We start from the raw sequence: 121896 nt of genomic DNA, 5'->3' as shown, positions 1-121896 counted from the left end.
CCAAGTACAAATCCTGTCTGTTGTACTTCAAGTACAAATCCTGCCTGCTGCACTCTAAGTGCAAATCCTACTTGCTGCCCTCTGAAGCAAATCCTGCCTGCTGCACTCTGCACAAATTCTGCCAGCTATTCTCAGCAAATTCTGCCTGATGCACTCTGAAGCAAATCCTGCTTGCTGCATGCAGACACAAACTCTGTCTCTGACTCAAACTCTGACTGCTGAACTCTGATACGAACTTGGTCAGCTGCACTCTGATGCAAGCACTGCCACCATCCAGTCTGTCCTTCGGGTCCAGCTGCTGGGCGACTGTTGGTCTGTCCTGTAGTGGCACCTGGCATTCACCAGGAGCCAAGACTAACCTCACAATCCGAGGCTCTAGTGAATAGTCAGGCGATTGCTTAGTCACGCCCTCCACGTTCTCCGGGGTCCGTGGCACAGTGGTTACACAAACTTCGATCATGACAATTATCTATAATCCATCTATCTAGCTATTGTGCGAGAGGGCAAGGGCCATAGTCCTGGCCTCCCATCACATGAAAACAATGTCCATCACTTTGCATATGTGTGGCTCTACTTTCTGTGCCAGCAGGGTCCCCTCTCCTCTGCTGTAGGCTCTCCTTTTTAACTTTCAAATAAACAACTTTACAATTCTCTTTACGCAGCACATACATATTCTTCACAGCATTTACAACAGGATTCGCATTACAAATTTCTTCTTCTTTCCCTGCACTTTACTTCCTGTCACACAGCACATACCTGAGTCGGACCATACCACATGGTTCCTTAGCTTCCTCCCAATTCAGCTTTGCTACGGTTAGACCTTTCTTAGTCTGTTTTGCCCTAGACAAGCGAATATCTGCCTCCGAAGTCAGTTGCCACTTGGTGAGCGCCCTGCCCTTCTGCACTGTACTTTGCAGTGACACAGCGTACTCCTGTTCCAAGCTCACTGCATCTGAGAGTTCCTTCAGCTGTTTCACACCAGTTCTGAGGGCATCGGCCCAAGCTATAAACTGCCACATCATGGAACTACCTGCGTCCCAGTCCTATCACTGTTTCTGTCTTCAATCACCTTTCCTGCTGCTGTACTGGCCCACTGCTGTTCAGGTCTGATGCTGCGGATGGCACTTAAGCCCATGCAGGTGGTTTGGGCACGCTCGACTAACTCAAACTAACTCACTGGATTGGATCGGCCGATATCCAAAAAATATCGGATATCGCCGATACAAGTCAATGGGACACAAATATCGGAACGTAATAGGGAGCGATCCTGGATGGTTCCCAGGGTCTGAAGGAGAGGAAACTCTCCTTCAGGCCCTGGGATCCATATTCATATAAAAAATAAAGAATACAAATAAAAAATATGGATATACTCACCCTTGGACGGCCCCCCGGCTCTCACCACTGCAAGTGTCTGCCTCCGTTCCTAAGAATGCAGTGAGTGAAGGACCTTCGATGACGTCGCGGTCACATGAGCGGTCACTTGAGCGGTCACGCGACCAATCACAAGACCGCGACGTCATCGCAGGTCCTACACTCACTGCATTCTTAGGAACGGAGGCTGCCGGTTGCACCGCTGAGAGCCAGGGGCCGTCGGTGGGTGAGTATATCCATATTTTTTTTTTAATTCTTTATTTTTTACATGAATATGAACCTGATTCTGATTTCCGATAACGCAAAAATATCGGAACTCAGTATCAGAATTCCGATACAGCGAATATCGTCCGATACCCGATATTTGCAGTATCGGAATGCTCACCACTAGTTATAAAGTATCTTACCCATGGTGAGTGTAGTCATATACCAGGGAACCCGATCAACCCCCTGTATATGTAGGGTCTGTAAAGTGAAGATAAAGTCGTCCTACACATTAGCATTGTGACAATTTGCGGGACCAGCCGTTATGTACTTTAATGTGTATGGAAGTTCCCAGAGTCATTTCTCACTTCAGATGGTAACTGCTACCACTAACATTTGATAGACACTTCTTTCTATAGCATAAATGTGTATTGGAGAGTCATGATTGACCTACAGTATGGCCATCTTTAATCTCATCTTCTGGATATTCTTTGGCATCTACATAATGTTCATTCATTTCATCATCATCTGTAAGGAAAAATTGAAACAAAATTATTCACACCATGAGACCTTAGAATAAAAACGAAACTAAAAACATAATATACTGTAATTAAACTCTAATAATTTCCGAGAAAGATAAGCAACAATATAATGGGGTGTTCAGCATCTCACTATTCTGTCCCAATTTTATATCGGCAGAAGAGATGGTGCTATTCTCGGTCAGGACACTTGCAGAGACAACCATTTATGCAGGTATCAGCACACTGTACATGTACAGGTACCCCAGTTTTAGCATCTGTCTTAGTCATGTTTCTCTGGTCTTCTATAGTGATTTACACTATGTAGTGACTCTAGTTTCACCCAGCCCTTCAAGTGGCCAGCTTTCAAGGTTGTATGAAACTGAGATATTATGGAGTCATCAGTCGAGAGGGCCATAAACCCCTAGAAAATAAAAGCCACAAACATTTAGATCAAACTACCAGAGGCAGAGTTTCAGTAAACCTTAATGTTTTACAATGACAAACAGCAAACATATAGAGGCTTAGAACTGTTTGTGAAGTGAATAAACAAACATTTCTCAAGATTGTGTCACTATGAGCATTGTCTGTCACATCTGCAAATGTTTTACAAGAAATGCAGCTATGTGATTGTCTGCATGCATTCAGTATACAGTATTTTAATCTGGATTCCAAATCACCATTTGTATATTGGCCATTTGTACATTTGAGGCAGCCAAAGTTATGGTTCTCAAGGAGAGAAACTAATATAGTCGACAAAGAAATATTTGTAATGAACTACTGAGCCAAACTAACAGCATTGCGTTATCAAATTTATATGAAGTGTATTGTGTTCAATGTGAGCAACCAGGCAGCACAAAAATAAGCTTTTCAAGTGAGCTCTTTAAGGTACACAAATGTTATGAAGTCTTTGCCAACAAGGATGTGGTTTCACCAATGGGGGGGGTACCTTTTTAAAAAATATACTATTGCCATTACAGCCCACTTGCTCAAAATTCTGGGGCATATAAAAGTACTGAACACATTCACCCAGGTCATGTCGTCGGAGATAAGGAAGAGACATTGCAGGAAACAGAGTTAAGAAGTAGGCCCAATGTAGGGGTGTGTGTCTCTGAGACTTGTAATGGAGGGCATGAGCTGACAACCAATTCCCCAATCTGGGGTCCTTTTTTTTACTAAATAAAATAGTGCCATCCCAGTCCCCTTGCCCAAAATGCACCGTACAGAGCACATTTACCCTGGTGATCTAGTGGCAGTTAAAGGACACATTGCAGGAGACAGAATTAAGAAGTAGGCCCAATGTAATGTCATGCTCAATTCCACAACGTGGGGTACTTTTTTTAATAAATAAAATAGTGCCATCACAGCCCTCATGTACAGAGCATGTTCACCCTGGTCATCTAGTGGTTCTGGATGATAAGCATGAGGATAAGGAGGAGGATAAGAACAAACAGACCAAATCTGGAAGCATATACCCATATGTGGTTGTGAAGAGGTTGATGAGAATACACCTCCCGAAAACAGAGAATGTATTTGAGGTTTTGTTTCACTGCTGACACTTGGTGGTGTACAGAAGTCTTTCCCAATCCAGCCCTTGTTCATTTTTATAAGAGTCATCCTATCAGCATTTTCAGTTGACAGGCGGATGCGCTTATCTGTTATAATTCCGCCAGCGGCACTAAAAACTCTGACAGAATGCTAGCAGCAGGGTAGGCCAGGATCTCCAAGGCAAAGAGAGGCAGTTCATGCCACGTGTCCAGCTTGGATACCCAATAATTAAAAGGCACAGAGGAATCACGAAGGACGTTTGTACGATCTGCAAGGTACTCCCTCACCATCTTTCCAAACATTGCACTTCTTGTGACAGCACCCCTTGCCTCTGTGCTGTCATGATGGGAGGGTCTGAGAAAACTGTCCCAGAACTTTACCATTGTTCCCCTGCCTGAGCTGGATTGTACTTCTGTCCTCTCGGACTCCTTGGTTGTACAACAAACTCTGACGTCTGCTGCCAGTATGGGAATTTTCTAAGTAATTCCGCTACAAGGGCCCTCTGGTACTGCAACATTTTAGTACACCTCTCTGCCTCTGGCAGAAGAGATTGAAAGTTCTCCTTGTAACATGGGTCTGGAAGTGTCGCCAACCAGTAATGAGTTTCAACCAAAATTTTTATAATGCGAGGGTCACGTGAAACGCAGCGCAACATAAAGTCAGCCATGTGTGCCAGACTGCTAACAGGCAAGACTTCCGTGTCCTCACCAACAGGATGGCTGACCATGCTGTCCTCCTCTTCCTCCCTATCCTCAGGCCATCCACGCTGAATAGATGGTATGACAGCTGTGCTTGTAGTACCGTCTATAGACCATGAAAGTAGCTCCTGTTCTTCCTCCTCCTCCCTATTGCCTACCAATCCACATTGAGAAGATATGAGACTGGGCTGAGTGTAATCCCCCTGTATGGTTCCTTGCTCCATGTCCTCGTGCTCTGCCTGCAATGCATCCTCTTTAATTGTGAGCAGAGAGGTTTTCAGAATGCTGAGAAGCGGGATGGTGATGCTAATTATGGCGCCATCGCCGCTCACCATCTTGGTACAGTCCTCAAAGTTTTGGAGGATGTTACATATGTCTGACATCCGTGTCCACTCCTGAGGTCTTATGTGTGTGGAGTCTGAACTGAATATTGACGGCCTTGTTGATGTTGGTAGTCAACAACTGCCCTCTTCTTCTCACAAATCCTTTCCAACATATGCAGTGTAGAGTTCCAGAGCATGAGGACATCACACACCAGTCGTTGAGCTGGAAGATGCAAACCGCTGCTGAAGCACCGCAAGGGCGGCTGAAGCTATAGCTGACTTTCTAAAATGGGCAGACAGATGGTGTACTTTCACTAGCAGATCCGGCAGCTCCGGATAGCTTTTGAGAAAACGTTGAACCGCGAGGTTAAGCACATGGGCTAAGCATGTATGTGTGTCAGCTCACCTTGCCTCAGAGCCACCACAAGGTTATGGCCATTGTCACACACAACCATGCCTTGCTGTAGGATCAGCGGTGTCATCCAAATATCTGACTGCTTTTTCAGCGCTGTCCACAACTTTTCTGCATTGGGCGATTTGTCACCTACGCAGATTAGCTTCAGCACAGCCTGTTGCTGCTTGGCTGAGGCAGTGCTGCAGTGCTTCCAGCTTCTGACTGATGTGTTGATTTCAGACATGGAGGATGAAGAGGAGGAGGAGGTGCAGGAGCTGTAGACTGTGGGGGCAACACTGATTGACGTAGGGCCAGCAATCATTGGCGTAGGGAGGATGTGTTCCATCCCAAGGTCCGACTGGGTCCCGGCTTCCACTATTTTACCCAGTGTGCCATCAGTGAGATGTACCGTCTCTGCCCACAAGCACTTGTCCACGTGTTCGTGGTTAGGTGGACTTTCCCTGTAACAGCATTGCTGAGGGCACGGGGTAATGCTGTGGGACACATGCTGGTGTAATGCTGGTATGGCACATCGGGAGAAATAGTGTTGACTGGGGACCGAGTACCTTGGGACAGCCGCTGCCATCAGGTTGCAGAAAGCTTCAATCTCAACTAGCTGAAAAGGCAACATTTCGAGCGCAAGCAGAAGGGAAACTTTAGAATTGAGGACTGTGGCCTGTGGGGCGTTGGTTGGGTATTTTCGCTTGCATTCCAAAGACTGGGGTATAGACAACTGAAGGCTGTGCTGGGACAAGGACGTGGACGGTCATCAAGCCCGTCTGGTTGACTGTGGGCTGGTTGACTGTGGGCAACAACAGGTTCAGGGCTAGAGGCATCTTCACATGCACGGTGTACTGGGGATTGGCTGCTATGCAAAACAGTGGAAGAAGCAGTGGTGTGACCTGTAGACAGTGGTCCTGTAGCCTGGGGTTCGGCCACAAAGTCGGGTGCTTTGCTGCCATGTGCCTGATCATGCTGTTAGTGGTCAGGCTGGTTGTTTTGCTACCCCCACTGATGCGAGCATGGCAGGTGCTGCAAATGGCCTGTTTGGGGTTATCGGAACAGTCTTTAAATATAAACATACTCGAGAAGATCTAACAGTTGGAATGGCAACTTCCCTCATGTTGGTGTTACTGGGAATGGATGCACGCCTTCTGTCTGTGACCACCACACTGCATCTTCCTGCCTGTTGGGATGATATGCCTCCTTCCCCATGTGTGCTGCTGCCCTCGCTCTGCATGTCCTCCTGCCAGGTTGGGTCAGTCACATAGTCATGCACCAACTCATCTTCCACATCCGCACCCTGCTCCTCCTCCTCCTGACTTTCTGGCAATTGTATCTTATCATCATCCACCTCTTCTGACACTTTCCCACCATTGCCTTCGTGTGACCGGGGCTGGTGAAAGCTTTGGGCATCTCTACATGCGATCTCAGCTGTCACCACTTCAAGTTGACCGTCCGAGAGTCCGAAATCTTTAAAGGGAAAACTGAACAGCTCTTAGGAGTGTCCAAGTGTGGGATCAGTTGTAACAGGGCCACACTCATGGCTACTCAGACTTGACTGTGTGGAAGACATGGTGGTGGTGGATAAGTGACTGGAAGCATTATCCGCTATCCAACCAACAACCCTTTCACACTGCTCTAGCTTCAATAGTGGTGTGCAGCAGTCCCCTAGAAACTGGGATAGGAAGGTCGAACGAGAAGACGTGGGTCTTTGTTGTGGCCCACTTTCTTCTTGGTCACGGCCTCGTCCTCTGCATGCACAATCAGCATCATGTCCACTTCCCTGTCCCTTGCCCATTTTAAATGCACTACTGCACTATTTCAAATGCTCAACACAAATTTATTTATTAGTAGCAAAATAATATCTGATCAGTATGCCTGCAAATCTATGATTTTTCAAGCACAGACACCAGGCAGGCCTCAGCTTGACATAACAGACTGTATTCTATTTTTGGGGCCTTTTTTCTGAATTTTATTTATGCAAAATAGTGCTGTATATAAGTAGAGTAAGAGACAGCAAAAACAGTGGCAAAACGGCCTACAATGCCCAAACTTTGAGCATGCAGATATATGAGGCCTGTCACGGAAATACCACACTGCCAAATATGAGGCCTGTTTTTTTTTTTTTAAGTGCAAAATAGTGCTGTATATAATTAGAGTAACAGACAGGAAAAAAAGTGGGAAACCGGCCTGCAATGCTTAAACTTGAAGCACGCAGATATATGAGGCCTGTCACTGAAATATCACACTGCCAAATATGTGGCCTGTATTTTCTGAATGCAAAATAGCGCTGTATATAATTACATAACAGACAGGAAAAAAAAGTGGGAAACCGGCCTACGATGCTCAAACTTGAAGCATGCAGATATATGAGGCCTGTCACGGAAATATCACACTGCCAAATATGTGGCATGGTTTTTTTTTAAATGCAAAATAGTGCTGTATATAAGTAGAGTAACAGGAAAAAAAGTGGGAAACCGGCCTACAATGACCAAACTTGGAGCACGCAGATATATGAGGCCTGTCACGGAAATATCACACTGCCAAATATGTGGCCAGTATTTTCTGAATGCAAAATAGTGCTGTATATAAGTAGAGTAAGAGACAGCAAAAAAGTGGAAAACCGGCCTACAATGGCCAAACTTGGAGCCCGCATATATATGAGGCCTGTCACGGAAATACCACACTGCCAAATATGTGGCCTATTTTTTAAAAATGCAAAATAGTGCTGTATATAATTAGAGTAACAGACAGGAAAAAAAGTGGGAAACCGGCCTACAATTACCCAACTTGGAGCATGCAGATATATGAGGCCTGTCACGGAAATATCACGCTGCCAAATATGTGGCCTGTATTTTCTGAATTAAAATAGTGCTGTATATAAGTAGAGTAACAGACAGCAAAAAAGCGGTAAACTGGCCTACAATGCCCAAACTTTGAGCACACAGATATATGAGGCCTGTCACAGAAATATCACACTGCCAAATATGTGGCCTGTTTTTTAAAAAATGCAAAATAGTGCTGCATATAAGTAGAGTAACAGACAGGAAAAAAGTGAAAAATCGGTCTACAATGGCCAAACTTGGAGCATGCAGATATATGAGGCTTGTCACGAAAATACCACACTGCCAAATACGTGGCCTTTTTTTTAAGTGCAAAATAGTGCTGTATATAATTAGAGTAACAGACAGCAAAAACAATGGCAAAACAGCCTAAAATGCCCAACCTTGGAGCACGCAGATATATGAGGCCTGTCACGGAAATATAACACTGCCAAATATGTGGCCTGTATTTTCTGAATGCAAAATAGTGCTGTATATAAGTAGAGTAACATACAGCAAAAAAGTGGTAAACTGGCCTACAATGGCCAAACTTTGAGCACGCAGATATATGAGGACTGTCACGGAAATATCACACTGCCAAATATGTGGCCTGTTTTTTTTTTTTACTGCAAAATAGTGCGTATATAATTAGAGTAACAGACAGGAAAAAAGTGGAAACCGACCTACAATGGCCAAACTTGGAGCACGCAGATATATGACGCCTGTCACGGAAATACCACACTGCCAAATATGTGGCCTGTTTTTTTTAAATGCAAAATAGCGCTGTAAATAATTAGAGGAACAGACAGCAAAAACAGTGGCAAAATGGCCTAAAATGCCCAAACTTGGAGCACGCAGATATATGAGGCCTTTTTTGGTGAATTTAAAACACAAAAAACAGTGGCACAAGGCTAGCACACACAACTATGCTACGTATGCCTGACAAACTATGATTTTTAAACAGGTCTCAGTTTTTTTGGGGGTGAATTTTTTGGGAAAAAGAAATGCAACTAGGTATATAGTAAAGCAGCAGCAGACAGTTATGAAGCTTTGGGAAGGATGCAGTGTGAGCTATGTACGCACATACAGTGCCTGCAGGCCTTGCACTGATGTGGATATGCTGTGCCCTGCCTGCCTAGCGCTGCAATATCAAGACCCACGAATTAGCCCTAAAAAGGACTGTTGGTTTCTCAGGAGTTGTTGGTTTAACAGTTGCAGACCTACACTAACTATAAAAACTACGATTCTGACCCTATCTCGGCAGCAGCTCTCCCTACTCTCGCTGAATGTGGAGCACAATGCGGCGAGCAGGACGGTGCCAAGTCTCTTATACTCGGGATGATGCTGTGCGGCCAAGCCAATCACTGCACAACCACAACAAAGATGGCTGCGGCATTTCATGGCCTGGTGGACAATCCCTTCAGCCTGATTGGGTCTCTAAAATGCTGGGTGGAGACACCAGTTACCGCCGAATAATCCCGAAAATGCTCGGTCCTCGGCGTGTACACCGAGTACACTGATACTCGGGAGAGTAACGAGTAGTGCGAGCACGTTCGCTCATCACTATTTGTATGACTTTAAACAATTGTCCTCACTATGTAACTGGCACTTCCAAACCGTATACTCACAAAACTTCGATCTACCAAACTAGGCAGCCGAAAAACACGAAGAGATCCAAAGTATAAATAAAACAAGGCTTTATTAGTGGAAACACATATCCAATGCCATAGTGCACAAGCACCTAAACAAGAGGTGGGGAACCACCACATATATCATGCTAAAAAGCACATCCTGCAGTATGGAGCAAGTAGCGCTGTATATCTTAAGGGTATTTAACACTAACTATTGCCTAAGCATATATAGTGCAACCAATACTATATAAATACCGAACATATAACATATAACAGCAGTCACCATATCTACCTGTAGCCGGTTCAGCGTCCCACCTCACCCCAACGCGCGTTTCGCAGATAGCTTCTTCCGGGGGCGTCTGGATGGGTGCCTTCTATTTAGTACTCTTAATGAGGTTGCATACTCGCAGGGCCGTATTTAGAGTTTCTGCTGCCCTAGGCACTTTTCGTGCTGCCTCCCCCATTGGCGAGTATGACTAATGCAGACACTATCAGCAGTGACTTAGGCTACTTTCACATCAGCGATTTTTGACATTTGCGGCAGATCCGGCAGTTTTTCCGCATCCGTAACGGATCAGTTATGGCAACACTGTGTTCGGCCTCATTTATTCCCTATGGGACTTGCGGCACTTGCGGTTTTGCTGCGATCCGGCAAATGTGGGAAAACAGGAAAAAAAAATGCTGCTAGCAGTGTTTTTTTTTTTGTCTCGCCTCAAGTGCCGCACATGTCCGCAAGTCCCATAAGGAATGAATGAGGCTGAGCGCAGAGTTGCCGGCCCGTAAGTGATATGTTATGCGACAGATGCGGAAAAACTGCAGTATCAGCTGCGAACGGAGAAAAATCGCTGATGTGAAAGTAGCCTTAGCAAACCTTTCCATTAGTTGTCATGTGAGAATCTGGTGGATCTCATACACCGTACATGGTCAGTTGATTCTGCCACGGTTGCAAGGTTTGGCTGACAGCTTTTTAAGGGGAACCTGTCAGTCGATTCATACTACCAACACCACGGGCAGCATCACTCAGACTGCAAGCAGGGAAGTTTATCTCTGCAATGCTCGGACGTTTCAGAGAGAATAGTGAAGAGCTGGATGGGTAATTTAGTGATAGAACGGACTAATCTGTTGCTATCGTCTGTGGGCTTCTCACTCCATGTCTCTAGATCAGGGGTGGGCAATTTATTTTCCCGAGGGGCCAGATGAAAAACCATGACTGTTGTGGAGGCCGAACCAATAGCATGAAAATAATTCTACTCAATATTAATTAATATTAATTGTATCAGTTAATATTGAGCAGAATTAAGTATGCTGACACCCCCCTATATATCTTTGAACCCCCCACAGCCCCTTATATACAGCATGAGCCCCACACAGCCTCCCTATATACAGCATGAGCCCCACACAGCCTCCCTATATACAGCATGAGCCCCACACAGCCTCCTTATATACAGCATGAGCCCCGCACAGCCTCCCTATATACAGCATGAGCCCCGCACAGCCTCCCCATATACAGCATGAGCCCCACACAGCCTCCCCATATACAGCATGAGCCCCACACAGCCTCCCCATATACAGCATGAGCCCCACACAGCCTCCCTATATACAGCATGAGCCCCACACAGCCTCCCTATATACAGCATAAGCCCCAAACAGCCTCCCTATATACAGCATGAGCCCCACACAGCCTCCCTATATACAGCATGAGCCCCACACTGCCTCCCCATATACAGCATGAGACCAGCCTCTCATCTCCTCTCCTTAGCAGCCTCCCCTCTCCAGCCTCTCATCCCCTCTCCTCACCAGCCTCTCATATCCTCCCCTCAGCAGCCTCCCCTCTCCTCACTCACATCAGCAGCCTCTCATCTCCTCACCAGCCTCTCATCTCCTCTCCTCAGCAGCCTCCCCTCACCAGCCTCTCATCCCCTCTCCTTTCCAGCCTCTCATCTCCTCTCCTCTCCAGCCTCATCTCCTTTCCAGCCTTTCATCTCCTCTCCTTTCCTGCCTCTCATCTCCTCTCCTTTCCAGCCTTTCATCTCCTCTCCTTTCCAGCCTCTCATCTCCTCTCCTTTCCAGCCTCTCATCGCCTCTCCTCTCCAGCCTCTCATCGCCTCTCATCTCCTCTCCTTTCCAGCCTCTCATCTCCTCTCCTTTCCAGCCTCTCATTGCCTCTCCTCTCCAGCCTCTCATCGCCTCTCCAGCCTCTCATCTCCTCTCCTTTCCAGCCTCTCATCTCCTCTCCAGTCTCTCATCTCCTCTCCTTACCAGACTCTCATCTCCTCTCCTTACCAGACTCTCATCTCCTCCTCTTAGCAGCCTCCCCTCTCCTCTCTCACATCAGCAGACTCCCGTCTCCTCTCTCACATCAGCACACTCCCATCTCCTCTCTCACATCAGCAGACTCCCGTCTCCTCTCTCACCTCACTCCTCTCTGCAGCTTCCTCTGAGTCCTCACACACTGCCCCCCTCCTCTCCTTGCTCACCGCCGACTTCAGTAGCTTCTCCCACAAACATGACCTGCTTCTCTGCAGTCTGCTCCAGTGCTCCTACATTAAGAAGAGCGCGCAGCGTGTCACAAGACCGGCGTCAGGACCATGATGCACTTGGGCCTGCTGCTGCTTAAAGGTACAGCACCCATTTCTGCCCCATACAGTAGTCAGGGCAGTAAAACCCTGATGGCAGCCCTGCGCCCGAGACCCCCTCCCCCCGCAGCAGCCGGCACTGAGGTGGGTGGGCGGGGTGACCCCAGACTTTAAAAATAAAATACAATTTTATTTTTTTTTTAAACTTGCTCAGGTGCCGCCCCCTGCATTGTCCCCGCCCTAGGCACGTGCCCTCAAGTGCCTAGTGGCAAATACGGCCCTACATAATCGACATTGCCGGCAAACCTCTTCCACCACAGACTCCAACCGGGGGCAATACACGTACCGCTGTAACCATTGGTAGGTCTTTGTGGGTCTGAAGTGTGCTCCAAATTCGTGGGCTTCTTTAGCTACTTCTTGAGCCATTCATCCTGGGATGACCACCTGCCACCCTTAATATCTTTTGGCTGTTGTCTCTTACTATATAGCACTGATTCTCACACTTCCAGTCTATCCCACTGGTGTAAGACACTCTTCATTTCAGCTTCCAGATCCTGATGATTCTGACATTGTTTTCTCATGACATATTGTACTTCATGATAGTGGCAAAATTTATTTGTGAAAAAACGGAAATTTGACAAAAATTTTAAAAATTTCGCAATTTTCCAACTTTGAATTTTTATGCCCTTAACCCCTTAAGCCCCGAGGGTGGTTTGCACGTTAATGACCGGGCCAATTTTTACAATTCTGACCACTGTCCCTTTATGAGGTTATAACTCTGGAACGCTTCAACGGATCTTGGCGATTCTGACATTGTTTTCTCGTGACATATTGTACTTCATGTTAGTGGTAAAATTTCTTCGATATAACTTGCGTTTATTTGTGAAAAAAACGAATATTTGGCGAAAATTTTGAAAATTTCGCAATTTTCCAACTTTGAATTTTTATGCCCTTAAATCACAGACATATGTCACACAAAATACTTAATAAATAACATTTCCCACATGTCTACTTTACATCAGCACAATTTTGGAACCAAAATTTTTTTTTGTGACGGAGTTATAAGGGTTAAAAGTTGACCAGCAATTTCTCATTTTTACAACACCATTTTTTTTTAGGGACCACATCTCATTTGAAGTCATTTTGACGGGTCTATATGATAGAAAATACCCAAGTGTGACACCATTCTAAAAACTGCACCCCTCAAGGTACTCAAAACCACTTTCAAGAAGTTTATTAACCCTTCAGGTGTTTCACAGGAATTTTTGGAATGTTTAAATAAAAATGAACATTTAACTTTTTTTCACACAAAATTTATTTCAGCTCCAATTTGTTTTATTTTACCAAGGGTAACAGGAGAAAATAGACCCCAAAAGTTGTTGTACAATTTGTCCTGAGTACGCTGATACCCCATATGTGGGGGTAAACCACAGTTTGGGCGCATGGCAGAGCTTGGAAGCAAAGGAGCGCCATTTGACTTTTCAATGCAAAATTGACTGGAATTGAGATGGGACGCCATGTTGCATTTGGAGAGCCCCTGATGTGCCTAAACATTGAAACCCCCAACAAGTGACACCATTTTGGAAAGTAGACCCCCTAAGGAACTTATCTAGATGTGTGGTGAGCACTTTGACCCAACAAGTGCTTTACAGAAGTTTATAATGCAGAGCCGTAAAAATAAAAAATCATATTTTTTCACAAAAATTATCTTTTCACCCCCAATTTTTTATTTTCCCAAGGGTGAGAGAAGAAATTGGACCCCAAAAATTGTTGTGCAATTTGTCCTGAGTACGCTGATACCCCATATGTGGGTGTAAACCATTGTTTGGGCGCAGGGCAGAGCTCGGAAGGGAAGGAGCGCCATTTGACTTTTCAATGCAAAATTGACTGGAATTGAGATGGGACGCCATGTTGCATTTAGAGAGCCCTTGATGTGCCTAAACATTGAAACCCCTAACAAGTGACACCATTTTGGAAAGTAGACCCCCTAAGGAACTTATCTAGATGTGTGGTGAGCACTTTGACCCAACAAGTGCTTTACAGAAGTTAATAATGCAGAGCCGTAAAAATAAAAAATCATATTTTTTCACAAAAATGATCTTTTCACCCCCAATTTTTTATTTTCCCAAGGGTAAGAGAAGAAATTGGACCCCAAAAATTGTTGTGCAATTTGTCCTGAGTACACTGATACCCCATATGTGGGTGTAAACCATTGTTTGGGCGCAGGGCAGAGCTCAGAAGGGAAGGAGCGCCATTTGACTTTTCAATGCAAAATTGACTGGAATTGAGATGGGACGCCATGTTGCGTTTGGAGAGCCCCTAATGTGCCTAAACATTGAAACCCCCCACGAGTGACACCATTTTGGAAAGTAGACCCCTTAAGGAACTTATCTAGATGTGTGTTGAGCACTTTGACCCAACAAGTGCTTCACAGAAGTTTATAATGCAGAGCCGTAAAAATAAAAAATCATATTTTTTCACAAAAATGATCTTTTCACCCCCATTTTTTTATTTCCCCAAGGGTAAGAGAAGAAATTAGACCACAAAAGTTGTTGTGCAATTTGTCCTGAGTACGACGATACCCCATATGTGGGTGTAAACCATTGTTTGGGCGCAGGGCAGAGCTCAGAAGGGAAGGAGCGCCATTTGACTTTTCAATGCAAAATTGACTGGAATTAAGATGGGATGCCATGTTGCGTTTGGAGAGCCCCTGATGTGCCTAAACATTAAACCCCCCCACAAGTGACACCATTTTGGAAAGTAGACCCCCTAAGGAACTTATCTAGATGTGTTTTGAGAGCTTTGAACCCCCAAGTGTTTCACTACAGTTTATAACGCAGAGCCGTGAAAATAAAAATTATTTTTTTTTTTCACAAAAATGATTTTTTAGCCCCCAGTTTTGTATTTTCACAAGGGTATCAGGATAAATTGGACCCCAAAAGTTGTTGTCCAATTTGTCTGGAGTACGCTGATACCCCCTATGTGGGGGGGAACCACTGTTTGGGCGCATGACAGAGCTCGGAAGGGAAGGAGCGCCATTTGGAATTCAGACTTAAATGGATTGGTCTGCAGGCGTCACGTTGCATTTGCAGAGCCCCTGATGTACCCAAATAGTACAAACCCCCCACAAGTGACCCCATATTGGAAACTAGACCTCCCAAGGAACTTATCTAGATGTGTTGTGAGAACTTTGAACCCCCAAGTGTTTCACTACAGTTTACAACGCAGAGCCGTGAAAATAAAACATATTTTTTTTCCCACAAAAATGATTTTTAGCCCCCCAAATTTTTATTTTCCCAAGGATAACAAGAGAACTTGGACCCCAGAAGTTGTTGTTCAATTTGTCCCTAGTACGCTTTTTGGACGCACGGGAGAGCTCGGAAGGGAAGGAGCACTGTTTTACTTTTTCAACGCAGAATTGGCTGGAATTGAGATTGGACGCCATGTCGCGTTTGGAGAGCCCCTGATGTGCCTGAACAGTGGAAACTCCCCAATTCTACCTGAAACCCTACCCCTAACCGTTTACTGAACATTTTCTGACAGTCATAAGTGCCACATATATAAGTGCCACGTATATAAGTGCCACGTATATAAGTGCCACGTATATAAGTGCCACGTATTTAAGTGCCACGTATTTAAGTGCCACGTATTTAAGTGCCACGATATTTCAGTGCCACAATATTTCAGTGCCACGTATTTCAGTGCCACGTATTTCAGTGCAGAGCCCCTGATGTGCCTAAACATTGAAACCTCCCACAAGTGACACAACTTTGGAAAGTAAACCCCCTAAGGAACTTATCTAGATGTGTTGTGAGAGCTTTGAACCCCCAAGTGCTTCACTACAGTTTATAACGCAGAGCCGTGAAAATAATAATTCTATTTTTTTAAACAAAAATTATTTTTTAGCCCCCAGTTTTGTATTTTCCCAAGGGTAACAGGAGAAATTAGACCTCAAAAGATGTTGTCCAATTTGTCCTGAGTACGCTGATACCCCATATGTGGGGGGAACCACCATTTAGGCGCATGGCAGAGCTCAGAAGAGAAGGAGCGCCTTTTGGAATGCAGACTTAGATGGATTGTTCTGCAGGCATAATGTTGCATTCGTAGAGCCTCTGATGTACCTAAACAGTAGAAACCCCCACAAGTGACCCCTTATTGGAAACTAGACAGCCCAAGGAACTTAACTAGATGTGTTGTGAGAACTTTGAACCCCCAAGTGTTTCACTACAGTTTATAACGCAGAGCCGTGAAAATAAAAAATATTTTTTCCCCACAAAAATTGTTTTTTAGCCCCCCAAATTTTTATTTTGCCAAGGGTAACAAGAGAAATTGGACCACAAAAGTTGTTTTCCAATTTTTCCAGAGTACGCTGGTACCCCATATGTTAGGGTAAACCCCTGTTTGGGCGTACGGGAGAGCTAGGAAGGGAAGGAGCACTGTTTTACTTTTTCAACGCATAATTGGCTGGAATTGAGATCGGACGCCATGTCGGGTTTGGGGAGCCCTTGACATGCCTAAACAGTGGAAGCCCCCCATTCTAACTGAAACCCTAATCCAAACACACCCCTAACCCTAATCCCAACTCTACTCATAACCCTAACCACACCCCTAACCCGAACATAACCCTAACCCCAATCACACCCCTAACCACAGCACTCCCCTAACCCCAACAGACCCCCAATTCCAACCCTAACCACACCCCTAACTCCAACCCACCCCTAACCCTAATCCCAACCATACCCCTAACCACATCCCTAACCCTGACACACCCCTAACCCTATTCCCAACCGTAAATGTAATCCAAACCCTAACCCTAACCCTAGCCCCAACCCTAACCCCAACCCTAACCCTAGCCCCAACCCTAACCCTAGCCCCAACCCTAACCCTAACCTCAACCCTAACCTCAACCCTAACCCTAGCCCCAACCCTATCCCCAACCCTAGCCCCAACCCTAACCCTAGCCCCAATCCTCTCCACAACTCTAACCCTAGCCCCAACCCTAACCCTAACCCTAATGGGAAAATGGAAATAAATACATTTTTTAATTTTATTATTTTTCCCTAACTAAGGGGGTGATAAAGGTGGGTTTGATTTACTTTTATAGCAGGTTTTTTAGTGGATTTTTGTGATTGGCAGCCGTCACACACCAAAAGATGCTTTTTATTGCAAAAAATAGTTTTGCGTTTCCACATTTTGAGAGCAATAATTTTTACATATTTTGGTCCACAGAGTCATGTGAGGTCTTGTTTTTTGCGGGACGAGTTGAAGTTTTTATTGGTATCATTTTTGGGCACGTGACATTTTTTGATTGCTTTTTATTCCAATTTTTGTGAGGCAGAATGACCAAAAACCAGCTATTCATGAATTTCTTTTTGGGGGGTGCATTTTACCGTTCCACGTTTGGTAAAATTGATAAAACAGTTTTATTTTTCGGGTCAGTATGATTACAGCGATACCGCATTTATATCTTTTTTTATGTTTTGGCGCTTTTATATGATAAAAACTATTTTATAGAAAAAATAATTATTTTTGCATTGCTTTATTCTGAGAACTATAACTTCTTAATTTTTTTATTAATGATGCTGCATGGTGGGTCGTTTTTTGCGGGACAAAATGGCGTTTTCAGCAGTACCATGGTTATTTATATCCGTCTTTTTGATCGCGTGTTATTCCACTTTTTGTTCAGCGGTATGATAATAAAGCGTTGTTTTTTGCCTCTTTTTTTTATTTTTACGTGATTACTGAAGGGGTTAACTAGTGGGACAGTTTTATAGGTCGGGTCATTACGGATGCAGCGATACTAAATATGTGTACTTTTATTGTTTTTGTTTGTTTGTTTTTTTTAGATAAAGAAATGTATTTATGGGAACAAAATATTTTTTTCTTTATTTATGATTTTTTTTTTTTTTACATGTCTGAACATTTTTTTTAACTTTATAACATTGCCCCGGGGGGGAGCATCATATTATAGGGTCAGATCGCTGATCTGACACTTTGCAGAGCACTGTGTCAGATCAGCGATCTGACAGGCACTGCAGGGACGCTTGCAAGTGCAAGCAGGACCTGGAATGCCCCCGTGGCCATTTTGGATCCGGGGGCTGCAGGGAGATGGAAGTAGGAGACCCTCGAAGCAACGCAATCACATCGCGTTGCTCCGAGGGTCTCAGGGAAGCACGCAGGGAGCCCCCTCCCTGCGCAATGCTTCCCTATACGGCTGGAACACTGCGATCATCTTTGATCGCAGTGTGCCGGGGGTTAATGTGCCGGGGGCGGTCCGTGACAGCTAGTGCCGGATGTCAGCTGCGATAGTCAGCTGACACCCAGCCGCGATCGGCCGCGCTCCCCCCGTGAGCGCGGCTGATCGCATATGACGTACTATCCCGTCACTGGGAATTAAGTCCCAGGTCACCTCGATGGGATAGTATGTCATATGGGATTAAGGGGTTAATTAACCCCTTTCTGACGTCAGACATACTCTCTCGTCAAAGTGACCCGGGCCCGTATGACCATCGACAGCATAGTGTCTCATATGCGATCAGCGGTACTCACGGGGGAAGCGCGGCCGATCGCGGCCAGATGTCAGCTGATTATCACAGCTGACATTCGGCACTATGTGCCAGTAGACCTTTAACCTCAGGAACACTGCGATCAAACAAGATCGCAGTGTTCCGGCAGCATGGGGAAGCATCCCTGCATGCTTCCTTGAGACCCTCAGAACAATGTGATGTGATCGCTTTATTTTTCCGAGCGCCTCCTCCGTCCTCCTCCCTGCAGGCACCCGGATCCAAGATGGCCGAGGGGGTCCTTCTGGGTCCTGAAAGGAGGTCGCTGAGAGCAGGCGCCAGCAAGCCTCTTGCACTGCCTGTTAGATCGCTGATCAGCGATCTGACACTATATAGTGATGTCCCACCTTGGGACAAAATAAAAAAGTAAAAAAAAAAAGATTACACTGTGTAAAAATATTTTTTTTAAAAATCCTAAATACAGAAAAAAGAAAAAATATATTGTTCCAATAAATACATTTATTTATGTAAATAAAAAATAAATAAAAGTACACATATTTAGTATCGCTGCGTCCATAACAACCCGACCTATAAAACTGTCCCACTAGTTAATCCCTTCAGTAAACACCATAAAAAAAACGAGGCAAAAAACAACGCTTTATCATCATACCGCGGAACAAAAAGTGGAAAAACACGCGATCAAACAGATGGATATAAATAACAATGGTACCGCTGAAAACGTCATCTAGTTCCGCAAAAAAACAAGCCAACATACAGCGCCATCAGGGAAAAAAAAAAAGTTATAGCTCTCACAATAAAGCGATGCAGAAACAATTATTATTTATACAAAATAGTTTTTATTGTATAAAAGCGCCAAAACATAAAAAATGATATAAATGAGGTATCGCTGTAATAATACTGACCCGAAGAATAAAACTGCTTTATTAGTTTTGCCAAACGCGGAACGGTATAAATGTCCCCCGAAAAGAAATTCATGAATTGCTGGTTTTTGTTCATTCTGCAAGTAATCATGTAAAACCCCCAAAAAGGAATTTTTATTAAATCTTATTAAAATGCCACCATCCTGTGGCTACACCCAAAAAAAAAAAAACACCGTGAGAAAACTAGTATGGGGGAAAGGACATTCCCTATATGGTGTCCAGTGGCGTAACTACAAAGTTATGGGCCCCGGTGCGAACTTCCAAATGGGGCCCCCCCCGCAGCCCTGCCATACAACTCAAGGTAACCCCCATAGAATACAACGCAGCCCCCCTCATAGTGCTCCATACCGTTGATTATTGCCCCATAGATGCTCCATATAAAGCTGCCCCATATATAATGCTCTGCACCGTTCATTATGGCCCCATAGATGCTCCATAGAAAGCTGTGCCATATATAATGCTCTGCACCGTTCATTATGGCCCCATAGATACTCCATAGAAAGCTGTGCCATATATAATGCTCTGTACCATTCATTATGGCCCCATAGATGCTCCATAGAAAGCTGTGCCATATATAATGCTCTGCACTGTTCATTATGGCCCCATAGATACTCCATAGAAAGCTGTGCCATGTATAATGCTCTGCAGTGCACCGTTCATTATTGCCCCATAGATGCTCCATAGAAAGATGTGCCATGTATTATGCTCTGCACCGGTCATTATGGCCCCATAGATACTCCATATAAAGCTGTGCCATATATAATGCTCTGCACCGTTCATTATGGCCCCATAAGATGCTCCGCACAGCCACTTGCCCCTTATAGTGCTGCACAAGCGTTATGGCCCCATAAGATGCTCCGCACAGCCACTGCCCCTTATAGTGCTGCACAAGTGTTATGGCCCCGTAAGATGCTCCGCACAGCCACTGCCCCTTATAGTGCTGCACAAGCGTTATGGCCCCATAAGATGCTCCGCACAGTCACTGCCCCTTATAGTGCTGCACAAGTGTTATGGCCCCGTAAGATGCTCCGCACAGCCACTGCCCCTTATAGTGCTGCACAAGTGTTATGGCCCCATAAGATGCTCCGCACAGCCACTTGCCCCATATAGTGCTGCACAATTGTTATGGCCCCATAAAATGCTCCGTATAGCCACTGCCCCTTATAATGCTGCACAATTGTTATGGCCCCATAAGATGCTACGCACAGCCACTGCCCCTTATAGTGCTGGCGCTGCACAAGTGTTATGGCCCCATAAAATGCTCCGTATAGCCACTGCCCCTTATAGTGCTGCACAAGCGTTATGGCCCCATAAGATGCTCCGCACAGTCACTGCCCCTTATAGTGCTGCACAAGAGTTATGGCCCCATAAGATGCTCCGCACAGTCACTGCCCCTTATAGTGCTGCACAAGTGTTATGGTCCCATAAGATGCTCCGCACAGTCACTGCCCCTTATAGTGCTGCACAAGTGTTATGGTCCCATAAGATGCTCCACACAGTCACTGCCCCTTATAGTGCTGCACAATTGTTATGGCCCCATAAGACGCTCCGCACAGCCACTGCCCCTTATAGTGCTGCACAAGAGTTATGGCCCCATAAAATGCTCCGTATAGCCACTGCCCCTTAAAATGCTGCACAATTGTTATGGCCCCATAAGATGCTCCGCACAGCCACTGCCCCTTATAGTGCTGCACAAGTGTTATGGCCCCATAAGATGCTCCGCACAGTCACTGCCCCTTATAGTGCTGGCGCTGCACAAGCGTTATGGCCCCATAAAATGCTCCGTACAGTCACTTGCCCCTTATGCTTTTGCTGCCATAAAAAAATAAATCACATACTCACCTCACCTCTCTCTCTTCGCTCAGGACCCCCGGCACTTTCAATATTTACCTGGCTGCTCCTCGTGCGGCTCCGTCTTCGGCACTGACGTTCAGCAGAGGGTGCGCACTGACTACGTCACCGCACCCTCTGACCTGAGCATCGCTGCCAGAGGACGCTGATGACAGAGCCGCACCGGAACGAGGAGCGGTAAATATCGCGCAGCGCTGTATACTCACCTACTCCCGGCACGGTCCCTGGACGTCCCTGCTTCTTCCAGCGCTGCAGATTCTTCCTGTATTGAGCGGTCACAGTTACCGTTCAATACAGAAATGAATATGCGGCTCCACCCCTATGGGAGGTGGAGCCGCATATTCATTTCTGTAATGAGCGGGACCATGTGACCGCTCAGTGCAGGAAGAATCTGCAGCGCTGGAAGAAGCAGGAACGTCCAGGGACCGTGCCGGGAGTAGGTGAGTATAATTAGGGAGCGGTGACGGCTCCCTGCTGCGGGTCACTCACAAATGATGGATCATCATCAATCATGGGTCATTTCATTCTCCTTCACTCCTGTCCATGGGGCCCCTAAGTAGTCTGGGCCCCGTCGCAGCTGCGACCGCTGCGACCGCGGTAGTTACGCCCCTGATGGTGTCTATGCTGAAGTCTGCCTGTCAGCGGGGGTTGGCGTCCTAGGGGAAGCGTTTTGGCGCCCCCGCTCAGCGACGGCTGACCCCGGGGTCCCTAGATTAACCCTAGCAATCCAAATGGGTCCCTCTAACCACACAATCATGTACTAAAGGTACCCCTATTAACTGTACATAAAACACACCTATGAATAGGGAGTCCTGTGCCCCATGCCGTGCAATAAAAACAATTGGAGAACATGTAATTAGGCTTTTGACGGAGATAAAATGCACTTTGCACACTTTATCTAGTTAATTTATGACAAAAGTCCCTTTGCATGAATCACTGCATTTACCATCCACCTAAACTGTGAGACATATTAATATACCAGAAAATAGAAGAAGCGTGCGGCACTCACCCTTGGTATGCTGTAAATTTCGTGTACTTTATTTGGAAAGTTGCATATAATACATCCGTCAGGACATCAGGTCATGCGAGAGGGTGCGGTAGTGGAGAGAGGACTACGGCCGTTTCGCACAACGTGTGCTTCAACGGGTCCAGATTATTTTTGTGAAAAAAGTATGATTTTTTATTTTTATACACTCCCCTTGAGAAAGCACGTAGGCGAAACGCGCGTCGGGGTGTTCCTGCCAGTGGTACATAGAATGGGTAAGCATTGATTTACTTTAATATACCTTTAGATGTTCTCAAATGATGAATTCTCACCATCCGGGTAGAAACATATTGAAGTTAACCTTAAAGGGTGTCTCTGAGAAGCTTCATATGGGACAAATACAGATGTACATAAACTTCAAATGCTGAGTTACATTTAATGAGATTTTACCACTGTGTCTATATGGAACTTTTGACTGATTCCTTTTGAGATCCTCATATGGTATGATATGTACCTTTTAAAATAATTTTCAATAAACTTGTATTGATTTTATATTGGTTGTGTTATAGTGGTCTGTGAGTACTAGTTACTCATTTTTTGGTAGCAATATTTAATTGTCCACTATCTGTGATTTTGTGGGATATTATTAATGGAGAAGTAATTACAACAATGCTTCTGGCTGAGATTAGCTTTTTTTGCTTTTTGAATCTTTATCTTGATTTTTTTACAGCTCTACATTATAAACTTCTGTGAAGCACTTGGGGGTTCAAAGTGCTCACCACACATCTAGATAAGTTCCTTAGGGGTTCTACTTTCCAAAATGGTGTCACTTGTGGGGGTTTCCACTGTTTAGGCACATCAGGGGCTTTCCAAATGCAACATGGCGTCCTATCTCAATTCCAGCCAATTTTGCATTGAAAAGTCAAATGGCACTCCTTCCCTTCCGAGCTCTGCCATGCGCCCAAATAGTGGTTACCCCCACATATGAGGTATCGCCGTACTCAGAATAAATTGTGCAACAACTTTTGGGGTCCCAGTTCCCCTGTTACCCTTGGTAAAATAAAACAAATTGGATCTGAAGTAATTTTTTTGTGAAAAAAAAGTTAAATATTCATTTTTTTTAAACATTCCAAAAATTCCTGTGAAATTAATACATTTCTTGAATGTGATTTTGAGCACCTTGAGGGGTGCAATTTCTAGAATGGTGTCACTTTGGGGTATTTTCTATCATATAGACCCCTCAAAGTGACTTCAAATGTGATGTGGTCCCTAAAAAAATGGTGTTGTAAAAATGAGAAATCACTGGTCAAATTTTAAACCTTATAACTCCCTAACCAAAAAAAATTTTGGTTCCAAAATTGTGCTGATGTAAAGTAGACATGTTGGAAATGTTACTTATTAAGTATTTTGTGTAACATATCTCTGTGATTTAAGGGCATGGAAATTCAAAGTTGGAAAATTGCAAAATTTTTGCCAAATTTCCGTTTTTTTCACAAATAAACACAAGTACTATCATGAAGTACAATATGTCAGGAGAAAACAATGTCAGAATCACCAGGATCCATTGAAGCGTTCCAGAGTTATAATCTCATAAAGGGAGTCAGAATTGTAAAAATTGGCCAAGTTATTAACGTGCAAACCACCCTTGTTGGTAAAGGGGTTAAACAAGACCAGCTGAGCTTCAAATGCCTGCTTCTACACATGCATTACATTTACTATATACAGTGGTTACGGAAAGTATACAGACCCATTTACATTGTAGAGGCAACCATTTTACACCAAGCTAGTCTTGCACAAAGACAGTTGCAGAGACATTAAGTTGGTCTTGTACTCGGACAGTTGCAGAGTCAACCATTCTACATAAATCTGGTCTTGTACAAGAACAGTTTCAGAGATAACCATTCTTCACAAAGCTGGTCTTGTACTCAGAGAGTTGCAGAGGCAACCATTGTGCACGAAGCTGCTCTTTTTCAAGGACAGTTGCAGAGAAAACCATTTTGCATCAAGCTGGTCCTGTACTCGGACAGTTGCTGAGACAACCAGTCTACATCAGGATAGTATGGTACAAAGACAGTGAACATATACAGGATACATGAAACAGTCATTAAAAAAAAAAACTTAATGGAAAACAGTCTGAAATAACATTTTGTCCCATCACTCGCAATAGCGCATATAGCCTTAAGGTGTGTACAAGAGCCAAATTATATAGTTTGAGTAGAATGCAATTTCATGTGCCTTTACATGTTCATAAACTGAAAAGAACAATAAAACAGGGAACAAAAGGGAGTTAAACACTAAAATTTGTGGGTTTGTTGGAAGTCCTATTAATTAACCCCTTTCTGACATCAGACGTACTATCCCGTTCAGGTGACCCGGGCCCGTATGACCATCGACGGGATAATACATCATATGCGATCAGCCGCGCTCACAGGGAGAGCGCGGCCGGGTGTAAGCTGATTATCACAGCTGACATCCGGCACTATGTGCCAGTAGCAGTGACGGACCACTCCCGACACTGTAACACCCGGAACACTGTGATCAAACAAGATCGCAGTGTTCCAGAGGCATAGGGAAGCATCGCGCAGGGAGGGGGCTCCCTGCATGCTTCCCTGAGACCCTCAGAACAATGCAATGTGATCCAAGATGGCCGCGGGAGTCCTTCCGGGTCCTGCAGGAAGGTGGCTGAGAGCAGGCGCCTGCAAGCTTTCTGCACTGTCTGTCAGATCGCTGATCTGACACAGTGCTCTGCACTATATAGTGATGTCCCACCTTGGGACAAAGTAAAAAGGTAAAAAAAAAAAAGATTACACTGTGTAAAAATATATACATATATAAAAAAAAGTCCTAAATAAAGAAAAAAAAATATTGTTCAAAAAAATACATTTATTTATGTAAATAAAAAAACAATAAAAGTACACATATTTAGTATCGCCGCGTCCGTAACGACCCAACCTATAAAACTATCCCACTAGTTAACCCTTTCAGTGAACACCGTAAAAAAAAAACCGAGGCAAAACACAATGCTTTATCATCATACCGCTGAACGAAAAGTGGAATAACATGCGATCAAAAAGATGGATATAAATAAACATGGCACCACTAAAAACGTCATCTTGTCTCGCAAAAAACGAGCTGCCATACAGCGCCATTAGCGAAAAAATAATAAAGTTATAGCTCTCAGAAAAAAGCGATGCAAAAACAATTATTTTTTATATAAAATAGTTTTTATTGTATAAAAGTGCCAAAACAGAAAAAAATTATAGAAATGAGGTATCGTTGTAATCGTACTGACCCAAAGAATAAAACTGCTTTATCAGTTTTGCCAACGTGGAACGGTATAAACGCCCCCCCAAAAGAAATTCATGAATTGCTGGTTTTTGTTCATTCTGCCTAACATAAATTGGAATAAAAAGCGATCAAAAAATGTCATGTGACCGAAAATGGTACCAATAAAACCGTCAACTCGTCCTGCAAAAAACAAGACCTCACATGACACGGTGGACCAAAATATGGTAAAATTATAGCTTTCAAAATGTGGTGATGCAAAAACTATTTTTTGCAATAAAAAGCATATTTTAGTGTGTGACAGCTGCCAAACAAAAGTCTGCTATAAAATCCCGCTATAAGTAGTAAATCAAACTGCCCTTTATCACCCCCTTAGTTAGGAAAAAATAATAAAATTAAAAAAATGTATTTATTTTTATTTTCCCATTAGGGTTAGGGTTAGGGTTGGGGCTAAATTTAGGGTTAGTGTTAGGGTTGGGGCTAAAGTTAAGGTTAGGGTTGGAACTAAAGTTAGGGTTAGGGCTAAAGTTAGGGTTAGGGTTGGGGCCAGAGTTGGGTTAGGGTTTGGATTACTTTTACGGTTGGGTTAGGGGTATGTCAGGGTTAGGGGTGTGGTTAGGGTTATGGTTAGGGTTGGGATTTTAGGGTTAGGGGTGTGTTGGGGCTAGGGGTTTGTTGGGGTTGGGATTAGGGTTAGGGTTGTGTTAGGGTTAGGTGCGTGGTTAGGGTTATGGTTAGGGTTGGGATTAGGGTTAGGGGTGTATTGGGGATAGGGGTGTGTTGGGGTTAGGGGTGTGGTTAGGGTTGGGATTAGGGTTAGGGGTGTGTTGGGTTAGGGTAGGAGTTAGAATTGGGAGGTTTCCACTGTTTAGGCACATCAGGGGCCCTGCAAACGCAACATTAGGTCTGATCTCAATTCCATCCAATTCTGCGTTGAAAAAGTAAAACGGTGCTCCTTCCCTTCTGAGGTCTGCCATGCGCCCAAACAGTGGTTTACGCCCACATATGGGGTATCAGCATACTCAGGACAAATTGGAAAACAACTTTTCTGGTCCAATTTCTCCTCTTACCCTTGGGAAAATAAAAATTTGGGGGCTAAAAAATAATTTTGGGGGGAAAATATGATTTTTTTTATTGTCACGGCTCTGCGTTAGAGACTTTAGTGAAACACTTCGGGGTTCAAAGTTCTCACAACACATCTAGATAAGTTCCTTGGGGGGTCTAGTTTCCAATATGGGGACACTTGTGGGGGGTTTCTACTGTTTAGGGACATCAGTGGCTCTGCAAATGCAACATGTCGCCCGCAGACCATTGCATCAAGGTCTGCATTCCAAAACGCAGCTTCTTCCCTTCCGAGCCCCGACGTGTGCCCAAACAATAGTTTTCTCCCACATATGGCGTATCAGCGTACTCAGGACAAATTGCACAATATTTTTTGCAGTCAAATTTCTCCTGTTACCCTTGGGAAAATACAAAACTGGGGGCTAAAAAATCATTTTTGTGGAAAAAAAAGATATTTTAGTTTCACGGCTCTGCGTTATAAACTTTAGTGAAAAACTTGGGGGTTCAACGTTCTCACAACACATCTAGATAAGTTCCTTGGTGTCTAGTTTCCAATATGGGGTCTCTTGTGGGGGGTTTCTACTGTTTAGGTGCATCAGGGGCTCTGCAAACGCAACGTGACGCCCGCAGACCATTCCATCAAAGTCTGCATTCCAAAACGCCACTTCTTCTGACCCCCGACGTGTGCCCAAACAGTAGTTTTCTCCCACATATGGGGTATCAACGTACTCAGGACAAATTGCACAACAACTTTTAGGGTCCAATTTCTCCTGTTACCCTGGGGAAAATAAAAAATTGGGGGCTAAAAGATTATTTTTGTGGGAAAAAATGATTTTTCATTTTCACAGCTGTACATTATAAACTTCTGTGAAGCACTCGAGGGTTCAAAGTGCTCACCACACATCTAGATAAGTTCCTTAGGGGGGTTTACTTTCCCAAATGCTGTCACTTGTGGGGGGTTTCCACTGTTTAGGCACATCAGGGGCTCTCCAAACGCGACATGGCGTCCTATCTCAATTACAGCCAATTTTGCATTGAAAAGTCAAATGGCGCTTCTTCCCTTCCGAGCTCAACCATGCGTCCAAACAGTGGTATTATATGGGGTATCGGCATACTCAGGATAAATTGTACAACAATTTTCCGGGTCCAAGTTCTCCTGTTACCCTTGGTAAAATAAAACAAATTTTTTTTTATGAAAAAAAGTTAAATGTTCATTTTTTGTTACAGGAAAGAAATATATCTTGGTACCGTGTTAGCCAGTAGATAGAAAAATATTTAGAATTGAGAGTCCTCAGTGGTTGATACCTTTTAATGGCTAACTGAAAAGATGGTAACAAATTGCAAGCTTTCGAGACTACATACGTCTCTTCATCAGGCTAAGACTAAAACAAATTCTGAAGAATCACATATTTATGCACAACATAGCACAGGAAAAAAAAAAAAAGGGAGAGGGGAAAAAAAACATGGATAAGCCAGGTGACATGAAGCAGAATTACCATGGGTGATAAACAGTTATGTCCATAAATATTGGGCCAATTCTTAGATAAGGATTGTTTTATTGTCCTGTGATTAGGGTCTGGTTCTGTTGTGATGACCCCACATGGTCTGATGGGCAGGTTCATTAGTTGATGTAAAAAGACTTAAATCCGTGTGACACATTCATTCCTGCATTTAGAGTGTCAAAGGTCGTCATCAGTTTATATTCCCAGACTCTCCTGTCTTTCTGCAATTTGAAGTTACCCTTTAATACAAGTAATTTCATGTCCATAATGTTATGATTTTGGAGACTAAACTAAAACTAAAGAAGAAAATAACTGGGTACTTCTAGTAGTTACCTACAATCCAAATCTGGAGGCGCTAAGGGGAGCTGCACGGAAATTACAACCTTTACTGCAAAAAGATGCCCGACTAAAAGAATTTGTTTTAGTCTTTGCCTGATGAAGAGACGTATGTAGCCTCGAAAGCTTGCAATTTGTTACCATCTTTTCAGTTAGCCATTAAAAGGTATCAACCACTGAGGACTCTCAATTCTAAACATTTTTTGTTAAACATTCCAAAAATTCCTGTGAAGCACCTGAATGGTTAATAAACTTCTTAAATGTGGTTTTGAGCACCTTGAGGGGTGCAGTTTTTAGAATGGTGTCACGTTTGGGTATTTTCTATCATATAGACCCCTCAATGTGGCTTCAAATGTGATGTGGTCCCTAAAAAAATGGTGTTGTAAAAATGAGAAATTGCTAGTCAACTTTGTAGACATGTGAGAAATGTTACTTATTAAGTATGTTGTGGAACATATCTCTGTGATTTAAGGGCATGAAAATTCAAAGTTGGAAAAAAGCGAAATTTTCAAAATTGTGACCAAGTTTCCGTTTTTTTCCCAAATAAACACAAGTACTATCAAATACATTTTAACACTATCATGAAGTACAACATGTCCGGAGAAAACATTGTCAGAATCATCAGAATCCTTTAAAGCGTTCCAGAGTTATAATCTCATAAAGGGACAGTGGTCAGAATTGTAAAAATTGGCCCGGTCATTAACGTGCAAACCACCCTTGGGGGGTAAAGGGGTTAAACAAGACCAGCTGAGCTTCAAATGTCTGCTTCTACACATGCATTACATTTACTATGTACAGTGGATACGGAAAGTAGTCAGACCTGTTACTTTTTTCACTTTGTTTCATTGCAGCCATTTGGTAAATTCAAAAAAGTTAATTTTTTCTCATTAATGCACATTCTGCACCCCATCTTGACTGAAAAAGACTGAAATATAGAAATGATTCCATATTTATTAAAAAAGAAAAACTTAAATATTACATGGTAATAAGTATTCAGACCATTTGCTCAGACACCCATATTTAAGTCATATGCTGTCCATTTCCTTGTGATCCTCTTTGAGATGGTTCTACTCCTTCATTGGAGTCCAGCTGTGTTTAATTAAACTGATAGGACTTGATTTGTAAAGGCACACACCTGTCTATATAAGACAGCTCACAGTGCATGTCAGACTAAATGAAAATCTTGAGGTCAAAGGAACTGGCCAAGGAGCTCAGAGACAGAATTGTGGCAAGGCACACATCTGGCCAAGGTTACAAAAGATTACAAGGTTCCTAAGAGCACAGTTGCCTCCATAATACTTAAATGGAAGAAGTTTGGGACCACCAGAAGTCTTACTAGACCTGGCTGTCCAGCCAAACTGAGCAAACGTGGGAGAAGAACCTTGGTGAGAGAGGTAAAGAAGAACCCCAAGATCACTGTGGCTGAGCACCAGAGATGCAGTAAGGAGGTGGGAGAAAGTTCCACAAAGTAAACTATCACTGCAGCCCTCCACCTTGGGCCTTTATGGCAGAGTGGCCCAATGGAAACCTCTACTCAGTGCAACACATATGAAAGCCAGCATAGAGTTTGCTAAAAAACACATGAAGGACTCCCAGACTATGAGAAATAAGATTCTCTGGTCTGATGAGACGAAGACAGACTTTTTTGGTGATAATTCTAATTGGTATGTGTGGAGAAAACCAGGCACTGCTCATCACCTGCCCAATACAATCACAACAATGAAACAGGGTGGTGACAGCATCATGCTTTGTGGGTGTTTTTCAGCTGCAGGGACAGGACGGCTGGTTGTCATTGAAGGAAATATGAATACGGCCAAGAATCCTGGATGAAAACCTCTTCCAGAGTGCTCTGTACCTCAGTTTTGGCCGAAGGTTCACCCTCCAACAATACAATGACCTTAAGCAGACAGCTAAAATAACAAAGGAGTTGCTTCAAAACAATTCTGTGACCATTCTTGACTCAACCAGAGCCCTGACCTAAACCCAATTGAGCATCTCTGGAGAGACCTGGAAATGGCTGTCCACCAATGTTTACCATCCAACCTGACGGAACTGGAAAGGATCTGCAAGGAAGAAAGACAGAGGATCCCCAAATCCAGGTGTGAAAACTTGTTGCATCATTCACAAGAAGACTCATGGCTGTACTAGCTCAAAAGGTGCTTCTACTCAATACTGACATGTGATATGTCAGTTTTTCTTTTTTAATAGATATGCCAAAACTTCTGTTTTTCCAGTCAAGATGGGGTGCAGAGTGTACATTAATGAGAACAAAATGAACTTTTTTTGAATTTACCAAATGGCTGCAATGAAACAAAGAGAGAAAAAGTTAAAGGGGTCTGAATACTTTCCGTACCCACTGTATGTGTTCTCACACATACTTTCCTCCTAATATCAGTTCGGGCAGAAGAGCAGAAGAGCTCTGGGTCATAGACTGAAGGAATGGCTGACTAGTTCTTTATACCAATTGAAACAAAAAAGATGACTTTTCTTAGGAACTTTTGGGAACAATTGCTGGTTAGATTAATACATTACCACAAGTACTTGCTCTTAATTCTTTCAGTTCTTCTTTCTCTAGCTCAGACTTGCCTTCTGGAGGGAAATGAGAATAAATAACTGAGAATATCATATAAAAACGCTTTAACATTTTTCCATCAATAAAAGGTACATAAAGCAGGCAGAGAAAAAAAACAAGTTAGCGGTTTTGAGCTTTTTTTTTAAGTAAAAAAAGCTTTTTTTTTCCACAATTCCCAATGCCATTTCTAGCCTTTTGTTGTGTCCAAGAGCCAAGTTACAGAACTTGATTACAATGCAGTTTCATGTACCTTTTAAGTATTCAGAAACCGCAGAATACACAGAATGACAACTGATCAATAGAAACGTAGCTTTGTGGGGTGCTGGATTTGTAGTTTCACCCAGGCATTTGCCCTGTTTGGGTTGCTACAATTTTACTGTATATACATTATTTTTTTTGTTCTTTATTTTTTGGGTGGGGGGCAGGAAATTCAAACAATTATCAGCTATCTCATCAGTCTCTTATTTGATCAATTGACAATGGTGGGAAACATGTATCCTACCTGGGTCACTTCTTGCTTCTTCTACTGGAATTTCCCTCTGGGAAGAGAGTAAAAAATATCTATAAGATAGCTGAAAACATAAGAAAATATTCTTCAATACTTAATTCTTGCTATGACATTTTTGGGAATTTGCTTACTTTGAGGCAAGTGATGATTGAACCTTCTGAAGCGATAGAAATTTGCACTACCCAGTCTGGCATCCACTTCTGTACTTGGCTGGACCAAGGCAGGGCATACTTCCCCCACTGGTACTCGAATGCCAGCATACCAGGCACCTCTTAGGATTACTAGTCCCCCACGACACCATGGTATCACATGTGGAAGGGCCCAAGGAATCCTAAAAGGACCCCAGGATGTTCACATTTGAGTGCCAGTCGCGGAAGTTCACACCGCCTTAGTCCACCTGCATACTAAAGCTGGTGCCACAATGCAAATCTATTTAGTCATCAAGATGTAGAGGCCATTTCTAGTTTATCAGATAATCTCCCCAGTAACTGATTAGTATAGGAATATGAAGGGGAAGACCCTAAATCTCATAGTGACCGGGTGTGATCACTGGATTTCCATTGGTTAGAATGTTTCCTGGTTATTTTTTATGTTTGAGGAAACCTCAACTGATTCATAAAAAGTAAATTAGCATAAGGAGGGGTTAACAGGAAGGGTAAAAATGCATGAGTCTGCACTGGAGCTGTATACACAAGACAACGATACATTTTGAGCACTGGAAAAAGAGCAAAAATAAAGCAAAATTGAAATGAAATTATACTTACGGAATTTGCAGGACACCTCTTCTTCTTCCTCCACAGCATGAAGGCTAATCCTGCTGCTATTACCACCAGCAATACAATCACTGTCACAACCACTGCCACGCGATTATTTCGGTGAGAATCTAGAAGAATCCATTCAACTCAATCAGACAGGAATAGAACATTTCTTCAAGAAGAACAAGAACCAAACCTTCATTTTTTGTTCATTTTTTTCTAGCACACCATACTTGTGGCACTCCCATTTTTTTTTCTCCTTATGCACCTCCTTGATAGAGGCATGCCTGCTGTTCAGTGTACAGCCCAAAACTACATTTCCCACAATGCAGTTTGTGTTCTTCATGTTGTTAGACCCTGCCCCCCAACTTCATGGTTGACTAAATGCACCCACCAATCAGAGTATGGTACAGGTAATAGCAGAAAACTGTGCATGCGCATCTTAGAACTGGACCACACACATAATGTCAGTGCTGAAGAGCCACATATTTTGAGAGTTGACCTTCTAAGAAACTTCCCGTTAATAATACACCATCTGATAACCGAAGGCTACAACGGGGTCACGTGACTGTTTGCGGAAACATCAATTAAATTATTTTACACTTGTTTATAAAGATAGTCTAGGAAAACCCACAGGAAACTAAGCAAAAGATGTGACTAGATGAGATGCTCAAAAGTTGGTCTGCTTTCCAAAATGTCATTATGGTTCAAGAAAAGGACCCAATGCCCATTTATTTAAATGTGTTTGTATTGATAAAATAAGCACAACCCTACATGATGGAGGTTACAAGTTTGGGTGACTACACAGAAATCTGTTTCAGTTCTTTTTCCATCATCATCAGCTTTGGGCAGTTTATAAAAGGGGATTTGTCACTTGCCATAATTACCGATATGGTGTAAATGCCACTGTTCTCCTGAATTCGGGATTGTTTTCTTTTGTTCCTGCTCCTCTGTTTCTGAGATATTGGTGTTTATTCCCTGTATATAAATCTAGTCATTTTTAGCAAAGTGGGGGAGGTCCTTAACTCTTTTCTGTGGATGCCTTCTTAATGACCACACCCAGTTGTCTAAAAACACTAGATTTATATAGAGGGAAGAAGGGGCCAATGGAGAGGCACAGGAGAACAGAGGCACAGGAGCAAAAAAAATACATTGCCGGTTTCAGGAGAACAGCAGGATTTACACCAGGTGAAACAACTACATAGTCTTGGCAAGTGACAGGACCTCTTTAAAGTTCTCAACATGCAGTGTCTAAACCCTCTCTATCTTCCTCGTGAATCTCCTAAGGGAATTTTAGAAAGGCTGTGTCCTTAAAACCTCACATATCTAACCAGATCCTACAGAAAGTCTTGAACAGATCTGTCCACAGATGGACACTACAACTAAGCCGAATCTTGTTCTAAGATTCCTTTGGAGACATTTATCTATTTAGAAGCAATTGGCAATAGCAAGAGACATATGCAATCTGTTCAACGTAAAACTTACCAGAAATGTTTAAGACAAAAACAATTTTGTCCTTCTTTAGGTCTTTCATCAGTATGTCAGCTTTGTATTCTCCTTGGTCTTCCATTTCAAATTTATATATAATTAGTGATCCATCACTGGAACTTCCCAGTCTGCCATCATAGCTACTGTCTCTGATGGTCACACCTTCCGAAGTCTGGGTCGTAGCAAAATTGATCCCATTCTTGATCCACTGGATGTCTTGTATTTCACTTTCTCCAATGGCATCCACTACTAGTATAACCTCTGTACCTCTTAAAGCCAATATAGTCTTTTTGTTCAACTTACCTGACAAATTAAAAAGTATAAATGATTATCTAAGGTCTGATAGTATATGACGGCCCTCTTGGCTTAGTACATGATCCAAATTGTTTAAAACTGCACTAGGACATTGATGTAAATCTTTGGGCCCACACTATACCTCGGCAAATCTCCTATTTCATACATACAGTCAACTCTGTCCCAGAAGGAGAAAAAACTCACTAGCAAAACCTACTGAGAGTAGTTATTAAAGAGAGTATTCTTTCCTCCTGGAAAAGAGCTCATTTACAATTTTCTTTACCATAGATCATTGCTCTTCTACTTAGGCAGAACCAGTCCTAACTCTCATTCCTCCAGTACCTTTGTATTTCTTCAAGGCCAAAGACTATTAAAGGGTTGTCAAATTTGGGGCATTGACAGATAGATACCCACCTCATGAGAGGTGGCATAAAAGTGCTGCTCTCTCCATTCATGTGAATAGTAGCTCTGAAAGAGATAAGCACACCTGCTCAGCAGTTTTTGTGCATCCTATAAAGATAAATGGAGAGCAATACGCCTGTGAGGCCACCTCTCCTTTCCTGACGGTGCTTATCGAGGCTGAATTCTCTAGACAGAAGCTGGTCCAAGTGATGGGACCCACAGTTGTGGGATATTTATAGCACACTCCTATGATATGTTTAGAACTAATGCTTAATTTTTTATTTTTTTTTTCTTATTTCACAGTCTGCTCCATAGACAGGAGCATTCAGATCTGTTGAGCGCTCTTGTGTTCTTTATGAGAAAGCCACTGTCAGACTCCTATGGCAGCAGCTTATCTCACTGAGAACAAATGTTTGGCAGTCTGAAATCGCACTTATCTTCCTGAGACATTATCTGAAAAGAGTTGGTATTTCCCCATTAGATTAGATTGTCAGCTAAGATTGGCAAATGTGTATCATGGCTGCAGCGCCCCAGAGTCCTGGTCGTTGCAGTACTGTTGCTCCGCCACTAAGGGGAGTGATGGTACGTCTGATGGCACTTAAGGAGTTCACCTGACCAGGTATCACAGTCACACATTACACTTCACACTCTGGCCACCAGGGGGAGCAAAGGGTTCTATGTATTAGGCCACTCCTCACAATCTGGTAAAACTGGGGGCTGGATAGGAAGTTAGGCAGAAAAAAGCTGACTGGGTTTTGCCCAGGCAACACCTAGTGAGAGAAGGGGTTGCTTGGGAAGATTCAGGGGGGTCTGTTATGATCCCAATGGCAAGGATCTCAGAGATTACAGCAAAGTCTGCAAACATAAATACCAGCTCATAGGGACGTGGTAACTAGGCTGACCATATACCTGATACTAGCACAAACACTAACAGTAGCCGGGGAACGTGCCTACGTTGATCCTAGACGTCTCGCGCCAGCCGGAGAACTAACTAACCCTATCAGGGAAAATAAGACCTCTCTTGCCTCCAGAGAAAAGACCCCAAAGTAATACAAGCCCCCAACAAATAATAACGGTGAGGTAAGAAGAAAAGACAAACGTAAGCATGAACTAGATTTTAGCAAAGAGAGGCCCACTGACTAATAGCAGAAAATAGTAAGATGACTTATATGGTCAGCAAAAAACCCTGCAAAATATCCACGCTGAATATCCAAGAACCCCCAAACCGACTAACGGTGAGGGGGGAGAATATCAGCCCCCTAGAGCTTCCAGCAATATCAGGAATCACATTTTGTACAAGCTGGACAAAAATATGAACAAGCAAAATAACAAAAAATAAGAAAGCAGGACTTAGCTTATCTTGCAAAGAACCAGGACCTGAAGACAGGAGCAAACAGAAATGAACTGATTACAACGATGCCAGGCACTGGACTGAGAATCCAGGAAGTTTAAATAGCAACACCCCAGGCCTAACGAAGCAGGTGAGTAACAACCTGGTAAAAGACAATCCAAGTGCCAAATCACTAGTGACCACAAGAGGGAGCCAAGAAGTATAGTTCACAACAGGGGTCCCTGTCAGGGATGGGATCCTGACAGAGGCCTAGCGAAAAGGACAGATCGTTACGGAGCCGCGCCTGCACTTCATTGCGGCGGTATCTTAAGAAAGGATAAGAAGCGAGGTTTATTGTGGAGAAGTGAGAAACGAGATCACAGCACAAAGGCGAAAGAACCAGTAGGAGTCGTGCCCCGAGATCGGCAACATCCTACTGAGGCGCGTAGCCGGTGGCCGGAACACCGAGGAAATATTGGGCTCCATGCATTACTTCAAACAAACGGCAGGCAGTTAATTATAGGTTGGCTGCCTCACCTAAATCACCTAATGAAGACAACGGAGGCAATTGTGGGAGAGGGGTGTCTCTAGGGTCCCTATAAAATAACTCCAGGCCTACCCCGTCATACGGGTGCGTCCTATCCATATCATCTGGGGGACGGAGAGAAAGAACAGAAACATACACGACAGTTGTGAGGACTATCCCGTGGTGCTCAGCAGGGAAGTACTACAACACCCAGGCGCTAGTAGGTAGGCACTGATTACCACCTGCAAAGGGAACTCTGGATGTGCCTTCGGACCGGCCGGTCTCAGCCAGCCCTGTTAACAGTGCTCTGGATTGCAGATGCCGAAGCCTTCAGTAAAGAGGTAAAGAGACTGCAACCCTGTGTCCTCATTATATACTGCGACCTACACTACCACCTATACCTTTTATTGGGCGCCCCTTAGCAGGACCACGGACCAGGTCAGGCCACCGTGACATTCTCAAAACCGATAGACCCGGTACCGAGTACCCCGCCGTCCTGCGTCTGGGGGCCACTCCATGGCTCTAAAGCCGCCTTTATACACTAGATAAAAGTCTTCTGAAGGTGACAATTTCCCTTTTCCAGGTGACTAACTGATGAAGCTGTCCACAATCATTGATGTTGGGAAAGTAAAGATTGAGTAGGTACAATTTTTTAAACCAATCCTTTTGGTATGCAAGTAGATAAGCTCCTGCCAAATGAGTTTCATGTATGATATATATTTTTTAACAACCTGAAGAAGACTCCAGGATGTTGGAGTCGAAACGCGTTGTTTTATCCTGTAACTCCTGAATAAATTATTACATTTGACATCCACGAGAAACTTGTGACGGAAGCGCCGATAACTATATGGGTGTTTTTCTGTGTCTTGACTGCCTTTACCATGGTTGTCTGAAACCTTCTGTGAGCCCAGCTGGTTGAGCTGCAGTCTGCCTCCTCCGGATTCCTGTGGGATCCTGTTTATGCCTCATTTCACCTGTTTCTGGAGAGTGCAACTATTACAGTATAACGTGCAATCTAGAAGCAGCTTTTACTACACTTACTGTAGATCATGCGTGGCGCCTGTTCCTCTTTTTTTTCTCTATCTTTTAGGGTCATTTGGATTTATAAATGAGTTTGGCGCCGGCTTAGAATGTTCTTGCCATAAAGAACACGAGAATGCTCAGCTGATCTGAGCTTTTATAAGCATGGGCAAGTCAGACGTGATAGCTGTTGGCCGGACAAATATTGGGCCAATTATTATCTAAAAATCTACTTTAGTCAAAACATAATGTACAATAATAAGGATACTACTTACCTTTTTCCCAAGTAGATGCCGCTATCTGGGCTTCTTTGAAAATGTGATCATTTTGTAGATTTTCTGTACCCTTCAAGAGCGTTCCTTCTGTAATTCTAATACAAAGTACTAGACAAACACATAACACATTAGTGTATCCTTTCTATTCTTCAACAATACATAATCAATAAAAATCTTCAAATCGATTGTGGCAAAAAGAGATTGAGATTGGGAGTTAAAATACAAAAATCGACAAAAATGACCAGAAATGTTCATGCCTGAAGAGGTAAAAATGCACTAGTAATAGGAGCCTCTACAAAGAACACCTATTAGGACTATGCTGGAAGTAATAGATGGAGATGACCTCCTCAATGCCTCCAGAAGAAGAGCCACTATAAGGAACCCACATTAAGACAATTCTCATGGCCAAACCATGAGTTGGGATAGTCAAGGAGTCAAAGGCCAAAAGCCAGGAGAGAACATCATAAATAGAGAGAAGAGATGACAGCGTAGACAGGTAATGGTCCAAGGTCAAAATACCAGGAGGACAGCTGATCAGAGCAAAAGGGTTAAACTGACAGATGGTCAGAACTAGGTCCAAAGTCAGGCAATGAATGATCATCAAGCAAAACACTAGGCACATAGAAAACCAAACACATTTAGCTGAAGCTACTGTATGTCTGGCAGAGGTCTGAAACTAACAGCCTAGTTAAGTAGCAAGGCAATCACCTGGGACAATGAACACCTGGAAACAACCCCAACACCTCAGATTCTCAGATTGAATAGCCAAGATGTCAATCAATATACTGACAGCTCAGCACGCCCCTGTACCAGAGCGGTCACCGAGCTGTCAATAAAAGTACTGACAGCTTCAGCATGCCCCTATAAGATTAATTGCCTGAGGATGAGTTGGGCAATTCCTGAGAAAATGTCCAGAGAGCCCACAGTACAAACAGAGTCTAAGCTCTTGTCTACATTTTTTCTCCACCACGCGAAGACTTGCAACTCTAATCTCCAATGGCTCCCCTTCCTATAAATGGATCTGCTCCAGGGAAGTATAACAGACAGCCTGCAGTTCACCATGTCTCTCATGAATTCTAAGGTCCATTCATATGACCTGGGTCATGGCCTCCACCAGAGAACTAGGAGCATTGTGAATGACCACGGCATCCTTATGGGTTTCAGAAAGGCCTTTGTGGACCTTGCACCTGAGAGCTGCATCGTTCCACAGAACTTCAGTGGACCACTGCTGGAACTGCAGTAGCCTTCAGCTGTATGACCACCCTGAATCAGGTTCATGATCTTAGCCTCAATTACCTGAATTCTGTCAGGTTTGTCGTAGATCAGGTGTCCACAGAAGACCGTTCTGGGGCTTGTGGAGACATGGAAAATGCCCAGGTCTGAGGACCCCCTCTCACTAGGGACATAATTATTCCCATGCTCTGAAACTCATCCCCTAATGACCAGGGAGGCAGGGTAAAAAATAACCTGCAGCACTTCCTGAACAACCTACACTGGTCTTTTTCTCCAGAAAATTTATCAGGGAGGGCCATTCAGGTCCGGGAGATACCGACTGTACATTACATCCTGATACTGACATCACATCCATTGCCAGCAGTGGAAAGCTTCAGGAAGCATTCATAAAATGAATTATCTGTCCTTGCAACTTATATTGTGATAATTCCATATTCTGGCATTCCATAGCCAGATTATGAGTCACCTGCATAAAATTCACCACCTGGTCACAAAGCCTGTGAACAGGAATTAAACTGGCGAAGAAGAAAAACGTATGGGACAGACGTAATGTGACACTAGGTCACTTCTCATGGACAAACTGTGACTCGAGAAAATCAAAGAGTACGAGATCAAAAGCCAGGAGGGCACTTCATAAACAGAGAGAAGAGACAAAAGCATAGTCAGGTAATGTTTCAAGGTAAAAATACCAGGAGGACAGCGGATCAGAGCAAAGGGATTAAACAGACATATGGTCAGAACAAGTTCCCAGGGCAGGTAAGAAAAGATCATCAAACAAAAAACTAGTGAAATAGAAAACCAAACACACTTAGCTGACGCTACATCTGGCAGAGGTCTGGGACTAACACCCTAATTAAGTAGCAGGGCAATCACCTGAGAAAATGAATACCTGGAAACAGCCCAGCACCTCCAGTCTCAGATTGTATATCCAAGCTGACAGCTCAGCACACCCCTGCACCAGACCAGATACTGAACTGTCAATCAAAGTACTGACAGCTTCAGCACGCCCCTGTACTAGATTGGACGGTTGAGCCATCAGTAACTGTATCCCAGACACACTGAAGGGTGAAATCATGACAACAATTCTAGAAGTCATAGACGATTATGACCCCCTCAATGCCTCCAAAAGATGAGCCATTAGAAAGGACCCCAATTAAGACAATGCTGGAAGTCATAGGTAGACATGACCTCCTCAATGCCTCCAGAACAGGAGTCACTACAAAGCGCCCCCATTAAGACAATGCTGGAAATTATAGATAGAGATGACCTTCTCAATGGCCTTCAGAATAGGAAAAACTACTAAAGAACTCCATTTAGTCATAGACGGAGATAACCTTTTTGTTGCTCCCAGAAAAAGCCACTACAGAAAACCCCCATGTGGAGACTTGAGGGTCAGTGAGTTGGCCTGGCTATCTTTAGTCTGCATGGAATTGGACTCATCCTACTGAACAACCATATTCCTTCACCATGGGAAAAACACTACTCAGACAACACAGGGTGAGGGCACCACACTCCGTTAAGTAACTCCATTGAGTTACCAACAGTTATCAGCATAGATTACATTCCCATCAAGGACACAAGATTGTCACTTGCACTAAGGGTACCGTCTCACAAAACGATTTACCAACGATCACGACCAGCGATACGACCTGGCCGTGATCGTTGGTAAGTCATTGTGTGGTCGCTGGGGAGCTGTCACACAGACAGCTCTCCAGCGACCAACGATGCCGAAGTCCCCTGGTAACCAGGGTAAACATCGGGTTACTAAGCGCAGGGCCGCGCTTAGTAACCCGATGTTTACCCTGGTTACCATCGTAAAAGTAAAAAAAAAAAAACAGTACATACTCACATTCCGGTGTCCGTCAGGTCCCTTGCCGTCTGCTTCCCGCACTGACTGAGTGCCGGCCGTAAAGTGAAAGCAGAGCACAGCAGTGATGTCACCGCTGTATAAGCACACTGAAACGGGTTATGTACAAACCAGGAAGTGAAACTGACCATTGAGCAAGAGGACACCTACAAATCACTAATTCAATTAGACTGCATAAATGTCCTCCAAGTAACGCAGACTAGTACACCACAGGGGCTGATGCAATCTGTAATCAGCAGGCATTCCACAAATGAACATACCAAAAGGATCACCAGACAGTCTCACATGTGTCACACTACAAAGAACCACGAGGATAAAGCTGGAAGTGATAGATGGAGATGACATCCTCAATGCCACAAGAAGAGGAGCCACTACAAGAAGCCTTGATGTCATAGATGAACATGGCCTCCTCAATGCCCAAAGAAGAGGAGCCACTGCAAGAAGCCTTGATGTCATGGATGTAGATGACCTCTTCAATGCCCTCAGAAGGAGCCACTTCAACGAGCACCCTGGTGATCAACTCACACAAAACTTTAATGCAGAGTTTTTGCACAGATTGGACAACACCTTTAAGGATAGCATAAGACTCATTTACATGGGCAAATTTCTGCCTCCTATGAACACCAAATGACTAAGAAATCGATTGGTGCCCAATGCCATCTGTATGGGGAGTGAACAAACCTCAATCCTTTCCTTCCGCTGCTAACTTTCATTATTCCACTTTTGCTTTTTCCTATCTTTTTTCTAAGAACCATAACATTTTATTGTTTTTTTCTATTGATATACCCATATGTGGAATTGTTTTTTGCAACAATAGTTTTCACAGATGCCATCTACTTTACTATATGATGTACTGAAAAACTGGCAAAAACTCGTTAGGTGATATAGTGAAAAAAAAAAAGCAATTGTTTATTTTGGACTTGTTTTTATGACTTTCATTGTGACCTAAATCAGGGGGATATTTTAGTGGTTAAAAGAAATTCATAAGTGAAAAGTTTCTTTTAAGTCGAAATTTACTGAAAATTTAACCTGAGTCATTTCATAAATCCCATCCACTGGGTTTGTAATGCAGAACATCCAAAACGCTGCTATTTCTGATTGTGGGCATGTAGCCTTAAGGTTTCCAAACTGAACTGAGAATTGCGAAATTAGTAAACTTATTTTATTTAAACCTTAGGATAATCAACTTACAGATTATGATGCACATCAAGCAACAAGTATCCTTCATCTTCTTTTTTCTTATATCTACAAATTCAAAGGAGAAAGATAAAAATATTTTGATAAAGCAAAAACAAAAGTACAACGTACTAATGCTGGGAGAAGTATAGAAATTTGCTTCCTTTAAAGGGAATCTTTAAATTAAAATATTAATTAAATTATCAAATTATTGCTATGTAATCTGAGAGCAGCATGATGTAGAGACAAATACCCTAATTCCAGGAATGAATCACTTACTGTAAAATCCACAAAAAGAGGAAAATTTCTCCTATATTCAAGAAAAAACAAAAACAGGCAGAGATGCTTACCTGTCTAACTGGGCGTCAATACAAATACACTAACAGGGTGCAATGGACCCAAGTAAAATGGCAACTGCACAGATGCAAAAATACCAAATGAGCCAGCCTTCAATCAGAGATTGGCCGGGTGGCACACCAGTGCAAAAAATATAATCTGTATGAGGCAATGTTCACACAGGGAATGCAGAGCATCTGGTTCTCAGCCTATTAATGACGCCCTATGGCGGGCTGCCCAGTGCTAACTATGATGCATCCTGTGTGAACAGTGGCCACAGTTTACAGAACCATTTGGGCCCAACTGCACCCCCAAAAAAATATAAAGTGCACAAAAACATAAATATATGTAATGTATTGGTTGATATTCTGGCCATAATACGTACGCTGGCAACCCACGTCAAGGGTCCTTACACTTGCCAGTCCTACTCTAACAAAAACCACAAACCACACAGCCAATCCCTGATTGAAGGCTGGCTGTCTCATTTGGTAATATTGCACCTGTGCAGTTGCCATTTTACTTGGGTCCACTGCACCCTGTTAGTGCATTTGTGTCGAGGCCCAGTTAGACAAGTAAGTGCAGCGCCCCAGAGTCCTGGTCGTTGCAGTACTGTGGCTCCGCCGCTAAGGGGGGCTATGGTACGTCTGATGGCACTGAAGGAGTTCTTCTGACCAGGTATCACATACACCAATACATTTCACAGTCGGGCCTCCAGGGGGAGCTAAGGGTGCTATTTATTAGACCACTCCTCACCGTGTGGGTAAACTGGGGGTCAGGCAGGAAGTTAGTTCAGAAAGCTGACTGGGTTGGAACCAGACAACACCTGGTGGCAAAGGGTGTTGTGGGGAAGATTCGGTAGGGTCTCTGTCAGGTTTGGGACCCTGACAGAGGCCTGGCAACAAGAGAGAACGTCACGGGACCGTTCCTGCTCAGCATAGCGGCGGTGCCCTAAGAGAGGATCAGAAGCGAGATATATTGTGCTGAGTGAGAAACGAGATCAAAGCACGAAGGAGAATACCAGTAGGAGTCGTGCTGTAAGACCAAGGCAACATCCTACTGAGGCGCACAACCGGCGGCCGGAACGCCGAGGAAGTATTCATATATCTAGGTCCAGGCAATACTTCAAACCAACGGCAGGACAGTCAGCCACAGGTGGGCTGTCTCACCTAAATCACCTATGCAGACATGGGGGGCAACCTGTGGAGAGGGGCGACTCTAGGGTCCCGGAAGAGCTCCGAGCCTACCCGTCATACGGGTGCGTCCCAACCATAACACCGGGAGGGACGGAGGATTAGCAGAACATCATCTAATCGAGTTGTTGTGAGGGAACACGAGAAACAGACACAACAGTTGTGGGGACTATCCCGTAAGCACAGCAGGGGAGGACCACAACACATAGCGCTAGTAGGAAGGCACAGATTTCCACCTGCAAGGAGAACTCTGGAGGTGCCATCGGACCGGCCGGACTTGCGCAGCCTGGTGAATCATATTCCGGACTGAGGACCCAGAGACCTTCAGTAAAGAGGTAAAGAGACTGCAACCTGGTGTCCTCGTTATTTACTGCACCGCACCACCACCACTATCTACATCTATCACTGTACGCCCCTCAGCAGGGTCACGGACCGGGTCTAGCCACCGTGATAACCCCAGAGCAGAGACTCAGAGGCCCGGTACCGGGTACCCCTCGGCCCTGCGGCAGTGGGGGCGCTACATAAGCATCTCTGCCTGTTTTTGTTTTTTCTTGAATATTGGAGGAATTTTTCCTCTTTTTGTGGTTTTTATGTTAGAGTAGGACTGGCAAGTGTAAGGATCCATTTATTTATTTTTTTGGAGCCTAAGAGAGAGTCAATCCATGCAAAATGTAAAATGGATTAAATGTAACTGGATTTTCCAATAAAACTTTTTAAGTGGGAAAAAATACATTTTACTTTTATATTCTGAGTATATGGGATAAAAGTGAGATTGGTGGGTGTCTGACCACAGGAAGCTTGACAATGTCTAAATAAGGGGACTGTGGTTTGGACACTGCTGCTTTGATTTTTCCATCCATGATCAATTTTTCGCATGAGACACATTACACTATTAAATTATTAAAGTCAATCTGTCAAGAGAGTAAAGGGGTCTCTGGATCCAGAACAATGTGACCTTGGCTGACGTCCATCTGAAAATATATGGAAAGTCTGCAAAAGCCAGATGTTTTTTTCTGCCATCTGTAGTCTCCGGAAGAAAAAAAAAAGCACCATTTGTGATTTTTTTTTTATTCTCCTCCAAGGCATGCGATGTACAAACACATCAATACATCCAGAATGAGACGTAGTAAATTAGGGTTAATTAATTGTCATTCTAATAAATTTCCCCTCTACTGTAAAATGCATTAAAGCAAACATCTCAATAATAAGAACAATCAACAGTCAACAATAAGAGCATATTCACGGGTGTGCACAAACCGAGTCATTACTGATCATGCAAACCACATCGAAAATGCAGAAATCTGAATGTAAAAAATCCAACAACATAAAAGCCAAAGCAAAGGCTACAAAAAGAGTCACAAGAGGGCAGGAAGATATAGAAAATACATAGAATATATCAATATATAGTGGTAAATAATTACCTATCACAATAAATCCCAGCCTCAGCAAGGCACAAGGGCTGGCATCGTCTACTTTTACTTTCACTTTACTCGACTCCCGGCCTTTCCAGGAACCAGCCGCAGACTGGAATTAATTATAAACTCTGAGCCGGATCCTGTAGATGTTGACATGTAATGCGTGGTAGTATAGTATATAATATATACAGTACATGTAATGTAACCAGGCATACACTAAAGAAGGGGACAGAATCATGGAATGGGATCCAATCTCTTTAGACACTCCTTTCCTACATTTTTCAGCAGGAAGTTCAAGGGTTTTCCATTGTGAATTAGGAATACAAGTAAACGGGAGCACATAAAGAAAAACAGCCATATACAAACTATACATACATAAACACAGGCATACTACATACAAAAGCACACACTACATACATAAACATACACATAAGCACACTACGTAAACATAAACTACATGCATAAACATACACATACTATATACAGTGGGGAAAATAAGTATTTGATACACTGCCAATTTTGCCAGTATTCCCCCACCTACAAAGAATGGAGAGGTCTGTAAATTTTTTCGTAGGTACACTTCACCTGTGAGAGACAGAATCTAAAAATAAAACCCAGAAAGTCACATTGTATGATTTTACATAATTAATTTGCATTTTATTGCATGAAATAAGCATTTGATACAATAGAGAAACATAACTTAATATTTGGCACAGAAACCTTTGTTTGCAATTACAGAGGTCATACATTCCTGTAGTTCTTGACCAGGTTTGCACACACTGCAGCAGGAATTTTGGCCCACTCCTCCATACAGCTCTTCTCCAAATATTTCAGGCTTTGGGGCTGTCACTAGGCAACATTGAGTTTCAGCTTCTTCCAAAGATTTTCTATTGGGTTCAGGTCTAGAGACTGGCTATACCACTCCAGGACCATGAAATGTTTCCTATGGAGCCTCTCCTTAGTTGCCCTTGCTGTGTGTGTTGGGTTATTGTCATGCTGGAGGACCCAGCCATGACCCATCTTCAATGCTCTTACTGAGGGAAGCAGGTTGTTGGTCAAAATCTTGGATACATGTCCCCATCCATCATCATCCCTTCAATACCGTGCAGTCGTCCTGCCTCATTTACAGAAAATCACCCCCAAAGTATGATGTTCCCGCCCACCATGCTTCACAGTTGGGAAGGTGTTGTTGGGGTAGTACTCATCCTTCTTTTTCCTCCAAACACGGCAAGTAGAGTTGATACCAATAAGTGCTATTTTGGTTTCATTTGACCACATAACCTTGTCCCCTGCTCCCCCTGGATCGTCCAGATGGTCACTGACAAACTTGAAACGGGCCTGGACATATGCTGGTTTGAGCAGGGGGACCTCACGTGCCCTGCAAACATTTTTAATCCATGACGGCATAGTTTGCTGTTAATGGTAATGTTTGAGACTGTGTTCCAGCTCTCTTCAGGTCATTGACCAGGTCCTCCTTGTAGTTATGGGCTGAATCTTGACTTTTCTCAGAAACATCCTTACCCCAGGAGAGATCTTGCATGGAGCCCCAGACTAAGGAAGATTGACAGTCATCTTGTGTTTCTTCCATTTTCTAATACACCATGTTCCAAATTATAACGCAAATTATATTTTTCTTGGATTTTCCTAAATGGTCGGTGCAAATGACAGTCAGTCTAATAAAAGTCATCACCCGTTATACATCGAATTTTATTGCAGAAACCTAGGAGGTCACATTCACTGAACAAAAAAGCTATTTAACTCCAAAACATCCTAACACAGGCAAAGTTACATGTTAACATTCTTTGATATCACCTTCACAATTCTTGCATCCATTGAACTTGTGCATTTTTGGAGAGTTTCTGCTTGTATTTCTTTGCATGAAGTCAGAATAGCCTCCCAGAGCTGCTGTTTTGATGTGAACTGCCTCCCGCCCTCATAGATCTTTTGCTTGATGATACTCCAAAGGTTCTCTATAGGGTTAAGGTCAGGGGAAGATTGTGGCCACACCATGAGTTTATCTTTTTTATGCCCATAGTAGCCAATGACTCAGAGGTATTCTTTGCAGCATGAGATGGTGGATTGTCATGTATGAAGATGATTTTGCTCCTGAAGGCACGTTTCTGCTTTTTATACCATTGAAGAAAGTTGTCGGTCAGAAACTCTATATACTTCGCAGAGGTAATTTTCAGGAACCTTAAAGGGCCCTACCAGCTGTTTTCCCATGATTCCGGCCCAAAATATGACTCCTCTACCTCCTTGCTGACGTTGCAGCCTTGTTGGGACATGGTGGCCATCCACCAACCATCCACTACTCCATCCATCTGGACCATCCAGCGTTGCTCGACACTCATTAGTAAACAAGATTGTTTGAAAATTAGTCTTCATGTATGTCTGTGTCAACTGCAACCATTTCTGCTTGTGAACACTGTTTAGGGGTGGCCAAATAGTAGTTTACTGTTGTGAATTCTGCTCTTGGGCTCCCTCCGGTGGTTGTAAGTGGCACTTTTGTGAGTTCTGCTCTTGGGCTCCCTCCTGTGGTTTTGAGTGGAATGGCTGCTTCTTGGATTTAGCATCAGCAGCTGCTTCCACTGATCGTCTTTCTGGCTTGGCTATTTTAGTCTGGCCTTATCCCTCAGTCAATGCCAGTTGTCAATTGTTCCTGCTTGGAGTCACAGCTCTTTTGGATTTCCCTGACACTCTGACCAGTTCAGCAAAGATAAGTCCTTGCTTGTCCTTTTGCAGTCCACTTATTGTGGACTTGATTGTTCAGCACATTCTATGTTTTTCTCTTAGTCCAGCTTATCAGTATGGATCTATTCAGCTAAGCTGGAAGCTCTGGGCAGCAGATTTTGCCCTCCACACCTTTAGTCAGGTGTGGAGATTTTTGCATTCTCTGCGGTGGACTTTTTCTAGTTTTTATTACTGACCGCACAGTGTTCTGTCCTGTACTATCTGTCTAGCTAGAATTGGCCTCCTTTGCTACATCTTGTTTCATTCTACGTATGTCACACAAAGGAAATAGCGGGCACCACAGCTATAAATAAATGAGGGATCAACCATATGCATATAGAGCAGTACATTCAAAGAAAACCAAGAAAAAAGGATATGCATAAAACTGGGATCAACCATCCAAATAAACAACTTTATTAATACAGGGCATATCAAAACAAGACATACATTTAAAAACATTTAAAAAACCCAAAAAAACAGCATATGGCCAGTAAGCCACCTGCTACCTCCCAGACAGATGGAAATAAATGCCAAAGAGCACCACACAAAATATAATAATAAATACAAAACAATGCACATATATACAATTTCAGATATCCAAGCTCATCCACTGCCAGCTATCCTCTATGAGCCTAAATTACAGCTTATGTGCAACCTTATCAGTGCTTACAAAATGTGCATAGCACTGCCCAGGAGCCTGGAACTAGGATAACCCCATTCTAAATAAAGGAATACCACACCAAGGCGGCCGTGCACTTACACAGAAGCATGTAGCCCAGAGCACAAAGATAAGGACAAGTCCAGGAAACCTGGGGCTCAAAAGAAGTGCCGGGTAGGGATGAGAAAATGCACTGCAAGGTGCTCGTGCTGGGAGGGACTGAAGCCCCACGCGTATCGACGCTACAAGAGCGTCTTCCTCAGGGGAAATGTGCAGTAAGTAAGCGAGGCTTGTTTTAATATGACCAGATAATGAACTATAACAAAAATCACCTGTGGGCATGCAGCAGCGTGCAGGTATCCGGGGGCAAATGCAGGCCAGCATACACTTCCGGTTCGCCGAGTGAACAGAACTGCAGCTGCGCAGTGACCTAAGGTTGCAAAGTAGCACACACAGCCACAGTCCAAGAGTAACCATGGGAACAGGTAACGCTGAACTAATTAAGAGGCCGCCTGTGTGGACCAGGCAGGTAGAAAAAAGAGCTCCCAAGGAGTCAGAGGAAACGCCTGTGTGGACCAGGCAGGCAGAAAAAAGAGCTCTAAAGGAATCAGAAAGAGAACACTGGCCAGTGATCAATAGAGAATAGGAGCATGAAAAAAGTTAATACCAAGCACATACATAGGATACTACCAAATTATCAAGGCTGACAGAATGAGACACATATTCCCGCTGCTGGAATCCTACCAGACAAATGGCGACGCAGAGACGATTCAAGGACAAGCGCCTGCGCAAATGAATAAAGTTGAAATTAAGTAAACCAAAGGGCACTCGCGCAGTGCAATTATATTGCTGCGTAAGTCCATACATGCTGGGCCGCGTACATCCCTGAGAGGTAAGTTAGGGCACACGAAATAAATATTCACCCTGTCCCTGTTGGTCGTAGAGATAGGAAGCACAATCCCGACTTATTGGTTGTGATGCATATGACAGCTCAGAGTAAGAGCAGTTACTGCGCCCCCACCTTAGTGTCTGGTAATAAGAGACAAACTTGCATCAAAATTCTTGGGTGCCCCCATTTTTGATGCAAGTTTGTCTCATATGCATCACAACCAATAAGTCGGGATTGTGCTTCCTATCTCTATGACCAACAGGGACAGGGTGAATATTTATTTCGTGTGCCCTAACTTACCTCTCAGGGATGTACGCGGCCCAGCATGTATGGACTTACGCAGCAATATAATTGCACTGCGCGAGTGCCCTTTGGTTTACTTAATTTCAACTTTATTCATTTGCGCAGGCGCTTGTCCTTGAATCGTCTCTGCGTCGCCATTTGTCTGGTAGGATTCCAGCAGCGGGAATATGTGTCTCATTCTGTCAGCCTTGATAATTTGGTAGTATCCTATGTATGTGCTTGGTATTAACTTTTTTCATGCTCCTATTCTCTATTGATCACTGGCCAGTGTTCTCTTTCTGATTCCTTTAGAGCTCTTTTTTCTACCTGCCTGGTCCACACAGGCGGCCTCTTAATTAGTTCAGCGTTACCTGTTCCCATGGTTACTCTTGGACTGTGGCTGTGTGTGCTACTTTGCAACCTTAGGTCACTGCGCAGCTGCAGTTCTGTTCACTCGGCGAACCGGAAGTGTATGCTGGCCTGCATTTGCCCCCGGATACCTGCACGCTGCTGCATGCCCACAGGTGATTTTTGTTATAGTTCATTATCTGGTCATATTAAAACAAGCCTCGCTTACTTACTGCACATTTCCCCTGAGGAAGACGCTCTTGTAGCGTCGATACGCGTGGGGCTTCAGTCCCTCCCAGCACGAGCACCTTGCAGTGCATTTTCTCATCCCTACCCGGCACTTCTTTTGAGCCCCAGGTTTCCTGGACTTGTCCTTATCTTTGTGCTCTGGGCTACATGCTTCTGTGTAAGTGCACGGCCGCCTTGGTGTGGTATTCCTTTATTTAGAATGGGGTTATCCTAGTTCCAGGCTCCTGGGCAGTGCTATGCACATTTTGTAAGCACTGATAAGGTTGCACATAAGCTGTAATTTAGGCTCATAGAGGATAGCTGGCAGTGGATGAGCTTGGATATCTGAAATTGTATATATGTGCATTGTTTTGTATTTATTATTATATTTTGTGTGGTGCTCTTTGGCATTTATTTCCATCTGTCTGGGAGGTAGCAGGTGGCTTACTGGCCATATGCTGTTTTTTTGGGTTTTTTAAATGTTTTTAAATGTATGTCTTGTTTTGATATGCCCTGTATTAATAAAGTTGTTTATTTGGATGGTTGATCCCAGTTTTATGCATATCCTTTTTTCTTGGTTTTCTTTGATTCTACGTATGTCATTTCCCTCTCCACTCACAGTCATTATTTGTGGGGGGCTGTCCTATCCTTTGGGGATTTTCTCTGAGGCAAGATAGCTTTCCTGTTTCTACCTTTAGGGGTAGTTAGCTCTCAGGCTGTGACGAGATGTCTAGGGAGTGACAGGAACATCCCACGGCTACTTCTAGTGTTGTGTTAAGATCAGGAACTGCGGTCAGTATAGTTACCACCTGCTCAGAGCTCGTCGCATGTCGCTCCTAAATCACCAGTCCATAACAGTACAACTGGCCCAAAATGAGTTAAATGCATCTCAAAAGGAAGAAAAAAAAAGAGCTCTGAGCCATTTTTTTTTTCTTTAGTCTGTTTTGTCTTTTTTTTTTTCCTCTTGATCTCTGGGTGGTTCAGGATTTTGGCACGGGCATGGATGTTCAGGGTTTGTTTCCTCGTGTGGATCAGCTTGCTGCAAGAGTACAGAGTATTCAAGATTATGTTGTTCAGACTCCGGCTTTAGAGCCTAGAATTCCTACTCCAGATTTGTTTTATGGGGATAGATCTAAGTTTTTGAACTTTAAAAATAACTGCAAATTGTTTTTTGCTCTGAAACCCCGTTCCTCTGGTGATCCCATTCAGCAAGTTAAAATAGTCATTTCTCTGCTGCGTGGTGACCCTCAGGACTGGGCATTCTCCCTTAAATCAGGGGATCTGGCATTGCTTAATGTAGATGCATTTTTTCAATCGCTCGGATTATTGTATGACGAACCTCACTCTGTGGATCTTGCAGAAAAAACCTTGTTGGCCCTGTGTCAGTGTCAGGAAGCGGCAGAATGATACTGCCAGAAATTTAGAAAATGGTCTGTGCTCACTAAATGGAATGAGGATGCTCTGGCAGCAATTTTCAGAAAGGGTCTTTCTGAAGCCCTTAAAGATGTTATGGTGGGGTTCCCCACGCCTGTTGGTTTAAGCGAATCTATGTCTTTAGCCATTCAGATAGATCGGCGCCTGCGCGAGCGCAAAATGGTGCACCATATGGCAGTGTCCTCTGAACAGAGTCCTGAGCCTATGCAATGTGATAGGATTTTGACTAGAGCGGAACAGCGGGGATACAGACGTCAGAACGGGCTGTGTTTTTACTGTGGTGATTCTGCTCATGCTATTTCTGATTGCCCTAAGTGTATTAAGAGGGTTGCTAGATCTGTTACCATCAGTACTGTACAGCCTAAATTTCTCCTGTCTGTGACCCTGATTTGCTCATTGTCATCCTTTTCTGTCATAGCATTTGTGGATTCAGGCGCTGCCCTGAACTTAATGAACTTAGAATTCGCCAGGTGCTGTGGTTTTTCTTTGCAGCCTTTGCAGAGCCCTATTCCTTTTAGGGGTATTGATGCTACACCGTTGGCCAAGAATAAACCTCAGTATTGGACTCAGCTGACTATGTGCATGGCTCCAGCACATCAGGAAGATTGCCGTTTTCTGGTGTTGCATAATTTACATGATGTTGTTGTACTGGGTTTTCCATGGTCACAAGTACACAATCCAGTGCTGGATTGGAAATCTATGTCTGTGACTAGTTGGGGTTGTCAAGGGGTACATAGTGACGTTCCTTTGATGTCAATTTCCTCTCCCCCCTCTTCTGATGTTCCTGAATTTTTGTCAGATTTCCAGGATGTATTTGATGAGCCCAAGTCAGTTCCCTTCCTCCACATAGGGACTGTGATTGTGCTATTGACTTGATTCCTGGCTGTAAGTTCCCTAAGGGCCAACTTTTCAATCTGTCTGTGCCAGAGCATGCCGCCATGCGGAGTTATGTTAAGGAGTCTTTGGAGAAGGGGCATATTCGGCCGTCTTCGTCACCATTGGGAGCAGGATTCTTTTTTCTTGCCAAGAAGGATGGCTCCTTGAGACCCTGTATTGATTATCGCCTTCTTAATAAGATCACGGTCAAGTTCCAATACCCTTTGCCTTTGCTTTCTGATTTGTTTGCTTGGATTAAGGGTGCTAGTTGGTTTACCAAGATTGACCTTCGAGGGGCATATAATCTTGTTCGTATTAAACAGGGTGACGAATGGAAAACTGCATTTAATACGCCCGAAGGCCATTTTGAATACCTTGTGATGCCTTTCGGGCTTTCTAATGCTCCTTCTGTATTTCAGTCCTTCATGCATGATATTTTCCGCAATTATCTTGATAAATTCTTGATTGTGTATTTGGATGATATTTTAATTTTTTCCGATGATTGGGAGTCTCATGTGAAACAGGCCAGGATGGTATTCCAGATCCTTCGTGATAATGCCTTATTTGTGAAGAGCCTTCAGAAATTTTTGGGCTTTGCTAATTTTTATCGCCGTTTCATTGCCAACTTTTCCAGTGTGGTTAAGCCCCTGACCGATTTGACTAAGAAAGGCGCTGATGTGACGAATTGGTCCTCTGCGGCTGTTGAGGCCTTTCAGGAGCTTAAACGTCGATTTACTTCTGCCCCTGTGTTGCGTCAGCCGGATGTTTCTCTTCCTTTTCAGGTTGTGGTTGACGCTTCTGAGATTGGGGCAGGGGCCGTTTTGTCACAGAGGAATTCTGATGGTTCCTTGATGAAACCGTGTGCCTTCTTTTCCCGAAAGTTTTCGCCTGCGGAACGCAATTATGATGTCGGCAATCGGGAATTGTTGGCTATGAAGTGGGCATTTGAGGAGTGGCGACATTGGCTTGAGGGAGCCAAGCACCGCGTTGTGGTCTTGACCGATCATAAGAATCTTATTTACCTCGAGTCGGCCAAGCGGCTGAACCCTAGACAGGCTCGATGGTCCCTGTTTTTATCCCGTTTCGATTTTGTGGTCTCATATCTTCCGGGATCTAAGAATGTTAAGGCGGATGCCCTCTCTAGGAGTTTTTTGCCTGATTCTCCTGGAGTCCTTGAGCCGGTTGGCATTCTTAGGGAAGGGGTGATTCTTTCTGCTATCTCCCCTGATTTACGGCGGGTGCTTCAGGAATTTCAGGCTGATAAACCTGACCGCTGTCCTATGGGGAAGCTGTTAGTTCCTGATAGATGGACTAATAAGGTAATTTTTGAGGTCCATTGTTCTGTGTTGGCCGGTCATCCTGGGATTTTTGGTACCAGAGATTTGGTTGCTAGGTCCTTTTGGTGGCCTTCTTTGTCGCGGGATGTGCGTTCTTTTGTGCAGTCCTGTGGGACTTGTGCCCGGGCTAAGCCTTGCTGTTCCCGCGCTAGTGGGTTGCTTTCACCTTTGCCTGTCCCTGAGAGGCCCAGGACGCATATTTCCATGGATTTTATTTCGGATCTTCCTGTGTCCCAGAAGATGTCTGTTATCTGGGTGGTTTGTGACCGGTTCTCTAAAATGGTCCATTTGGTACCTTTGCCTAAATTGCCTTCCTCCTCTGATTTGGTTCCATTGTTTTTTCAGCATGTGGTTCGTTTGCATGGCATTCCGGAGAATATTGTGTCTGAAAGAGGTTCCCAGTTTGTTTCTAGGTTTTGGCGGGCCTTTTGTGCTAGGATGGGCATTAATTTGTCTTTTTCTTCGGCGTTCCATCCTCAGACAAATGGGCAAACTGAGCGAACTAATCAAACCTTGGAAACCTATTTGAGATGCTTTGTGTCTGCTGATCAGGATGATTGGGTGGCTTTCTTGCCGTTGGCTGAGTTTGCCCTTAATAATCGGGCCAGTTCGGCTACTTTGGTTTCGCCTTTCTTTTGTAATTTTGGTTTCAATCCTCGTTTTTCTTCAGGGTAGGTTGAGCCTTCTGATTGTCCTGGTGTGGATTCTGTGATGGACAGGTTACAGCAGATTTGGACTCATGTGGTAGACAATTTGACGTTGTCTCAGGAAAAGGCTCAACGTTTTGCTAACCGCCGTCGGTGTGTTGGTCCTCGGCTTCGGGTGGGGGATTTAGTCTGGTTATCTTCTCGTCATGTTCCTATGAAGGTTTCTTCCCCTAAGTTCAAGCCTCGGTTTATTGGTCCTTATAAGATTTCTGAGATTATCAATCCAGTGTCTTTTCGTTTGGCCCTTCCAGCCTCTTTTGCCATCCACAATATTTTCCATAGATCTTTGTTGCGGAGATATGTGGTACCCGTTGTTCCCTCTGTTGATCCTCCTGTTCCGGTGTTGGTTGAGGGGGAGTTGGAATATGTGGTTGAGAAAATTTTGGATTCTCGTTTTTCGAGGCGGAGGCTTCAGTATCTTGTCAAGTGGAAGGGTTATGGCCAGGAGGATAATTCTTGGGTTGTTGCCTCCGATGTCCATGCCGCCGATTTGGTTCGTGCTTTTCACTTGGCTCGTCCTGATCGGCCTGGGGGCTCTGGTGAGGGTTCGGTGACCCCTCCTCAAGGGGGGGTACTGTTGTGAATTCCGCTCTTGGGCTCCCTCCGGTGGTTGTAAGTGGCACTTTTGTGAGTTCTGCTCTTGGGCTCCCTCCTGTGGTTTTGAGTGGAATGGCTGCTTCTTGGATTTATGTCATGAATCCCCAATGGCTAGGGATAGCACAGGATAAGCAACGTATAATAAATATCGGACGAGCTCTAGGGTGATGGAACCTGGGCTGACCGCTGCCCTACGCCTGACAAACGCAACTAGAGATAGCCAGGGAGCGTGCCTACGTTGGTTCTAGACGCCACGCACCAGCCTAAGAGCTAACTAGTACTGCAGAGAAAACAAAGACCTCACTTGCCTCCAGAGGAATTAACCCCAAAGGTATAGTTGCCCCCCACATGTATTGACGGTGAAATGAGAGGAAGGCACACACATAGAGATGATGTATATAGCTTTAGCAAATAGAGGCCCGCTGAAAACTAGAAAGCAGAATGACACAAAAGGGGACTGAGCGGTCAGCAAAAAACCCTAATCAAAAAAACCATCCTGAGATTACAAGAACCCATGTGCCAACTCATGGCACATGGGGAGAACCTCAGTCCACTAGAGCAACCAGCTAACAAAGAGACATTCTAAGCAAGCTGGACAAAAAAACCAAACAACTGAAAATCAGCACTTAGCTTATCCTGAAAGATCTGGGAGCAGGTAGGCAGGAACCAAACAGAGCACATCTGAACACATTGATAGCCGGCAAGGGAAATGACAGAAAGGCCAGGTAAAATAGGAAACACCCAGCCTCTGATGGACAGATGGAAACTAAAGGCCGCAACCCACCAAAGTCACCCAGTACCAGCAGTAACCACCAGAGGGAGCCCGCAAACAGAATCCACAACAGTACCCCCCCTTGAGGAGGGGTCACCGAACCCTCACGAGAACCCCCAGGGCGATCAGGGTGAGCTCTATGGAAGGCGCGGACCAAATCAGTCGCATGAACATCGGAGGCGACCACCCAGGAATTGTCCTCCTGACCATAACCCTTCCACTTAACCAAATACTGGAGTTTGCGTCTGGAAACACGAGAATCCAAGATCTTTTCAACAACATACTCCAATTCTCCCTCCACCAGCACCGGAGCAGGAGGCTCGACCGAAGAAACAACAGGCACCTCATACCTCCGCAACAACGACCGATGGAACACATTATGAATAGCGAACGATGCTGGGAGATCCAAACGGAAAGATACAGGGTTAAGAATCTCGGAGATCCTATAAGGACCGATGAACCGAGGCTTGAACTTAGGAGAAGAGACCTTCATAGGGACAAAACGAGAAGACAACCACACCAAGTCCCCAACAAGAAGTCGGGGGCCCACGCGGCGACGGCGATTAGCAAACTGCTGAGTCTTCTCCTGAGATAACTTCAAATTGTCCACCACCTGATTCCAAATGTGATGTAGCCTGTCCACCACCACGTCCACTCCAGGACAATCCGAAGACTCCACCTGACCAGAGGAAAAACGAGGATGAAACCCCGAATTACAAAAAAAAGGAAAGACCAACGTGGCCGAACTAGCCCGATTATTAAGAGCAAATTCGGCCAGTGGCAAAAAAGCAACCCAGTCATCCTGATCAGCAGAAACAAAACACCTCAAATAAGTTTCCAAGGTCTGATTAGTTCGCTCCGTCTGGCCATTCGTCTGAGGATGGAATGCAGACGAGAAAGACAAATCAATGCCCATCTTGGCACAAAACGTCCGCCAAAATCTAGACACAAACTGGGATCCCCTGTCAGAAACGATATTCTCCGGAATCCCATGCAAACGAACCACGTTCTGAAAAAACAAAGGAACCAACTCAGAGGAGGAGGGCAACTTAGGCAAGGGCACCAAATGAACCATCTTAGAAAAGCGGTCACACACAACCCAGATAACAGACATTTTCTGTGAAACCGGGAGATCAGAAATAAAATCCATGGAAATGTGCGTCCAAGGCCTCTTCGGGATGGGCAAGGACAACAACAACCCACTAGCCCGTGAACAGCAAGGCTTAGCTCGAGCACACACTTCACAAGACTGCACAAAGGTACGCACATCCCTAGACAAGGAAGGCCACCAAAAAGACCTGGCCACCAAGTCTCTTGTACCAAATATTCCAGGATGACCAGCCAACACAGAAGAATGGACCTCGGAGATGACTCTACTGGTCCAATCATCCGGAACAAACGGTCTTTCTGGTGGACATCGATCCGGTTTATCCACCTGAAACACCTGCAATGCGCGTCGCAAGTCTGGGGATACGGCGGACAATATTACCCCATCCCTAAGGATACCAGCAGGCCCAGTGTCTCCAGGAGAGTCAGGCACAAAACTCCTGGAAAGAGCATCTGCCTTCACATTCTTTCAACCTGGCAGGTATGAAACCACGAAATTGAAACGAGAAAAAAATAACGACCAACGAGCCTGTCTAGGATTCAAACGCCTGGCAGACTCAAGGTAAATGAGATTCTTGTGATCAGTCAAGACCACCACGCGATGTTTAGCACCCTCAAGCCAATGACGCCACTCCTCAAATGCCCACTTCATGGCCAAAAGCTCCCGATTACCCACATCATAATTGCGCTCGGCGGGCGAGAATTTTCTAGAGAAGAAAGCACATGGCTTCATCACCGAGCCATTAGAACTTCTCTGTGACAAAACCGCCCCCGCTCCAATCTCGGAAGCATCAACCTCCACCTGAAAAGGAAGTGAAACATCTGGTTGACACAACACAGGAGCAGAAGAAAACCGGCGCTTAAGTTCCCGAAAGGCCTCCACGGCCGCAGGAGACCAATCAGCAACATCAGCACCCTTTTTAGTCAAATCAGTCAAAGGTTTAACAATACTGGAAAAATTAGCAATGAACCGACGATAAAAATTAGCAAACCCCAAGAACTTCTGAAGGCTCTTAACAGATGTAGGTTGTGTCCAGTCACAAATAGCCTGAACCTTAACGGGATCCATCTCAATAGTAGAAGGAGAAAAAATGTACCCCAAAAAAGAAATCTTCTGGACTCCGAAGAGACACTTTGAGCCCTTCACAAACAGAGAATTGGCCCGCAAAACCTGAAACACCTTCCTGACCTGTAGAACATGAGACTCCCAGTCATCAGAAAACACCAAAATATCATCCAAATACACAATCATAAACTTATCCAGATATTCACGGAAAATATTGTGCATAAAGGACTGAAAGACTGACGGAGCATTGGAGAGTCCAAAAGGCATTACCAAATACTCAAAATGGCCCTCAGGCGTATTAAATGCGGTTTTCCACTCATCACCCTGTTTTATCCGCACCAGATTATACGCACCACGAAGATCTATTTTAGTGAACCACCTAGCCCCCTTAATGCGAGCAAACAAATCAGTAAATAATGGCAATGGATACTGGTATTTGACTGTAATCTTATTCAGAAGGCGATAATCTATACAAGGCCTCAGGGAACCATCTTTTTTTGCCACGAAAAAAAAACCTGCTCCCAGAGGGGACGAAGATGGACGAATATGTCCCTTTTCCAAGGACTCCTTAATATAATTCCGCATAGCAGTATGCTCTGGCAGTGACAGATTAAATAAACGACCCTTAGGGAACTTACTGCCAGGGATCAATTCTATAGCACAGTCACACTCTCTATGAGAAGGGAGCGAATTGAGCTTAGGCTCCTCAAAAACATCCCTATAATCCGACAAAAATGCAGGGATCTCCGAAGGAGTAGATGAAGCGATAGAAATCGGAGGTGCATCATCATGAACCCCCTGACATCCCCAGCTTAGCACAGACATTGTTTTCCAGTCCAGGACAGGATTATGAGTTTGTAACCATGGCAGACCAAGCACTAGTACATCATGTAAATTATACAGTACAAGGAAGCGAATCACCTCCTGATGAACGGGAGTCATGCGCATGGTCACTTGTGTCCAATACTGCGGTTTATTCATAGCCAATGGTGTAGAATCAATTCCCTTCAGAGGAATAGGAACTTCCAGAGGCTCTAGACTAAAACCGCAGCGTTTAGCAAATGACCAATCCATAAGACTCAGGGCAGCGCCTGAATCCACATAGGCATCGACGGAAATGGAAGATAGTGAAAAAATCAGTCACAGACAAAATGAACTTAGACTGCAGAGTATCAATGGCAAAAGATTTATCAACCCTTTTTGTGCGTTTAGAGCATGCTGATATAACATGAGCTGAATCACCACAATAAAAACACAATCCATTTTTCCGCCTATAATTTTGCCGTTCACTTCTGGACTGAATTCTATCACATTGCATAGTCTCAGGTGCCTGTTCAGAAGACACCGCCAACTGGTGCACGGGTTTGCGCTCCTGTAAACGCCGATCAATCTGAATGGCCATAGCCATAGACTCATTCAGACCTGTAGGCGCAGGGAACCCCACCATAATATCCTTAATGGCCTCAGAAAGACCATTTCTGAAGTTTGTAGCCAGGGCGCACTCATTCCACTGAGTAAGCACCGACCATTTCCGAAATTTCTGACAATATATTTCCGCTTCATCATGCCCCTGAGAGAGGGCTAATAAAGCCTTTTCAGCCTGAATCTCTAGGTTAGGTTCCTCATAGAGCAATCCCAATGCCAGAAAAAACGCATCCACACTGAGCAATGCAGGATCCCCTGGTGCCAATGCAAATGCCCAATTCTGAGGGTCGCCCCGTAGGAACGATATAACAATCTTGACCTGTTGAGCAGGGTCTCCAGAGGAGCGAGATTTCAAAGAGAGAAACAATTTACAATTGTTCCTGAAATTCAGGAAGGTAGATCTATCTCCAGAAAACTCTGGAATAGGAATTCTAGGTTCAGACATGGGAGTGTGAACAACGAAATCCTGTATGTTTTGAACCTTTGCCGCGAGATTACTCAGGCTGGAAGCCAAACTCTGGACATCCATGATGAACAGCTAAGATCAGAGCCATTCAAGGGTTAAGAGGAGGTAAGAAGCAGCTAGACAGCAATTAAGGGCTAGGCAGCAAAACTCTGAAGGAAAAAAAAAAAAATTTTCCTTGAACACTTCTTTTTCTCCTGCTTCAGCCCAAACAATTAACACTTTGTGGGCCGGCTATACTGTCATGAATCCCCAATGGCTAGGGATAGCACAGGATAAGCAACGTATAATAAATATCGGACGAGCTCTAGGGTGATGGAACCTGGGCTGACCGCTGCCCTACGCCTGACAAACGCAACTAGAGATAGCCAGGGAGCGTGCCTACGTTGGTTCTAGACGCCACGCACCAGCCTAAGAGCTAACTAGTACTGCAGAGAAAACAAAGACCTCACTTGCCTCCAGAGGAATTAACCCCAAAGGTATAGTTGCCCCCCACATGTATTGACGGTGAAATGAGAGGAAGGCACACACATAGAGATGATGTATATAGCTTTAGCAAATAGAGGCCCGCTGAAAACTAGAAAGCAGAATGACACAAAAGGGGACTGAGCGGTCAGCAAAAAACCCTAATCAAAAAAACCATCCTGAGATTACAAGAACCCATGTGCCAACTCATGGCACATGGGGAGAACCTCAGTCCACTAGAGCAACCAGCTAACAAAGAGACATTCTAAGCAAGCTGGACAAAAACCAAACAACTGAAAATCAGCACTTAGCTTATCCTGAAAGATCTGGGAGCAGGTAGGCAGGAACCAAACAGAGCACATCTGAACACATTGATAGCCGGCAAGGGAAATGACAGAAAGGCCAGGTAAAATAGGAAACACCCAGCCTCTGATGGACAGATGGAAACCAAAGGCCGCAACCCACCAAAGTCACCCAGTACCAGCAGTAACCACCAGAGGGAGCCCGCAAACAGAATCCACAACAGATTTAGCATCAGCAGCTGTTTCCACTGATCGTCTTTCTGGCTCGGCTATTTTAGTCTGGCCTTATCCCTCAGTCAATGCCAGTTGTCAATTGTTCCTGCTTGGAGTCACAGCTCTTTTGGATTTCCCTGACACTCTGACCAGTTCAGCAAAGATAAGTCCTTGCTTGTCCTTTTGCAGTCCACTTATTGTGGACTTGATTGTTCAGCACATTCTATGTTATTCTCTTAGTCCAGCTTATCAGTATGGATCTATTCAGCTAAGCTGGAAGCTCTGGGCAGCAGATTTTGCCCTCCACACCTTTAGTCAGTTGTGGAGATTTTTGCATTCTCTGCGGTGGACTTTTTCTAGTTTTTATTACTGACCGCACAGTGTTCTGTCCTGTACTATCTGTCTAGCTAGAATTGGCCTCCTTTGCTACATCTTGTTTCATTCTACGTATGTCATTTCCCTCTCCACTCACAGTCATTATTTGTGGGGGAGTGACAGGAACATCCCACGGCTACTTCTAGTGTTGTGTTAAGATCAGGAACTGCGGTCAGTATAGTTACCACCTGCTCAGAGCTCGTCGCATGTCGCTCCTAAATCACCAGTCCATAACAGTTTACACACCACAGCAAGCCTTTGAAGGATCCTACACCTTAAGGTTCGAGGGGCTGCAGAGGCACCAGCAGCTTCAAATAACTGTTTGCTGCTTTGTAATGGTATTTTGACAGCTGCTCTCTTAATCCAATGAATTTGTCTGACAGAAACCTTCCTCATTATGCCTTTATCTGCATGAACTCTGTATGTGCTCTGTTTCAGTCACAAATCTCTTCACAGTATGATGATCACTCTTAAGTTTTCATGAAATATCTAATTTTCTCATACCTTGTCCAAGGCATTGCACTCTTTAACGCTTTTCAGCAGCAGAGAGATCCTTTTTAATTCCCATATTGCTTGAAACCTGTTGTCTGCTTAATAATGTGAAACATCATTTTTAAGTAGTTTTCCTTTAATTAGAATCACCTGGAAAACTAATTATCACATGTGTTTAAGATTGATTTCAGCAATCCACTGAGCCCTGAAAAACAAAATAATAAAATCTTTATGACACTTAAATCCAATTTGCATAATAATTTGGAACATGGTGTAATCTTGCCAACAGTTGTTGCCTTCTCACCAAGCTGCTTGTCTATAGTCCTGTAGCCCGTCTCAGCCTTGTGCAGGTCTACAATTTTGTCACTGGTGCCCTTAGACAGCTCTTTGGTCTTGGCCATGGTGGAAGGGTTGGAGTGTGATTGATTGAGTGTGTGGACAGGTGTCTTTGATAAAGACGAGTTCAAACAGGTGCAATTAATACAGGTAATAATGAGTAGAGATGAGCAAATCTTCCATGGTCTGGTTCAGTTTTCTGAACATCCTAATGTACGCCGAACATATTTGCCGAATAGATCGACGAACGTACCTGAACCCCTCCCCAATGGGAGGCCAAACCAAACTTATAGATAACACCTTAAGGGGTGACAAAAAGCTTCCCAAACAGCTAACATTAGGGGCAGAAACCATGAAAAGTAGCATCAATTGATCCACAGTAAAAATGTGTTCATGGCAGAGCAGCAGTCAGCAATGGGCCATGCATGAGGTATCTGGGTCTGGGCCAGCATTTATAGTTTTGAATAGAAGTTTCAATTAAGACCTGGTTGTTAAGGGAGCGGTGTAAGTCTTCTTTGCTGGGAGCCCTATACCTCATGTAACAGCTTAAAATTATTTTTTTTTTCCCAGCCACAATCAGATGGCACAAACATCAGTTTCATACAGTACTATTGGTAGAAAAATGTAAGGGAAGTAACACAGGTTGTTGATTGAAATTAAGTGCACGCCTGCCTGTCTGGGAGCCCTACTGCTAATAGCAACACACATGAAATAGACCCAGTTTGGATTCTCCACATTTCAAAAAATAATTGTCACACAGCACTAAAGTGGCATCAATTTCCAGAAAAAGGAATAATAGGCCGCATTTAAAAAAAATTGTTTGCGATTTTGTGAGCTCCTTTGTCTGTTGCCCTAATCTGCACAATCCTGACCCTATAGCAGCTCATCTGTGCCATCCTGAACCGGGAACCCCTCTCCTGCAACGCAAAGGATCTAGAAAGCGAATATAGGACGTGGCGCTGAGCTCCGGGGGTCCCTGGAGACTCCGGCCTAGTACTGGGCCTGAAGCCTTGGTTCCCTCTTTCCGTGCCTGGACTGAAACACCGCTGCCGCTGAGCTCCCGGGCCCTCAAGGGAGATCCGGAGAAGAGGAGATTCGCGAGATCCTTGGCGGCTCACCGGACACCGAACGGTCGCTGGTGAGTGGGCGGAGTCGCGGAGCTCCGAGCTTCCCGGCGGTACCTTACCGCTTCGGCCCTGCGAAATCTCCCCAACGCTGCCTCGCCGGCCACAAAGCCGACGTGCTCAAGAGCCGGGAGGTCTCGTGCTGCTTACCGGGCGGCCTGCGGTCTGGAGAAGATTTCTTTCACCGGCGCTCACCCTCTCGCACCTCCTGTTCCAGGCGCTCTTCCCGCAAAGCGGCCGCCACCACAGACAGAGGAGGAGTTAAATCCTCACCAGGTTCTGGCTGTGAGCGCCATTTCCTGCGAGCGAGGAGAGAAGAGGGGATCGTTAACCCCCTGGGTCCCAATCACTACTTAAGAGCCCCTCTGCTCTAGTAGATACTATAGCCAGTGGTGACACAATAAAAAGACCAAGGTCCCGCATTCAGGTCACAAAACACACGGCTAGCACCGTTTAATTACATCCCCCTTTGAGTGGGGCAGGCATGGGAGTGCCGCGGGACGGGACTGAGACGTCCGCGGAAGATTTATAGAGCCGGGAGGTCAGTAGAAGCGTTGGTGGAGCTCCGACCTGCAGGGGCGTCCGCCATCTTACAGCGCACTCAGCACTACGGGCCGTGCAGGAGCGTGGTGAAAACAGGAAGTGAAGGAGGACAGCGACCGCCATAATACAGTGGAGAGGATTCGCGCTGGCCCCTGGGTTCCTCTCGACGGCTGCTGCTGATCACCGCTATACTTACCACAAGTGAGCCGGCTGCAGAGGTGTGAGGTGAGAGCGCGGATCCTTAGGAGGTCCGGACGGAGGAGGGGGTTGATAGAAGAGACACTCGCTGCATACTGTTGGGCGGAAGTGGGGCTGCCGTACCTCAGAGAGGAGATTACCTGTGATTGCGGCCATCTCCCTTTGCCCTTTCCAGAACCCCACTACCTCATCCCTCCCCTTGACCACAGGACTGTTATACAAACAATAGTGGAGATCACCTACAAGCAGACTGTTTCTGAAGCTTTAAAACAGGTTGCTTCTTTGCTCACCCACTAGCCTGGCAAGTGGCCTGATACTCCTTACATTCAATTATCAAACTCTGCCTCATAAATAGAAGTCTCTTCCGCGGACGGCATACGGGCATACGGTCATTCTTCCATGCTATATACCCTTTGAAGCCGTGATGAACTTCCTCACAAACATCATGAACTAAATCTCAATCTGGCGCGCAGGTGATATTTTATACAAGAGGCGCTTTAAATAGATATAATGGTAAAAATTAATAAAGAGCGCAACAAAATCTCTTCTAATATCTCACAGCAAGACAAACAAAAAAAAATGGAGGTGTTCCTGAAACATAAACCTCTTTCAGCTCGTTCAACTAATAGAAATTCTCACTCTATCATCGCTACAGAAGACCGTATAGATGACTCTGCCTCTAGTGATAGCGCCCCAGAAAGCGACGCTCCACAATCTGCTTCTGGAGGAATATCAAAATCATTCCTCAAAAAAGCACTAGCCATGGCAATGAAGCCATTAATAGCTGAGGTCTCGGGCCTTAGAATGGACATACAGCAAATCGGCAATAGAGTCGAGACCCTGGAGACCACACAATCCTCCATAATAAATCACTCTAATTTGATCAAAGAACATTTGGAGTTCCACAGGTCTCAATTAAACTCCGCTTCATTTCTCCTGGAGGACCAAGAAAATCGGAGCCGCAGAAAAAATGTTACAGTGAAAGGCATTCCGGAAAGCGTCTCTAATGAAATTCTAGAAAAATCAATCAGGGAAATCTTCGCTATGATACTCCCGCAAGATAGATGCGATCAGATGATAATAGAAAGAGTACACCGCTCACTCCGACCCAAACCCAGGTCCTCAGACCCTCCGAGAGACGTGATTTGCGGCCTCCTGAGCTATTTGGATTCTTCAGCAATCCTGAACGCTGCCAGAGATGCAAAGAAAACCCTATCTTATGAGGGTTCCTCTATACAACTTTATCAAGACTTGGCCCCCTCCACCCTTATAAAAAGGAGAATCCTGAAGCCTTTATTGGAGGTCCTGCGATCTAATAAAATTCTTTACAAGTGGTTATTTCCATTTGGTTTGTCCATTCAGGGTGGAGGAAGGCAAGTCACAGTGCGCCACCCTGATGATCTTGCCAAAGTCTGGGATGCTTTCCAAATCACGGCAGTTGAAGTCCCTTCCTGGCTTCCCCTTGATACCTCTTTATACACCCCTCCCAAGCTTCCTCCGCTGAAAGATCAAGGGGACTGGTCTCCGACTAAGAGATCCCTATCACCCAAACAGGGGAAGTCTGGAAACAAGAAGAAGCCTCCACCTTGATTTTACCCTTTGCATCCTCGCTTTTTGCGAGTTTCCTGAGTCACATGCCATTGCTCTTGTTTTCCTTTAGAGTTATGAGTCTACTGATACGATACTCATCATTGTAAACACCTATTTCCGTATATATTTTAATAAGGCTTGCTGGTCACATATACATGATATATTGTTTTTTTTTTTTTTTTTTTTTCTTTCACCGGCGCGCCTACGATGAACAGTTCCGTCTACCTTGGGGGATGATACGTGCCCCTGCCTCTGCAGTAGATGGGATTAGTTTTGTTAACATATTTACTTTCTTCCCCCTAGTTGCCTTTACTGTTTCAATTGTTATACTTGTTCCTGTATTTTTATACCCAATTTGGTACACACGTGTTGCTTTCCCTCTAATTGCTTCGTTATCAAGCTATGGCGGATAAAGATCCACAATCAGCTGCTTTAAAAGTAGCTTCGTACAATGTTAAAGGCATACGTTCTCCAAGTAAACGCAGCCAAATCATAAGATTCCTGCACTCTAAAAATTCTAATATTATTTTTTTACAGGAAACCCACTTTAAAACGGGCCACACCCCAGACATGTCGCGATCGCTTTTCCCTACCTGGTACCATTCCACAGGCCCTTCAGCATCTAAGGGCGTGAGTATTGCTATCCATAAGAATGTTCCATTTGGCCATCAGGATACCCTCTCTGACCCAGAGGGGAGATACATTATGGTCAAAGGACTTATAGCTAATACACAAGTTACTTTCTGTAATCTTTATGCCCCTAATAATAATCAAATTAAATGGATCTGTAGAGTATTAGACACTCTTAGACTGTTTCAGGAGGGCCTCTTGATAGTGGGGGGGGACTTCAATGTCTCATTTGATCCCTTATTAGATACTTCATCGGGCAGGTCTTCAATTTCACAAAAAGCCTTGAGAAAGCTCCATCTGGGCCTTCAATCCTTAAATTTGACGGATCCGTGGAGAATCTTATTTCCAACATCAAAAGACTACACTTTCTTTTCCCCACCTCACAATAGCTATCACAGAATAGATTACTTGCTGCTCCAGTCCTCACACCTACAGTCAGTAAAATCGGCAGATATAGATGTTATTTCCTTATCTGACCATGCCCCGATTTTTCTGGAAATATTTGTTAGTTCCCTGCCAAAGCCGTCTTTCACTTGGACTCTGAATGAAACACTTCTAGATTCCGTCTCACATCTGACCAGATTCACAACCATCCTTGGCCTTTATTTCAAAGAAAATTCACCTTCTGGTCCTTCCATACCAATGGTCTGGGAGGCCCACAAAACTGTCTTAAGAGGAGAATTCATGGCCCTGGGGTCTTACTTGAAAAAGCAGAGATCGAAGGAGGTTCTTTCCATTCTCCACCAGATAAACTCTGTAGAAAAGCTTCACAAAAAATCACAACTAGCTAAAGCCCGAACGGAGCTTAACATACTTAGATCTTCTTTAAAGGATCTTTTGAATGTTCAATCTGCAAAGATCTACATGAGAAGCCAGCAGAGATTTTATCTGCATGGTAACAGGAGTAGCAAGATCATGACCTCCCTTTTGAAAAAGCGCAAAGGCCATGCCTTTATAAAAAATTTGAAATCTCATAGTGATCTAGAAGTGACTAATTCATCGGACATTGCTGATGAATTCCAAAGTTTTTATGAACGCCTTTATAATATAGATCCACCTGATGACATGAAAGATCCTGTTAAAGCAATAGACAATATTGTCAGCTTCCTCTCCCCCCTAAAACTTCCCGCGCTTTCAGAGGACGATTGCTCACTTTTACAAATGCCAGTCACTCCTGAAGAGGTATTAGATGCCCTTTCATCTATTCCTAATGGTAAGGCTCCGGGTCCAGATGGCCTCCCGATAATTTACTATAAGAAACTGATAAAACCGCTACTACCACATCTTGTAGCCCTTTTTAACTCCTTCCTTACAGGGGACTTACCGCCCCGTCAGGCTCTGGAAGCTTTTATCACAATAATACCGAAAGAAGGAAAAGACCCAAAGCTTTGCAGTAGTTATAGACCAATATCCCTCCTTAACACGGATACGAAATTATGGGCAAAAATATTGGCAATTAGATTACGAGGGATTCTCCCTAAATTAATACATCCTGACCAGGCGGGGTTTGTCCAGGGACGGGAAGGGAGGGACAATTCTACTAAAATAATCCAGTCCATAATGTATGCTAAAAAACGAGACATTCCACTAGCCATCCTGTCCACTGATGCTGAAAAAGCGTTTGATAGGGTGAGCTGGAGGTTTATGGAACAAGTACTCCTCAAATTTTCCTTCCCCCCACAATTTATTTCGGCTATTCTCTCTCTATACTCTACCCCCACTGCAAGGATTAGAGTAAATGGCATTCTCTCAGGCAGTCTTAAGATCAGCAATGGTACCAGGCAGGGGTGCCCGCTGTCCCCATCCTTATTTATATTGATTATTGAGACATTAATCCAAACTATCAGACAAAATACACAAGTTGAGGGCCTCCGAATAGGCAAATTGGAAATAAAAACGCTAGCATTTGCGGATGACCTCCTGTTTGTCGTCACAAACCCAATCAAAGCCTTCCCTGAAATATTGAACACGCTTAATCACTTCGGCCATTTATCTAACTTTAAAATTAATTACTCAAAATCAGATGCTCTTAACATAACCTTACCAAACTACCAATTAAATAAGCTTCGGAATCTAACCCCCTTCCAGTGGTCCACAACTTCCATGAAATATCTGGGAATTTGGCTAACTAAAGACCCTGGTGACCTCTTTAATTTCAACTTCTCTCCTCTATTGAAGAGAATTGAATCATTGATGAAATCCTATGACCTCCCCACCTTGTCTTGGGTGGGAAGGGGAAATATATTCAAAGCTTATTTGATGCCGATTATACTATACAGCATGAACATGGTCCCCATCAGCTTACCACTCACCTTCTTCAAAAATCTCAGATCTTTGATCATACGTTTTATTTGGAAAGGCAAACCATCTAGGCTACCTTTCAAGCTCCTCACATTCCCGGTTGCACGTGGAGGTCTAGGAATACCAAACCCGTATAATTACTACAAAGCTATCCACCTTAGTAGATGGCTGAGGGTAGTATCAGATTTTGACAAAAACACATCTTGCACTATAGACTCAACACTACTAGGTACCAAAGGCATCCCGTTTTTGTGGTCTTATTCAAAACCACCTACTTCTCTTAGATTAGATGAAGTCACTTTGGCTACCCTTCGTCTCAGGCGATCGGTTCTTAAAGACCTCCCAGCTACGACATTCCCTTCACCTCTTACTCCCGTGTCGGTTGTCCCGTACTTAATAGATCCAAATTTCAAAGACTCATACAATGTATGGTCGACTTTACCTAAAATACCCCTAAGCGATTTCTACACTAACGCATGGCCTTTAGATACGTTACCCAGACCTAAAAATTTTCTTCAAGAACAACATGTCATGCGTACCCTTTCGCAATTCAGAAGAAGATTCCCAGACAAATCACCCTGGTCATATCTAGACCTTATGCTCAAAACGTCTTTCCCTAGATTTAAAACCATATCAAGACTTCATTCTTATATCATCTCCCCTCCTGATAACTTCAAACCCACCTTTATCTACTCTTGGGAGTCAGAACTTGGACTCCAGTTCTCGGATTCCCAGGTTGCTAAGATTCTCCAGCATGCACGGGGTTTCTCGCGTTGCATTCTCCTCCAGGAGAATGCGTATAAGATTTTAACGAGATGGCATTTGACACCGGCAAAATTACAACATTTAGGATTAGCGGACTCTGATGCGTGCTGGAGATGCGGAGGTCAACAGGGAAATCACACCCACATATTTTGGAATTGCCCATTAATCAAAAACTTTTGGTCAAGTGTTAACCTTATTCTTAAAAAACTGGACTTGATCCAGTCTGATCTAACAGCACAAGAAGCTTTACTTTCATGCCCATCTATCAACTTCAATCCTCATAAACATGACCTTTTGCCGCTGATGATCAGTTCTGCCAAACACCTAATCACCCTACACTGGCGAAGTGCGAACCCACCAACACTAGAGGAATGGTTCACCAAAACAGAGCACATCTCTAGACTAGAGGAGTTGTCGAGCTGGGAGGTATATAGGCATCATATATACTCAAAAACTTGGAGACCGTGGAAACTTTTTCATGAAAATCATAATGTCTGCTCTAATATGGATCTCCCGCCTTTACTCCTGACAGCTTAATACACCAGTTATTCATCCCTTCATATGCACACGTGTTTACCCTTTCTTCTTCCCCTGTTCTTGGATTTTTATGGTTGCTCCTATCCTTCCTATGCCTTTCCCCATTCTCCCCCACTCATCCATTTCCCCACCTTCCTTTACTCCCCCATCCCTTTCCTATTCCTTCCTCCCTTCTTCCCTTACCCCCCTCCCCCCTACCCAGATTGTTACTCTTCTGGTTTAAATGTCTACTGCCAATATCTTCTGGATACTTGTTTTACTGATATTTACAGACGTTTTTGTAAACTTTTCTTTCTAAATAAAGAATTTAAAAAAAAAAAAAAAAAATTGTTTGCAACATCAATAGCAGTAGCAGACACAGAAGACACCACAAAAGAGTCACAGACTGTATTAAAGCAAGATCAATCAATGACATTAAAAACGAGACAGTCACCTAGTCCTCCCAGTCTGTGACTGAGGTGTAACAGTCATTGGAGTTCCAGGACTTGTTCATTTTGATGAAACAATTTCAGGGAACAGCTGGATGCACTTATTAGGACACCACCATCAGCGCTAAAGATATGTTCTGAGAGAACGCTGGCTGCCAAGCATGACAAAACCTCCAAGGCGTGACAGGCGAGCTCAAGCCACTCTTCCATTTTCGAAGACCAAAATGCAAAAGGGTCCAAATTTCCCCTGATGGCTTGATATTGAGCTCCAAATGCTCCTACATCATCCTTTCCAGTCTTTCACAATGTGTTAAACTTGTACTTTGTTCTGCTGGTGCACGAGCTGATCTAAAAAATGCGTTAAATTACTCACTGAAATTGCTTATGCAACTTACACAGCTGCTGCTGCTAATGTTTTTGTGGTGATGCCTTGACATTCACAGGGTTGGAAGTCTAGAACTAGGACCTCGTGAATGTCACTTGTGTGTCACTGTGTGTCTTGCTGCTGTCTTGGGGAAAACCACTCCTCAGGCTCTGTGCACATGTTGCAGATTTGCCTGCGGATTTTTCTGCACTAAATCCGCAGCTCTTGGCAGAAAACGCAAGTGCGTTTTTTGTGTGTTTTTGATGCGTTTTTTGCGGGGTTTGGATGCGTTTTTTGGTGCTTTTTTATGTGTTTTGTATGCGTTTTTGAAAGCTAAATAAAGATGTATTATTGAACAAAAAAAAGATTTGTGATGTCATGTCTTGTCCAACCTCCTCTTTTACATTTGTCCAACCCACACTCCATTACACACATACAGTTAGGTCCATATATATTTGGACAGAGACAACATTTTTCTAATTTTGGCTATAGACATTACCACAATGAATTTTAAACAAAACAATTTAGATGCAGTTGAAGTTCAGACTGTCAGCTTTCATTTGAGGGTATCCACATTAAAATTGGATGAAGGGTTTAGGAGTTTCAGCTCCTTAATATGTCCTTAAAAATGACGTGGGGTCCCCCTATATTTTCTAGCCAGAAAGGCTACACAGACAGCTGCAGGATGATATTCATAGCCTAGAGAGGGGCCATGGATATTGGCCCCCCTGGCTACAAATACCAGCTCCCAGCCGCCCCAGAAAAGGCGCATCTGTAAGATGCACCAATTCTGGTACTTAGCCCCTCTCTTTCCACTCCCCAGTAGCGGTGGGATATGGGGTAATAAGGGGTTAATGTCACCTTGCTATTGTAAGGTGACATTAAACCCGCTTAAAAATGGAGAGGCGTCAATAAGACGCATATCCATTATTAATTCTAGAGTAGTGAAAGAGTTAAAAAAAAATAAAGACACAGCCAGAAAAATGTATTTTAATGTTCTTAGCTTAACCATACTTACCATACTCGATCGCCTGTAAAAAATTAAAAATAATAAACTGTATACTCCCTGTCCGACGCAGTCCAAATAATAACGAGTGTCCCACGATGATCTCACTGTTCTATAAAGGAACAGATGATTGGCCTCGGGGAGACCAAAACATCCAACACCGCGGAGACACCATCACGCGTTTCTCAACGCAGTGATCCAGAACACTGCCCCCATCCCTTATGGGAAATATGCAAATGCACGTAGGATAGCTGCGGAGACACCATCACGTGTTTCTCAACGCAAGCAGTGAATAGCCAGACCTTTCCCCGGGAAGGAACAACCACGGGAAGGGCAGCATCCAGTAAAGGAAAACATCCAATACAGGAAAACCACCTATGCCAAGCATGGTATCTATCCACAGACAGCTGTTTCGGGGTGTTTGCCCCTCATCAGTGTGGAGTAGGAATCTGGCTATTAGGAGCAATGCCTAGTAAAAGGCTATGAAGGAACAGATGATTGGCCTCGGGGAGACCAAAACATCCAACACCGCGGAGACACCATCACGTGTTTCTCAACGCAGTGATCCAGAACACTGCCCCCATCCCTTATGGGAAATATGCAAATGCACGTAGGATAGCTGCGGAGACACCATCACGTGTTTCTCAACGCAAGCAGTGAATAGCCAGACCTTTCCCCAGGAAGGAACAACCATGGGAAGGGCAGCATCCAGTAAAGGAAAACATCCAATACAGGAAAACCACCTATGCCAAGCATGGTATCCATCCACAGACAGCTGTTTCGGGGTGTTTGCCCCTCATCAGTGTGGAGTAGGAATCTGGCTATTAGTAGCAGTGCCTAGTAAAAGGCTGTGAAGGAACAGATGATTGGCCTCGGGGAGACCAAAACATCCAACACCGCGGAGACACCATCACGTGTTTCTCAACGCAGTGATCCAGAACACTGCCCCCATCCCTTATGGGAAATATGCAAATGCACGTAGGATAGCTGCGGAGACATCATCACGTGTTCCTCAATGCAAGCAGTGAATAGCCAGACCTTTCCCCAGGAAGGAACAACCACAGGAAGGGCAGCATCCAGTAAAGGAAAACATCCAATACAGGAAAACCACCTATGCCTAGCATGGTATCCATCCACAGACAGCTGTTTCTTTTTTTTTTTTTTTTTTTCTCCCTCAGATGGGAAAATCCACGGTCCAGAAATCCAAGACCAACGAAAGAATCCCAAACAGCTGCGTCAAATCCAAAACACAAAAGCTGTTCCCATCATCATCGGAAAATTTCAGTTTGATACAACATCAGAAAAAACAAATCAAGACATATTTACAAGATATCTCCACTTCTTCACCTTCCAAATCCCTTCGGCATCCACCTCCCCCTTCTCCTTTTATCCCATAGAAAACACACATACATCTTCCCCAAAATCACTTTTAGACTATTCTTTACTACAATTTCCTTCCTCTTAAAAACATACACATTCCTCACATCCCATAATACTTCCTTTATACATGCAACCATTAACCACAACACTCTCTCCTTCACTCCATCACACATTCCCAAGCCAAACATGAACAACTCGAATGATAACAAGCTGACACCACACAATTCTTTACACAACGGTCCCATTCTTCCAATCACCTCCGTAGCATAATGACAATTCCAAAACACATGTATTACACTTTCCCTTCCACCACACCCACCTCTCGGACACATATCACTTCTCCCCAAACCACGATTCTTCTGAAATTCTCTAACTGGTAACACTCCATGCAAAGACTGCCACACAATCTCACTCTGCCTATTCGTCATACCGTCCAACCGCACTTTCTTCCATACTTTTTCTATATCATTCCCTCTTACCATGTTTATTCCACACTCTGTCTCTCTACATTCAATCATCCTATACACAGCCTTCTTATTACTCAACAACCTAACATCCACATCACACAACTCATACTTCACCAAAAATTTATAAACCCACACATACCATCTAGGCACATCAAAAGCAACCGGATACCTCAGATCCCTCTCTCGCCACCTCAAACGGAATAAATACGCCCCAAACAAAAACCTACACAGACAAGAAAACTTCCCATCCATCCTAATCACCCTCAACACAAAAAACACAATATTTACACCAAAAAACACCTCAAGGTTTGGAAAACCCAATCCACCTTTTTCTAGACGTTTCACCAAAACCTCCCTCCTAGCCCTCTCCATTCTAGAATTCCACAAAAACACAAACAGAATCCTATTTAACCCCCTCATACACATATACCCCGGCGGAAAGACCACTGCAATATATAAGAAAATAGGCAAAATCACACTTTTAATAACTAAGATTTTTCCAAAAAACGAAAGACTTCTCATCTTCCAAAAACATAACTTCCGCTCAACCTTTCCTTTCGCATCATCCCAACTTTCTTTCCCATCCAAACTCTCTGAAAATTTCACCCCCAAAACCTTAATAGACCCAGTCACCTCATTCACTCCTACATCCTTACTTAAAACCCCTCCCCCAAAAACCTTACACTCACTCTTCTCCCAATTCACCTTAAATGCTGACGCACCACAAAAAATAGACACTAATACCTTCACCCGCCTCACAGAATACTCTGAATCACACAACACACACACACAAACACACACGTCATCCATATAACCACTAACCTTCCATTCCCTCCCCCCACCTCCTGGCACTTGTACACCTCTAATCACTTTATCTTTCCTCAACATACAAAGCAATGGTTCAATTGCACAGATAAAAACCACAGGAGACAAAGGACAACCTTGTCGCACACCTGAAAAAACATTCACTCTTCTACCCACATAACCATTCATCAAAACACAACTATAAATGTCCTTATATAAGCTCCTCACCCTCCAAACAAAATCAGGCGGAAACCCCATTCTCAATAATACCCGGAACAAAAAACTATGTGCTAACCGATCATACGTCTTTTCAAAGTCCAAACTCAAAACAAATACACTCTTCTTCCAACTCATACAGTCCCACAAACAATCTCTCAACATACACACACACTCATGTATACGTCTCCCAGGCACCGCACAATACTATTCATCCCCAATCACACTCTCTATCACATCACGCATCCTATTCGCCATTACTTTCGCATAGATCTTATCATCGCAATTCAACAACGTTATCGGTCTCCAATTTTTTAAAGTCTTCAAATCTCCTTTTTTAGGTATTAACACAACCATCCCTGCACGCATACTCTCAGCCACCTCCATACTAGACCACATATACTTACACACATCCACAAAATCCTTACCAATCACATGCCACATCACCCTATAAAACTCTATAGGAAGACCATCCTCTCCTGGAGTCTTATTTAACGCCATGCTATTCATTACCTTCCATACCTCATCATCTGTCACCTCACCCATCACTCTCTCTCTCTCCATCTCACTCAATTTATTTTCTAATACACTTAGTACATCCTCCTCCAAAGCCTCATCCCTCCACTTCACTGCATACAGCTCCTCAGAAAACGTAGCCACCTCTTCACACATATCCTCCCCACTTACTTCTCTTCCATCCATTGCATTCAAAACACCCATACTCTGCTTTTTCCCAAAAATCTTTTTAAAGAAAAACCTCGAACATCTTTCATCTTGCTCCATTCTATCAATTTTTGCCCTAAAAATAATACTCTTCCCTTTCTCCTCCAAAAACTCATTAATTTCTTTTTTAACCTTTTTTATCCCCTCTTCCACCTCCATTCCTCCATCCCTCAATTTATACAATAAACATAAACGGGCATTCAACTTAACAAACTTCTCCCTCTTAATTGCCGCAAACTCATACCCCACACTTTTAAAAAACTTTTTTGTCTGCCTCTTAACCCAATCCGACCACTCACAAACATTCCCAAAATTTTCCTTACTCTTACACCACTGTTCATACTTTCTCACATACTTCTTCCTCACATCTTCATTTTCCAACAATTTCACATTTAATTTCCACAAACCCTTTCCAAACACACCATTATTTAACATTAATATCTAACTCACACAACACACAAACATGGTCCGAAAAAACGACCCTATCCTGCTTATATCCAACAGGAATAATATTTTTAGAAATAAAACAATAATCCAACCTGGACTGTGCTCTTCCACTATCAGAAAAAAAGGTATCTAACAAAGGGTTAACCTTACACACACGTTGCATATCACTCAAATCAAAGTCAGTAACTAACTCCAGCAAGACTTTTCCAGACACATCCACATTCACTCCCCCCACATCACAATTCATATCACCCACAATCACCACAGGCACTCTTCCTGGAACAAAAAGCTTCACTTTTTCAAATAATAACTTACGCTCATTTTTTTCTACTGGCGCATAAATATTGATAACACAAAACTTAGCATTTTTATATTCAAAATTTGCTAAGATACACCTCCCCACCTCCACAACCAAATAATTATTCAAAACAACCTCCTGCCCCTTAACTAAAATACCCACACCATCATTTCTATTATTTGCACTACCAGACCACACAGACGCACCATAAGACCACTCATCCCCTTTCACACCATCCACAATCCCACATTCTTGCAAACAAAAAATAGATGCACTCTGCATAGCTAAAAAATCCAAAATTGCTGCTCTCCTTCTCGCTTTCTTAAAAACTCTCACATTTTGAGAAACTATAGAAAAACCCATACTATAAAAACAAAAAACACAATGGAAAAATTTCCACAAAAACTACACACATTACACAAAAAGCCCTTGACAAAGGTCAAGACTCACAGAAAGGGAAAAAAAAACAACAGATCCACTGAGCTTTCATTCTACCCAGTATCACCATTGTCCTCCTCTGCCATTTGGACTGAACAGCTATTCCCTGAATCACTAACACGTTCGTGCTCACTCCACTTTTTTTTTTTAGCTGGCCCAATTTTCCTCTGAGGCATACTACTGCATGCCTCATCACTTTCCCCATCCTCCTCCCTCTGACACGTCTTCCCACCCCTGTCCTCATCTGAAGAAAACCCTCCAATATTCTGAGGATCTGAGGGGTGCACCAGGCTCTCAGCTTCAGAAATGCACACGTCTTCCTCCGTTGCATCCATTGCTTCCTCAAGAGAAAACATTTCAGGCACAGTAGAGTCATCATCTTGCTCCTCATCTTCTTCCTGATCTTCTTCCTTATTAAACCCCTTCTCTACTATTTTTGCTGCCAACCAAAACTCCTTATCTTCCTTCTGTTGTTTTTGGGCATCACTCATAGAACCACGGGGTGCTAGCACAATGTCCTCTGGAGTCACAGAGCGTCTTTCCCTCTCCCTCTCCCTCCTTTCCTCTCTCTCCATTCTTTCAGATTCCTTTCTGATAATCGCCAACCTCCTCCTTCTCTCCTCCTCCTCTCTCCATTCACTCTCTGAGCGTCTAGGTGCCCTCATCGGACAATCCTTATACATGTGGTCACCACTACCACAGACATCACAGGTCTTAGCCATCGGGCAATCACCAGCCATATGCCCCTCCTTCTTGCAGTTTCGGCAACACTGCCCCTTCTGGCAGTCTGCCTGAACATGTCCAAAAGAGAAACATCTCCTGCAAAACAGAGGTTGCCCAGGATACGTGAGGAAACCCCTATGCCCTGCCACCGAAAAATTCGCCGGAGGGTGTCTGAAACCACCCACACTGCCAGGATCTCTTCTGAATCTTACACGATACTTGTATCGACAATTGAAGATTCCTAAACAGTTGACTTGCTTCTCTCCCTTTGAAACAAAGTCACAGTACTGTGAGAGGAAGCTCTCCAACAATGCAGGTTCAGTAAAGGGGTTATAGACAGTGATAGTCACCTGCCTTTCCTGAAGACCAAACAGTGGTTCACATTTGACTCCCTTCAAACAGGGATCTCCGGCATGATTCCGGAACCACTCATAGATATTCAGGCAATAATGCTCCGACATAAAAGTAACGTCGTAGTTACCTTGATTAGGGAACTCATTGATACTATAGATGTTCTCCCGTTTTCCTCCAGCCTTTTCCTCAATAAGGTCACGAACGATAAATACCACACTGTTCCTTGCCCGGATAGATGGCTCCAACGTCACACGGATGGTGTTCTTCACATAATTCATCTTCAAAGCTGTCGGTACAAGCTACCACAGAAAAAGACAAAAATCTCTGCAAAAGAGTCTGGATTCCTCCAGAAAAACCTCACTCCTGACAGCTGTTTCGGGGTGTTTGCCCCTCATCAGTGTGGAGTAGGAATCTGGCTATTAGGAGCAATGCCTAGTAAAAGGCTGTGAAGGAACAGATGATTGGCCTCGGGGAGACCAAAACATCCAACACCGCGGAGACACCATCACGTGTTTCTCAACGCAGTGATCCAGAACACTGCCCCCATCCCTTATGGGAAATATGCAAATGCACGTAGGATAGCTGCGGAGACACCATCACATGTTTCTCAACGCAAGCAGTGAATAGCCAGACCTTTCCCCGGGAAGGAACAACCACGGGAAGGGCAGCATCCAGTAAAGGAAAACATCCAATACAGAAAAACCACCTATGCCAAGCATGGTATCCATCCACAGACAGCTGTTTCGGGGTGTTTGCCCCTCATCAGTGTGGAGTAGGAATCTGGCTATTAGGAGCAGTGCCTAGTAAAAGGCTGTGAAGGAACAGATGATTGGCCTCAGGGTGACCAAAACATCCAACACCACGGAGACACCATCACGTGTTTCTCACCGCAGTGATCCAGAACACTGCCCCCATCCCTTATGGGAAATATGCAAATGCACGTAGGATAGCTGCGGAGACACCATCACGTGTTTCTCAACGCAAGCAGTGAATAGCCAGACCTTTCCCCGGGAAGGAACAACCACGGGAAGGGCAGCATCCAGTAAAGGAAAACATCCAATACAGGAAAACCACCTATGCCTAGCATGGTATCCATCCACAGACAGCTGTTTTGGGGTGTTTGCCCCTCATCAGTGTGGAGTAGGAATCTGGCTATTAGGAGCAATGCCTAGTAAAAGGCTATGAAGGAACAGATGATTGGCCTCGGGGAGACCAAAACATCCAACACAGCGGAGACACCATCACGTGTTTCTCAACGCAGTGATCCAGAACACTGCCCCCATCCCTTATGGGAAATATGCAAATGCACATAGGATAGCTGCGGAGACACCATCACATGTTTCTCAATGCAAGCAGTGAATAGCCAGACCTTTCCCCGGGAAGGAACAACCACGGGAAGGGCAGCATCCAGTAAAGGAAAACATCCAATACAGGAAAACCACCTATGCCAAGCATGGTATCCATCCACAGACAGCTGTTTCGGGGTGTTTGCCCCTCATTAGTGTGGAGTAGGAATCTGGCTATTAGGAGCAGTGCCTAGTAAAAGGCTGTGAAGGAACAGATGATTGGCCTCGGGGAGACCAAAACATCCAACACCGCGGAGACACCATCACGTGTTTCTCAACGCAGTGATCCAGAACACTGCCCCCATCCCTTATGGGAAATATGCAAATGCACGTAGGATAGCTGCGGAGACACCATCACATGTTTCTCAATGCAAGCAGTGAATAGCCAGACCTTTCCCCGGGAAGGAACAACCACGGGAAGGGCAGCATCCAGTAAAGGAAAACATCCAATACAGGAAAACCACCTATGCCTAGCATGGTATCCATCCACAGACAGCTGTTTTGGGGTGTTTGCCCCTCATCAGTGTGGAGTAGGAATCTGGCTATTAGGAGCAGTGCCTAGTAAAAGGCTGTGAAGGAACAGATGATTGGCCTCGGGGAGACCAAAACATCCAACACCGCGGAGACACCATCACGTGTTTCTCAACGCAGTGATCCAGAACACTGCCCCCATCCCTTATGGGAAATATGCAAATGCACGTAGGATAGCTGCGGAGACACCATCACGTGTTTCTCAACGCAAGCAGTGAATAGCCAGACCTTTCCCCAGGAAGGAACAACCACGGGAAGAGGTCCTTCATCTGTGCCCACTTTGCAAGTGTGATTTTCACAACTGTAAGGGGGTGGCAGGACCCCTCAGTTGTGCCCTCTCCTCCTTCTGTTTGACCCCCGTGCACTTTATGTACTGTGATGTAATGTATTATGTTGAGCTGTGTTTGGTCTTAATGTAATGTATATGCTGTATTTGTATTGTAATGTGTATGTTCCATTTAAATGCTAATGTGTTCATTGTATTTACTACTGCTTGTTGGGGGCTGGACTTGCAACCACAAAAGGGAGAGGAAGCTGTTGCTTCCTCAGGACTGCCCGGATATGTTGGCCAGGGCAGATGTGCTTTACAGACAGGGCACTGCCATAGGTCTGTTGCCCCGGGATAAGGGCCAAGGACTGGACAAAAGGGCTAAAGACTCTGAAAGGGCCCCCGCTTTTTTGTTCAAAAAAACAAAAATATACAGTCTGTTCTGTCAGACTGAGGCCTGTTGAAAAATCATAGTTTGTCAGGCATACATAGTATAGTTGTGTGTGCTAGCCTTGTGCCTTTTGTGTTTTAAATTCACTGAAAAAGTCCTCATATATCTGCGTGCTCCAACTTTGGGCATTTTAAGCTGGTGGACCCCTTTTTTGCTGTCTGACACTCTAATTTTATACAGCACTATTTAGCTTTAAAAAATATAAAAAGGGGGGCGTGGCCTGACTGCACTGCTGAACAGTCACACTGTAGCTCCTGCATTGAAGTGAAGCTAAACGAGTTTTTTAACCCTTTCTTAGCCAATTCTCTCCCCTGTGAAGCAGGCCTCAATACTCTCCCTGCAGGGAGGACTTTTATGCACCGCAAGTTGCTTTCATGGCTCTAATTCTATACAGCCCTATTTAGCTTCCAAAATTATAAAAAGGCCACATACAGGTCCTTCTCAAAAAATTAGCATATAGTGTTAAATTTCATTATTTACCATAATGTAATGATTACAATTAAACTTTCATATATTATAGATTCATTATCCACCAACTGAAATTTGTCAGGTCTTTTATTGTTTTAATACTGATGATTTTGGCATACAACTCCTGATAACCCAAAAAACCTGTCTCAATAAATTAGCATATCAAGAAAAGGTTCTCTAAACGACCTATTACCCTAATCTTCTGAATCAACTAATTAACTCTAAACACATGCAAAAGATACCTGAGGCTTTTAAAAACTCCCTGCCTGGTTCATTACTCAAAACCCCCATCATGGGTAAGACTAGCGACCTGACAGATGTCAAGAAGGCCATCATTGACACCCTCAAGCAAGAGGGTAAGACCCAGAAAGAAATTTCTCAACAAATAGGCTGTTCCCAGAGTGCTGTATCAAGGCACCTCAATGGTAAGTCTGTTGGAAGGAAACAATGTGGCAGAAAACGCTGTACAACGAGAAGAGGTGACCGGACCCTGAGGAAGATTGTGGAGAAGGACCGATTCCAGACCTTGGGGAACCTGAGGAAGCAGTGGACTGAGTCTGGTGTGGAAACATCCAGAGCCACCGTGCACAGGCGTGTGCAGGAAATGGGCTACAGGTGCCGCATTCCCCAGGTAAAGCCACTTAAAAGCAGCACTGGACTGTTGCTAAGTGGTCCCAAGTACTTTTTTCTGATGAAAGCAAATTTTGCATGTCATTCGGAAATCAAGGTGCCAGAGTCTGGAGGAAGACTGGGGAGAAGGAAATGCCAAAATGCCTGAAGTCCAGTGTCAAGTACCCACAGTCAGTGATGGTGTGGGGTGCCATGTCAGCTGCTGGTGTTGGTCCACTGTGTTTCATCAAGGGCAGGGTCAATGCAGCTAGCTATCAGGAGATTTTGGAGCACTTCATGCTTCCATCGGCTGAAATGCTTTATGGAGATGAAGATTTCATTTTTCAGCACGACCTGGCACCTGCTCACAGTGCCAAAACCACTGGTAAATGGTTTACTGACCATGGTATTACTGTGCTCAATTGGCCTGCCAACTCTCCTGACCTGAACCCCATAGAGAATCTGTGGGATATTGTGAAGAGAAAGTTGAGAGACGCAAGACCCAACACTCTGGATGAGCTTAAGGCCGCTATTGAAGCATCCTGGGCCTCCATAACATCTCAGCAGTGTCACAGGCTGATTGCCTCCATGCCACGCCGCATTGAAGCAGTCATTTCTGCCAAAGGATTCCCGACCAAGTATTGAGTGCATAACTGAACATTATTATTTGATGGTTTTTTTGTTTGTTATTAAAAAACACTTTTATTTGATTGGACGGGTGAAATATGCTAATTTATTGAGACAGGTTTTTTGGGTTATCAGGAGTTGTATGCCAAAATCATCAGTATTAAAACAATAAAAGACCTGACAAATTTCAGTTGGTGGATAATGAATCTATAATATATGAAAGTTTAATTGTAATCATTACATTATGGTAAATAATGAAATTTAACACTATATGCTAATTTTTTGAGAAGGACCTGTATTTGCCAGTGTGGTATTTCCGTGACAGCCCTCATATATCTCTGTGCTCCAAGTTTGGGCATGGTAGGCCGTTGTACCACTTTTTTTGATGTCTGTTACTCTAATAATATACAGCACTATTTAGCATAAAAAAAAATATAAAAGGCCACATATTTGCCAGTGTGGTATTTCTGTGACAGCCCTCATATATCTGCGTGCTCCAAGTTTGCTCATTGCACGCCGGTGTACCCCTTCTTTTGCTGTCTGATACTCTAATTTTATACAGCAGTATTTAGCTTTAAAAAATATTAAAAGGGGGGCATGGCCTGACTGCACTGCTGAACAGTCACACTGTAGCTCCTGCATTGAAGTGAAGCTAAATGAGTTTTTTAACCCTTTCTTAGCCAATTCTCTCCCCTGTGAAGCAGACCTCAAGACTCTCCCTGCAGTGAGGACTTTTATGCACCGCAAGTTGCTTTCCTGGCTCTCAGCAGCCCGGCACCGTTGAAGGAGGACAGAGGAGAGCGGGAGCGCCTGTCAGGGAGAGACTAGGTGAGCGAGAGCTAATAACCCGGGCCCCTGCAGTTTCCCTCAGACTAGGGAAATCCTGACTGACCCTCTACCTGGAGTTTACACTGAAGGTGTGCATGTCCAGGCCTCGAACCTCACCCTGTCTCCTGAGCTCAGCCCTAGGCTGAAACCTCCGCCCACCACCCAGTGAAGATGTTATTTCCCAATACCCACAGTTAGCACAGACAAGGATAAAAGAAAATATACACCAAGCCGCAGTCACTCAGGAATACACTATAAATGTGCAGGGCAAAATAAATACAAACATAGGAAGGAGTAAATAAGACAAAGGAAAATACACCACCAGCAACGAATCTCCAACCACCAGCTCTCCTCACCAGAACGAGATAACAACGCACAAGACAGAAGCTATAATCGGCGACGCCCAAAGATCAGGAGAACTATTTAAAGGCAGTGGGCATGGCCTAGCTTCCAATCCAAGGATTAGGTAAATTAACCCCGGAACAGCTAGATAAAATCTAGCAGACGCCAATGAGCAAATAGTGGTCAAAAGCGGAATTACCGCTGTCTGTCGGACGACCTGGTCTGAACAGCGTCCGACATGACAGTACCCCGCCTTCTACGAGGGACCCCAGGGCCCTCACGGCTAATAGGACCCGGCTTGTCCGGATGACAGCGGTGAAACAACCTGACCAGCCGGTCAGCATGAACGTCCGAGGCTGGTACCCAGGACCTCTCCTCAGGCCCATAACCACGCCAATTTACCAAGTACTGTAAAGTGCGATGCACTACACGAGAGTCAACCACCTTGGAGACTTCAAACTCCAAATTACCATCCACCAAGACTGGAGGTGGCATAGGCGCCGCGTCCACAGAACCCACCACCTTCTTTAGAAGAGACCTGTGGAACACGTTGTGTATCTTATACAACGTAGGGAGCTTTAATCGGTATGCTACTGGGTTAATGACGGCGGTGACCCTAAATGGACCAATAAACCGTGGACCCAATTTAAGGGATGGTATTTTGAGTCTTATGTTTTTTGTGGATAACCACACCCAGTCATCCACACTCAGGTCCAGACCTGGCACATGCCTACTGCCAGCCACACGTTTGTACCTAGCACCCACACTCAACAGGCGCTGTTTAACTCTCCTCAAGACTGATGACAATTGTTTTCCTCACTGGTCCTCCTCCGGAACGCCAGAAGAGCCCCTCTGACTCAAGGTACAAAATTGAGGATGCAGCCCGTAAACACAAAAAAACGGAGACTCCCCAGATGACTCCTGGCGGTGATTATTGATGACAAACTCATCCAAAGGAAGAAAGGTAGATCACTCCTCCTGGTTATCAGAGACAAAGCAGTGTAAGTACTGTTCCAAATTTTGGTTCATACGCTCAGTCTGACCATTTGACTGAGGATGAAACGCCAAAGAATGAGATAGCTTGATTCCTAGCCGTGAGCAAAACGCTCTCCAAAATTTTGCCACAAACTGAGACCCCCTATCAGACACAATGTCAGATGGAACCCCATGAAGTCTGACCACCTCCTGCACAAATACTTGGGCCAGAGTCTTAGCGTTAGGCAACGCAGGCAAAGACACAAAGTGCGACATTTTAGAAAACCGATCAACAATCACCAAGATGACCGTGTTTCCAGCTGATGAGGGCAAATCAGTGATGAAATCCATGGAGATTTCCGTCCATGGCTTACTAGGTACCTCAAGAGGAAGTAGTGTGCCAACAGGACGGGAGCGAGGCGTCTTAGCCCTAGCGCACGTGGTACAAGCTGACACGTATGAGACCACGTCCTGTAGGATCTTGGGCCACCAAAACCAACGTGACACCAACTCCAAGGTACCTCTAACCCCTGGGTGACCAGCCAGGACAGCAACATGATGCTCCGCCAAAACCTTTAGGCGGAGATAAAGCGGTACAAAAGATTTGTTGACGGGAAGCTCAGATGGCACCTCCTCCTGAGCCTCGGCAATCTCAGCCTAAACCTCGGTAGTGAGAGCTGAAACCACAACACCCTTTTGGAGGATGGGTACTGGATCTTCCCGAGGTTCTCGCCCCGGAAAACACCTGGACAGAGCATCTGCGTTAGTGTTTTTAGACCCCGGTCTGTAAGTGACCACAAAATTGAACCGCGTGAAAAACAATGCCCAGCGAGCCTGCCTGGGGGACAGACGCTTGGCAGACTCCAAATACAGCAGATTCTTATGATCGGTAATAACAGTTACCTGATGTACCGACCCCTCCAAGAAGTGTCGCCATTCCTCAAAGGCCAACATAATTGCCAACAACTCCCTGTTGCCGATATCATAGATACGTTCGGCGGACGACAGTTTCTTGGAGTAATAGGCGCACGGACGTAAACCACTCAAAGATGAGCCTTGAGATAGTACCGCCCCCACAGCTACCTCAGATGCATCGACTTCCACAACAAAGGGTTTAGATACGTCTGGCTGCACAAGAATGGGGGCTGAAACAAAACTGTTCTTAAGAAATTCAAATGCGCGCACAGCAGCCTCAGGCCAAATGGAGAAATTGGTACCCTTTTTAGTCATGTCAGTTAGCGGTTTAGCAATGATGGAAAAATCCTTGATAAATTTCCTATAGTAGTTAGAAAACCCAAGGAACCACTGAAGTGCTTTCAGGTTATCAGGACGTTCCCAACGCAGCACCGCCTGCACCTTAGCGGCGTCCATTTTAAAACCAGAAGCAGACACAATATAACCCAAGAAAGGCAACTCCTGAACAGAAAATACACATTTTTCAAGTTTAGCATACAGCTTATTCTCTCTGAGAAGCTGTAACACCTGCCTGACATGATCTAAATGAGTATCACGGTCGCAAGAATATATGAGAATGTCATCTAGGTACACGATAATGAATTTCCCCAAAACATGCGAGAACACATCATTGATGAAATGTTGGAACACTGCAGGTGCGTTAGTCAACCCAAACGGCATCACCAAATTTTCAAAATGACCCTCAGGGGTATTAAAAGCCGTCTTCCACTCATCACCTTAACGGACTCTTATGAGGTTGTACGCCCCCCTGAGGTCAAGCTTGGTAAACCACTTAGCACCTGCCACCTGGTTGAACAAATCTGGAATCAGAGGCATAGGGTATGGATCATGAACCGTAATCTGGTTCAGCTCCCTGAAATCCAAACATGAGCGTAATCCGCCATCTTTCTTCTTCACGAAGAAGAACCCTGCTGCCACCGGCGAGGATGACGGCCTGATGTGCCCTTTGCTCAAGCTTTCAGCAATGTAATCTTTTAACGCTTGTCTCTCCGGACCGGAGATGTTAAACATCCTTGCTTTAGGCAATTTGGCTCCTGGTTTAAACAGTCATAAGGACGATGTGGTGGCAGCTCTGATTAACGCTTCTCAGAGAACACATCCACAAAATCCTGAAGTTACTCTGGAACGCTTGAAGTCACCGCAGCCACACATGTGGCTTTTGTAAATTCTGCTCTTGGGCTCCCTCCGGTGGTTGTAAGTGGTACTGCTGCTGATCTCAGCAGTCATCAGGTGCTTTCACTTACTACCAATTCTGACTGGGCTACTTATTCTGGCTAGATCCTTTAGTCAGTGCCAGTTGTCCATTGTTTTCTGGAGGATTCACATCTCTGCTTGGTTTCTCCTGCTGGATTGTCCAAATCATCAAAGATAAGTCCTGGCTTTGTTTTTGGCAGTCCACATGCGGTGGACTTTATAGCTCAGTGAATTGCTATGTTTTTTCTTGTCCAGCTTTGTCTGTGTAAGGATTTATTCAGCTAAGCTGGAAGCTCTGGAGTTGCAGAGTTACCCTCCATGCCTTTAGTTAGGTGTGGAGATTTTTGTATTCTCTGTGGTGGATTTTTGTAGTATTTTAATACTGACCGCAAAGTACTCTGTCCTGTCTTTTCTTTCTAGTTAGCGTGGCCTCCTTTGCTAAATTCTGTTTTCAGTCTGCGTGTGTAATTTCCCTCTCCTCTCACAGTCAATATTTGTGGGCGGCTGTCTTTCCTTTGGGGATTTTCTCTGAGGCAAGATAGTTTTCCTGTTTCTTTCTTTAGGGGTAATTAGTCCTCCGGCTGTGACAAGGTGTCTAGGGAGTGACAGGAACATCCCACGGCTGCTTCTAGTTGCGGTGTTAAGTTCCGGGTCTGCGGTCAGTGTAGAGGCCACCTTCTCCAGAGCTCGTCCATGCTGCTCCTGGGCCACCAGATCATAACATGTGGCCAGGCAATTCTCCTGGCAGAACTCGCTCCACCGAATTATGTCCTGAGTTTTCCAGTCAATTACCGGGTTGTGCATAGACAACCAAGGAAAACCCAAAACCACCTGAGCAGGAAGATTCCTGAGCACCTTACATGTAACCCGCTCGGAATGTAGAACTCCAATGTGGAGTTTCACCTCAGCCACAAATTCAGTAATCTCCCCCTGAGAGAGAGGAGCAGCATTGATGGTGACCACGCGGATAGGATGAGACAGTTTTTCAATCCTAAAACCTGCTGTGCGTGCAAACTCCTCATCAATGAGATTTGTGGCTGAACCACTATCCACAAAAACAGTAATTGGCAGCTCACTGCCAGCAACAAAAACCTTAGCAGGGAGCATGCACTGAGAAACCACCATGGAGGATATACATAAGACTGGTCTCCTCCACACCCTCTGAGCTTAGAAGTTTTCCACCGTTGCGTTTTTCTTAGGCAGCAGAGGACAGATGTTAATGAAATGACCCGTTTTACCACAGTAAAAACAGGCTCCCTGCTTCCTGAGCTCAGGGACTGGACGCTTCACATGTGACACCCCTGTGATTTGCATAGGCTCCGTGGGCTCACCTGCAGCAACCTCACGTGAACCTAAACCTTCTCCCATAGGCGGTGTCTCATGCTCCCCCTGATGCAAACGGCGATCAATGCGGACAACCAGACTCATGGCGGAATCTAGAGAAGCAGGAGTCTCGTACATCAGAAGGGCTTTTTTAACCCTTCCAGAAATCCCATGTATAAACTGACTCCGCAATGCTGCATCATTCCATTGTGTATCGATCGCCCAGCGACGAAATTCAGAACAGCAATCCTCTGCAACTCGCTCCCCCTGGTGAATAGAGCATATCTTAGATTCTGCTAGAGCCATTTTGTCAGGTTCATCGTAGATTTTCCCAAGACAGGAAAAAAAACTCTCCACAGAGTCAAATGCAGCAGAATCAGATGGCAAAGAAAACGCCCATGCTTGGGGATCCCCACTCAACAATGACAACACCAGGCCCACACGCTAATCCTCATTACCTGAAGAAATCGGGCGCATACAGAAATATAGTTTGCAAGCTTCACGAAAAGAAACAAATTTACTGCGTTCCCCAGCAAATTTTTCAGGCAAAGGAAAATTAGGCTCAGCAACTCTTCCTGTCAATCCAGCTTGCACATTAGACACTGCTAGTCCCTGTTGCTGTACTGCCCCCCTTAACTCCGTGACCTGTAGGGACAGCGCCTCCAACTGGCGGGTTATGGAAGTCATGGGATCCATGACAAAACACAAAAAAAAGAAACCCCTTTTTTTGTGTTGTTGGGCCGATTATAATGTCAGGGAGAGACTAGGTGAGCGAGAGCTAATAACCCGGGCCCCTGCAGTTTCCCTCAGACTAGGGAAATCCTGACTGACCCTCTACCTGGAGTTTACACTGAAGGTGTGCATGTCCAGGCCTCGAACCACACCCTGTCTCCTGAGCTCAGCCCTAGGCTGAAACCTCCGCCCACCACCCAGTGAAGATGTTATTCCCCAATACCCACAGTTAGCACAGACAAGGATAAAGGAAAATATACAGCACGCCGCAGTCACTCAAGAATACACTATAAATGTGCAGGGCAAAATAAATACAAACATAGGAAGGAGCAAATAAGACAAAGGAAAATACACCACCAGCAACGAATCTCCAACCACCAGCTCTCCTCACCAGACCGAGATAACAACGCACAAGACAGAAGCTATAATCGGCGACGCCCAAAGATCAGGAGAACTATTTAAAGGTAGCGGGCATGGCCCAGCTTCCAATCCAAGGATTAGGTAAATTAACCCCGGTACAGCTAGATAAAATCTAGCAGACGCCAATGAGCAAATAGTGGTCAAAAGCGGAATTACCGCTGTCTGTCGGACGACCTGGTCTGAACAGCGTCCGACATGACAGCGCCATATTGGGACCTTCCATGCTTAACGGAGAGCCGCTCCACAGAGGTACAGCCTTCAGCGCGCTGACCCCGCTACCACCTCCCCAGCCAGCAACACGTTGGTGACTGAGCCCACCACACGGGACCGTGATCCAGTCCGTGCGGGTACGCCTGCCATCACCGCCCACTGTCTCCCCCATCACCTACCTCGGTTGCCTGTGTTGGAGATCCGGCTGGGGCTGTGACTCACGAGCGGCTGGGGCGCAGGTTCGGCTGCCTTCTTGCTGTGGCGCTCTTCAGTCCCGGCGCTGGACCTCGGCCTGGGGTGCTTTTGGGTGGACTTGGTGGACTCGTCCTTTTCCATCTGCCGCCATTTTGGACTTGCGGCTGGGGCTGCAGATCTTGTGTTCTATGAGTGAGGAAGACGTTCTTTCCTCCCCTGAACTTCCTTAGTCTCCTGGGCTTGATGTTTAACTCCTGCTGTCCCATACCCATTAAATAATAAAACAGCCACACCGTCTACCTTTTGTGCTCGGAGAAATTGCCTATTGTGGCTACTCTACTTTCTCAGTAATATAATACACGATCTGCTGTTATCTGTCTTTCTGGACTTGGGGCTTATCACCCTCAGGACTCCTTGTTAGCTACAATATAAGGAGTTTACTCGACCCTTTCATTTGTTTTTGATTCTTTTTTTTTTTTTTATCTTTGAAACCAAGGCTGCTATCTCAATTTTATTTGTTTTTTTTTTCTTTTTTTTTACATGCCCTTCCAGTGACATCTAGTGTACATACTAGGTACTACGCTGTAAAATCCATTATAATGTGGGCTTAACCAAACCTTCATATGTCCAAGTTGTAAACATAGCCTCTCACGTTAACAGTACCTCATAATGGTCAAATCACAAAAATAACATGAAAAAATAGCGAACAAAGCCGTTGCAAACAAACAGAAAAAAAATACGCATGGGGACCTGGACAAATATTAAAAGAAAAAATCAGATTCCTCTGAAACCTCTGCAAGAAGATCCCTTAAAAAAATCTACCTCTTTTGATAATCTAGATGATACTGACCCTAGCGGCGACAACTCAGACAGTGACACCATGATGGAAGATGCAGCTCCTATCTCTAGAGCTTTTATGAAAAAATTAATGGCCCAAAACATGAAACCTATCCTGGATGAGTTAGCGGGTATGCGCTCGGATCTCCAACAATTGTGTCATAGAGTCGAAGCTCTAGAATCTGCCAATACAGAGTCTGTCGACGCTTGAAACTGCCTCAATGAGCAAATCCTCAAACAGCAACACCATTTTAATGCAGCCTTACTAGCTGCAGAGGACCAGGAAAACAGGAGCAGAAGAAAAAACATACATATAAGAGGCATTCCTGAGTCTTTCGCAAATGAAGCTCTGGAAAAGGTAACCAGAGAAATTTTTGCCAACCTCATCGGCCAAGACAGAGCTGCTGCAATCACTATCGAGAGAGTACATCGAGCTCTGAGACCTAAACCAAGGCAAGATGAACACCCCAGAGATGTTATCTGTGGTCTCCTCAGCTATGTGGACACGGCTGCCATCTTAAAAAGCGCTAGAGAACAAGACAAAATCTTGTATGACAATTCGCAACTTCAACTCTTCCAGGACTTAGCCCCATCTACTCTTGCAAAGAGAAGGATTCTCAAACCCCTTCTTTCAGCTTTAAGAGCTAAAAATCTGAACTATAAATTGCTATATCCCTTCGGTCTTGCTATTAACATAGGGGGCCGACAAGTTTCCATTCGTTCCCCAGAAGATCTACTTAATGCTTGGGACTCCTTAGGCATCCCTCCGATTGACTTGCCTTCTTGGTTGCCGATTGACACCAGCTGGAACCTTCCTCCACTAGCGAGACCTCAGGATTGGTCTTTGAAGAAGTGCAGCGCCCCAGAGTCCTGGTCGTTGCAGTACTGGAGCTCCGCCCCAAAGGGGGGCTATGGTACGTCTGATGGCACTGAAGGAGCTCTTCTGACCAGGTATCACAGTCACCAATACACTTCACAGTCTGGCCTCCAGGGGGAGCTAAGGGTTCTATGTATTAGGCCACTCCTCACAATCTGGTAAAACTGGGGGTTAGGCAGGAAGTTAGATCAGAAAGCTGACTGGGTTGGAACCAGGCAACACCTTGTGGCAGAGGGTGTTGTAGGGGGAAGATTCCGAGGGGTCCCTGTCAGGGGTGGGATCCTGGCAGAGACCTAGCAAACAGAGAACAACGTTACGGGACCGCGCCTGCACGATATAGCGGCGGTACCCCAAGAAAGGATAAGAAGCGAGGTTCATTGTGCTGAGTGAGAAACGAGATCAACGCAACAAGGAGAATACCAGTAGGAGTCGTGCTGTAAGACGAGGCAACATCCTATTGAGGCACATAACCGGTGGCCGGAACGCCGAGGAAGTATAGAGCTCCAGGCCAAACTTCAAACCTACGGCAGGACAGTCAGTTATAGGCGGGCTGTCTCACCCAATTCACCTAGGAAGACACAGGGGGGGTAACAACAGGAGTGGGGCGACGCTAGAGTCCCGGAAGAGCTCCGAGCCTCCCCGTCATATGGGTGCGTCCTAACCATAAGATCTGGGGGACGTGGAAGAACATCAGAATCGAGTTGTGAGGGAACACGAGAAACAGACAGTTGTGAGGACTATCCCGTGGTGCTTAGCAGGGAAGGACTACAACACACAAGCGCTAGAAGGTAGGCACAGATTTCCACCTGCAAAGGGAGCTCTGGATGTGCCATCGGACCGGCCGGACTTGCGCAGCCCGGTTAACCGTATTCCGGATTGAGGGTCCTGAAGCCTTCAGTAAAGAGGTAAAGAGACTGCAAACTGGTGTCCTCGTTATTTACTGAAACCTGCACCGCGCCACCACAACATCATCACCATCTCGCACACCTATCATTGTACGCCCCTCAGCAGGGTCACGGACCGGGTCTAGCCACCGTGACAACCCCAGAACAGAGACTCAGAGGCCCGGTACCGGGTACCCCTTGGCCCTGCGACTGTGAGGGCGCTACAACTTGGCGTCACGAACAGGATCTACTTAAGCCTGAAGAATCAGGTCATGTGTGCCTTGGAACTGTGATTTATTAAACTTGGACTGTGACTTATTGCAAAGACTGTGCCGTGCCACTTGCCGCCAAAATCCGCTGCCATTACAGCGCTAGGGAGAGTGCAGGAGAAGAAGAAGGGCGTGGAGTAGGCGTGGACCAGCTGAGGAGCGCGAAAGACAATGGCCGCCCAGTCTAAACATTTTTGCATCCTGAGGACGTGTCCGTCAGCAGCAGAGGTCCGCCTCCTCATCCTCTTTGGAGGATGGAGACCATGGAGACGGGGCCGCCCGCAGAAGAGACCGCGGGAAGAAGACGCTGGAGAAGAAGTAAAGATGGCGACACCGGGAGCACCGCATGGGGACGACCCGACCCAGCATGAGGCTGCGCCACCCGATACAGCCCCAGAAGCGCCATCGTTGCAGGGACTGGACCTTACGGAGCTACCAATGGGCAGACCCAACTGGCCGCCGTCGGAGGAGTGTGTGGCCGCAGCCGAGGCCCGGCCGATAGCACGTCGCCTTGAGGCTGACGCACGTGTGACCGCTCGATTGGGCCAGCCTACGGAGGTCCGCCTAACTCCGGTGTCCCCTGCTTCCGCCATCCTGGCTGCGGCAGAGTGTGAGCTGCAGGCACAGGGCCTGAGGATCCTGCCGGAGGCAGAACACCTGCGGCGCCTGATGGCGGCATGGCGGAACAGACCCCAGCCTGCAGCCCAGGTCGATCTGATAAGTGTCGAAGAGGTCCCGCTGTCACAGTGGGGTGTTGTGGTGTCCTTCAACTCCCGAAAAGGAAGGGGAGTTATTCAGGAGATCGGGGAGCCACTACAGGTCCGTGTTGATCGAGGAGAAGTGGAGCCCTGCGGGGGAAGGTACGATTGTGACCTGGAGCCTGGCGACGCAGTGACCTATACCCGGTGGAGGAGGGAAACTGGCGAAACTGGCTGGATAGCTCGAGGCGTCCAACGGTGTGTCGCACTCCAGGCTGCTGCTGGAACGTCGGAGGACGAGCCTCCTGCAGAGAAGGTGCCGGAGCCCGTCCCCACGGAACCTCAGGAGGTCCAGGCCCACCGTGTGCCTCTGGGTCGCGCTCGCCCGCAAGCAAGGAGGGCATCCTGTTGAGGAATCCTGTCGTTGCTGAATCCAGGACCGGTCCTTGTCACGCCACCACGACCCGTTGGCCTGGTGAGGCCCGGAAGGAGACCGCCTCCTGCGATGCCAGAAAACTGAGTAAGCAAGAATGCTTCCTTATGTATATAGTTAACTGTTTGTCCTTCTAATGTTTTGCTGCTACAACCCGGTCAGGGTTAACTCTTAAAGGGATCCCTTTGTTTACCCGGGATCCCTTCTTTTACTTTTTGTTTTCTACCTGTTTGCACAAGTTATCAAGAACTGCTGAATCGTGAACAATGCATGATTACAAACTTTTTGTACATAGTTTGCACCTTCTTAAAGGTGCCCTCTACTGGTTTTACACAAAGAAAGGACTCTTTGCGAAGAAACTGTTCCTGGAAACAGTACAGGAGTCTTTGCTGCATACGGACTTGCAGCTTGAGAAGTTGCACTACCTCATAGAGACTTAGTCCCTTCTTAAAGGGGATGTTCATCAAAAGCACTTAAAGAATGATAATGTTTTGAAAGAAAGTACTGATAATGCTGATATGTAAAGGTTATATGTAGAAAGCTAGTTAAATTGTGAGAAATGTTTAATGATGTTGATAGAAGAATGAGGACAGAAAGTGAACCCGTACGGGGTTAGTCAGTGAGTCCTCCTAGGAGCCATACAGAGATGGCTCAGTAATCCTGAACTGAAAGATGGATGATATGTTCTGAAGAAGAAACACACTTCTAAAACCAAGAAGCAGGATCCCAAGAAACACTCACCTTGATTTCACAACACTTTAAACACTGTCTCTGCTTTTCAATTGACTACTGAAGTTGTACGAGCATATTGTCTTTTCCCTATGATATAATTCTTACTATGTTGCACTCCGTCTGCAATTTAATCTTCTTTCCTTTCTCTTTCTCTTTCCCCTTCCCTTTACCTTCTCTCACACTCTAGTTTGCAACTTGGACTACCTCGCCTATGTCTGGGTCTATCTGAAACACACCCCCCCCCCCCCCCCCGTGCATTAGGCGAGCTAATGTTTGTAAAAAGTTTATTGTTTACTTTGTTCTCTTCCTTTTCCAGGTTCTCAGCTGAGTCAGAATTCTTCACGAAATATGCTAATCGCAAGTAGTCGGGTTGGTTCGGGCTCTGTCACCTTGGCTTCATTTAACGTTAAAGGTTTGAACTCCCCAGCTAAACGTAACCAAATCTTTACCCTTTTAAGACAACAACACTCACAAATCATCTTTTTTCAGGAAACCCATTTTAAAGTCAGTAGAGTCCCCAACAGGTAATTTTCTTCCTATCCCACCTGGTTCAACAGCTGCAGCTCTTCTTCCTCAAAGGGAATGAGTATTGCTCTTAGAAAAGGTCTCCCATTCTCATTAAAAGATAGCTTGAGCGACCATGAGGGCAGATATGTTTTCGTCAAGGGATGGCTTGCTAACACTATGGTCACCTTTGCGAATCTATACGCCCCTAACATTCACCAAGTGCAATGGATCACAAATACATTAGACACTTTACAACTCTTTAAAGAAGGACTTCTGATCGTGGGGGGAGATTTCAATTTAACACTTCAGCCTGAGATAGATGCTTCTAGCAGTTCCTCTCCCATCTCTCACACATTACGAAGTAAACTCTTGAACAAACTAGATGCTCTCCAACTCATAGACCCCTGGCATCTTTCTCACCCTACCACTAAGGACTACACGTTCTTCTCCCCTCCTCACTCCTCATACCACCGAATTGACTTTCTCCTAGCCCAAGCTCAAGCTTTACAACCAATAAAAGACAGCAAAATAGGAGCTATCACCATTTCAGACCATGCACCTATTTTTATTGATCTCATTATCAACTCACTACCCCGCCCTGCCTTATCTTGGCGATTAAACGAATCTCTTTTAGATTCTCCAAATAATATGGGAAAAATAGAAACCGTACTCTCACAGTATTTTGCTGAAAACATTACTGAAAAGCAACTCACTCCTAATATATGGGAAGCACAAAGCGGTCCTCAGAGGGGAACTAATTTCTATCGCTTCCTATGCCAAGAAACAAAGGGACAAGGAGATCATGTCGCTTTTACATCAAATCAGTTTAGCAGAACATCTACATAAAAAGTCAGTCTCTCAGGATTCCCGTCAGGACCTTGCCTTTCTCCGCAGCAAACTTAAAGATTTACTAAATGCCAAATCTGCAAAAATGTTCTTACACTGCAGACATAGGTTTTATATGCATGGGAATAAATGCAGCAAGCTTACCTCCCAATTGCTCAAAAATCAAAAAGAGAGAACGTTTATAAAGCATATCCATACAAAGGCGAACAAGAGGGTGGCTAGGTCTGACGAGATTGCTGAAGCTTTTCGACAATACTACGAATCAGTTTACAATTTAGATACACCTGTACCTATGAGAGAGTGCCCTGCTGCTGAAGACAGGATTCATAGTTTCTTGGCTCCCCTCTCCCTCCCCAAAGTCATTCCCAATGATCACTTAGCTCTTCTATCTAAAATCACTCTCCAAGAAATTAAAGATGTCCTTCAAATCATCCCAAACAACAAAACACCAGGTCCAGACGGTTTCCCTGTAGGTTAGTACAAGAAATTTTCAGATATTCTTCTCCTCCACCTAGCTGACCTCTTCAACTCATTTCTGGAAGGGAAGAGTCCACCTAGTCAATCCCTAGAGGCGTATATTACCGTTATTCCCAAGGAGGGCAGGGACGGCAGCTTCTGTAGTAACTATAGACCAATTTCTTTGCTCAATACTGACCTAAAATTATGGGCAAAGATTCTGGCTGCCAGAATCAATAGTGTTTTAGAAACACCAATTCAACCTGACCAAGTTGGCTTCGTTAAAGGTAGAGAGGGCAAGGACAACTCTGTTAAAACCCTCCTTGCTATTTCTCATGCTAAGCGCTCTGGCATTCCCCTTGCCATTCTGTCGACAGAGAAGACCTTTGATAGAATCAGCTGGCACTACCTGATTTGTACTTTACAAAAGTTTGAGTTTCCTCCTCCATTTGTAGAGGCTATCATGACTCTCTACAGGACTCCAACTGCTAAGGTCAGAGTTAATGGATTATTTTCGAATTCCTTCATGATTAGAAACTAGACTAGGCACTAGACAGGGCTGCCCTCTCTCCCCTTCCCTCTTCGTATTGGTGATGGAGACCTTGATCCAGAAAATTAGACAGGACCCTGATATTAAAGGATTAACAGTGGGCCAGTATGAATTCAAGACAGCTGCTTTTGCTGATGATCTTTTACTCCTGATTTCTAATCACAAAACAGCCTTCTCCAGTCTTTTAAATTTATTTAATGAGTTTGGTATTATCTCATATTTTAAAATTAATATGAGCAAATCGGAAGTTCTGAATATCTTGATGCCAGATTCAGTAACCAGGATTCTCAGACAAACTACCCCTTTTAATTGGCCTCCTGAGAAATTAAAATTCCTAGGGATTTATCTCGCTTCAGACCCCACCACACTCTTCAAATTTAACTTTCTCCCTTTACTAGCTAAGATACAAGCTTTGCTCAAAGAGATTTACCTTATCTCTCCTGGATGGGTAAGATTAATGTTATTAAATCCTACATTCTTCCAAAAATTTTCTATGCAATGAATATGATTCCCATCCCTCTTCCCAGTTCTTTCTTCACTTCCATGAATAAATTGGTTGCAAATTATGCATGGAGATCTAAAAGAGTCAGACTCCATCCTAAAATTCTTTCCCTACCAAAAAATAAAGGTGGACTTGGCCTCCCCAACTTTAAGACTTACTACCACGCAATTCACCTCGCTAGGGTGAAGTCTAACCCAGACCCTAAAAACCCTAATTTCGAAATTAATCTGATGGGTAACAAGGCAGATATTTTTCTTTGGTCCTCCTGTGCTCCCCCCACTCACTCACTCGATGTTATAACTCACAACACCTTAGCTATTTGACTCTAGGTCCTAATGAAGTGCCTCATTGTTATTTCTTAGACAATATCCCATTGAAAATCATCCCCTTGCTTTATGACCCCAATTATACTGATGCTTTTGGTCTGTGGGACTCTTTACCTAACTACAAATTTCACACCTTCTTTCCAACCAAATCCCCTGCATAAACGCTTGGCCAAGGGACGCCAAGAGACAACCCCGTGACCCTTTACAAAAGCACCATGTAAATGTTATAATTTCCAAATTTAAGTCAGGATTAAAACATAACTCTGATTGGCTCTGGCTAGAATTTCTGGTAGGCCTTAGATCCCCTCCCCCTAAACTCCTTTCTAAAATCTACGCTAATCTCATTAGTCCTCCCACCCAGTTCAAACCACTCTACCTATTTTCATGGGAATCGGAATTAAAACTGTCTTTGTCTCCCCAAGAATTGAGCCATATTTTGAGTAACTCTCATGGCTTCTCAAGATGCATCTCGCTACAAGAATATTCCTTTAAAATTCTCTCACGCTGGTATAGAACCCCCAGAAAATTATTCTACATGGGTTTTACTTCCTCCCCGCTCTGCTGGAGGTGTTTAAAATCAGTGGGCTCCCTGGCACATATTTTTTGGCTGTGTCCTATTATCTCCAAATACTGGTTAGATATCAATAAATATCTCTGTCGCTTAAGCTTGATTACACAGGACCTAAAACGTCAAGAAGTTTTACTCTCGCTCCCAACACAAGCGTTTAAACAAAAAAAAAATACCTTACTTCCTCTTTTGTTAGCAGCGGCAAAGCACCTGATTTCAACTCATTGGCGACAACCGTCCCCCCCTACTTTGAATGAGTGGATAAGTAAAGTTCAGGACATTTATAGAATGGAAGAACTGTCAAGCTGGGATTCCGGTACACACAAAAAATTTCTACTCGCTTGGCAACCCTGGGTTAATAACAACCACCCCCTCCCCTGACTGTGCCATTCATCCATTTATTGCCCATCCTTTTCCCGAGCCTACCTTTACCACTGGATGCCATTAGAGCCAAGGTGCGGAGCCCAACCTTAACTAAATACGATTATTGTATTCCAGCTATAGTTCCATTGTTTGCTCGACCCCTCATGTTTTTACTGACTCTTTTTCACAGGTCTCTGGGAGATACGTTTTTGGTCTTGTGGAGACATCACTATAACCTCTCGTTTTTATTACCTGGAAAATTGTTCTTCCCCTTTGATTATATAGTTATGTGATCTATACCCGGTCGCTCACATGAGGTTTGATTCGAATGCTTTTCATCTTTGTTATAATGTCGCACTTTTCATCTTCTGGATCAATTGTGTACTACAATTTCTCAATGTTCATTTTGTAATTGGCCAGTGTAGGTCACACTCCTTGACCCTGTTATGTTGTGTTATGAAAAAAAAATTTTCTTAAATAAAGAATTAAAAAAAAATATATATGTATATATATTATATATATATATAAAGGCCACATATTTGCTAGTGTGTTATCGCTGTCAGACGTCAGATGTATTTGTGGCCTACAAAATGTGGAAATTCAGGCCTACATTCAGCTTTATTTGCTGTCTGTTACCCTAGTTCGGTACACTATTTTAGTTTACAAAAATTAACAAATACAGGTCATATATCGAACAGTGTGATATCTCGTTAAAAATACTTATCTTTCAAGTTGTTATGGCTGCTTCATGACTGTGTTAAATGCTCCAACTCCAACTATCACCATCATCATCTACTGCCTAGACGCAGTCACTGCACACATAGAAAGTCTGAGGAGCAGAGTGTTAACGCTTTTGCGGTGTTGCACTCTGTCTCTGTATTACGAAGGCGTGTGCTCTCGCCAATAAAAGCGGTACTGCCAGAAAGCAAGGAGCCATGTTCACAGTGACCGCCAGAGAGCGAGGCACCGTGCGCTCCATGACTGTGAAACCAGAAAAAGAGCACCACACACCAACCAAAACATCCAATAAAATCATTTTAATTACGGTATATCAAAGTTATGACAATAAAAGATATAGTAACGGGAAAAATGCAGGTTAATCTGTCTATAAGATATGTTAAAATTCCAATGTATTTCCAAAAATACAGAAAAGGACGCATATCAGGAGACTAATACATGTAAAAAAACAGAACTATATAGGGCCAGTATAGATCACGGCTAAACATATATGCCACAACTATTAATGGTGTTGCTGATATTAAGTAGAGTCAGTAAAAGTGCAACAGAGAACAACGTGAAGGTGAGAAGCACAATGAAATAAAAAAAATTGTGAACACTTAATGTGCTCAAGTGATTGTAACCAACTACAGCGAAATATGTGTAAACAAATATTTATTAAACAATAGTATAGTGGTAGAAAAGTGAAGGGCACAAAGGATTCACTAGAGGATTAGTTAGAGGCAATCACATGAGTGTGCAATCACATATGTGTGAACCTATTAATAATGCTGAGAAGGGACGGTAAAAAACAGTCAGGGAATCAAAGTAAACCTATATTGAGACCAGTATAACCGTGCATAATCACTTACTGTGAGAGAGTAAAACCCTGACTCCTGAATGACGTCCTCCCCAACGAACGTTTCGGCTCCTTGCCTTCGTCAGGGGGCTCCATGACCGTGAGTACAGCGCACGTTCGCAGTAGAGAGACACAATTCATGCTTAACATGGAGCATGTCACCAATCGAAAAAAGGAATGTAGTCAGCTTACCGGTCTTAGACGAAATCCCCAGACCTGCCAACGCCCAGCACGGTTCGGGGTGAGCGCCCACAGCAAATGAAGACAAAAAGAGAAATGATCCAGCTGGAGGTGGAGGCAGTTCAGACTTTGTGAACTATCTAGATCATGAGTAAGACTTCATAGTTGAAACGCGTTGATCCTCCTCACTGGTGTGCCAGGTGTTTGCTATGTAAAGATTTTTCTTTTTGAAGAACTATTTATTGCGTTAGTTGTCTAATAAAGTCTCACAAAGTCTGAACTGCATCCACCTCCAGCTGGATCATTTCTCTTTTTGTCTTCATGTCACCAATCAGTATTCCCTGTCACCCAAAATTTTGAGAACGCGAGGGTGACAGGAAAGGCAGCAGAACAAAAACTCAGCCATGCAAGACTGCTAACAGTCGATACTTCCGTATCATCACCAAGAGGACAACTGCCCATGCTCTCCTTCTCCTCCTTGTCCTCATGCCTCCACAACTTTCGACAACCCCCAGTAATGTCATTGTAAATACAAACTTGTAAATACATTTCCTTGTAGTTTTTATCTCCCCCACCTCATTGTAGATTGTAAGTTGTCACGAGCAGGATGTTTTTTTTAGGGTTTCATTATTGTTCTGGTTGTTACTTAGTGTAGAATGTAAGCTGTCACAAGCAGGGTTGTTTTTTTCTGTTTAATTACTGTATTATTGTTATCGCTGTTACTTAAGGCTACTTTCACACTAGCGTCGTTCGCAATACGTCGCAATGCGTCGTTCAGGAGAAAAAACGCATCCTGCAAAGTTGTCTGCAGGATGCGTTTTTTCCCCATAGACTTACATTACCGACGCATTGCGAATTATTGCCACACGTCGCAACCATCGTGTGACGTTTGCGACGTGTTTTGGTGGACCGCCGGCACAAAAAAAGTTACATGTAACTTTTTTTGTGCATCGAGTCCGCCATTTACGACCGCGCAAGAGCGGCCAAAACTCCGCCCCCTCCCAACCAAACAAGTAGGCCAAATGCAGTTTAATATTTGATATAGGCTGAAAATTGAAGCTCAGCTTTGTTCAGTGGAGAACAACAAGCAGCGGCAGACACTGTTAGTAGGCCCAACCAAACAAGTAGGCCAAATGCAGTTTAATATGTGATATAGGCTGAAAATTGAAGCTCAGCTTTGTTCAGTGGAGAACAACAAGCAGCGGCAGACACTGTTAGTAGGCCCAACCAAACAAGTAGGCCAAATGCAGTTTAATATGTGATATAGGCTGAAAATTGAAGCTCAGCTTTGTTCAGTGGAGGAGAAAAGCAAGGAGCGGCAGACACTGTTAGTAGGCCCAACCAAACAAGTAGGCCAAATGCAGTTTAATATGTGATATAGGCTGAAAATTGAAGGTTCAGCTGTGCTCAGTGGAGGAGAAAAGCAAGGTGCGGCAGACACCGTTAGTAGGCCCAACCAAACAAGTAGGCCAAATGCAGTTTAATATGTGATAAAGGCTGAAAATTGAAGCTCAGCTTTGTTCAGTGGAGGAGAAAAGCAAGGAGCGGCAGACACCGTTAGTAGGCCCAACCAAACAAGTAGGCCAAATGCAGTTTAATATTTGATATAGGCTGAAAATTGAAGCTCAGCTTTGTTCAGTGGAGGAGTACAACAAGCAGCGGGAGACACCGTTAGTAGGCCCAACCAAACAAGTAGGGCAAATGCAGTTTAATATTTGATATAGGCTGAAAATTGAAGCTCAGCTTTGTTCAGTGGAGGAGAACAACAAGCAGCGGCAGACACCGTTAGTAGGCCCAACCAAACAAGTAGGCCAAATGCAGTTTAATATTTGATATAGGCTGAAAATTGAAGCTCAGCTTTGTTCAGTGGAGGAGAACAACAAGCAGCGGCAGACACCATTAGAAGGCCAAACCAAACAAGTAGGCCAAATGCAGTTTAATATTTGATATAGGCTGAAAATTGAAGCTCAGCTTTGTTCAGTGGAGGAGAAAAGCAAGGAGCGGCAGACACCGTTAGTAGGCACAACCAAACAAGTAGGCCAAATGCAGTTTAAAATTGGTTACAGGGGTACACAGGCGGCATAGCGTTGTTCGGCGGAGGACGATTGTAATGAGTGGCGCAGACAGACACAGGTAGTAGGCCTAAAATAAAAAAGTAACTACAGGTGAAAAACAAATATCCAAAATAATATAACAAAATTAACAGAAATATATACATAACTTGAAAATCAGGAAAAGTACAGCATCTATAGGATAACAGGTCCAATGGATGGGCGAAATACATGCTGAAGAGGACCATACGATATATAAAGGCATTATCTGTCCACTGGGTGAGGTATTAGAAGGTGGGAATGTGTGACACGTACCATACTAAATTGAAGTTCGGGCATAGGAGACAGTAATGTCTCAGGGCACATATACCTGCAGTGTCTATAGGTCACAGGAGAGGTAAGTTAGGGGCGTGACACAAAGTACTAAGGTAGGAGGGAGTGCTGGTGTAGGCGTACCTTATCAAAGCGCTGGACCGGTGTAGGTACTAGGGATGAAAGAGGTATGGGGTGAGCGTTATATTAGAGGGAGCTTGATACAAGTGATGTTAAACCGCGCTGGAAGGATATTACCTGGTAAAGACCTGGCGTGCTGTGCCGCTGTCAGACGCGGTGTCCACCACTGGTCTGATCAGGGGATGTGAAAACCGCCAATAAATAGGCCTGGGGGATGGCCGTGCCGGCGTTGTAAGCCAATGCACTGTGTGCGTTCGTATAACCGGAAGTGACTTCACCGGACCTGTATAAACAGCCGGCGGAAGTGACGTATCTCAGTGTCACTGCTCCCGGGAAAACATGTTGCGGTCAAATAAGTTCCACCTAATAAGATGCGGTCATAGGTGCTGACGAGGATAAACAAAGGGGCGGTGCCTAGCGGAGATCCAGTGAGTGGTGGAGGAACTCCGTGGTGTATGCTGTCATTCAGTGCTGGACTCAGACGTATAATTCTAGGCATGGTGAGAACAAAAGGACTTGATCCAGTGCGGTCAGACAGTAGCAAAAGTGACTTCAGTATAATCGGCTCTATTAATAGAGAGAAAAGACAGTTACAAATATGACATATACATGCAACCAGATGATAATAGAATGTCGCCTGTGTCCAAGGATGCACAATTTACATGATATAATAGTACAAATGCTAAACAACAGCAAAACAGTATTATATAAAATGCAAAAACATACATATGAAAACATAAAAGAACAAACTCAGGGACCAAGGTTACAATATCGGATACAGTATATAAGGCCACCACCCTTACCATAAAAAACACTTAATGACCACTTTGCCGGAGGTTAAGGAGTATGATGGAAAAATTACACAAATTTATTATAGAGCTCAATGACACTATTCGAGTAAATACAGGTCCTTCTCAAAAAATTAGCATATAGTGTTAAATTTCATTATTTACCATAATGTAATGATTACAATTAAACTTTCATATATTATAGATTCCTTATCCACCAACTGAAATTTGTCAGGTCTTTTATTGTTTTAATACTGATGATTTTGGCATACAACTCCAGATAACCCAAAAAACCTGTCTCAATAAATTAGCATATCAAGAAAAGGTTCTCTAAACGACCTATTACCCTAATCTTCTGAATCAACTAATTAACTCTAAACACATGCAAAAGATACCTGAGGCTTTTAAAAACTCCCTGCCTGGTTCATTACTCAAAACCCCCATCATGGGTAAGACTAGCGACCTGACAGATGTCAAGAAGGCCATCATTGACACCCTCAAGCAAGAGGGTAAGACCCAGAAAGAAATTTCTCAACAAATAGGCTGTTCCCAGAGTGCTGTATCAAGGCACCTCAATGGTAAGTCTGTTGGAAGGAAACAATGTGGCAGAAAACGCTGTACAACGAGAAGAGGTGACCGGACCCTGAGGAAGATTGTGGAGAAGGACCGATTCCAGACCTTGGGGAACCTGAGGAAGCAGTGGACTGAGTCTGGTGTGGAAACATCCAGAGCCACCGTGCACAGGCGTGTGCAGGAAATGGGCTACAGGTGCCGCATTCCCCAGGTAAAGCCACTTTTGAACCATAAACAGCGGCAGAAGCGCCTGACCTGGGCTACAAAGAAGCAGCACTGGACTGTTGCTAAGTGGTCCCAAGTACTTTTTTCTGATGAAAGCAAATTTTGCATGTCATTCGGAAATCAAGGTGCCAGAGTCTGGAGGAAGACTGGGGAGAAGGAAATGCCAAAATGCCTGAAGTCCAGTGTCAAGTACCCACAGTCAGTGATGGTGTGGGGTGCCATGTCAGCTGCTGGTGTTGGTCCACTGTGTTTCATCAAGGGCAGGGTCAATGCAGCTAGCTATCAGGAGATTTTGGAGCACTTCATGCTTCCATCGGCTGAAATGCTTTATGGAGATGAAGATTTCATTTTTCAGCACGACCTGGCACCTGCTCACAGTGCCAAAACCACTGGTAAATGGTTTACTGACCATGGTATTACTGTGCTCAATTGGCCTGCCAACTCTCCTGACCTGAACCCCATAGAGAATCTGTGGGATATTGTGAAGAGAAAGTTGAGAGACGCAAGACCCAACACTCTGGATGAGCTTAAGGCCGCTATTGAAGCATCCTGGGCCTCCATAACATCTCAGCAGTGTCACAGGCTGATTGCCTCCATGCCACGCCGCATTGAAGCAGTCATTTCTGCCAAAGGATTCCCGATTGTATTGAGTATTGAGTGTATAACTGAACATTATTATTTGATGGTTTTTTTGTTTGTTATTAAAAAACACTTTTATTTGATTGGACGGGTGAAATATGCTAATTTATTGAGACAGGTTTTTTGGGTTATCAGGAGTTGTATGCCAAAATCATCAGTATTAAAACAATAAAAGACCTGACAAATTTCAGTTGGTGGATAAGGAATCTATAATATATGAAAGTTTAATTGTAATCATTACATTATGGTAAATAATGAAATTTAACACTATATGCTAATTTTTTGAGAAGGACCTGTACTCAGAGAAATGATGCCAGATCATAATCCCTGTTGAGGCCCAATGGGTGAAGAGTCTCCAAAGTGTGGATCCAGAAGGCCTCCCTACGCTTTAGGCGGGCCACCCGATCGCCACCCCGTCTCATAGGGGGTACGTGCTCAATTACCTGGAACCGTAATTGTGAAATATTATGACCCTGAGTATTGAAGTGTGACGTGATGGGTAGTAGAAGATGTTTGCAGCGAACCGTGGACTTATGTTTGGAGATCCGATCGCGTATGGGTTGCGTGGTTTCACAGTGCATTGGCTTACAACGCCGGCACGGCCATCCCCCAGGCCTATTTATCGGCGGTTTTCACATCCCCTGATCAGACCAGCGGTGGACACCGCGTCTGACAGCGGCGCATCACGCCAGGTCTTTACCAGGTAATATCCTTCCAGCGCGGTTTAACATCACTTGTATCAAGCTCCCTCTAATATAACGCTCACCCCATACCTCTTTCATCCCTAGTATCTACACCGGTCCAGCGCTTTGATAAGGTACGCCTACACCAGCACTCCCTCCTACCTTAGCACTTTGTGTCACGCCCCTAACTTACCTCTCCTGTGACCTATAGACGCTGCAGGTATATGTGCCCTGAGACATTACTGTCTCCTATGCCCGAACTTCAATTTAGTACGGTACGTGTCACACATTCCCACCTTCTAATACCTCACCCAGTGGACAGATAATGCCTTTATATATCGTATGGTCCTCTTCAGCATGTATTTCGCCAATCCATTGGACCTGTTATCCTATAGATGCTGTACTTTTCCTGATTTTCAAGTTATGTATATACTTCTGTTAATTTTGTTATATTATTCTGGATATTTGTTTTTCACCTGTAGTAACTGATGAAGGTCCGTATGATGGACCGAAATGTTTGTTGGGTACTACAATAAAATTTCACATATGCATCAGTTGAGTGCTAGGTTTTTTCTTTATTTGGATTATGGTGTGGGAGCCTACCTTAGCACCATCCAAACAGTAGTGCACATGTTATTTACTATTAAAATAAAAAAGTAGGCTCAATGCAGTTTAAAATTGGTTACAGGGGTACACAGGCTGCATAGCGTTGTTCGTCGGAGGACGATTGTAATGAGTGGCGCAGACAGACACAAGTAGTAGGCCTAAAATAAAAAAGTAGGCTCAATGCTGTTCAGACTGGCCTACCGCCTCAACGCATTAACCTAACTATCCCTGTGTGGCCTATTAAAAATAGAAAAAAAAACAAAACACATAATCAGGTTCCTTGCATCGTGTTCTCATACACTTTATGCAGTTAATAGCCCTCTGTGTCTGTACTGCTACATACTTAGGCTGTTAACTGGTTCATGCAGCTTTACATGAACACCCGAGCCTTACACTATGGCTGGTCCAAATAACTAAAGCAATTGTTACCATCCACCTCTCGTGTCTCCCCTTTTCCTCATAGGTTGTAAGCTTGCGAGCAGGGCCCTCATTCCTCCTGGTATCTATTTTGAACTGTGATTTCTGTTATGCTGTAATGTCTATTGTCTGTACAAGTCCCCTCTATAAGTTGTAAAGCGCTGCAGAATATGTTGGCGCTATATAAATAAAAATTATTATTATTATTATTATTATTATTATTAATGCAGTTTAAAATTGGTTACAGGGGTACACAGGCGGCATAGCGTTGTTCAGCGGAGGACGATTGTAAGGAGTGGCACAGACAGACTTATTAGGCCTAAAATAAAAAAGTAGGCTCAATGCAGTTCAAAACGGGTTACAGGAGTGAACTGGCGGCATAGCGTTGTTCAGCGGAGGACAATTGTAAGGAGTGGCAGACACAGTTAGTAGGCCCAAAAAAGTAAGTAGGCTAAATGCAGTTCAAAATTGGTAACAGCAGTAAACTGGCGGCATAGCTTTGTTCAGTGGAGGACAACTGTAAGGAGTGCCTAACACAGTTAGTAGGCCAAAATAATAAAGTGAGGTAAATGTCTGCCAACAAATTTTTCAAAAATAAACAAGTGGCATAGCTACGTACAGGGGTGGGCTCCTCTGCTGAGTAGCAGACAGTGGTAGTTGGCGCAAAGTATTAAATGGTCTAAATGGAGGCCAGAGCCCCTGTATATTTTAACTATGATCTATCATTTCAACAAATTTGTATTGGCAGTGCCATTGAAGGATTTATCAGCACAGACTACACTGTGGTGGAGCAGGGAGAGGTAAGTATTGCAAGTGGTAGAGCACTGTTCGACCAGGGGGGACACTCTCTCGTGGGCTGCGGTACTGGCACAGGGCCCCTCATATTACGACGGTGTGTCTGACGTTGGTTGTGCAACACCACCATCAGAGACACTTCATTGTACTATGAGGGACCCTGTGCCAGTGCCGTCGCCCAAGAGTGGGCACACCCACCTGTCCAGGCAAACGGCACTCACCCGGGTGCTTGCGCCAGGTGGTGACCACGGCCCTGTGGGGGGAGTCAGCCCATTTAGGGAGGTAAAGAAAATTGCCTATGGTGGACATTCAGCAGCTGCAAATGGAGGAATTGGAGCAGTCAGTAAGAGGAGGCCAAAAGCAAGACATTTTTCAGGCAAGCTACGTGTCAGAAGGGGAAGGTGGGGTAAAATAATTTGAAATCCATGATTGGTTCATTTTAATGAAGGTTAGATCAACATTTTGGGTAGCCAGATGAGTCCTTTTTTCGGTCAGTATTGAACCAGCAGCACTGAAGACTCTTTCTGATAGCACACTAGCAGCTGGGCAAGCGAGCTCCTGTAATGCATATTCTGCCAATTCAGGCCAGGTGTCTATTTTAGATGCCCAGTAATCAAAGGGGAATGACGTGTGAGGGAGAACATCGATAAGGGAGGGAAAATAGTTCGTAACCATACTGGACAAATGTTGTCTCCTGTCACTTTGAATTGAAGCAGCAGTACCTGTCATGTCTTCGGTCATTGCGAAATCACTCCACAACCTGGTCATAAAACCCCTCTGTCCAATGCCACTTCGGATTTGTGCACCTCTAACACCTCTGCCATGTTGCCCCCTGCAGCTCGTGTGAGAACCATCACAGCTGCTGTGTGCTGGGAATGCCTGAACCAAATGGTCTACAAGAGTTGCTTGTTTGGTAGCCAATATTTGCTCAAGGTTCTCATGTGGCATGATATTTTGTAATTTCCCTTTGTAGCGTGGATCCAGGAGGCAGGCCAACCAGTATTCGTCATCGGTCATCATTTTTATAATGTGGGGGTCCCTTTTTAGGATACGCAAGGCATAATCAGCCATGTGGGCCAATGTTCCAGGTGTCAATTCACTGCTTGTGCTGGGTTGAGGAGCACTTTCTTGCAAATGAACATCACTTGTGTCCCGCAAAAACCCTGTACCTGACCTTGCAACGTCACCAGTTTCTATTGCCCGCTGAGAAGCATCCTCCTCCCATAAATATTCATCCCCATCATCCTCCTCCTCTTCGTCTGCCACCTCGTCCAGGAGAGTTCCCTGAGTGGACAATGGCTGACTGTCATCAAGGCTTCCCTCATCCTCGGCTGCAGACGCCTGCTTCTTAATGTGCGTCAAACTTTGCATCAGCAGACGCATTAGGGGGATGCTCATGCTTATGATGGCGTTGTCTGCACTTACCAGCCGTGTGCATTCCTCAAAACACTGAAGGACTTGACAGAGGTCTTGTAGCTTCAACCACTGCACACCTGACAACTCCATGTCTGCCATCCAACTGCCTGCCTGTGTATGTGTATCCTCCCACAAATACATTACAGCACGCCTCTGTTTGCCCAGCCTCTGAAGCATGTGCAGTGTGGAGTTCCACCTTGTTGCAACATCGATTATTAGGTGGTGCTGGGGAAGCTTCAGCGATGGCTGATGGTTCTGCATACGGCTGGAGTGTATGGGCGACCGGCGGATGTGCGAGCAAAGTCTTCGAACCTTCAGGAGCAGGGCTGGTAACCCCGGATAACTTTTCAGGAAGCACTGCACCACCAGGTTCAAGGTGTGAGCCAGGCAAGGTATGTGTTTTAGTTATGAAAGGGCTATGGCAGCCATAAAATTCCTTCCGTTATCAGTATCACTGACTACCTTGCCTGCCTCAAGATGTACACTGCCCAGCCATGACTGAGTTTCTTGCTGCAAGTACTCTGCCAGTACTTCCACGGTCTGTCTGTTGTCGCCCAAACACTTCATTTCCAACACAGCCTGCTGACGCTTACCACTATCTGTTCCATAATGGGACACCTCGTGTGCAACACTGGCAGCTGCGGATGGAGTGGTAGGGCAACTGCGCTCTGTGGACGAGCTTTCACTTCTGAAGGAGGAGGGATGTTTTGAACGCCTACTGCCAACTGTTTCCTAGACCGTGGGCTAGGCAGAACTGTCCCACTATGGCTGTCCCCTGTGGACCCTGCATCCACCACATTAACCCAGTGCACTGTGGTGGACACGTAACGTCCCTGGCCATGCCTACTGGTCCATGCATCTGTTGTGAGGTGCACCTTTCTACTGACTGATTGCCTGAGTGCATGGACAATGCGGTCTTTAACATGCTGGTGGAGGGCTGGGATGGCTTTTCTTGAAAAGAAGTGTCAACTGGGTAGGTCATAGCGTGGTACTGCGTAGGCCATCAGGGCTTTGAAAGCTTCGCTTTCAACCAACCGGTAGGGCATCATCTCTAACAAGATTAGTCTAGCAATGTGGGCGTTCAAACCCTGTGTACGCGGATGAGAGGATGAGCACTTCCTTTTCCTAACGAGAGTCTTTTGTAAGGTGAGCTGGACTGGAGAGCTGCATATGGTGGAACTAGCGAGGGTGGTGGTGGACATGGCAGATTGAGAGAGGGTTGGTGATGGTATTCTTGATGTTGGCCTACATACAGTGTTTCCTACCAAGAACCTGGTGATTCCCTGACTGCTTTGGCCTTGTAATGATACCTCCACATATGCTGCAGGTGGTGTCCTAAACGGTGGGCTTACAGTGAGGGAAGCAATGTAGCATTGCTGACTACCTTCATTCTGAGCGGGTGCACCAATGTTATGGGACGTTTGGTAGTTAGTCCAGGCTTGCAAGTGCATGGTGGTTAAATGTCTACGCATGCACTTTGTATTTAAATTTAGGGGATTCTTCCCTCTGCTAAAGGCCTTTGAGCATTTCTTACAGATAACTTTGCACTGATCATTCGGATCTTGGTTAAAAAATTGCCACACTGCACTCATCCTACTATCGAATACCTTTTCAGGCATTGCACGCTGTGCTACTTTCACCGGATGGCCACGCTGTCCTAAAACTGTTTTTGTTTTAGACACACGTTTTTGGCCTGATACGGGCCTGCCAGATGAAAGCTGTTGCGATGTTGATGCCTGCTGCGGATCATCCTCCTCCGCTTCAGAGCTACTGTCAGCGGCACCCTGTTACCCCAATGGCTGCCAATCTGGGTCAACAACTGGGTCAACCTTCCTCTCTGTCACCGTGTAAGGTGCTATAGCGTTCGGGACGGGGCACCATAGTCTCATCAGGGTCAGATTCTGGCTCAGTACACTGCGAGGGCAATGTAGTGATCTGAGTCAATGGAACAGCATAATAATCTAGCTGTGGCTGTGCATCTGTGCACTCCATGTCCGATTCATCTTGTAATGGGTTGTTAACAATTTCCCTTTCTAACCCTGGCACGGTGTGTGTAAAGAGCTCCATGGAGTAAACTGTTGTGTTGCCTGCCGCATCCTTCACTTTTGCTTTGGGTGAAGGACTCAAGGAAGCGACTTGTTCCTGACCGGGAGCATCCACTGACGACTCGCTGCTTTTATATTTCGAACTTTCTGAAGAAGAGGCGAAAGAGCTAGAGGCTGAGTCAGCAATGAAGCCAAAACTTGTTTTTGCTGCTCCGGCTTTAAAAGCGGTTTTCCTACTCCCAGATAAGGGAGCCTTCAAGGCCTTGAGTAGCCAGACGATGACGCTGTCTGAACAACTCGAGCCTTAGGTGCTATTTTGCTTTTCCCACTACCACCAGATGCTCCACCACCACCACCACCATCATTACCAGCTGGCAATGACCGCCCACGGCCTCTTCCACCAGACTTCCTCATTTTTGGGAAAATGTAACCAAACTAACAACCGTTATATGGTACTGTAAAACAAGGTAGAAGGTGTATATAAACTTGTTGAGAATTTAAATCTCCCTTTTTTGTGTGGGAGACTGCTGCAAAAACCAGGCCCACTGTATTACACTACACAATGTAAGTGGCAGAAAGTGGCTGGCAGATATACGACAAACAGAACTGATGCAGATCCACTTAGTGGCAATTTAAATCTCCCTTTTTTGTGTGGGAGACTGCTACAAAAATCAGGCCCACTGTATTACACTACACAATGTAAGTGGCAGAACGTGGCTGGCAGATATACGACAAACAGAACTGATGCAGGTCCACTTAGTGGCAATTTAAATCTCCCTTTTTTGTGTGGGAGACTGCTGCAAAACTTAGGCCCACTGTATTACACTACACAATGTAAGTGGCAGAAAGTGGCTGGCAGATAAACGACAAACAGAACTGAGGCAGATCCACTTAGTGGCAATTTAAATCTCCCTTTTTTTGTGGGAGACTGCTGCAAAAATCAGGCCCACTGTATTACACTACACAATGTAAGTGACAGAACGTGGCTGGCAGATATACGACAAACAGAACTGACGCAGATCCACTTACTGGCAATTTAAATCTCCATTTTTTGTGTGGGAGACCGATGCAAAAATCAGACCCACTGTATTACACTACACAATGTAAGTGGCAGAACGTGGCTGGCAGATATACGACAAACAGAACTTACGAGATCCACTTAGTGGCAATTTAAATCTCCCTTTTTTGTGTGGGAGACTGCTGCAAAAATCAGGCCCACTGTATTACACTACACAATGTAAGTGGCAGAACGTGGCTGGCAGATATAAGACAAACAGAACTGACGCAGATCTACTTAGTGGCAATTGAAATCTCCCTTTTTTGTCTGGGAGACTGCTGCAAAAATCAGGCCCACTGTATTACACTACACAATGTAAGTGGCAGAAAGTGGCTGGCAGATATACGACAAACAGAACTGACGCAGATCCACTTAGTGGCAATTTAAATCTCCCTTTTTTGTGTGGGAGACTGCTGCAAAAACCAGGCCCACTGTATTACACTACACAATGTAAGTGGCAGAATGTGGCTGGCAGATATACGACAAACAAAACTGACGCAGATCCACTTAGTGGCAATTTCAATCTCCCTTTTTTGTGTGGGAGACTGCTGCAAAAATCAGGCCCACTGTATTACACTACACAATGTAAGTGGCAGAAAGTGGCTGGCAGATATACGACAAACAGAACTGAGGCAGATCCACTTAGGGGCAATTTAAATCTCCCTTTTTTGTGTGGGAGACTGCTGCAAAAACCAGGCCCACTGTATTACACTACACAATGTAAGTGGCAGAACGTGGCTGGCAGATATACGACAAACAGAACTGATGCAAATCCACTTAGTGGCAATTTAAATCTCCCTTTTTTTGTGGGAGACTGCTGCAAAAACCAGGCCCACTGTATTACACTACACAATGTAAGTGGCAGAACGTGGCTGGAAGATATATATATATATATATATATAAAAAAAGGGACTGTACTACAATAACAATCTCCCTACAATGATCTCAGGACAAGTATGACAGCCAGCAATAAAAAGGACTGCTGCACACAAAAGTGTGGACAAATAAACAATAGAACTGTGCAAAAAGGAGCAACAGGATTTTTGATTTTGAAAAAGCAGTTGGTTTGCACAGCGGCGTACAAACAGCAATGCAGCTATCAGGGAGCCTTATAAGCTACAGAGCTGATGCACAGAAATCTAGCCTCCACTGTCCCTGCAAAAAAAAGGTGGTGTTGGACAATTTAAATCGCTACAGCACAAGCGGTTTGGGGGTTAATCTTCACTCCCTAAGTATATCCCTGCTTCTGACGAAGCTGCAGCAACCTCTCCCTATGCTCAGATCGGCAGAAGTAAGATGGCGGTCGGCGTGCACGCTCCTTTATAGCCCCTGTGACGCCGCAGAAAGCAAGCCAATCACTGTCATGCCCTTCTCTAAGATGGTGGGGACCGAGACCTATGTCATCACGCTGCCCACACTCGGCGTCCTCCTTCATTGGCTGAGAAATGGCGCTGAAAGCGGGTCGGGTTTCATGAAACCCGACTTTGCCGAAAGTCGGCGATTTTTCAATTTGTCCGATCCGTTTCGCTCAACCCTAGCCACCACTATTCTAGACAGGAGATGACCCGCCTTGTCCCCCTCCTCATGCACTCCTCTTTAAACTTAGTTTTTCACAAGCATTCATCAGTTTGTTTTGTTTTCCTCCAACACTGATCTGCTTTCTATAATTCAGCATCTCATGAACATGTTGCACTTTGCCCTTTAGACAGACACGTGCGTCTTTGGTTTGGCAACATATTTTTGACAGGCATTTTTTTGGCCAAGTCAAACATGCGCATCTGTTACACCGATCTTCTGACGGGCATGAAACACATTCTGGTAATTGGTGCTGGCTAAACGACTAATCATTGTAGGCTGTATCCTGGATCTCATACCTCCCATAGCACGGGGGTTGTGATGGCACTAGTTTATTTAGTAAAAAAAGGACCCCACATTGGGGAATTGGGCATGACATTACATTGGGCCTACTTCTTAACTCTGTCTGCTGCAATGTGTCTGCCAACTGACAACTATATCACCAGGGTGAACGTGCTCTGTATGGTTAATTTTTGGCACGGGGCTGTAATGGCACTAGTTTACTTAGTAAAAACAGGACCCCACATTGGGGAACTGGGCATTACATTTGTTAGAATCTGTTTTGTTTTGACCATCCGCCATCTTGTAGTTTTCTGGCTGCTGGTCTTTTTCCCCTGGTGCTGGGTTGTCTTAGAGCAGGTGATTGTATCACCCTTTATTACCCAGCACCTGCCTCCCATTCCTTGCTGGACAACAGTGTTAATCCACTAGAGTTCTGGCTAGGTGCTTTGATAGCTTTCTGTGTTGGATTTTATGCAGTTCTGGGACCTCTGGTTCTGCTATCTTCAGTTTCTGTTTTCAATTGGTTTCTGCAGCCTTCTCTGTGTTTCCTATTAGGAGGTGACCTGTTTTTAATACCAGTCCTTAGATCTTTTAGGGACCTCCTTCCCCCTATCTATAGGTCTTCACTGAGTTTAACCTAAGATTGTCGGTGGGTCTATTCGCAAGGAATGGGTCGCCCACTCCATCGTAGGGTATCAGCCTAGTCTCAGTGCAGGGTCGGTTTTCCCCTTTCTCTCCTAGTTCCATGCTGCAGTTCCATAACAACATTACATTTGGCCTACAACCCTAATGTTCTGTTCGGGTCATAGTGACCCGACCCGAACAGACTTTTTGCGGCCCTGTAGATTTTTTTCTGTAAGTCTATAAAACTTGAGACTCCTTGACTTTTCCTCATTTGGGGGGACCTACCTATGAGTATTTTTTTTTTTTTTTTTTCGTTTACTTTTTGCTACACGCAAAAAGTTACACTTGTTGTGTTCGGGTCATAGTGACCCGACATCGTTTTTTACAGCTGTGAGGCCATATTTTCAGTGAAATAAAGGAGTTATAATCTCAGTTGGGTCTATTTATTGCATCTACTATTGTATATCAATTGATTTATTTCCTAAATTATTTCAATGGGGTCGTACACGCGGTCTACCGGGGGTATGCATTGAGATCTGCGCACCATAAAAATGGCTTTATATTGATTATTTTTGGTGCGCAGTCTATTCTAAAATGTAGAGTGCATCCGCAGAGATCACTAGGTGTGCACTACACGTGTATATTATGCGCAGAACGGACGGTGGCCAATGATTCTCTTTTACAACATTCTGGATTTGTCAGCCTATAATTCTTTTGTGTTGTGGAGGGAAATCAATCCCAATTGGAACCCCAACAAACTCCATAAAAGAAGACTATTTATAGAAGAACTGGGGAAGTCACTGGTTAGGCCTTATATTGAGAACAGAAAAGTTACACCAAGAACAGAAGCAGCAGCAGGCCTGGTACAAAGCATCCATCAACATGCCCAGGACAGTGAAGCCATGTCCTCCACAAGCGCTTCTACCCCCATGGCCTCTTCCGGCATCAAAAGAAAAAGATGCAGCTATTGCCCTTCTACTTGTGACAACAAGACGAGTATAACATGTTCTGGCTGTAAAACATTTCTATGCAAAAATCATGTGTATTGTTTTTCATGCAAGAATCTGTAAATTTATATGATCATGTAAATATATTCACATTGTAATGTCTATTATCTTTAATTTTTTATCACAAAATGTTTGATTTGATTGTTTTGTTGTTGTTTTTTTACAAAATATGTGGTTTTCTATTTTCGTTTTGCTCATTGATCTGTTTTTTTCAGAATAAAAAAAAAAAAAAAAGATTTCTAGTTCATTTTTCTTTTTTTTTTACTACCAAACATGTTCACAAACAGTCTAGTAAGCAAAAAGTATAAAAAAATGGAGTTAGAGTGTCTAAAATCAAGGTTTAATAAGCCGGGTCATAGTGACCCGGAACACTACAAGTGTATAGTAAATGCGAACAAAACAGCAGGGTTAAGTCTGTCTCCTGCAATGTGTCTTTAACTGCCACTAGATGACCAGGGTGAACTTGCTCAGTACTGTTATAGGCCGGTGAATTTTGGGCAAGGGGCCTGCGATGGCACTAGTCTATTTTTAAAAAAGGTACCCCCATTGGGGAATTGTTTGGCAGCTCATGCACTCCATTTTAAGTCTCAGTGACCCACACCACTACATTGGGCTTACTTCTTAATTCTATCTCCTGCAGTGTCTCTTGTTTAACTGCCACTAGATCACAAGGGTGAATATGCGTTGTACTGTTATAGGCCAGTGAAGTTTGGACAAGGGTCCTGCGATGGCACTAGTTTATTTTTAAAAAAGGTACGCCCAATGGGGAATTGTTTGGCAGCTCATGCACTGCATTACAAGTCCCAGAGACACACCACTACATTGGGCCTACTTCTTTACTCTGTCTCCTGCAGTGTGTCCTTCACCTGCCACTAGAGCATCAGGGTGAACGTGCTCTGTACAGTGCATTTTGGGCAAGGGGGTTACTGTTACTGCTGTTACTTTGGCTCAGTAGTTCATTAAAAATATAGCTTTGTCCACTATATTAGTTTGTCTCCTTGAAAGCCTTAACTTTGTCTGCCTCAAATGAACAAATGGCGAATATACAAATGGTGATTTCAAACCAAGATTTAAATACTGAATGCATTCAGACAATCACATAGCTGCATTTCTTGTAAAACATTTACAGATGTGACAGACAATGCTCATAGTGACATAATCTTGAGAAATGTTTGTTTACTCACTTCACAAACAGTTCTAAGCCTATAGGTTTGCTGCTTGTCATTGTAAAACATTAAGGTATACTGAAACTATGCCTGCGGTGGTTTGATCTAAATCCTTGTGGGGTTCTCTGTCTTGGTGTTGCTTCTCTGATATTCCAGAGAGATGATGTTTAAAAGCCTCTTGGTGATGATCTAAGTATACTGTATGTAGTTAATCTTCATATATACGTAATCACTATATTTATGTAATCCTTATATGTACTTATTAACCGTTGTATGTTAACATATACAAAAGTGTACGCACTCACACTATTCAATCACACTATTCCTTGAATTTTAGAGTTTGCAATGAAATTGCATTGTATTGCAAGGATTAGCCTTTTTTAAAGCCATATAAAAGAAAAAAATGTTTCAGCTCACCCTTGTAGATCAAATCCAATGTGGTTTAGAAATAAGTCCGAGCACGGAAATAGCGTTACTGCCACAACGCTGGTAACTTTAGTGGAAGAAAAAATTCCGGCTCCGGAATTAAAATGAAAAAAAGAATTTTTATTTGAACATATTGAAGTTAAAAAGCTGCTTGCTAAAGACTAACAAAATTATTAGAGAAGAACAGCCATAACCCACTGAATGCCTTTTGAACACCCTCTGTGTTCTTAGTCCTCAGTGCAGTGGTAAAAACCACATTACCCATAAAACCATTCTGTGGGATGGAGTGCACAAGTTGCACTGGACGTGGTCGGGCTGCGTGGGGCTTCCTTCGAATCCTTGAGGGACAGCCAGACTGCAAATGTCCAGGTTGCTCACCCCCATAACCCCTCCTCTCTGTGATACCCCCAGGTCATGGTCGGAACTGTTGGGGCCCAGGATTGTGAGGCATGATTGTCATTGGCTTGCCGCTAGGTGGAAGGGCAAATATAATCAGAGAGGGACAAGGCGGGGGAGCAGTTCATTGTCCAGAAGCCTCCTCCATTGTGGTCGGATAGTAAGGGCTTCATCGGCCATGGCTGCAGCTCTGTCCACGGTAAATGGCGTGCGCTCCTGGACCCATTCTTGTACCTCTGTGGGCCACTTGGCAAGAAATTGTTCTATAAGGAACGCCTGTATAACATCTTCCGCAGTAAAGGCGTTTTCTGCTTCCAGCCATCTCCGACATGCCTGGGACATCTGATGTGCATACATCCTAAGCGATCCCCCCGTTGTGCATGGGAGGTCTTGGAACTTGGTCCTATATGAGTCTGGGGTGATAGCATGGTAATCCAGGATAGTCTGCTTTACAATGTTATAATCCCGGTTCCACTGTGAGTGATTGGTTCGGTAAGCCTCCACCATGCTTCCGTTCAGGAGTCCCACTAAAACAAACACATCTAGCCAGAGTGGGGCACCTCGATCACAGCACACTGCTGCTAAAAGTCCTTGAAGAACCCCTCCACATGTCCAGAAGCCTCATCAAATGGCTTAAACTCTGTCTGGGTGATCCGTACAGGCTCCCGGATCATTGGGTTTACATTCCACATTGCATTACTCCCTCTTTCAAGCTCCATTGCTTCTCGTCTCTGCTGTGCCCAGCGGGCAACCTCCTCCTTATACTCCTGAGAGATGCCTGGGCTCAGAACCGCCATCTCTTCTTCATACCACTGGCTTTTTAGTGTGAGGATCCCTATCTCCAGTTCTTGTCCTTCAGACATCTGGGAGGAGGTGGCTGGTCTAGCTCCCACCAGTATGTCAATTAAGGCTTTTTAGTCAGTACCTGGTAGTTCAGGCCCAGGTCTCTGTCTCTCTCCTGTAAACTGGATACAGTCCAATTTCTGTACTCTCTCTGTGGGTGGTTCTCCATTGGGTTACACTCTGTTGTTCCCACTGCTGCCACCAGTTGTCACCGGGTCCTTCTCCAATACCACAATCAAAAGAGCGAGGGAATTGTGAACAATCCCAAGACCTTTATTATAGGCAAAACTAAAAGTTCCATAAACAATCCACCACACTGAGGATACAATAGCCCAGAATGCAAATGCAGTTCAGTAACAGGATAAAATGTCCAAGGAGATGAGAGTCCAATAATTCAGCAGACAGAGGATAAAAAATCCATATGCTTCTCTTTGTCTCTGACGTGCAGAGTTCACACCATCCTCACCACACAGGAACTGATTTCCCAGCTCCTGTCCTCCCCAGCCCCCTCTTTATGTCCAGGGGTAGTAAGACAGGTTTGGGTGGTTTTCAGGCCTCCCAGACCTGACAAAGGTGCCTCGGGGATTAAGGCACTACAGGGGGTCATGAAGAGACATAGATACAGTCAGGCTGCAGACAGTAAGTGAGCTAATTCAATTACCAGCCTTTTGGAATGTAATTGAGACTCTAGACAATATGGGAAATACACGGAATGATACAGGGCAAGATGAGAACACTATGAAAATCAGTAAAATATATTAAATATACACAAAATGATACCCACATAACATATCACACCATCACAGCAAGTCATTACCCTGGAAAGGATGTTCCTTAACATATTTCCTAGGAAAATCCATTTTGGTTTTGTTTTTGTATGTTTTATTGTGAGTCTGTAAAATTGGCGTAAGACTCTGACAAAATTGTTCACAGCAGTGACCTGGGAGTCAGAAATCCTTCCAGGGGTCTTTCCCATGATGTTCCCATGTCATTTGAGCTCTGTTCCCATCGATTTCCGCAATTTATAGTCCCTGTGAAGTCCGCCGGGGAACGAGCGGTAAAAAAGCTCGAGTTACCATTGACTTACATTGGGCTCGTTGCCCGGGTCGACCCAAGCAATGAGCACCCGAACATTTTAGTGCCCACCCATCACTAGTAACTATGTTTTTCCTATGTTTTTCTAAAAAAGCAGGGATCACCTTAAACAATGTAACAAATTTTATTAGTACACATAAACCCACAACAAGAAGTATTAAAACATTTAAAATTCAAAAAAGTGGTTACACCATGTGTAGCCAACACATACAGGAGCAGCGGTTAACCTAATAACACCAAGAGGGCATGCATGAAATATTCAATACAATATGTGGTGAGAAACTCTACGTCATAATCAAAATAAGAACTTTTGGAAGGAAAATTCTCTCCAAAGAGTAAGATGGTATACCTGGCTGATTCAAAATTATGGAGATTGGCACCAAATACAATATTTAAAAACCATACACATATGGAACAGTTGGGATATATATGAAAATATTCAGACTTATTTATATACCAAGATGGATATCCAATACAATGATTCATGAATCCAACATAATAAACCATATGGGAGTAGATTATATTCCTAAAAATACATTACCAATCGCGTACCAACGCCAAATCAGGCCAGCTCACAAAACCTGTTAGCAGCGGGTTAATCAGCGTGATGTCCACAACGAGCAACAGAGAATGTTAATTTATTAAGAATTAAGAACATTCAGCATACAACTGTCATGTCGGACGCTGTTCAGACCAGGTCGTCCGACAGACAGCGGTAATTCCGCTTTTGACCACTATTTGCTCATTGGCGTCTGCTAGATTTTATCTAGCTGTTCCGGGGTTAATTTACCTAATCCTTGGATTGGAAGCTGGGCCATGCCCACTGCCTTTAAATAGTTCTCCTGATCTTTGGGCGTCGCCGATTATAGCTTCTGTCTTGTGCGTTGTTATCTGGGTCTGGTGAGGAGAGCTGGTGGTTGGAGATTCGTTGCTGGTGGTGTATTTTCCTTTGTCTTATTTACTCCTTCCTATATTTGTATTTATTTTGCCCTGCACATTTATAGTGTATTCCTGAGTGACTGCGGCGTGGTGTATATTTTCCTTTATCCTTGTCTGTGCTAACTGTGGGTATTGGGGAATAACATTTTCACTGGGTGGTGGGCGAAGAAAAAAAGTAACTTGTCTCCACCACCTATATCTCTAGGGAGGGATGTTTCTGCATATGTAGCACTACATCGCTATTTTACCATACAACAGTATGAGAATAACTGGAAACTTATTGTGTTTTAACCTGTTATTTTTGATGTACAAACAAGAATAAAAGAAAAAAATGTTACCATTCAAATACCCTTAATATAGCCCGTGTATTCTCCATACAAATACGATAGATGTAGGGATAAATGAGTATTATATAATTTTTGTTTGCAGTGAGCATGGAAATACATATACAAAAATTTACCATAGGAAACACCGGTGTTTCCAACACCATCCCATAACCATAAACTGCCCAAATGGTCTAACATTATATATTTTAAGAAACAGATGATCTCAAGATTCATCCAAAAGGGGGGTAGTCAAAGATATTGCGCACAATAGCAATATGTAAAGGTTCGAGATTCCAGTCTGTGTCTATTCTTAAGAATATTATAATTAGACAATGCATAGGTATGAGGAACTGTATGTAAGCTGGTACATTGACCCTGAACCCCAACATATGGGGATTCTAATTAATAAGAAAGATGCCGCAAGACTATATTAACACCGTGGATATGCTGACATCACAATTAGGGATAGACACATGGACTAAGATCTTAAACAATCCCAAAAAGAAGGGTGGGCCAGTGTGAGAAAGAAATATTTTAATCACAACAGCCTTATCTGTCATGATCTCAATGGCAAGAGATCATAGCATCAGCATATATAGGAACTAGCTCTTGGAAGATGGAAACTGAGCTGACCATGAACTAAACCTAACGCACAACTAGCAGTGGCCGGGTAGCATGCCTACGTTGATTCTAGATGCCCAGCACCAGCCGGAGGACTAAATAAAGCTAGCAGAGGAAAATATTAGTCCTAGCTCACCTCTAGAGAAATACCCCGAAAGGAGACAGAGGCCCCCCACATGTATTGGCGGTGAATCAAGATGAAATAACAAACGTAGTATGAAAATAGGTTTAGCAAATTTGAGGTCCACTTACTACATAGCAGAAGACAGAAAGGACACTTTCATGGTCAGCTAAAAACCCTATCAAAACACCATCCAGAAATTACTTTAAAACTCTGGCATTAACTCATAACACCAGAGTGGCAATTCCTGTTCACAAGAGCTTTCCAGACACAGTAACGAAACTACAGCTGTGAACTGGAACAAAAATGCAAAAACAAACATGGACAAGAGTCCAACTTATCTAGTAGTTGTCTAGGAGCAGGAACAAGCACAGAGAGGCTTCTGATAACATTGTTGACCGGCAAGCAACTAACAGAGCAGCAAGGTTATATAGCGACTCCCACATCTTGATGGGAACAGGTGAACAGAGAAGATGAAGACACCAGTTCAATTCCACCAGTAGCCACCGGGGGAGCCCAGAATCCAAATTCACAACAGTACCCCCCCTCAAGGAGGGGGCACCGAACCCTCACCAGAACCACCAGGGCGATCAGGATGGGCCCTATGAAAGGCACGAACCAGATCAGAGGCATGAACATCAGATGCATTCACCCAAGAATTATCCTCCTGGCCGTATCCCTTCCACTTGACCAGATACTGGAGTCTCCGTCTGGAAACACGAGAGTCTAAGATTTTCTCCACAACGTACTCCAACTCACCCTCAACCAACACCGGAGCAGGAGGCTCAACGGAAGGCACAACCGGTACCTCATACCTGCGCAATAATGACCGATGAAAAACGTTATGAATAGAAAAGGATGCAGGGAGGTCCAAACGGAAGGAAACAGGGTTAAGAATCTCCAATATCTTATACGGGCCGATGAACCGAGGCTTAAACTTAGGAGAAGAGACCCTCATAGGGACAAAACGAGAAGACAACCACACCAAGTCCCCAACACGAAGACGAGGACCAACGCGACGACGGCGGTTAGCAAAAAGCTGAGTCTTCTCCTGGGACAACCTCAAATTGTCCACCACCTGCCCCCAGATCTGATGCAATCTCTCCACCACAGCATCCACTCCAGGACAATCCGAAGATTCCACCTGACCAGAGGAAAATCGAGGATGAAACCCCGAATTACAGAAAAATGGGGACACCAAAGTGGCAGAGCTGGCCCGATTATTGAGAGCGAACTCCGCCAAAGGCAAAA

At 44.4% G+C, this 121896-nt stretch overlaps 1 protein-coding gene across 3 annotated transcripts; it reads right to left on the bottom strand.

Moving 5' to 3' along the window:
- Positions 1-1580: 1580 nt before the first annotated feature.
- Positions 1581-89520, bottom strand: LOC143807115 (uncharacterized). 3 transcript variants are annotated; one of them, XM_077288459.1, is made up of 8 exons: positions 44947-45150; positions 42015-42068; positions 37724-37831; positions 33874-34179; positions 32398-32516; positions 31628-31697; positions 31086-31142; positions 1581-2103 (listed from the first exon to the last, which is right to left on the bottom strand). In XM_077288459.1, exons 2-8 carry the CDS (start codon positions 42049-42051, stop codon positions 2015-2017), a joined length of 786 nt encoding a protein of 261 aa, XP_077144574.1. In that variant the 5' UTR covers positions 42052-42068; positions 44947-45150; the 3' UTR covers positions 1581-2014. The 3 variants fall into 3 exon arrangements, with proteins under 3 accessions (XP_077144574.1, XP_077144492.1, XP_077144655.1); XM_077288377.1 differs by lacking the exon at positions 44947-45150 and adding an exon at positions 88857-89520 and having other exon boundaries at positions 1583-2103; positions 31628-31664; XM_077288540.1 differs by having other exon boundaries at positions 1585-2103; positions 31628-31664; positions 44947-45145.
- Between the last annotated feature and the right edge of the window lie 32376 nt (positions 89521-121896).

Source organism: Ranitomeya variabilis, chromosome 1 (genome assembly GCF_051348905.1).
Source record: "Ranitomeya variabilis isolate aRanVar5 chromosome 1, aRanVar5.hap1, whole genome shotgun sequence".
Lineage (NCBI taxonomy): Eukaryota > Metazoa > Chordata > Amphibia > Anura > Dendrobatidae > Ranitomeya > Ranitomeya variabilis.
The sequence above is the reverse complement of the archived record's forward strand: the minus strand, read 5'-3'. Positions and strand labels throughout refer to the sequence as shown.

Bases quoted from the DNA above. Each gene is read 5' to 3' on its own strand.
- LOC143807115 (XM_077288377.1), bottom strand. From the start codon at position 89,013: ATGGAAAAGGACGAGTCCACCAAGTCCACCCAAAAGCACCCCAGGCCG. The intron at 42,069-88,856 runs GTAGGTGATGGG...TTGAATTTGTAG, and splicing joins CTCCAACACAGGCAACCGAG to ATATAAGAAAAAAGAAGATG. The intron at 34,180-37,723 runs GTAAGTAGTATC...TTAATTTGTCAG, and splicing joins GGCATCTACTTGGGAAAAAG to GTAAGTTGAACAAAAAGACT.